Source organism: Erpetoichthys calabaricus, chromosome 11 (genome assembly GCF_900747795.2).
Source record: "Erpetoichthys calabaricus chromosome 11, fErpCal1.3, whole genome shotgun sequence".
NCBI lineage: Eukaryota > Metazoa > Chordata > Cladistia > Polypteriformes > Polypteridae > Erpetoichthys > Erpetoichthys calabaricus.
The window spans coordinates 72,563,388-72,707,566 of NC_041404.2; the positions used below are offsets into that span (position 1 = coordinate 72,563,388).

Sequence of the window (144,179 nt, forward strand, 5' to 3'; positions counted from 1 at the left end):
TAATAACAACAATATTAATTGTAATAACAACAATAATAATAATGATAATCGTTGTTGAATAATCATTTTCTTCCTGATTAATGAATGCGTGGCTATTTTTTAAATATAAAATCGTATGAAAACAAATTTTGCGATGTTTTAAATAATCAGTTAAAATGTAACAAAATACTTGAAAAATAACGGTTGGTTTACCAGCTGCCGTGACCCGGATTCGAACCGGGGTTGCTGCGGCCACAACGCAGAGTACTAACCACTATACGATCACGGCGAGCTACTGGAAAACATGAATAAATGGTCTCTTTTTAAAATCTTGTTGTTTGCTGTAATTCTTGTGTCTCTCAGATGATATTTATGTTACTATAGTAAGTGAAATTTACCGATCTCGTCGCTAGAATTATATAATTGTAAAAGGGTATTTGTTTTTTCAAGTATACAGAATAAGGATTACAACTTATACTCCACCAATAACTACTAGGAAGTTTTGTTTACTCTGAATGGTATTACCTATTATAAACCTATAAACTATAAATAATGTAAATATCCAAAAAATAATTAATATTAATGAATTAATAGTAATTACGCTTGCAAGTGACGGCAGCATTATACGTTAACAAATGAGGGAAGAAAGAATCAATAAATAATTATATTCATAAAAAGAAGACATCGCCTCGGGAATGTAACCAGACTTGGACGGGGTGTTAGCACTTCATACTCCTGCAAAAGACTCACAAATGTTTTTTCAGGAACTTCTGGAATAAATATCAGAAATCAAATGAATCGGTAAAACACTTCAGGGAAGTTCATTATTATATACACATGTAATATATATTTTGCTATTTTTTAATAATAATTGCAAACTGCAGGAGCTTCTAAAAACTGACGAATAATTGACCAGTGTGTATTAAAAAGGTAAACAGGCCGGTAACTAAAGGCCCTTTTGCTTAGCGTGTGAAGCAAAAATAGATGAATTATAAATGATTAAGAAATACATTAATATAATACTCCAACAATACATTTTTTCTGTTTACAAAAAATTTTGTTAAAAACAATATGGTTAATTTCCTACACCTTCCACAAATCTTTGTTTCTAGGGCAAAACTCTCTAGTGTTGAGGGAGATAAAGGTTTTATTTCTAGGTTTCATAAACACATTTTAAGGAATTCGTTCCTGGAAGAGCACAGGGAGCAATGGGGAAAGGATCTTTATACTAGAAGTATAGATAAGGAATGGAACTCGGCTATTATATTCGTCTTCAGTTTGGCCAAACCATACTTTACTTCAGCTAATAATTGTACACCAGATACACAAAGATAATTAAAAACTTCTAAACTGTATCTAGGACAAGATCCATATTTTAATGTAAATGCTGTCAATAAATGCCCACAACACTACTAAATCTTTTGGGAGTGCTCTATACTCAACATCTTTGCTTAAAATAGTTTCATATCTTTTAGATCTAAAATTATTCCCAACTCTTGAGCAGTAATATCTAGAGTAACACCAGATAGAATAACATTATCTAATGAAATCTATTGAAAAATCCAATACTATATTGAATGCTTAATTAGAAGTGATGTCTTATCTTAAATTGGAAAATAATGAAACTCTTTCTGCACGGGTGGAGTAGTGGCTCTGAGGCTAGGGATTTGCACTGGCAATTGGAAGTTTGACGGTGCGAATCCTGTAAACACCAAAAGGCCCTTAACCTGCAATTGCTCCATCCTGGGTATGACGTTAATTTAATCTGCATGTAAGCCCTCCAGCCACCACAAAAAAACCTCACATTGTTCCATTCCATCTGAACTTGTGTGATGCTGAGGTGTCACCCATTGCATGGCTGCACTCAGGGATCCTGAGTTGGTTTGTCATGTGGTGGGTGTGGCAATGCTTTGTATCAGTGTGTGCTCCTAACCTCTCTCTTACTTCAAAAAGTGGTTAAAGAATTTGGTGGCAATTCTTTAATGCTACTGTAAAACAGCTTGCTGCATCTTTTCTTGATGTTTGCTATTGTTATAATGTGCAGTATGTGAGGAATTACATTGGACCTGTTTTGCTACTCGTCTATCTGACTGGAAAGGGGGGTTGAAAGTTTTCTTTTTAGCATGATGAAATGTTTTCTTGTGTGTTTTTCTTTTGGAGTATAATGGTTGTACCACTGTAAACTGGGTATATTGGTTAGTTGATGAATGGATGGATAAGATACCACATGGAAGGCTAGTGATCATTTAAGACGCAGTGTACAAACAGATGAAAAACTGGTTTAAACATGAATTACACTGCATGAAAGTTTTCAGAATGAAGTGATGTTAAAAGTAGTGTCCATCAGTGACAACTAGACAATACTAAGCTTGGTGGATTGTCAGATACTCATTACAGATTTTACTGACTCTTCACATAATTCAAATTTTAAAAAATATGTGCCAGATGATGTTTAATGTAAACTAATATTTAGGTTTGATAGACAGGAAGTAAACCTTTAGATAAGACTGCACAAGTCACCAAAAACCTAATTAAGGAAAGCGTGTGTATCCCGCTGGACTTGTCATTGTCCACCTCCATATAGTGTACAGAATCAATTAAGAAATCATAGGCTTTCTTCTTTTTTCTTCCAGCATAGTTATTTTCATATTTACCTATTCAACAATTTTGTCTCTGTGACATTGTTTGGTGGTAATTGTTATACTTTTTGTCTTTTTTAATAAAAATATAATCAAAAAATAAGAAGGCTAATAGGATAATGGAATGCAAAACTCATTTAGAATTAAAGTCAAAGAAGGTTATCCTTAAGTTATGCAACACATTGGATAAGTCTCATAGAGTATAATGTGTACAGTTCTGCTTGCTAAACAACTAAAAAGATATAATTATGTGGAATAATAAAGGGAGTAGAATAAAATTGAAATTAAGACCTAACACACTGAAAATATTCTAAACTACACAGAGAATTAGTAGAATGAGTGCCAGCTGTTACTTTCTTTTCAACACGTACCTTGTGGTATAGCTAGCAGATTGGTAAAGGACTACCATATCATACCATTTTCTAAGACCACTTAATCCTGATCAGGGCTGTGGGGAAGCTGAAGCCTAACCCAACAAGCATTGAGCGCAAGGCAGGAACAATCCATGAACTGAAGAGGAAACCAAAACAAACACAGAAAACATGCAAACATGGGGCACTAACTCTGGATGTGAACCCTGGACTCCTTACTGCAAGGCAACTGCCATCCAAGTTGAAGGAATAATCCACCCAAAAATGATTTCTTTTTTTATATGTTACTCACCCAATATAGCATTTAGCGATGACCAAGAACAATTTTTAATCTCATGTTTACCCCAAGAATGGAGCATTTCTGATAGAATTGGAGCCTATGATACAGTGACTAAAGCTGGACAACAGCAAGCAGTGTCAAAAACTTCCATAAAAAAATACTCATGTTGCAAAATGCATGTGTCTTTTTATCCAGTTGTATGTTGACAACGCTCCTCAGGGCAGAGGCAGGACTCTTGACCAATGAGTAAGGGGTCTTCAATTCAATAGCATGATCCTGTGTCAACAGACATTCTATTTGTGAGCTACTTTCATTTTCACTTAAACAATATTTTAACAAAGAATTCATATGTTCTGCATGCTCTGAGATGTTTTTGGGGTGTATCACTGATTTCTTCCGGAAATGAATACCCAGTGGCTCAATGGCTAATGTAAAAAGCATTGATGGTCGAGTGCCATGTTCTAACTTGAAGTAATCTGAGTTTGCATTATTAATGCAGACTGATGCTTCCTGACTAGTATAAAGTAGTTTAACCCATGCAGATATGTTCACTCCCAAATTTGTCAGGCCAGGTTGGGGAGCATGCACTGGTACAGCGTGTTGCCACACCCTCCACATGATGAAAAAGATTGGGATCCCAGTTAGCAACCTCCCTGAAAATTTGTGCAGTGTAGTAAATAGATATTTCCATTGAACTCTACCAAAGGCTTTTTCTCCATCCAAGGATAGTAGGTTTCTGGGAAGTCAGATTTTGTGGCTGAGTGCTATTATATTTCACCTAGCGTTTCTCCTATGGCTGGGGTTCAAATTCTCATTTTATGTCTTTGTTGTACATTTTTCTATTTATCTATATATGTTAATAATAAATGAAATAAAAAAATGTCTGTCATCAATATTAGGTGCAGGATTATTTTAGATCTGAATAAGTTCCCCACCACCATGAAATAACACTTTCAGGTTTAGGTACTACTGTATGTCTGATGCTACAAGTGGGCTTGTTTAATATATTAAAATTTACACATCTCTGGTTTTATTATTATAGCTAGAGTAAAAGATTTGGTTGGTCCAGTCTCTTTTAAGTTGAAACAGGTCCTTACTTGTTAGATGAGTCTCCTGTAAGAATACTGTCTTGGCCTGTGAGATGGGAGAATGTTTCTTTTTGTTTTGGTTGTGATTGAGGCCATTGACATTCCAGCTTGCAAAGTTTAATGATTGATCAGAGATATAATGCTTCTGAATATTAGGAGACTTCTTTGATCTTAAATAAAAGCAGTGATTTGTTTTCTCTCTATTATATAAAAAAAATCCTTCGACACGACGAGACTTTTTGGAGATGAGATGTTTTGGAAGAGAGATGTTTCAAGTCCAACAAGATGAGACTTTTGCCTTGATATTTTTTCAAGTCACACCCTCCTTTCAAACATTTTCAAACAAGACCTCAGCTCTCATTTGTGTGAATGCTTTTGTCAGACACACTTCCTGCACTCTCAGCTCTTATACATTTTAACGTTTTCCTCACTTTAAGTTCCCAATTAAAGAAGACGTATCATGTCCAAATCCTATTAAAGAATTTCATCACAAAGAGTTACCAACATAAAAAATGAGTACACGCACAATCCTAGCACCGAGAAACAAGGAAGTTACGCATCAAATTGGTTAAATGTGTCCAAAAATGTCGGACGGTTACACGGAAGGTCGGTTACATGCATATCAATAGACTATGCTGAAACAATTGGTGGTGATCATGCAGAAGATGAAAACAACAATAATATCCCAAAGAATATCTACAACTGTTAACAATGTAAGGTCTTACAACACACAAATCACTGTAGAAAGAAGGATGTATCCAAGAATGGTAATGTAGTACATCTTCCGCGGATAACATTAGACAACAAAGGAGATACTGATATGCCATTTGTATTAAATGTTAACAGAATAGCTTTTGCAAAGACAATTAACAAATCTCAGAGCCAAACATTCGAAAAAATGTCATTTTATTTAATAGAGAGAAAGAAACAAAATTCAATCACAGGCAGTTTACGTTGCATTGATGCATATGTAACAATTCTCATGAAAATAAAAAACTGTTTAAATTGTACATCTTCATCCCCATACGCGAGTGGCAGAACCGCAAAGAGGCTAGCGCGTAGCGCAGGCTGGGGGGTTGGCAAATAAAACAAGCAGGGAGCAAAACCCCCTAATTTTTTTAAATTTTAGCTTTAACACTCACTTCACATTTTTATTGCTGGGTGTTACAATTGGTAAGCTAGCCAATAAGCTGACCTTAAAATTGTGGGGAAAGAAAAAAGACACTGTTCCCCATCTTGGCTCTCTACTGAGTTCCAGTCCTCTGACATGCCAATAGACAGGGTAGACAAGAAACATAAAGAAACATCCCTAAAAGCAGTAAAATAAAGATTAGGCTTTGATATCAGCAGTTAAAAACCCTCAAAGCTTTATAATTGTTCAGTCCAAGTAGTAAATTAAGATATTAAGCAGTATTTGATTAGCTGAGAATGATATTTCAAAAGACATATACTTCTAATTGTGTTAATTTTATAGTGGCATCAAAACTGATGAAATGAAAGTAAGTGTACATTAAAAATGACTGGATGAAGTTTGCCATTATTAAAAACAAGTATATGCCACCTGAACTATCAAAGCACCTTATTATATATGAAAACAGGAATCTTTGCCCGTTCTACAGCATGCAATGACATTAATATGAGAAAGGACAAACCATAATAACAAAGAAAGAATATGCAGACTACACACACTGTATGAGTCAAACACAAGACTTTGAAGCTGTGTGGTAGCAGTGCTAACCACCAAATGACTAGGTGTTTTCTGGACAAAAACAAGGCCTGCAAGCAATTTAAAAAAAGCTTTTCTACATACGTACCTATTCTTTCTGCACCAGGATTCTGTGCTTCTTTGAAACAGGGGCATCATAACATTGGCTTCTTTTTCATAAAATCAAAGGCTTCCTTGGTGGCTTTTTCAAATTTAGTGCCAGTAAGTGGTCTTCCTTAGTGGTGGGAAGATCGGCATTCTGATCAGCATGATGTCTCATGTACTATATTTTCCAATTATTGATCTGCTTTCTTTTCTTTTTTTTAATAATTTAGACTGCATTTAATGGAAATTTGTATACCCCTTCTCTGTCTTGCAATGCATAGCGTTGACAGGAAGAGGCTCAAACCCAAAGGCCAAACATACAATTAAAAAAAAATATGGTCCTCATTTTAATGCATGTAATAAGATGCTCTAGCATTCAGGCCACCTCATTGAACTGCAAAGTTCAGGTTGCACATGCACACACATTTCCAAGGGTAAACCAAAAACACTGCAGGGCCAATAGAATAAGACCCCATCAGTCAGAAATGGGTTTGCAAGACCCAGTGCAAAGATGTTTTGATATAGTGCAAAAAAAAAAAAAATCCACATCATAAATTATATTGATCATATGATGGAAAATTAGAAAAAAACTGAAGAAGAACATATTGAGTTATTTTATACATCTTAATAATAAGTCAAATTATTAAGGGAAGCTTACTACCTATTTTGAACAACATCCCTCCGGTGGGAATGTGCAGAAATGCCGCTCGTGGTCATCTGTGAGTTGTTAATTACACCTGCAAACTGGCAGGACCCCTAAACTGTGCAAAATAACAGGTCCTTCAGCATGCAACAGCTCACCTTCTGTCACATTCTGTCACTGCTGTGTGTAAAATCTTATAATGATGGGAAAAACAGCCTTGCTGGGCTTCTAGTGCTGCCAACCAGAAAGAAACCCCAATAAGCCCAGAACTAATACCTTTTCTTTAATTATACATATTGTTTTGCTGTTTTTGGATCTGTAACTATGTGACATATATTTTCTGTAGATACTGTATGTATTGTCCGCGAAGCTACAGCGTTCCATTTACTCAGTTCTTTTTCCACGGTTCACATCTCATAAAAGGACTTGTACTTTGAATGACAGGGTGAACTAATGGGAACTAATTCACATTTAACAGTTCAGCCTGCTCTCTGCTCATTAAACATTTACAGTACTGCTTCATAGGAGACGTTCTTAAGAAAGAAAGGTGTGATACTCAAGATACAAAAAATAACAGACCTCATCAATATGAATCTTTGTATTTATTATACATTAAACATCTCATTAAAAAAGGAGTTCCTTTTACATAAGTAATCCTCAGGGATTAATTTTAAACCTGCAGCCACTGACGCTCTCTTGATATGAGCTTCTTCCCATCTCTTCTACTGGCTATCAGTATCAGTTACCAAACGGTGGTGCTGGCTTACTAAGTAGCAAAGAGATCTGTCAGCGTGTACCTCTAGACCACAGTCACGCCATGTGTGACATCTTGTACTGATTGTCTGATGATGCAGCAAATCTGTAGCTTCTTACCTCAAGCCCTGTAGAATTAGAGCAGTGACACTATTTCAACCAAAATGATTCAATCTATCTCCAGTTTTTATAAAACAAAAAAATTCTTGTTTTTCTAGTTTGAGTTTTCTTACTCCTTTTATGTTTTCTTTCAGTACTTGTCTTAACTCCATCAAGATTAGTGACCAGAGTCTGACAAAAATGAAATTCTGAAATGGAATATGGAGATACTGGGTGGAAGTAGATTGAGGGAGAGGCAGGCTGTGATGGCCAGGGTCAACCCTGTGGCAAGACATTACTAAAGTAAAGCTAACTTGTCTCACAATAATGTAAACCTAGCTCTCATTATCTGTTACAGGGTAAACAATGGCAAAATGTAATTAGTCCTATTTGACAATGAGTGGAAGGATCATAAAGCAATGCTGCTACCACAAGCCAGTTAACCTTGTAATTACTTTCCTGACACATCATGAATTAAACACAAAATAAACTCTCATAAAGGATCAAGTTAGTTTTTATCTTTCGACTCCAAAGAAGGCCTCTGACCACCTTTAAGGGGTGTCAGTTTCCCCAAGTTCCAACATTCCTACAAGTCAAGTCTATGTGGAAGCTTAGCAGTATAATTGGGAGCCCCATGAGGCTCTCTCTTTCATCTATACCAAGTAAATGAAAGAACTATATTAAATCTTATGTGTAATGACATTGTTTTCATACTATTTAATTTTATGATAAAATGCCAGCATTAAAAGGAGAAGGCATATTATTTACTCAGGTTAACACTGAAGGCATAAACGAAAACTCTCCAGAACTTAAAAGGAAGGGGGCCCTGCACAACCACTAACCATATACAGCAGGCTTCATTAGTTCACTGTAGGCAAAACATTGTGCATGTCAAGCCAGAAACGACTAAAAAGAAAAAGGATGCAAAATACTAACCAAAAAGTCCATGTTTTTATCATCAACATCACCGGCTGCTGCACTATAACTTACATAAGCATAATTTCAAAATAATGTGTGATACAAATACAGCATCCCTCATCTTTATCTGTAAATATGATTTACTTGAAGTGATATTTCATGGGTTGCAAGCTTGCTAGCGGACAGCTTGACACGACTGTAATCACATCTCAATAATCAGATCTGGCCTGTTTTGAAAAGAATTGATGTGACTGGCGATGAAATTTTGGGCACTGATGTACAGCTAACAGAACACTGCATGCAAGAGTGTTCAAGTAGTACAACATCTGTGTAATTTACTGTGTTGAGAAGATAAGTGTTTAAAATATGGGACAAATACCGATTTGTGAAGAAAAGGTTGTGGTACCTAAATTGGGGCTTATATACAGGATACGCCGAACTACGGGATGACTGGCAGCCCTACATTTGATTTGGGGTGATTGTAGATGCTATTAAAAAAAATAAATCTTTATTTAATTAATAAATTAAGTAATTAAAAATTGTATTAGTTTGACCAGGGCTTTTGATGGTATGAAAATTTGTTTGGTAATATAATCACAACAATAATGTTAACAAGAACATTTAACAGATCAGAATTTTTGGTGATGTTCAATTTTTTTAGATTTCTTTCTTCATGGAAACTGTCATTTCATGTGTTTGTTAGTATGAGCACTGTTATATCCTTCTACTTTTTCAGAGGTGCTGCCATTTCTTGTGTCTGGTTGCTATAATGTGATGCAATCCATGACATCTTTGCCTCACTCGTAAAACACTGTACAAAACGTTTTCAGCAATTCAAGGAAAAACATTCATAAGAATTTTATTTTGGGTAACTCTTCTTGTTTGGAAAATTCTGGCATCAATTCAGGTTTGTTTTTAACTTTGAATTTAGTACAATGCCTTAAAGGTGATGATCATACTTTCATCGTACTGTATTTTGACATTGGCTATGTTTAAAAGTTTAAAATTCTAAAATCTCTGACACCTCCAATTAAAGTGTCCATCACAACTTACTACTAATTAACTACTTGGACTACAGTCACAAAACTGATCCTGTGAAGTAAACACACTGAAGCAGAGCAGGGCAACAGCTCTCTGAAAAGTTTTTCTTCCCTTTAGTGATGAATATTTTATTGACTGATTAGTGTATATACTCAAAATTAAGTTTCAGTATGGTAAGTCCAAGCTTATGTTACTTATCTTTTAATCCAAACAATAACTTTGTTTCGGTGTTTCATTGTGGTCTTTGTGCCTGGAAAACCCTATCTAAATCCGTTAAGTAGTTCTCTCATGAACAGCAGACGGACAGACAGACAAACAGACATTGGATTTTACATATATAGAGATATGCTAAGTCACATTGAGCTCAATATGTATGGGTATGTAGTAGAAAAACCCAATACATTTTAGAAATGACAAACAATTTCGGTCCTTATATATTTTTTTATAGTGAATACTACCACAAGAGATACAGAAATACAATTGTTTACATATTACTGCTTTCATTATTAGGAAGTTGTGCACACTTCTAATCCTACACTGCTGTCTGGCTTATCAGTATAAAAATATACTGATTTTTTTATTATAGTTTCTATACATTCTTTCATTTCTCCAGTAATGTTATTAAATACTTTGTAGCATGTAATACTAATTACAGAATAGGGTTGCATGATATAAATAATGAATGGTCCATCATACTTGAAAAATTTGCATTGGGCAAATATTCTTAGAATTTTGTCATTTGATTAGTTTATTTATCTTATATATACAGTACCTTGAAATAAAGTGTCTCTAATATGTTTTTAAAAAGAGATAACTTTCCATTAACTACTACTAAAACAGGATTCGTGCTGAAAAGGCCCTCTTATAAATCAGCCATTTGGGAGGTAGAGCAAATTTGTTTTATAAACAGCATTATACAAGTTCTCAGAAACATGAAGTGCACTTGAGGTATTGAGTTTAGAGAACTAGGAGATCAGATATGGAGGTGCTGGGTCCTGGTTCAGCGAGAAGTGGTGTTGAACTGTGCAAAGTACTGGGCTGTAGGTTCATTCTTGTAGAGTTCCTTGTCAAGAAATCTTTGACTGCAGAAAAACAAGAAAAATAAATGGATGATGTGCATATCTAGAATTCAAATATGTATTAGAAAGTATGCAATTAACAGTTACTTTTCAATTAAGACTTAAATTTGATCATTAATTATATGAAATAAAATAAACATTCAAAGTCCAAACTTTAAAAAAAAATAATACAAGGAAGAGAAATAAATTGAGGAAAACTGCAACAAAATATTTTCTAAGCCTAAAACCCACAATGCAAATTAAAACCTTACAACAGAACCCAAAAAAAAAAACACAAAGTTAAAACACTGGAGAATCACAAAGGGACACCAAAGCAGATAGCTGTTTGTGTAGGCTAATGCCACAGCGAACTACCTGTGGCCGCATAAGTCTTAAATAAAGCTGTTTGGTAATTGCTGCTTGAATCAAGGCAAGACCTGAGAGCCATCAATGACTATGACTTGGAAAGATAAGGAAAGAAGGACAAAGGGCCAGTACAAGATAAAACTTAACCAAGGTCAAGTAAGGGAGGGAGATAAATTACAAAAATGACTAGAACCAAAAACAAATGCAAAATCAGAATGTTTCCCAAAAATGATTATTCTTACAGATTAATAATGATCGGTTTTATGATATAAGTAAGTAATATACTGTATGTGTTATTTTTTCAAGGGTTGCCCAAAAACCTCTTAATTAAAAAAAAAATCTTTGTTAACCCTGTTCCTGAAGTCTCTTGGCAAAAAGCATCATATGTTGTTTGAAAACACATTGACAAAACTTTCACTGTCAAATTCTGGCAAGTAAGAAAAAGGTCAAAATGTAGAATCTTTATAAAGAAAAATATTTATTATAAAAATGTTCTAAAATCACAGTAATTCACAATAATCAAAAAAGAGCAATAAACACAGGATAACTCATCACCACCATGAGTCCATCCAATGAACCACATGGGACTGTGGGTTTTTCTCAGCCTTTATAGGGCTTTATGGGGATGAGGGGTAATCCCTTGCAGAGATAGGCAGGTGGCCCTGCCTCTTGGGGAACAACACACAAGACACACAGAACACAATTCAGAGTTCGAACGGCCTCCTGAAACAAATTAAATTCAAAGTACGAGGCACAACTGTATTCTCAAGCCCACTAAATCCAGTTCAATATTTTGCGGGGCCCAGAGCTATCCCACCATCAACAGGCACAGGACAGGAGATACACTTGAACAGGGTGCCAGTCAAACAATGTTTTGAAGTTTACCCAACAAACAAGAGAAAACCAGAGTGCCTGGAGAAAAATCAACATACACAAGGGAAGACCATGCAGACTCCACATGAAAATTAATTAGCCATGGAAAAGTAAACTTGAATGCTGTTTCCAAAAGGCAGTAGTGCCAATGACTTTGCCATTCTATTGTAAGGTTTCAATTCAATACAATATTAACATGCAAAATTAACATGCAAAAACAAAAGGTTTAGCAATAATGAAAAAGAGGAAAATGACTTTCTTTGCATCATATTAATCCTTAAGAAAAACAAATTCGTAGTCACTCAAAATCAATTATAAATTAAATTCTACACACACTTGGCCATTTGGACATCTAGTCCTTAGTAGGCATGGTTAACCAGAAAAATTAGGCAAGGAGCTTGAACCTACTGGGATTGCTGCTCTCTTGCTAGCTGCTGGTTGTATCGATCCAATTTTCCCCTCAGCTCTTTCACTTTCTCTTCCTGTTTCTTTTGGAGCTGCTCTCCTATAGTTGTTACCAACACGCTCTGCCTGTCCCATTCTGCAGCAGATTCATTTGCCTCAGAATTCAAGCGCTGTAACAGAGCAAAGCAAGGGTGAAAAATAATGAGCAACTTCACTTTCTGAACTCAGCTACTAGTAAATGTGAGAGGAGCTTATTGTAATAAATCCAAGTGATTTAATATTCCCATCAATAAAAGTAAATTTCAAATCTGAATATTAACATTCTGAAACAATGTCAAGGGGCTGAATTACTTGTATAATTATTTTTTTATTCTATCTCACAGGTGGCGCAGTGGTAGTGCTGCTGCTTTGCATTAAGGAGACTGTGGAAGATTGTGGGTCCGGTTCCTCCCTGTGTGGATAGTGCTTTGAGTACTGAGAAAAGCGCTATATAAATGTAATGAATTATTATTATCTTTGTAATTAATTTAAACAACATTCCTGAAATGTGTTTCCACTTTGGCATTTAAAAGTCTTTTTCTATTGATTAATGTCAATAAAGTAAATTAAATTCAATGTTATAAAACAATAAAATGTAAAAACTTCCATGGGGGTGAATACATTTTATAGGTACTGTAGGAGTACAATGACTCCAGTGGCCTGTCAGCGTATTTTGGAAATGGCCTTTCTCATTGCATAGTATAAATATGGCCATAAGCTGCTGTCTCAGTACTGTAGAAACCAAAACACTGACCTAATCTGGGTACGTCTCATCTCCTCACCTTTTTCTCTGCAACCTGTTCCCTTCGCTGCCTCTCAATTTCCTCACGTTCCTCAGGACTCATGCCCTTCCAGCGGTCCACCAGGATCCGATGATGTCCCCAAAGACTTTGTCTGGCAGCTTCTGGATTTTCTGTCAGTAGATCCGAGGTCAGCTGGCCCCAGATATCTATCAGATTAATTTCTTGCTCCTTTTCATTTTCTATCCTTTGCCGCTCAGAAGACTCTTGTGCCTTATAATGAGGAAAATAATAAACTTAATTACCACACTATGAATAGCAGAAAGGAAAAGAACTAGCAAGGGCAGTATTTATCTGAATAAACACAACAAAAAGCCTTCTTTAAGGCTGAATGGTAGGTAACAATCCAAAGGGTGCTTCTTCTTTTAACTATATTGTCTTTGTTGATTAGAGTTGCAGAACAAATATGGAAATTCAATTCAAGGAAATTCAGATGTAACATTTATTGTTTTTTTGACTCATATATATTAAATAAACCACACTGAGAAGAGAAGTGGGACCAATGGTGTCCTGCACAACAGTACCAATGCTTTATTGTAGTCAGCCAGCGACATATTAATAGCTTTTTTGAACTCCTCTTCAAGCTGAGACAGGTGTAACGCACGTATATCCAGGTCAATCAGCTTCCTGTCAGACATGTGATCTGGAAGAAAAAGAAGCGTCTCAGGAAAACATTAAAAAAATGTACGTCAGTTTGGAGGTCATTATGGCTGTATGCCAAGTAACTTTGGAAAAAAATGCTTAACATGAAAAAGAGCTCTTAGAAGATTCAATTTAATTACATTTATCTTGCTTACTGATGCTTATCTGGAGATGATGTTTTGGGTCATATTTCAAACTGCAGTTTATGTTTAGATGACAATTTCTGGACGCTTGGTATATGACTTTTGTTACCTGCATATTTCTGAGCAACTTTCTTCCACTCATTGTTCTCTTTCTGCAGGCTCAAAATCCGTTCATTCTCTTCTTTCTGTACCTTTGTCCTAATCTTTTCTCCAAGGTCTTCACCCTGAAATTATTCATGCAATAAGATCAGAGTAATGGCACCACCATTTTGATATTAAATATCAAACAAACATTGTGAGGAACTCGGTTTAATAAATATATGGGTATTTAGAAGCTTAAGCCTTTATGTGAATTCTGTCACAGCTACCCACGAGGACACACCCATCACCTCAGCTTATGGTCAGTGTTTAACATGAGCCATGTCCTTGGCCCTGCTTCTCTTTCTGAACTGACTGACCTTAGGTGCTTTCCCAGAGCAGGAACATTTTTCAGGAACGAGGGAATTTTTAGAAAATCTGGAACTTCTGTAGCATTTCCACTGCAAGAACTCTGGCCATTTGTAGTCCCTGGTGTAGGTGGACTTGGTACTTTTTTTAGCTTCTACTCCAGGGTATGTACTTTTCATTCAATCAAGAACTATTGTGGGTGGGTCTCAGGTGATGAGTTGTGCTGTATGGTTGACCGCAAGCACTGCCGCCATCTTACAAATCTGTTAGTAGTTTGAACTATGGAGACTTATTGGTGACAGTGGAGCACCACATTTGCACCATATCACTCTTCATAGTCTCCTCCCTGGTGTGCCGTGCCATGCCATGCAACGCATCAAAGCAGTAATCTCCCTGGTGAAGTCATGATCTCCTTGAATAAGGTGTGGGGGTCCCCTGTGAACTCCTGGCCATACCTCACTTTGCACCTTGAACTTTGCATAAAGGTTACTGTTCCTATTGTGCAGTGGGAACACAACACATGAAAGTGGCCAGGGACCACAAGTGGCCCAGGACCTACATTTCACAGGAACTCATTGGTTCCAGAAAACAAAGTTCCTGCGGTAGGAAAACACCTATTATTAATTATGAGCTAATCACATGATACTTGTGAGACAAAGGTATTTATGAAGGTCACCTGCCTTGCCTCTTTGTTAAAACTTTTATTAACTTTATTATAAACTTTATTAATGCTTTTGAAAATTTTGAAGACTTTGGTTAGACTCCCACTCAGCCTTCTCTGCTTAAGATTAAAAAGATTTAATCTCTTTAACCTGTCAAAGCAGCTTGCCTCTTGGTAAAAGAATATAGTTGATTTTTTCTGTATATTTTTGCTGTGTATTTTAGGTGGAGTGAAGAACAGAACTGAACAACACTACTAAACATGCAGTCTCACTAGCATATTATCAGAAACTCAGCATAACATCTATTCAACAGCTTCTTGCAGTATAAATTCAAATTATGTTTGCCTTTTAAATTGATAATGTACATTACATAGAGGATGAGAATGGTACATTAATTTAAACTCCTTTCATAATTTGCTTTCTGTAGGATATCATCATCATCTGTGTTTTTAATCAATATTACTTTTACTTCCACCTGTCTACATTAAACAAAATTTTCTAAGTGTTTGGCTCATTTTAAAATGTATTAAGTTATCCAGTACTGCATCCCCTCAACGATTTGTCGATATCTTCCGGAATATCTACCATCAGTCAAGCTGCTGTGTTCGCACCATACAAGGTATCTCTGAGTTCTTCTAGATCGATATAGGCATTAGCCAAGGGTATCTGCTGTTGTTGGTCCTCTTGGTCCTGGCCATGGACATCACCATGCAATGCTCTCTTGGTCATGGTGGTTTTGGCTTGCGTCAAGGAGAAAGGCCAAGGCTTGTGGACTTCAACTTCACCAACGATATCACCTTACCTAATTGGGCTGCAAATCAGTGCATTGAAAAGCAAGATTCACCGTGTAGGGTAGTCCAACATCATCAACCCTATTTACGTTAGTAAATAGCATCTCAAAGAATTGGATCACACTATGTCGGATTGGGAATTTGATAGCAGTTTTGCATCACTTGGGGTCTATCTAAAAATTCAACAGCATTGCCGGACCAACTAAAATTTGCCTTCTGAATTTGACTGTAGATCCTACCGCCATCTATGACAGTGAAACGTGGAAGGCGACTGCAACCATTGTGAAATGCCTGAATGTGCTCCAGCAATAGTGCTTCAGATGGATCCTTTGTATCTAATACCATGATTACGTCAGAGATGAAAAAGTATATCATCAAACCGCTCCTCTCCTTCCAGCTGATGGTCACTGAACGCCAGTTTCAGTTCATGGACAACATTCTCTGCATGCCCCCAGAAAGGCTACCAAAAGTGGTCATGCTGTGGATGCCAGTGCATTGGAAATGGAAGCAAGAGTGACTGAGATAAACTTGGCGCCACACCTTTCTCGAAGACCTTCATGCAGTCTACTTGGCATGGGATGAAACCAAGGTCGCTGCTGCTAAAAGGACTCAATGGCATACAATGCACCTCCCAGTGCAAGAGGAACACTAAGTCTAAGTAAGTAAATCCAGTAATTGTTTAACTGTTTATTATTTAATATCTCTCAAATGCTGGTGTTACTATATCTAAATCTATGGCCTTAATATAAATTAGAAATGATGGCTGTCCCTGCCAAGATCCTTGAGTAACCCTAATGATAACCTCATCCATAAGATTAATTTGCATCTTAACTTAGGCAACCACTATGTAACTTTCAACTTAATGACAAGTAGTCCCTGGAGTAACGGCAATAGAGAAATGCAATTTGTCCAGATGAGAAGATGACAGGAAAAGCATTCCTCCTGAAACAGTATGAATACTGTAGGCAAAGGAGATGAAGATGCTTGAGAAACTCACACCTTTACAAACTTTGCATGGCTAAGAGCTGCAAGAGAAAAGCAGAGGCCAATAGTTCTAGGTGAAATTCTTACCTGGCATTCCCTATTTAAAAAAATTGATTGTTCTTTACTCCAAAAGTGATTGTAAGTTTAAACTAAGGAATTAACAACTTACAGAGACAAAAAAGGACATTCCTGGACAGAATAAAAATAAGTTTAGTACTTAGAGATGAATTAAGAAAAAGACTTAACAACAGCAGGAAGAGAATTCTGAATATAAGGAATGAAACAGATAAAGAGAGACAGGGTAGCAAAATTATATGCTTTGACTTTTGTTTTCTTTTGTTAATTTGCATTCACCTTATTTACCCCCTCCCCACCACTGTTTATCTTAGATAGATAGATAGATAGATAGATACTTTATTAATCCCAATGGGAAATTCATCTTATTTCAGGAATAAAAACTCCATACCTTATTATTATTCAGAATGTAAAAGAGAAGACAGGAGGGTGTACTCCTTTTTACAATAGTAATAAATGCTAAGAAATAAAATTAAAGCAATAACATAGTATGCTCAGAGGGTATATGAAATTATATTCATGAAATTGAAAAATGGAAAGATACTCTAGCACATGACTGCTGTACCTCAAATATCTGCAAACCTGATGGTCCACACCGAGGGTCTGTGTCAGAAATTCTAGCTGGAGGCTCCATGTGATGACCTCGAAAGTCATTGAGGTCAAAGTCCCGTCCATCTTCTCGCCGTTGAAATGTATTCCTGAACTTGACAATGTCTTTCTCCAGTTCCTTTCTTTTCAATTCCTCCTTTATTTCATGCTCTTTCAAAGCCTGGGCTTCTAAAATACGGAGTTCATCTGCAACATTAATTGAAGAAGATGTAGTAGATGAATCATTGCACATTTAATTTAAACACTAACAACTCTAAAGAACTCTAGAAGAAGTCTGTCTGATATGGCCATTGAGATGCAATGTGTCTAAAGTGTGGAAGAGGTTAATCTGTCAGCAAAATTTAACTTTGTGAGAATTGGTAGTTGGTGATAATAATTTTGCTGTGGATCCTGGGCAAAAGGAATGGCCTTTCAGAGTCAGTATATTAACTTTGACATAATGGAGGATAGAAGGACATTTCACTCATTCATCTGTATAATGTGGATTACTCAAATAAAGCAGAATGCACCATATCAAGCAGGTACTAAATTAGAAACATTGAGCAAAAATTACAGAAAAGGAAAGGGCAATTAAAATAAAGAGAACAAAGGAGGACTTTAGGTTTGAATGTTGAATGTTACCACCAAAGTGTTTATTAACGTAAAGAGTTAAGAAATATGAAAAATCATAAAGGAAATATGAGTGAACACTCATTTAAAGTAGTTCAGTGAGGATAACAATTTTTGGCATTTAACTTTAAAAATTTTCCAACTTCTAAGACCCAACATTACTGAAGAAGATTTTGTCCTTGTACAAAGTTCTGAGTAATCTTAATTTATAGAGGGGGACCATTAGCATATGCATAGAGCATGTCATATTGATAAAGTAACTTACAGGTTGGCAAGGTTGAATATAACTAGTAAGGTAAATAGTAAAGAGAACATGCAGAGTAAGATCAATAAAGACAGATATGGTAGAGGTCAGAAAATGTCTGCCACCATTACACCCATCAAGGAAAATAGCATAGATAAAGACATATGTGATAAGTGTCAGTAATGAAACTGGAAAGACTTATAGTTTTCCTCAAAGTTTAGATGAACCAAACCAGTCAGGTTATCCATATTACTAACTACATCTCACTCTTTGTCATGCCCCAACGCCAGGGGTTGGCGAGCGAAGCGAGCAGGGGGCGGAGCCCCCTAGTATTTTATAAGGGCTGAGCAGCTCTCTCAGCCAGGCAGTAGGATAATATTTTAGATTTACAGCAGACCTGCTGGTTAAAACATCAGCATGTTATGTGAATTGAGACAGCCAGCTAATGACCAAAATTTATTTTTTGGAGTTAACCTCACCAAAAGCAGTATCTCGGTTTTGCTCTTCCTCCTCATGTCTCTTGCGTTCCTGCACTTGCTGATCAAGTGCTGTAACATCTACTCCAATTGTCCGGACTCTTGGATTGAAAATCCTGCTCTGTCTCTGCAGCTCAAGGTTCTTCCGCCTTTCCAAAGCAGCAGACTCTTTGTCATTGATTGGGATGTCCACTTTGTACATTTTGATCACCTTAAACATAAAAATACCAGCAGAAACACACAGTAAAGCTTTCTTGTAGCCAGCAGAAATAATGTTCTGCAGATTGGAAGGAAAGAAATTATCAAAGATGTCACAGACAAACTATTAACATGTAAGCTTATCAATGAAGTCAGTAATGCATTATTAATAAATGCAATAAATGATAGGGATGTAGATTCAAGTAATTAAATATCAATTTTGAAACTATAAATGCAATAAATGATAGGGATGTAGATTCAAGTAATTAAATATCAATTTTGAAACTTTTTTTTTTACTTCTTCAGTCATCTAACAGCATTACTCCATGTCACCAAGGACTTGTCACATCTACCCATATCTTGTGTCATGCATTTGTGCCTGGTGACCATCTTCCTGGCTCTAGTAAGGTAAGCAGTTCCACCCCAGGACAAGAGGGGGTGCTGACGTTAACAGTCTCTTCTCTTTCTCCTTAATATCAAAACAGTGCCAAGGAAAGGTGCCTAGCTGCACCCACAAAGCTCCAAGGAGAGACTAAGCCCCTTCCAGAACCAACAATATAAAAAGGGCCTTCCCATCACTGTTTGACCTGCTTGAGAGGAGGACAGCGCTCTAACTCCATAGCCTACTATAATGATAAAGACAAGGCTATTAAGAGCCATATTTATTTTTTTTAGTTTTGCAGCTGCATAGCTGTTTTTTGTTGTTATTAAAGGGGGTGACCTGTCTGGTGCCCCAAAGTTTTGTCTGCCTACACCAGTCTACTTACTCTCCTTCTCTCCTTTGTCATTTTCACTCTAAGGCTTTTGTTTTTTTAACATTAGCAATGGGTGGAATAGTGGGTTGGAATGCTGAGGGAAGAGTGATTGTTAAAGTTGGTTTATTCTAGTATCAATCAAACAGAGTTGTTTTTAAAAAAATATAAAGGTAAATGTACAATTGATACATGGAAATCAAGTGTACAGACAAATATTCCTCCTTTTATATAACCTCTGGTGAAACTTTTGGTCATTGTGGTATAATTGTTTTTCATTTGGGGGGACTAGCTGATCAAAATGTTTGCACTAGATCACTTGTGGAACCCTGCAACCTACTACAAGCCACTTATTCCCATGATCTTTCTTTTGGTCACCACTCATGTCATAGACAATGATAGGGATCCCTGTTGCAAGGGTTAATGCAGAAAATCTAAGATGCCAAATGACAATAAAGATCTGAAGGACATCATTAGCTGAGGATGGTAAAAATTGGGTCTGCCTGTTTGGAAACCAGGTGTCCATCCAAGTGTCAGGTAGCATTAGAGTTACTTCTTTGAATGCTATGTGCATGAAGAAATAGCCAAGACATTACAATAATCAACTCACTTAATTAGGCAGTATTATGGGAGCCAAACATTACCCATGCATCCTCAAACATAAATTCATTGGATGGCACTCTCACACAGACATTTCATATCATGTCGATTTGGAGTTTTCAATCAGTCCGGTAACATGCACATCCTTGAAATGAGGGTGCAAACTGGAGTGACTGGATAAAACACCTGTGCAGATCAATGTCTGATCTGTATGTTTGTGTTTGCTAAGAACATTTAGTGTCTATATTCATATATGAAATCTGATAAAAAAAAACAAAAAAACATTTGCAATTACAAATATGCAGCTGAATTGCAGACTTCTATATATGAGCATGAATCTAAATGGCAAATATCCACTTGAAACAAAAAGGTTTACACACTAGCTTGGGTAACTCTAGGGGAAAAATGTCCACTATTGACAGAAACCTTTTACAATATACTCTTATTAATATATAAGCTACATGTAATGAAAAGCTAGTATTAACGTTACCGAATCCTAAGTTAATACATTATTTCAATATAACCACAAATGTTGATGCAGTGGTGTAATGTTCTAACAGGCTAGCCGACCATGCTAAATTAAGTTGTTTTCTGTAAATTTAATCACACATTGTGTGTACAATTCAGAAAAACTACTTCTACTCTTTAAGTTCTGAATATCAAACGACTAATGCAGATAGGGTTCATATGTTAATTTAACACTAAATATCCGGTTCCCATTGGATTGAGGGAATGATTACTAATGCGAAGCTGTTATAGAAATGTTGTTACAAATTACACTACACATAACGTAAACCGAAAGCTTAATATTTTCTAATTTTTCTATATAATTTTACATTTTAAAAACGTATAAATTAAATTCAACCCCGACGTTGTATTGTTAATTTTTTTTATTTGAAATGATGTATTTTGCTGTCTGGTTCAGTTCAGCTATAATTTATGTTCAGCAAAACGTATCCTAACAGGATTCATTTGATGTAAACCAGCAAAACTAAATCATGATCCATTCTTTTTGATCCATAAACATGCCGCGATTTAACTATTGTGTAAAGGAAATATATATGAACGTAAAATACATTTATGGTTAGTTTACATTTAATTTCAGATAACTAAGTAACTTACCTTTAATATTGACTAAGCTAACAGTCTCCGTTTTACAGTCTTTGTGGTATTCGAGATTTGGAGACCCTGATCAGTCCGCAAGGATCTTTGTGACTTGGTGACGCTACGGTGTTGCTATGGAGACTGGACTGTACCACCACAGGGGAGGATATATCAGATATCACGTCCTACTTTTTTAAATGTTCATTAATATTCTCGAGTCAGTAATACAACAGTAAAAAAAAAAAATAGTACGTATGTCTAGGTACAGTATTTAGGTATTTATCTTTTAAATGAAGGTTTTAACACAAGATCAATATTCTAAATGATAAATTTGTAAATTTCACTATTAAATTTAATTTTAATACAGTTTTAAAAATAAAAAGGCACCTAAAATCAACAGATCTGTGTTTTTGTATTTTTGTTTCACCTTTTGTAACCCTCCTTTACAGGAATGATCGTGTGCCCAAACCAATGATGGCTAACCGCTATTACATCGTTCAAAATTCTGAAATGTATTTGTACATTTTTTAATGATTACAGTGTTCCTTGTTATAGTCAGGTTTAAATTGATACGAGCACTGCTTTTTTTAAAAAAACGAGAAAAGTAATGTAGAGCATTAAGCAGCCGTACAGTCGTTAACACTAACTAGTCATTTCCATGGACAGTTGAAAGATGGCTAAAAAAAAAAAAAGTACATCTCGCGAGGTCAGGAAGAGGGCGGGTGTTTGTTGATGTCTGGCTGCGCGCGCTCTCCGAGAGCAGCGTCGGCCTTTTTTTATTTTACAGTGTATGCAAGAAGTGAAAAGAGAAAATAATATTTATGCTTTTGTGAGACATTGCATTTCTTTATCATAGTGGACGCGGGCCTGTAACCTGCACCGGATCCACAGGCACCAAGATGGGTTACCTCAAACTCATCGAGATCGAGAACTTTAAGTCGTATAAGGGGAAGCAGATAATCGGCCCCTTCCACAAGTTTACCGCCATCATTGGCCCTAATGGCTCAGGTAAGAGTCGCCGAAGCTGTTGATAGGGGAGCCAGCAAGGATATTCGCATAACTGGTAGCTTATTAGCAGTTATGTCGCCCAAGTAACTAATAGAGGAAGGGATCGGGGAGGCCCAGAGGCCTCTGGTATCGTTTCTTTCATGTTTCAAGATGTGACTGTTTGAACGCGAATTAATTTTATTACTATTTCGCCTTTATTGTGTTTTTGCTTCACAACGTGCAGCAGTGATACATACGTATTGTTCGAACTGTGTAAGATGACTTTACACAAGATTTGCCTGAGTTTTTACAAACGCTTACCGTGTCTGTCAACTTGAAAGGTTCAGTTTATCGATCTGTATACAACATCGTGAACGCAGAGGTACTGGTAAATACTAGCACTGTTTGGAAAAAGGCCTGTCAAGCATACATTAGTAAGTGAAATGAGCCCCTAAATAATGTAGGTTTTGCATTCTTGTAGCGTCTTGCTTTCTGAATCTTGAATAGATGAATTTCTCGTTGCTGTTACATTACGATCATTTTATAGGATGTTAGGCGGTAAGTATACTCGGATCACAAAACCTCAGAATTAGATTAATCAGGTTTGATAATGTTACGTTACACTAACTCCCAGATGTAAGTGCGGTAGTGAGCTTTCGGCTATCATTTGAGATCTTAAAAGTATTATGGTGGCTCAGTGGTTAGTATGCCACCCCACAGCTCCAGAGTGCTTGGTTCAAATCTTGGCTAGGATTTTGTCAGAGTTGAACTTTTACGTTCTTCTCGCTGCAGTGTTTTATTTTTTCCTTTTCTCGGAGTATTCCAGTTGCCCATCATCGTTTGTAAAAATTTTCAGGTTTAAGTTAGCTGAAGTGAAAATTTGCACACTCTGAGTGTCCCATACAAAGAGCTCAGATAAGTGTCTAGTTCAGGATTACAGTAATACTGCCTTTCTCTTTTACATTTTCCTATTCATTTTCTTATCAACACCATTGAAAAGGCATTAAATCTAGATTACTCACTGATCTATGCAAGAGTTCCATTAGTTACAAAAATCAAATACTATAATTATTTTAAAAAGTAATCAATTAAAGTCTTGATTTGTTTTGTGTCATCATGTTTATTGGTAAAAGTAACTTCAGATTAGAACATTATTTCCTCTGCAGCCCATATATGTGCAGCAGATTACAATAACATGTGAATCGCCTGTGGGCTTCAGTGTTCAAATTTTGTCAAAGATTAGCAATTGAGTTCAAGTCCAGAACTCGGTTCAGTTGTTCTGAGAACCAGTTCTTATGTATTGAACTGCTTCTTTAGCCCCTGTCAGACTTGCAAACTAGTTTGTGCAGTGGCTTCCTTCATGCTGGCTGTTGTTTACATGAAAACTCAACTCCATCCCTATTGCTGCAAATGGAGAAGCTTCCGTGTATTTATTTACCTGTCTCAGGGGATGACTAATTACATGACTCCCCAACAACTTTGTAGCACAGTTTAAAATGTCCAAAATATTACAATCTTGCTACATGCTGACAGCCAATTAACCATTTAAACCCTGCCCTCCCCAGTGTTTCAGCACTATAACTAGCCTCTCCAGCAATTTTTTTTTGAAAACCAAAAATTTTGGTTTATTAAAGTAAACTTTTATTTATGATATATAATATGATGATTAGCCACAATTATATAACAACAGATTGATACTATATAGAAAGAACAGTATCACTTTAAAAAAAATAAAATGGAAACTGGAAATAAATTGAGAAAATTTAGAATGAGGGTTTATAAGTTATGAATTGGTAGTTTTTTGTTTAACTAGGCGCCCTGCTCACTTTGCTGTCTGAATTGGTTAAAAAATAAATGCTGCATCTGATCACTTGTTTTCACATTCTGCTATTTACATTCAAACAAAGTTGTAATGCTGTCCAATTTGGCTGATCATTTGTTTGGTCAGGTTCATCATATCACATCTCTTCAGGTACGGGCAAGCCACGATTGTGTGCCACATTATGTATGCAGTAAGCTACATTCTTGCACGATGCAACACTCTTTCTGTGGACTATAGAGCAGCACATTAATACAGTGGAAATGCTTTCTGTTTACATAAGCAAATTCATTCTCTGAAGGCGCCTTTATAGTGTATCTTCGGGGCAGAGTTCCAAAACAGATAGATTCTGTGCTCTTTACATGACTCCTAGGTGACTCGCAATCCTTAAAAGGACTGCTTGCTTTTTGCCACACTAGTTGGAAAAAGTGACTGCAGAGCTGATGTTCTTATAGGCTCTTCTGCTATAGGTGATGTAATGCCAGCTCATTCTATTTCATCCCTGGCTTATGTAACTTGTCCAGCATCTTTGCAATAGCAATGTGCATGCAGTTAAATACTCTAATTACATTTGGAAAATTGGACGTTGCTACGAATTACACTTTTGTGTTTGCCAGTTCAACCACAGTTAAAAGAAATCTTATACAGTATCTGGGTGACAATCGGATAATACCATCCCCTACAGCTGGCATAGCACTACTCGGTGATGTTTGTGAAATACCTGATCATCAGCAAGTATACTTCCAAAAGCTCCTGAGCTAAAAACCCGAGAGTGGACAGACCTTGCAAAGGAGCCAGGTAGAGCACAAGTCCTCAAAGTCTGTCTTTGTAAAGCCAGTGACAGTTTAGCACTTATCTCCAAGAGGATAGCTCCTGGAAATCAAAAGAAGCCAGTCATCATCATCATCATCATCATCTATAAATACCCGCTCTCTTCTAATTCTTTTATTTGTGATGTTTTCTAACAATGCTAAAGCAGCTATGGTAGTTGGAATAGTTTGGCCATTTCGTGCACCATTATATTATTGCAGAATGATTACAATCAAGTGAATTAAATTTGTAAATTCTCTGCAGTTATTTTCGGTTTATTTGATAAATCCTGCATTATTGATGCAAATTTGAAAAAGGGAGACCACACAGAAACAGTAGTACTGCTTTGACGCTGGGTGCCGCTGGCTTGCAAAAAAAAAAAAAAAAAAAGGCAGAAAAGTTTGTACACACGGGGTGAGGCTGCCATGAAAATGTGCGTGGCTTTACAGCAAGTTTAGTTTTTATACATCTTGAAGTGTCTGTAGAAACAGGCGTTCTTTAGGCCCTTATCTGTAAAAAAAGAGCAGTGCAAGATGAGCACGAAGTAACAGGGCTGTTTCAGGCTATTTGTGGGAATACAATATTAATAAATTTTGTTTGCACATTTTCTCTAGCTTGTCCTTTTAAAGATAATAGGTATTTTTCTTGCTAAGCTGCATTTAACTTCAACTCCTATCAAACAGCATATTTATAGTACAGGACATAAAATTAACAAGAACGATTAAAATTAAGTGGCATCCTTTGTAACTGTTATAATCCATGTCAGATTCTTTTTGAGAGCTGTGATGGGGTATGTGACCCATCAGCATCAAAGAGAAATTGTTAGCCAACAATCACAGTATTGCCTCTAGTGCTGAAAGATCTCTGTGAATGACCAGTTCTTGAAGGAATACAGAAGTAATCTTTTGCAATACTGCTGCTCTGCAGAGAAAGATCCTTTATGTTGTTTCAAACATAGTAGGGGATCTGTGTGTATTTTCTAGTTGCCATGACAAAACAGATTTGTCCAGAAGGAATGGTCTAGCATGATGCCTGGTTGTGGTGAGTATGTACTGGGAGGATTAGTAAAGACATTGTATAGAATCATGGTCATAGAGCAAGAAAGGATTGATACACTAGATCAGGGGTAGCAAACTCCAGTCCTGAGGCCTCATGCATAAAGCTGTGCGTAGAATTCACACTAAAACATGGCGTAAGCACAAAAACGGAAATGTTTGTATGCACAAAAAAATTCAGATGCATAAATCTGTGCGTTCGCCAACTTTCACGTTCTTCCGCTCTATAAATCCCGGTCAGCGTGATAAGTAATGCACCTGCTGCCATGCCCCAAACTCCTCCCAGAATTACGCCTCTTTGAATATGCAAATCAATATAAATAACTCTTAAACTTTGCTTTCTGTGAAAAGGCAATGACAAACGCACGGGGCAAATAGAAGAATTTCAGCGAATACCAAGTGGAGGCAAGGAAAAACGTACTATTTGTTGGTTTAAACAATGGTATAAACAACAAAAGGAACCTGATCGAGTGACATAGAGTGTCGGAGAAACTCGAAAGCTGAAGTTCACATAGTCGCACAGTGTCTGAAATAAAAAAAGAAGTCGGATATTAAAGTCGCCATGAAAAGGCGAGTCATAGTCCAACGTTTGAGTGTCATATGAAAGCTTATTAGGGTACAGAGAAAAAAAAAATAGGCACACAGTGGGGGGAAAAAAGCACAAAATGTCAACTTTAATCTCTAAGTTTCCACATTAATCACGTAGTTTATTTTGTCATTAAAGTAGAACATCATAAACTTCATCTTAAAATCATTTAATTTACTAGTTTCTCAAATCCCATCGTAACTAAAGTAGCATGTTGAATGCTTTGTTTTGTATTTGATCTTCTATGTGCTCTATGTGTATGAATCACTACGTGCTTCTTAAACAGGCTTTCTCTTCCTCCGACAGGACACAGAATCCATCACATTCGTGATATTACAGCTCTCTGAATAATTAAAATACTGAGATGTATACATGATATCATTTTCATGATGATATGAGTTAAAGCATGTTATTAAACATGGAAATATGGTGGCACAGTGATTGTTCCTGCCTCACGCAAGATGCTTGTTGCGCCATTCGCAACCTTCGATGAAATAATTTATTGCAGCAGTACTGTCTCTTTCAAATGTACTAACCCCCAATTCCTGTCCTTCCTTTTATTACTCCAAATACCCAGTCGCCACACAATCAGCTTTTTAATGGACATTAAGCCATCTGTAAACTTATAACGCTGATTCTTCAAAACTTTTCAGGAACATTGAAATATCTTCGTAGTACATGTTTAATTATTCTATCCATCTATATCCTTCCAGTGTCGCGCCAGCCCCAGCAAGAATACAGCACGAGGCAGGAACAATCCTTGAACGGAGCACCAGCTCCTCGCTAGTTCTGCGGCACCGTGTCCTCACATGTTTAATTATTAATTATTATTATTAGTTTTATCTGTATAATATAATAAACATATTTTGCTGCATTTCATCTTAAAAATCATATGTAAATACGTGCTTTATAAAGTGGCTTAGGTTGTGCAATATTATAACTATATCGCAAGTTTACAGTGATGTAATTGTACTTATAAGTACAAAGCGTTCTACAAGGTGCACTTGATGGACTGATTGAGTGCGTTTATAGTTCTTGGGATGAAACTGTTTCTGAATCATGAGTAAAGGCTCTGAAGCGTTTGCCGTATGAGAGCAGTTCAATAGACAGCATGGCTGAGGCAGCGTGTGTTAGATGCTGTATACCGATAATGCTCTTTCTGATCAGCTGCTGTAGAGCTGTGATTTCCCCACTCGGATACAGTGATATAAATACTCCGATTGGTGCAGTGAGAATAATATGGAAAAAGATGATCTGCTGTGGCAACCCTTAACGGGAGCAGCTGGAAGAAGAAGAAGATGCAGTGAGAGTAACAACGCTAAAGCAGCTATGGTATTTGGAATAGTTTGGCCATTCTGTGGACCATTATATTGTTACAGGTTAATTACAATCAGATGCATTAAACTAATAAACAATATGCGTTTAATTTCAGTGTATTTATAAAGCCGCGTCAGGGATGTGGATCTAAAAAAGAAAAGGAAACCACACTGGAACAGTAGCACTGCTTTGACTCTGGGTGCTGCCAGTTTGCAAAACTGAGCGGAGAACTTGCGTACGCCAGGTATTGAGCTAGCGTGAAAATGTGCGTGACTTTATGCCAAGTTTAGGTTTTATACATCGTGATTTGAGCGTGGAAACGGGCTTACACAACATTTTTATGCGTACGCACCGTTTATACATGAGGCCCCTGGAGTGTCGCAGTGGCTGCAGGTTTTCATTCTAACCATCTTCTTCGTTAGTTTTTATTGCTAATTAACTTCTTTTGCCTTAATTTTAATTAACTTGATTCAGGCCCCTTAGTTGTTTCTTTTTCTTTAGTTACCTGCCAAACAATAATAAGATACAAAACAAGGTGCCACATGACCAGCTCACCCTTGGCCATCACACAATATCTGAAAATAAAGAAAGGTGAACGTTTCAGTAAGGTTGATCTGTCAGGTCCCCAAAACATTTTGACAGTGTTCTTAGAAAAAACAGAAAATCAACAGTTATGGAAATGTCTGCCGTGTCAGAATGAGAGCAGCAACAAGCCATAGAATTAAATAACGAGTTTAATTAACTGCAAGAATTGGCTTCTCATTAAGAAACTGGTTGGAGTGAAATTAGTTGGAGTTTGAAGCCCCAGTTTAGCCAGTTAACTGTTGACTTGTTTCACATTTGATTTCTGTTTGGATGTCATTTAGTGAAGAAAATAATTAATTCAAAGCACTGAATCCTTAAAAACAGGGCTATTAAAATGAAGGGAAAAAGAAGTTAACTAGCAGTGAAAACTGGTCACTGATTAGGAAAAGGGTTAGAATGAAAACCTACAGCCATTGCGTCACTCCAGGACTGAAGTTTGCCACCCCTGCACTAGATATTGTACATTTTGCATGTTAACAGAAGGGTCATAATCATTCTTAAATTCTGTTAAATAAGACATTTCTTCATAAATTATTCTCTTTACAGACATCTTTCCACATACTCTAAGTGAAACTTTTTCTTTCATTAAATGGAAGTGGGATATCGGATACTGGGGCATGTACAGGCACATCTCAATAAATGAGAATATCATCAAAAAGTTTATTTCAGTAATTCAATTCAAAAAGTGAAACTCATCTATAGATGCATTACACACAGAGAGATATATATCAAGCATTTATTTCTTTTCATTTTGCTAATTATGGCATATAGCTAATGAAAACCCAAAATTCAGTATCTCAAAAAATTAGAATATTGTGAGAAAGTTCAATATTGTAGACTCGTGGTGTTGCACTCCACACAGCTGATTAACCCAAAACACATGCAAAAGAGTCCTGGGCCTTTAAATGGTCTCTCAGTCTGGTTCAGTAGGCCACACAGTCATGGGGAAGACTACTGACTTGACAGTTGTCCAGAAGACAGTCACTGATACCATTCACAAGGAGGGTAAGCCACAAAAAGTCATTGCTAAAGAAGCTGGCTTTTCACTGTTCACAAAGTGCTGTTTCCAAGCATATTAATGGAAAGTTGAGAGGAAGGAAAAGATGTGGCAGAAAAAGGTGCACAAGCAATGAATGGACTGTGGCTGCAGTCAGTGCTTCAAGAGCCACCACACACAGACTAATCCGGGACATGGGCTACAACTGTTGCATTCCTTGTGTCAAGCTACTCCTGAACCAGAGACAACATCAGAAGCGTCATACCTAGGCTAAGGAGAAAATGGATTGGACTGTTGCTCGGTGGGTCAAAGTCCTCTTTTCAGGTGAAAGTAAATTTTGCATTTCATTTGGAAATCAAGGTCCCAGAGTTTGGAGGAAGAGTGCAGAGGCACAGAATCCAAGTTGTTTGAGGTCCAGTGTGAAGTTTCTACAGTCAGTAATGATTTGGGGAGCCATGTCATCTGCTGGTATTTGTCCACTGTGTTTTATCAAGTCCAAAGTCAGCGCAGCCGTCTACCAGGAAATTTTAGAACACTTGATACTTCCCTCTTCCCTCATTTTCCAGCAGGACTTGGCACTTGCCCACACTGCCAAAAGTACCAATACCTGGGTTAATGACCATGGTATCACTGTGCTTGATTGGCCAGCAAACTCACTTGACCTAAACCCCATAGAGAATCTATGAGGTATTGTCAAGAGGAAGATGAGAGACACCAGACCCAACAATGCAGATGAGCTGAAGGCCGCTATCAAAGCATCCTGGCCTTAAATAACACCTCAGCAGTGTCACCGGCTGATCGCCACCATGCCACGTCACATTGATTCAGTAATTAATGCAAAAAGAGCCCCGACCAAGTATTGAGTGTGTACATGGACATACTTTTCAGTAGGCCAACATTTCTTTATTAAAAATCTTTTTTGTTTTTTTTTAATTGGTCTTATGTAACATTCTAATTTTCTGAGATACTGAATTTTGAGTTTTCATGACCTCTAGGCCATAATCAGTAAAATGAAAAGAAATAAACACTTGAAATATATCACTCTGTGCGTAATGAATCCATATTACTAACCGAGAATGCTAAACCGGATGATGGACGCAGGCACATCCGGCAATGGGCCGTAGCTGCAAAAAGACGTACTGCGCAGGCGCAAAAAGAGTCCGCGAGAGTCGGCTGAGGAGCCGAGAAAGGCGGACAAAAGAGGGCGAGAGAGGCGGATGAGGGGCCGCGAGAGGCGGACAAGACCACAGAAAAAAGGAGTGAGCACAGGAAAAATGGAGAAATGAGGCGCAAAGAGCACCGAAAAAAGGAAAAGGCACATAAAAAAGTATTCAAACGCAAGCAAAGCACGAAACACATTGCACACGAAACTAGACCCAAAAAAAAAAAAAAAAAAAAAAGAGGCCCGCGCACAACAGCAAGGCCCCCCCCCCCCCCCCCCTACAGGCACCGGACGGGACACACACCAAGAGGGGGATTCAACAAGCCCATGGAACACAAAAAAAAGAACACAAAACCACCCCACAGACCCTACAAGCAAGGGACGGGACACACACAAAGAGGGGGATTCAACAAGACACAGGAACACAAAAAGAAAGAAGACGCTCGCGCGACAACAATCCTCAACCCCCCCCCCCCCCCCCCACACACACACATCCATAAGAAGTGACACCCAAAGCCACATATTCTAAAGTGAACATCAACACCTTCACACTAGACAGCATAGGTGTCAGCATTGGTGGATCTCCTTACAATAAAGCACTATTAACCGTTCAACTGCAGAAAAGGAAACATATTAACAGTGACTGCGATCCTCCTTATTACTTATCCATATTTCGCATGCTGAGAAAGAAACAAGTCATGAATACACGGTCACGGGTACAAAACGAAAAGGAAAGGATAACGGGAACAAACACACGAACACGAAAGAAACAAGAAAATAGACGGCTATGCAGCATAGGTGGATCTCATTACAATAAGGCACTATTAACCGTTCAACCGCAGAAAAGGCTCCATATTAACAGTGAGTGCAATACTCCTTATTACTTATCCATATTTCTAAAAGAAAAAATGTCTCGACTCCAAAAACGCAAAGCTCATCTAAAGCTTCTAACTAACGATGTACCTAAAAGTAAAAACTTTATGAACTGCATTAGATCCTACAATAGTTCATTTGCTTTTGCATATACCGGAGTAAATATCAGGCCACCAAAAGGCAATGGCCCATACTGCTTTCGCATATGTGCACAAATACTGCATCGCATTGGAACAGTGCACCCTGAAACAAATCAACAACGCAAATATGCACAAATCTACATCCTAGATCCACATTACGCAAACTATCAATCAAAGTGCTGCATCACAACAGGCACGGATTCAAAACGAAACACCTCCCGTCTCAGACATACGTTAATGGCAGCGATGGCTACAACGGGCTTCTCACACAGCACAGGCAAATCGATTACAGCTCCAAAACAACACGTCCCAAATACTACACATGCAACAACGCGCCTCTCAAACTACACAAGGAAAACATACACCAGGAAAATTCATTCGGTTCACTTCCCTGAAGAAACAACTGGCAATACAAGTTATACATTTACACGTTGTTGTCAAAAGGGTCAAATTAGACTGCCTCCTTTACATTCATCCATCCATCCATTTACCAACCCGCTGAATCCGAACACAGGGTCACGGGGGTCTGCTGGAGCCAATCCCAGCCAACACAGGGCACAAGGCAGGAAACAATCCTGGGCAGGGTGCCAACCCACCGCAGCTCCTTTACATTCATATACTGAATATCTACAAAAGCTTCTAACTAACGATGTACCTGAAAGTGAAATCTTTAACAACTGCATTAGATCCTACAAATCGGTATCCACTATGAACATTAACGGTGGCACTGCACGTGACATCCGTCTTGAAAAAATGTTGTTTATTGATGAATGTTCAATGGCATGAAGTCACTTACTCAACACCATTCATAAACTTCTACAAACGTTTATGAATAATAATATTCCATTTGGAGGAAAGGTACTTTTATGAGGAGGAGATTTTAGACAGTGATTAGCTATTCTTCCAGATGCCATGCACTCAGCTATTGTTCAGTGCACCTTAAAATACGCAGACAATTGGCATTGCTTTCAAAAGATACAGTTAGTAAAAAAGATACGATGTCCAGAACCAGATCATAACAATTGCTTATTACAACTGAGAGATGGTACACTCACCAATACAGATGGACTTCAGCCACATATTATTACAATTCCTCAAGCCTTTATCTGCGACGACTTAGTTACAGAGACATTTGGAACAGCAATCTCATTAGACCAAATGCCCCTTTTAACACAACGCACTATATTATGTCCAAAAAAATATTAATGTGGAAAACATTAATACCCAAGTCATTCCATTACTTCCTGGAGAGACACAACTCTTTCTAAGCTCTGACAAACTTGACTCTGATCACAACAATAACCATCTTAAATGACCTTACAAGTTCTGAGCTGGAATTACCTTTTACACTTAAACGGCGTGTACAAAGAAATTTTCAAATAAACCTTTACACTGTGCCACACACTTTATTGTTTGCTTTCTATTTGCATCATCTACACCTTCACACTATTCTATATCTCATTCATACATCACGCTCTTTGTCATTCCCAACACCAGGGGTTGGCGAGCGAAGCGAGCAGGGGGCGGAGCCCCCTAGTCTATATAATATGAGTTTCACTTTTTGAAGTGAATTAATGAAATAAATTAACTTTACGATGATGATATTCTAATTTATTGAGATGCACTTGTACATGTGCACTCGGCAACAACAACTATTGAATTAAAATATAGGTATATAAATGCAAGTTTGATAAAACAGTCTCAAATTATTGATGTAAAGTATAAAAAATACTTTTTAAAAACCAAGCTTATTTTTTACTTTTAAGTACAGTTGTTAACTTAATATAAGTCTCTCATACATCACTCGTAAAATAAGTGTGGGTGCTTTTGCTAAGATTTTAAGAAGTGTTTTTTGAATGTTGATTGATGAAAAGCGCCCCCGCTTTTATTTTACGAGTGATGTGTGAGAGAGTTATGTTTTACTTTTTAGTACACATTTTAACTTAATATAAGCATGTTTTTTAAAAAGTATTTATATATATATATATATATATATATATATATATATTATTTTCAACTTGTTAGTCTTGGGTTTGTTATAGTATAATGGGTTCAGGGGCGGCACGGTGGCGCAGTGGTAGCGCTGCTGCCTCGCAGTTAGGAGACCTGGGTTCGCTTCCCGGGTCCTCCCTGCGTGGAGTTTGCATGTTCTCCCCGTGTCTGTGTGGGTTTCCTCCGGGCGCTCCGGTTTCCTCCCACAGTCCAAAGACATGCAGGTTAGGTGGATTGGCAATTCTAAATTGGCCCTAGTGTGTGCTTGGTGTGTGGGTGTGTTTGTGTGTGTCCTGCGGTGGGTTGGCACCCTGCCCGGGATTGGTTCCTGCCTTGTGCCCTATGTTGGCTGGGATTGGCTCCAGCGGACCCCCGTGACCCTGTGTTCGGATTCAGCGGGTTGGAAAATGGATGGATGGATAATGGGTTCAATATCGATTACAAAATTTGTACCAGACAACAAACCGGTGAAGTTAAAATAAGCGTGGCAAAAATAAATTCGGACATGAGCGTCAGTAGGCTTTGTGCTCTAGGAACCAAGTTAACCGAACTATTCCATAACATTTCTGTAATAATTTACCTCTGTGATGCTGATCTTTCTGATCATAAAATAGGTCATTATAATTAAATTGACAAGAACAATTTATAATTGCAGAGTTTTATGGTATTTAAGGGTTCCTCTAGACTGCCTCTTTCTCTTGCATGATTTGACTCAAAAACTAATCAGTACATTGTCATCTCATAACAGGATTTAGTTTCGAGTTTGGTATTTTTCTGTCCAGCCATTTTAGACCATCCCCAAGAATTTGTGACAGACACACACTCATACCCATTATTGAGATATCAATGTTTTTTTGTATCAGGAGACCCTAAAATGTTGAGATCCGCCGAAAACCATAGATCAAAATTATTGATGATTCTAAAGGTTTTGCTTCTCCCCATAGGTGATAAGTTATGGTGGGGGAGGTCGCAAAGCAGTAAAAATATGAAATGGACAATAAGAAACCATTGAACCTGACACCAGCTAACTTTAGATCAAATGTTAGTATGTGCGGCACAATGGAAAGGTACATTGTTTTGTAATTAGTAGTGATAAATTTGACAATAACAAAAAGCATCATAGTGCCTACTCAGAGTCCAAATTGTGATTGATTTATTTGTGTCAAGGTTTTTCCAATTAATAGGATTGGAATTAAGAATGTTCGAAGGAATATTTAAGGATATCTCATAATTTTAGTAACTTTATTTCAGAGTTCTCTTGATTGCTTTTTGTCTATCTTAAGTTTTGTTTTAAATTTGAATTAAGCTTCATATTTGAGTAGTAAAAGCTTCAACCAAGTGTACAGTATACCCTTGAAATTCGCGGGGGTTACGTTCCTAGAGTACCCACAAAGTGTGAAAATCCATGAATTATGGATATGGTTAAAAAAAAATGCCTATTTTTATAGTTTAAACCCTAAATATGCCCCCAAAACATTTTCATTTAATTTCAACCTTAGCTTAATACATTACCTAAAAATAAAGAATGTAAAGGTAAACCTGTATACTGTACAGTACTGTACTGATATGTCACCCACAGTGCTAAAATGTAAAATGCCAATGTTACTGCTATATGTACTGTAACTCATGCAAGCGCGTTTTCATTGCCAGAAGCCTTAGAAAGTGCAGGGCATTTCGACGGCATCTTGGGGCTTTAACCCTTAAACTGCCACATATTTGGGGGTAAATACATTCCTGGACACCAAATTCTTTTTTGCTGCACTTTTTAAGTAAACGTCACAATTCACAAAGAAAAAGTGAAATTTTAATGGAACACCTATATTTTTTCATGCAAAGAGCATCACAATTACTGCAACACTGATCATTTTACACACTACTAGTGAACTGTAAAAACTATGTAAAAAAACTGCTGGAACAATATGTACAAGATGCAGCTGATGCAATGGATGAAATTCAGTAAATCACCGAGCCAGCTGTGCTTGAACTGGCTGCACGCAAGCACACAGAGGCCAACACTGATGCTGGCAGGCCAGTCTACTGCAGCAGCTCAATCCCAGAGACAGTGAGGCTGCAGTCCTGCAGGGGCCGGCAGTGGTCATGAGCTGGCTGCTCAACGAATGTACGGCACTAACTGATCAGCTTTGGAATGCTGGTAAATTGCACTGGGAACCGACAATAGCTAGTTGCAGTGTTCAGTGAATGTACAGTGATCCCTCCTCAATCGCGGCGGTTGCGTACCAGAACCCCCCACGAGAGGTGAAAATCTGCGAAGTAAAAACCATATGTTTATATGGTTATTTTTATATTGTCATGCTTGGGTCACAGATTTGCACAGAAACACAGGAGGTTGTAGAGAGACAGGAACTTTATTCAAACACTGCAATCAAACATTTGTTTCTTTTTCAAAAGTTTAAACGTGCTCCTTCTCACAATTAAAAGAATGCAAACATATCTTCCTCTTCAAAGGAGTGCGCGTCAGGAGCAGAGAATGTCAGAGAGAGAGAGAAAAGCAAACAATCAAAAACCGATAGGTGCTGTTCGAGCTTTTAAGTATGCAAAGCGCCGTGTGGGAAGCATATCGCTTGACAAAGCAGCCGCAAGTAAGCCCAGCAAGGAAGGGAGCAATGTGATGGTAGTCTTTCAGCATTTTTTTAGACCAGCATCCGTATCCTCAAGGGGTTCGAACAGCCCCCCTGCTCACACCCCCTCCGTCAGGAGCAGAGAATGTCAGAGCGAGAGAGAGAGAAAAGAAAACAATCAAATATCAATAGGTGCTGTTTGGGCTTTTAAGTATGTGAAGCGCCGTGCGGGAAGCATATCGCTTGACAAAGCAGCCATAAGTAAGCCCAGCAAGGAAGAGAGCAATATGAAGGTAGTCTTTCAGGGTTTTTTGAGGAGCGTCCGTATCCTCTAGGGGTGCGAACAGCCCCCCTGCTCACAATATATTTGAGGAGTTTAATACGTAATACGTGCTCTGATTGGGTAGCTTCTCAGCCATCTGCCAATAGCGTCTCTTGTATGAAATCAACTGGGCAAACCAACTGAGGAAGCATGTACCAGAAATTAAAACCCATTCAGTGGACCCATTGTCCACTGAAACCCACAAACCAGCGAAAAATCCACGATATATATTTAAATATGCTTACATATAAAATCTGTGATAGAGTGAAGCTGCGAAAGTCGTAGCGCAATATAGCGAGGGATTACTGTACGTCGCTGAATATAAGTGGCTCCTACATGCTTGCAAATGTCACTGGGAAACGACTACTGTATAGCCGGTTGTGGCGGCTTAAGAAGGATTAAGAAGAACAAAACGGAAAACACGAGAACACTCAGCTGGAGATGCATCACAGGGCAGCAGTCAATCAGCAGCAAGGAGAAATGAATAACACTGTAGCAGTCCGGTGTCGCTAAGATTCACACCGTCGAGAAGACGGTGATTTATTTATTTTTATGGTGGAGATTCCAGGGACGCACCCAGCCTTGACCCGACCCGCACACACTCACAAACAGAGACAAAAACAAAGCAAACCGGTAATCAAACAGCAAATAAAGAATGTAATGAAAACAACGATACCACCCCTGTTTCCCTTACGGCGATTACACATTAAATACAACAAAGCACCAACAAAACACACACAGTAAAGTCCATGAAAAACGGCAACGGATGAAATGTAATGATGAAAATAGATAGTCCAGAGATTCGCATGTTGAATGGGAATGTAAAGATAGTCCTACCGGTAGTTCCTGAATGGGTGAAGATGGGTGGATGGGTTCAGGAGCTCTCCTTTCTTCACAGGATAGCAATGAATCCACCTACAGTCCTCATGTACACAGGCAGACGGCAGACAATCCAGACCCCAACCATGAAACGATCCAGGACGAAACGAATAAGTACTGGTAACCCAACAGAAGGCAGGCAGAGAGACAGGAACTTGAAACACAAACTACAAAAACTTTTTTTTTGTCTTTTGGTCACCGGCCCCCTATTTCAAAGACTCGCTGACATCCTTTGACCCCAAGAGCCCCTGCACCCTCAGCAGAAGACCACTGCAAGGACTGCTGGGAGTTACAGTTTCAAATTCTAGTAGAGTACGCTCTCGGATTGGCTACTTTCACCATACCAAGCCGCGTTTTCCTCTACGGTTGCTTCTTGTTCTCTCTACAGTGCAGTATTGCCACTTAAAAAAGCCATAAAAAATTGCGGAGGATATTTGCGGTTTCTGCTAACAATTATTAGTTAGGTTGTAAGGAAAAACCCGCAAACGACTGAGGCCGTGAACCCTGAACTGTATCTTCGCGGTTCTAAGGAAAAACCTGCAAACGACTGAGGCCACGAACCCTGAACCGCATCTTCGCGGGGGTCTACTGTATTGACATTTGTTGAACTACTGCAAATAGACAGGCAAGTAACTTGTGGTGATTGACCTAGTTTTGAATTGTGATAACAAAGCAGACACACCAACACATTTTTATTGTATTTTTTATTTTCAGTAGTTATTTCACGAGGAGTGTTAGATCTGAGAAGCAAACTCAGTTTATTTCAGTTTATATTGTATTTTTGCAATAAAATGTGTAAGGAGAAAACATTTGTAAAAGCCCCATATTCTGATTTCTGAAATACAATGACTTTAATAATTTGTAAGCTTCCTAATTGCAGGATTCAAAATCTGCCAGTATTTATTATATTTTGTAATTAACTATAGAACCTGTGAGCATTGGTATATAAGAGATTGTTACCTTCTATGAAATAGCATCCTATCAGGGTTGGTCCTTGCCTTGTTCCTGGTGCTGGGATAGACTTTGGGTCCCTGTGATCCTAAAATTGGATTATTTGGCTTCAGCAAATGAATCGAAGAAATAAATATTTGTAGACACTGTGAATAATTGAACATAAATCACATGATTCCTTGAATAAGTAAAGATCAATAGTTTCCATTTTTCAAACTATTGTTCCTTTTACGAAGGAATTTATTTCATCCCCCACTTGCTTGACTTTTAACTTCTTGTTTCATCATAACCTAGGAAAATCCAACTTAATGGATGCCATAAGTTTTGTGCTGGCAGAGAAGACCAGCAACCTGCGTGTGAAGACCCTTAAGGATCTGATCCATGGAGCTCCAGTTGGAAAGCCTGCCGCAAACCGTGCTTATGTTAGCATGGTTTACTGTGAAGACAGTGGTGAAGAAAGGAGCTTCAGTCGTGTAATCGTAGGTAAGCAAATTCATGGCTTACGTTCACCAGACCTTATTCATTTGTATTTAGAGACAGTTGTGCCTACAGACTCAAGATGCATTTCTTTTTTCTTGCAGGGAGCTCTTCAGAGTATCGGATTAACAACAAAGTAGTAGGACTGAGTGATTACAGTGAAGAACTTGAGAAGTTAGGGATTCTCATCAAGGCCAGGAACTTCCTTGTCTTTCAGGTAATGAGTTTGTTTTGCCCTTGGAAACGGCCTGCCTTCCATTATTACCTCCAGAGCAAGAATGAATACTATTTTTAGCAATATGACTTTTAACACTTGAATTAAACTGCATTTAAGTACAGTGCTTGTGCAACAATGCACAACTTAGGGGAATTACATTTACTGATCTATTTGCAGATGGTAACTTTCAACTTTTATGATTTAGTTCACATAGAACTTCACTCCTAGCATTTAACAAAAAAAGTGAGCGCTAGTAAAACATTATCCTCATCCTTAATCATGGTTTTTAGGGAGCAGTAGAATCCATTGCCATGAAAAACCCTAAGGAAAGGACAGCACTGTTTGAGGAGATATCCCGTTCTGGTGAGCTTGCCCAAGAATATGATAAGAGAAAGAAAGAAATGGTAAAGGCTGAAGAGGACACACAGTTCAATTATCATCGTAAGAAGAACATTGCTGCTGAGCGAAAGGAGGCTAAGCAGGAAAAAGAAGAGGTAAAGTGACAACTGGGGAAAAAAATTAGATTTTTTAATGAATATATTTGCTTTTTATATTTAATAATAAGACCTATAGCAGCAATAATAATCCTGTTTTGTACTTAGAGTTTTTGTTTATTGTGATAGTAGTTTATTTAGTAAGTCTTAGTAAAACTGTAACTGAGATTTATGATTAATAATTGTCTTTGTTACATTGCACTTGAACTTCATTCTGTCTGTGCTGTGGTAGGCTGAACGATATCAACGCCTGAAGGATGAGCTAGTACGTGCTAACATCCAGCTGCAGCTTTTTAAACTGTACCATAATGAAAGTGAAATTGAAAAATTGAATAAGGAACTAGTCCAGCGTAACAAGGAAATTGAAAAGGATCGAAAGAAAATGGATCGGGTTGAAGAGGAACTGAAAGAAAAGAAGAAAGAATTGGGACGTCTGATGCGAGAGCAACAAACAGTGGAAAAGGAAATCAAGTGAGAATTACTTGCTTTGTTTATGTATAATGTAGGGTTTTCAAAAGTATCAAATATCAATAAGTATCAATTTTAACATTTTAAAATGACTTCAGTACTTACTTTTCATGCTATCAGTTCTACAGCCTGAATTGCGAATGCACTTCCTGTTGCAGCCCTGTTTCCACCCACTCACAGGTTTTAATATGACAACTTCAATGGCTTTGGAGCCTTCACTAGCACACTTAATTAACAAAGGGGGCAGCTGGAGTGGTGACTGTAATTAGAACAATCTATACAACAACAGGCCATTCATCCCAGCAAAGCTCGCCAGTCCTATTCACTTAATTCTCCAAAAAGAAAAAAAAACGTCAGGTTGAGTTTTTAGAAGTCCCTGAAGTCTTTACTCCCTGCCACACTACTTGGTAGCTTATTCCAAGTGTCTGTGGTTCTCTGTAAAGAAAAACGTACTAATATTTGTGTGAATTTTACCTTTTAACAAGTTTCCAATTGTGTCCCCGTGTTCTTGATGAACTCATTTTGTAATAACAGTCTCGATCCACTGTACTGATTCCCTTCATAATTTTAAACACTTGAATCAAGTCACCTGTTAATCTTCTTTTGCTTAAACTAAGAAGGCTCAAGCTCTTTTAATGTTTCTTCATAATTCATTCCCTGTAGCTCAGGAGTTAAACCTAGTCACTCTTCTCCTGGCCTCTTCTAGTGCTGCCATGTCCTTTTTTGTAGCTTGGAGACCAAAACTGCACACAGTACTCTAGATGAGGCTTCACCAGTGCATTACAAAGCTTGAGCACAACCTCCTTGGACATGTAGTGTACACACCGTGCTATATTACCTAATATTCTGTTAGCCTTTTTAATGGCTTCTGAACACTGGAATTTGATAACTTCCACTACGACTCCTAAATCCTTCTCATAAGGTGTACTTTCGATTTTCAGACCCTTCCGTTGTGTATTCAAACCTAATGATTTTTTACTTCCTATGTGTAATTCTTTACATTTATTGATGTTAAACTTCATCTGCCACAAATCTGCGAGACCTGTATGCTGTCCAAGTCCCTCTGTAATGATTTAATTAACTCCATATTATCTGCCAGTCCACCTATCTTGGTACCATCTGTAAACTTAACCAGCTTATTACTTTGTGATGTGGGATTCCCTGTCTTGCACCCCAAAACACGAGGCTCAATCGTAGTACTTTAGCAAAACCAGCTTTTTTCCACTTGAAACAGGAACAACACGGTTATTTATTGTAGTGGGATCTACCACTCTCCTATACATAGCCACAAAACTCAGGCAGTGTCATGGCCAGGTTAGTGGCCAAGCAATACTGTTCCCTGCATTTATAATGTTCCTTGCATCAACCATCAATGATGGTGCATATAGTGCAACCGCGGTCGGTTCAGATTTGCTTTTGCAGCGAGCCATTGCAACGTTGGGAGCCTGCGATTGCCCTGGCAACCAATAAGCTGTCTTCCATAGACGCGGTGATAGTGCTTCGGGATGCTTTTCGGCGTATTGTCCCATTGATGGGGAGTCCCAAAAGATTTTAGAAACCTTACAAGCCAGGCTTGGCTAGGCGGGAAAGAATGTCGGCATTGGTGTGTGCAGCCTTGGGACGGTGGCGAACATGAAAAGCAAAATCCTACAAACTGATAGCACCAAGTGAGCTGGCCATTCGTATCCTTCTGTTGTCCCCAGAGATAGTAACGGAGGGCTTCGACTACCCACTTAATCGCTAAACACTCCTTTTCAATAGTCGAATAATTTTGCTCCCTGGGTAGCAGCTTTCTGCTGAGAAACGTGATGAGGTGTTCTTCCCCCTCAAAACATTGTGAGAGCACCGCTCCTAAACCGAAAGCGCTAGCATCTGTTTGCAGAATAAATTCCTTCGAAAAGTCTGGATTGTGCACAACCGGGAATGATGATAAAGTGGCTTTTACGTCTGCGAAACCTCTCTCACAGGTGTCGGTCTAGACAACACTACAATTTTTCTGCCCTTTGTCAAGCTAGTGAGGGGGTGGCCCAATGCGCAAAATTGGGAATGAACCACCTGTAATACACAGTGAGCCAGATGAAGGCACAAACCTACTTCTGTGTTTCGGGACAGGGATATGCAAGCACCTCCCCCACCTTGTCCATTTGATGCTTGTGTAAACCCTTCCCTATTACACAGCAGTTTACTTTGACTGTTGTCTTATAAGGGATCTGCTGCAGCAAGAGCCTGAAGAAGGGGCCTGAGTTGCCTCGAAAGCTTGCATATTGTAATCTTTTTAGTTAGCCAATAAAAGGTGTCATTTTGCTTGGCTTTTCTCTAAAAAATCTTATAACTGGAAGTTGGACTTCTTGTCTTTGACAGGGCTCCTGGAATGATGTTCAAGCCAGTTTTAGGCGAGCACAAAGTTGCTCATACAGTTAGGTCCATAAATATTTGGACAGAGACAACTTTTTTCTAATTTTGGTTCTGTACATTACCACAATGAATTTTAAATGAAACAACTCAGATGCAGTTGAAGTGCAGACTTTCAGCTTTAATTCAGTGGGGTGAACAAAACAATTGCATAAAAATGTGAGGCAAACTAAAGCATTTTTTAACACAATCCCTTCATTTCAGGGGCTCAAAAGTAATTGGGCAATTGACTCAAAGGCTATTTCATGGGCAGGTGTGGGCAAGTCCGTCGTTATGTCATTATCAATTAAGCAGATAAAAAGCCTGGAGTTGATTTGAGGTGTGGTGCTTGCATGTGGAAGATTTTGCTGTAAACAGACAACATGCGGTCAAAGGAGCTCTCCATGCAGGTGAAAGAAGCCATCCTTAAGCTGCGAAAACAGAAAAAAACCATCCGAGAAATTGCTACAATATTACGAGTGGCAAAATCTGCAGTTTGGTACATTCTGAGAAAGAAAGCAAGCACTGGTGAACTCAGCAACGCAAAAAGACCTGGACGTCCACGGAAGACAACAGTGGTGGATGATCGCAGAATCATTTCCATGGTGAAGGGAAACGCCTTCACAACAGCCAACCAAGTGAACAACACTCTCCAGGGGGTAGGCGTATCGATATCCAAGTCTACCATAAAGAGAAGACTGCATGAAAGTAAATACAGAGGGTGCACTGCAAGGTTCAAGCCACTCATAAGCCTCAAGAATAGAAAGGCTAGATTGGACTTTGCTAAAGAACATCTAAAGAAGCCAGCACAGTTCTGGAAAAACATTCTTTGGGTAGATGAAACCAAGATCAACCTCTACCAGAATGATGGCAAGAAAAAAGTATGGAGAAGGCATGGAACAGCTCATTATCCAAAGCATACCACAACATCTGTAAAACACGGTGGAGGCAGTGTGATGGCTTGGGTGTGCATGGCTGCCAGTGGCACTGGGACACTAGTGTTTTTTGATGATGTGACACAGGACAGAAGCAGCCGAATGAATTCTGAGGTGTTCACAGAGACATACTGTCTGCTCAAATCCAGCTAAATGCAGTCAAATTGATTGGGCGGCGTTTCATGATACAGATGGACAGTGACCCAAAACATACAGCCAAAGCAACCCAAGAGTTTATTAAAGCAAAGAAGTGGAAAATTCTTGAATGGCCAAGTCAGTCACCTGATCTTAACCCAATTGAGCATGCATTTCACTTGTTGAAGACTAAACTTCAGACAAAAAGGCCCACAAACAAACAGAAACTGAAAGCCGCTGCAGTAAAGGCCTGGCAGAGCATTAAAAAGGAGGAAACCCAGCATCTGGTAATGTCCATGAGTTCAAGACTTCAGGCTGTCATTGCCAGCAAAGGGTTTTCAACCAAGTATTAGAAATGAACATTTTATTTCCAGTTATTTAATTTGTCCAATTACTTTTGAGCCCCTGAAATAAAGGGATTGTGTTAAAAAAATGCTTTAGTTGCCACACATTTTTGTGCAATCGTTCTGTTCACCCCACTGAATTAAAGCTGAAAGTCTGCACTTCAACTGCATCTGAGTTGTTTCGTTTAAAATTCATTGTGGTAATGTACAGAACCAAAATTAGAAAAAAGTTGTCTCTGTCCAAATATTTATGGACCTAACTGTAAATGCCAAAAAATCCACACCAAACTTAAAATTACAATTTTCCCTACATAAAACTGAAGGCAGGCCATCTTGCCTCCCTTTTCCAGACCTTGCCAGCTTACTTGCCTACCCTTCACAGAGCTGTACCTCAAATGTGTCACAATTTGAACAACAGTAAAATACTTTTTAAAAAAGAGAGAGGCACTTACATTGATGCATACTTGCATTATGACATGAGAGCTTTGGAGAGTTATTAAAAAAAGTTAGTCTTTGAAATCCTACCTTTTCTTCCCACTGGCTACTTTATTTTTTGGATCTTCTTGTGTTGGATAACTGCTTTAGTCTTTTTTGGACAGACTTCAGTTGAAGTGTACATAATATACATTGTGAGATTCAGAGATGAATAATGCAGTAAAGTTAAATGAATACACAAACTTTCAACACATTGAATAATGGTGTATTTGATTTACACAGAGAGAAAGATTCTGAATTGAACCAGAAGCGCCCTCAGTACATAAAGGCCAAGGAGAACACATCACACAAAATCAAGAAGCTGGAAGCAGCTCGCAAATCCTTGCAGAATGCTCAAAAGCAATATAAGAAGCGCAAAGCGGACATGGATGAGTTGGAAAAGGAGATGGGAGCTGTGGAGAAGGCCAGGCAAGAGTTTGAGGAACGCATGGAGGAAGAGGCCCAGAGTCAAGGACAGGATCTTACCTTGGAGGAGAACCAAGTAAGTATGGCAGATAATCTACTTAACTTTTCCTACCTGGGAAATAATAAACATCATCAAAGATTGTCATACTAGTACACGTAAATTTACTAGTTGTGTCAATAAAATACCTTCTTATGACAGTTTAACTGTAAAATATGCCTTAATAACAACACCACCTCAGCACTTTGTTGTATTTTTCATGTATTAAATAGGTGGTTAAGAGGACTAGATAAATCAAAATCCTACTGCATACATAAATATATTTAGAGTGTTATGTACATTAATTCAGATGTAAATGACACTAACCACTGTTCTAAATTCATGGGTACTGTGAAGTTGATGTGTCATTAATAACATGTTTGCATACGAAATACATGCATGTTAAAATAGCAGAATTAAGTGTGTTATAGCGTGTATGTGCCATTCAATGAACTAGTATGCTATCAAGCATTAGTTCCTGCCTTTTATTCCCATTGCTGATGGGGAAAATATGTAGGTGTATGCAAAGTAAAAGCCAAATTCAGCAATGGTATGAATATGCTTCCTTAAAAGATGCATTACATTGAGCTGTTACTTAAAAAAAATACATAGAAGAAATAGGTGCAAAATCGTGTCTACAATTAATTGGGAGCTGTTTTTTGCAATACTCCTTATGCAGTATTCTGCACTGTTTAATGATTGTTGCTTTGGTGGCAAAAATGACACAACATATGGATAAGATATGCTGCTTGTGCCCATTTGAGATTTCTGATGTGTATCTCTAGGATTATAAAAGAGCACCTGATGTTTATAAGTAATGGTAAAATGTATATATATATATATAATATATATTATTTATTTATATATATATATATATATATAAAATACACACACTCACTCGCTGGCGGCTTTATTAGGTACAGCTCACTAGTACTTGTTTGGACCCCCTTTTGACTTCAGAACTTGGGGATTTTGGTATATATTGACATGATAACAGCACACAGTTGCTGCAGATTTTTCTGTGTGCACATCCATGGTGTGACTCACCTGTTTTACCACATCCCAAAGGTGCTCTGTTGGGTTTGGTTCTGGGGCCTCATGTCTAATGTTGTTAGTAGAATTCCTATTAAAACATGGTGTACAGACAAAACTGGAAATGTGCGTATGTACAAAAAAAATTCAAATACATTAAACTATGCATACTTGTTGGTAATGGTTTTATGATGTTTTGGGTAATTTTTAAACTTGCCTTGAAAATTTACCTCTTTACTGGTATTTAAATTTTCAGTGGTGTTTTTTTTTTTTTTTCTTTTCTTCAAACATTTTCTTTAATCTTTTCATGGATTTGCATTAAATGTTTGCATGTGTTGAGACAAGAGATTCCATGTTTACACAAAATGTGAAGTCTAAATGTAGTGAATGCATTTTATAGGCAGGAGCTGCCATCTGTCTAATAGACAGTTACATCCACTATGTAAACTTCTTATACCAACCATGATAAGTCTCTAGTCATTTTTTCATCTTTAGGTTAAACAATATCATCGACTTAAAGAAGAGGCCAGTAAACGTGCTGCCACACTTGCCCAGGAGTTAGAAAAGTTCAATCGTGATCAAAAGGCAGACCAGGACCGACTTGACCTAGAAGAGAGGAAGAAAATAGAAACAGAGGTAAATTATTTTCTTGTTGCTTGGTTTTGTCAGCCGTCTTTGGTTTTAGTGCATTAATTGTGCTTATGGTTTTTCAGGGCAGTCTTAAGATGCCTTAGAGGGTCTCTGCTACATGATTTATACCATGTGTATAGTGCCCCATGTGAGACATGAAGCTGTGCTTGGATAAATCAAGTAATAATATCTGAATTAGACCTTTGAATCTTCAGCAGCATTTGTGTTATTTGCCAGATATATCTTACTGAATTTCTTTTTTTCATATTTAATGTGCAGTTTTATATGGTGTTAATGTTTTTAACCTACCTTCTTTTGCTTATTTTCTTTATTCCAGGCAAAAATAAAACAAAAGATCAGAGAGATTGAAGAAAATCAAAAGAGAATAGAGAAACTTGAAGATTACATTGCTACCAGCAGGCGAGTGTCTCCCTTGCATTCATTTTGCATTCCTTTTTCCTTGCACTGCTTCCTTTTCATGTGTATTCCTTGTCATAATTTAGGCAGTCTCTTGATGAGCAGAAAAAGCTGGAGGAAGAACTGACAGAAGAAGTGGAACTGGCTAAAAGGCGAATTGATGAAATCAATATGGAACTGAACCAGGTCATGGAGCAGCTAGGTGATGCGAGAATTGACCGGCAGGAGAGCAGCAGGCAACAGCGCAAAGCAGAGATCATGGAAAGCATTAAGAGGCTCTACCCTGGCTCTGTGGTGAGAACGGACTTGCTTAAGATTGGTATTTGTTTCAGCTATGATGATGAAATAGTATAAGCTGTTATTATGTTTTTGGGTACTATAGGTCTTGTTACATAATGCAATATGTAAAGTTCTGTGTTTCTAATTTAAAATATATGTCTATTATTCAACGATTTTTATGCTCCCTGTCTCTACACAGTATGGCCGGCTAATCGATTTGTGTCAGCCTACACAGAAGAAATATCAGATTGCTGTTACTAAAGTCCTGGGTAAAAACATGGATGCTATCATTGTGGATTCAGAGAAAACTGGAAGGGACTGCATTCAGTACATCAAAGAGCAACGGGGAGAGCCAGAGACATTTCTGCCACTGGACTACTTGGAGGTGAAGTACCGCACTTAAGAATATTATTTTATCTTAACCCTTAAACCGCCCGAACCGGCTATAATCCATTCCCAATGCAATTTGCCAGCATGCCGGAGCCGAGTATATTCGGCGACGTACATTCATTGAACGCCGCAACCAGCTATAGTCGCTTTCCAGTGCAATTTGCCAGCATGCCGGAGTTGATCAGTCTGTGCCATATATTCGTTGAGCAGCCAGCTTATGACCACTGCCGGTCCCAGTAGAACTGCAGCATCACTGTACCTGGGATTCAGCCGCTGTACTAGACTAGCCTGCGAGCATCAGCGCTTACCTGTGTGTGCTTGTGTGCAGCCAGTTCAAGTGCAGTTGGATCGGTGATTTACTGAATTTCATCAATAGCGTCAGTTGCACCTTCTACATATAATAATAGATTGTTGCAGTAGTTTAATAGTTTTACAGTTCATTGCCAGTGTGTAAAATGATCAGTGTTGCAGTTATTGTGATGCTCTTTGCATGAAAAAAAATGTGTTCCATTAAAATTTCACATTTTCTTTGTGAATTGTGATGTTTACTTAACTCTTTTAGGGCTAATTTTTTTTTTTTTGTTTCTTTTCTCCCAGGGCTGAATATTTTTCCAAAAACTAACATTTTTTAAAAAAGAACACAAAGCAATTGTTTAACATATCAAATCAACAAAAAATATTTACTTTTGACAAATGTTACTGTCTTGCATGTTGTATGAGCCTGCATACTCTATGATTTCACATACATTTAACACAGCAAAGTCCTGCAAAGTCTGATCTCGCTCAAAACAGCCAATTTCAGTCATTGCCACATTGCACTCCTTACAATATGTGTTGCTTTGGTGCCTATTTTTCAATTGTCTGTTGCTGCACTTTCTCACATATATTGTTAGTGTGTACTGTAGAGAGACAAGTCACCCTTTTGCCATCGTGCCATGCCACTGTCACCAAGTTTTCTGCCTGCATGAAAACCATATTGTCACCTCTTTTCATCTTCTGAAACTTTATGAACTTTATGTATGGCATTATAGCCTGGCTCACCCCATGGGATTTGCTTCTGTTTATTACAGAAGTGAATAAAACTTTGCAGCATCACGTACCTATCACCACGCTGCATAACCTGTCCAAAGCCACCACGGGACAAAACACGTTTGGACCAATGCTCCCTGAAGTTATATCACCAGTTCTGTCCCATCTCTATTTGTAATGCCACAGTGCGCTTCATCTCGTCTTTTGTTGTGGGTTTCCACTTTGAAAAACGAGAATGCGATGCATACACAGCCCGCGATTCAAAAAAATTCTCTGCCTTCCTGTTTGTCTCGTCTGACAGTAGCTGAAAAGCAGCATCAGGAGAGAGCAGCCTGAAGTACAGCAGCTGGTGATCTGTCGTGTCCAACAGCAAGCCATGCCGTCTTGTAAACTCCGGTAGCCAGATCGGCTCTCAATGGATCAATGTCTGTGTATTTATCTCATGCGAACCTTGCCGTAGATGCATCGGCTGCGCGAAGGCACTCAACTGGCAGCAGATCCGCTGGCGCGGCATCGGCTGGTGTCTGATCAGCTGATGCCGGCTTCTTACTCTCTTGCTCGATCTCCTGATCACTGCCAATAAAATCCGATTCTGAAAAATCAAGAGTCCGACTCCGCAATAATGTGCAAAACATCGTCTGCCAAGTGTTTTCTTTTCTGCACTTCCTTCGCTCCCTTTTCACATGTCGGTGCCATCTTGCCATTGTTTACATTTCGCAACTCACGCACACGCAAGGTTTAGTTGCCGAGTCAACGAGTCTAGCATTCCTCCAAGCACAGAGGGAATGCCTGTGACGTGACAGTGAGATTTGTCGCCATTAACAGCTGATTGTCGCCCTCTATCCCTGGATGTCGACATTTGTCGACATTCGCCTTCAACCCCTCCTGTCGACAAAAGTCGACATCTGCCCTAAAAGAGTTAAAAAGTGCAGCAAAAAAAGTATTTGGCGTCCAGGGGTGCATTAACCCCCAAGTATGTGGCAATTTAAGGGTTAAGATCAATCTGTATATCTTTTTTTTTTTTTTTTTTTACAACAGCTATTTATATGTATAAAAAAAATGTTTGATCTTTAAAAAAAAATAAAAGTAATTGTACTATCTTCAACTTCATTCTTATTTCCTGATTACAGGTCAAACCAACTGATGAAAAGTTGAGAGAATTGCGAGGTGCAAAGCTGGTGATTGATGTCATCCGATATGAGCCACCCCACATCAAAAAAGCACTTCAGTATGCCTGTGGAAATGCTCTTGTTTGTGAGAATGTGGAGGATGCTCGTAGGATTGCATTTGGTGGGCCTCATAGACATAAGGTAAGATTAGATTATTCATTTGTGTATGTGTGTAAGTCTGATATTTGTGTGTCCTTGTGGCCATTAACCTGTTTTGCATTTTTTGGCATTAGCATTATTTAAGGGTTAAAGTTCATTTTCTTTGTTTCTTTAGACTGTTGCCCTTGATGGAACCCTGTTTCAGAAGTCTGGTGTTATTTCAGGGGGTGCCAGTGACCTCAAAGCAAAAGCTAGGAGGTGGGATGAAAAAGCAGTTGATAAGTTAAAGGACAAAAAAGAGAAACTTACAGAGGAATTGAAGGTATTATGACTAACACTTAGATTTTTCATAATCTTTACCTCGCTTTTTAATCCTACCTTATGCTGAGTTTATTTCTTAAGGTAATGAAATATAGCGTCCAATTTATGATACTTCTGGGTGTGTTAGAAGAATTTGTCCCTGCTAAATCAAGAAGTGCATTACAAAATTGGGAGGTTCAAGAGGGTGTCCTTTTTTCAATTCAGCAAAGAAATGAAGTGTTGGTGTGATGTGAACTTCAATTCCTGGGATGGAAATTTTGAGTAGCTGGTAGGATTAGAAGAAGCCAGTAACATAATTAACAGCTAGTGCAAGCCGAATTATTAACTGGTTATTTAATCATAACTAATTGAGAAGGTCTGGTTTTTATGTATATTGTGATGGGAAGGTCATAAATATTCATTCCCATTAGTGTTCGTAGCTATTGGGGATGTTCTCAGTTATAGCAGTTTTTGTAAAAATCATCTTATTATTTAGTGCCCTCTTTTACAGTTCATCTGGAGACATAAAGAAGACCAATGTTATATTGCACCTAATATTTCACTAATTTATAATTATGACAATATACCAGGGCTATATACAGAAATGTTTAGAGGTTAGGAGCCTCTAACTAGTCTTTTGTGAAGTTTTGATTTAATTTACTTGTTTGCCACACATGTTGTGTTTGATTGCTTATCTGGGGGTTGTTTGCGTTTTTGACTGCCAACAGGAGCAAATGAAGGCCAAACGCAAGGAGGCAGAACTCCGGCAGGTTCAGTCACAGGCTCATGGATTGCAGATGAGATTGAAGTACTCTCAGAGCGATTTGGAGCAGACAAAGACCAGACACCTTGCTCTTAACATGCAGGTATATGTTTAAGATGATCCATAGATTTGAGCTGGTTAATTTAAATTTTATGTTGTAATTCTATGGCTTAATGCAACTGCCATATATCTTAAACGTTAGAGTTAAATAATCTATGTTATGCTCTCCTCTGCATCGAAAAATTAATTTTGAAGACGTGCACACATTTATAGTTTTACAGATTTATTTATGTAGTTAAAGCAGAGGAATGTTTACTATTTGAATTAACCGGTGTCCTGTTCGTTGGGATTCCAAATCCTAGGCCACTTTGCCCGTTACAAAAAATTGGTAGAATTAAGTCTTGTGGATTTCATCACAGTATTGTAGACAACATAAACACATCCACATATATTTTGTTTCATATTTTCAGGAAAAATCCAAGCTGGAGAGTGAACTAGCCAACTTTGGGCCAAGAATCAATGACATTAAAAGAATCATCCAGTCACGTGAAAGAGAGATAAAGGAACTGCGTGATAGGATGAACCTGGTAACTCCTTCGAAAATTTCTTTTCTGTATTGCTGTACTAAACTAATATAGCTGACCTACATTTCAACTAAAACTGAGTACATGTAGACAAGGCTTGCTTGACTTTTAAACATTACTTAAAAATAATGTTTCAAAGCCCTTCAGGTCAGCCTTATTGGTTTTATTTTAGGTGGAAGATGAGGTATTCTTGGATTTCTGCAAAGAAATTGGTGTTCGTAATATTCGTGAGTTTGAGGAAGAGAAGGTTAAGAGACAAAATGAAATCGCTAAGAAACGGTAAGCTGGTGTGTTGCAATTTTGTTTTGTTTGGGGAAAAAAATTAAAAATTCTAAGACTAGTCATAATAAACGATTTCCTTATTCTTCATTCTCTTTAGCCTTGAATTTGAAACTCAGAAAACTAGACTTGGGATCCAGCTGGACTTTGAGAAGAACCAGCTGAAGGAAGACCAAGAAAAGGTGCACATGTGGGAGCAGACTGTAAAGAAGGATGAAAATGAGATAGAAAAAATGAAAAAAGTGAGTTTTTCTTAGGCTTTTTTTACATCCTTATATATTTCAACTTGATTCTTTGCAGAAACTGTGGTCCACAGGTGTCTCTAAATTATTTTAGCACTTATGGTGAACTTGTCTACTACATTTATAAAGTGTATAGTACAGCCAAATCTTAAGGAATTAATATTTCCACTCCTCAGTATTTGTCCTTTAGTGGAAGATGATTAAGGCAACTAGCACTTTTCAACTTAGCTATATAAGTTGCATATTGTAAAACTGACTCCATAACATAGAAGATAGTTCTGAATTAATACAATTGTACTCCTGGATTATCCAGTGATTTGAAGTGCTAACCCATATAAAGTTGTGGTGCTGTTGGTAAGATTGTGGTAAATTGTGGTATTGTTAGATTACATCTTCGCTACAAAGTATTACATCTTCGTATTTGCTGGTATTTTTTGTTTTTTCTAATGTAGTTAATGTAGTCTGAGTTAAGAAACGAGTACAACTACTTTGTAAGGCTTGAATTGATTAATCTGCATAAGTGCATCTCATTTTAAATAGTCTCCTCTGTTCTCCTGTTCTTATTATGAGATGAGAAGTTTAGGCATGAAATTGGGAGTTTGTATAGAAAACATGACCACAGCACGAATAAATGTGGCCAGTTCCTTGTCCCATTCTTAAACAAATTGAGATGGCTTCTAACATGGTATTTTTAACATTTGCTATTTAGGAAGAACAAAGACATATGAAAATCATTGATGAAACTATGGCACAGCTTCAGGATCTTAAAAACCAGCACTTGACGAAAAAATCAGAAGTCTCTGACAAGAACCACGAAATGGAAGAAATTAGGAAAAAATTGGGGGGTGCAAACAAGTTGGTTAATCATTTGCTCATTCTTCTTTTTTTAAGATTTCTTTTTAAGGTTAATAATAAATTTGCATTATGTTTGCACGTACTTTGGCAATGGTTGAATCAAATTTTTTACCCTCTCTTACTCGCAGAGAGATGACCCAGCTGCAGAAAGAGGTTACGGCTATTGAAACAAAGTTGGAGCAGAAGCGTAGTGACAGACATAATCTATTGCAAGCCTGTAAAATGCAGGACATTAAGCTTCCACTGAAATCTGGTACCATGGATGATATTAGCCAAGAGGAGGTATAGTATCAGTATGACAGTAATTTTGTTTGAAGGGAGGAGATGCTTAAATTGTTTTTATAAAAAAAACAAAAAAAACATGTCATTTACTTTGATGCAGTAGCCTATAGATTTAATTTAGCCTAATATTTACAAAGTTTTTAGGCGGGCACTGAAGACTAAACTGACAATATTTTAAGCCTTACTGTAGTTTTGTCTCTGTGTCATTCCTTAGAGTGTCTCTCAAGGGGAGGAATCTGCAAGCAGCTCTCAGAAGACATCTAGCACTGTACTAGCCAAAGAAGCTCTGATTGAGATTGACTATAGTGACTTATCTGAAGATCTAAAAGTAACTGATTATCTTTTCTTCTCTCTGCTGTTATTTTTCTATACATACGTCTGATGTGTTGACACTCAATGTTTATTTTTATAGGATCTTCAGACAGAAGATGAGATTAAGGCAGAAATGAATACTCTGCAGCAAAAACTAAATGAACAACAGAGTGTTCTGCAGAGGATTGCTGCCCCTAATATGAAGGCTATGGAGAAACTAGAAAGTGTCCGGGACAAGTTCCAGGAGACGAGTGATGGTACTATATGCAGAAATAGAAATTATTTTAACACTGTAACTAAAGTCTAAAAATCTGAGTGAAGTAGCACATAAACAGTTTGCTGTTCACCTTCTCTTTCGTGATTATATATCCATTCTTTCTATTGTATAATTTCCCTTATTTTTTTTTTTTAACAATCCTTTTTACTCTACAGAGTTCGAAGCTGCTCGAAAAAGAGCAAAAAAGGCCAAGCAGGCATTTGAACAAATCAAGAAGGAACGCTTTGACCGCTTTAATGCATGTTTTGAGTCAGTGGCTACCAACATAGATGAAATCTACAAGGCACTTTCAAGGAACAGCAGTGCACAGGTATATAATACATATCAAGGAAAAAAAAAAACTGAAAACTGCTCTACTGTTCTTTATGTTCAGCCATTCTTATTGTTTCACGTCAGGCTTTTCTGGGTCCAGAGAACCCTGAAGAACCATATCTGGACGGCATTAATTATAACTGTGTGGCCCCAGGGAAGCGTTTCCGGCCCATGGACAATTTGTCTGGAGGAGAGAAAACTGTGGCAGCTCTAGCATTGTTGTTTGCTATCCATAGGTAGGTTTCAGGTAAACACCATTCTCTGAAAATGATATGAAATGTGCATCTGCAGCTTTATTCCATTGAGCCTAATTTCCTTATAGTATACTTGGAGTCGCAACCATCAACATCAACAGTGCCTATATAAAAAAAAAAATATATATATATATATATATATATATATATATATATATATATAGGGATGGGGATTGATAAGATTTTCACGATTCTGATTCCATTTTCAATTCTGTTTAACAATTCGATTCTTTATTGATTCTCCTATCGATTCTTATTTTTCAAAAAGGAGAACACACAGGTCGATTAACTTAGAACTTTGTTTTATATCTTATCTTTGAACAAGATAGAAATTTAGGAGTAGCATGACCTTACAAACCCAACAGTGAGATCTTAAGAGATCCACAGCCTACGGCTCCTCGATGGGGTGCCATGGGGTCCCCAGAAAAAAATGTGTAAATGTAAAATAATAATAAAATAAATATTCTTCTGTAGCAATAACAAAGTATAACATAAATTATTCTGTGGCAATTACACAAGAATGTCCAGTAACATTTACACTCTCCTTTTTAAAAGTATATATGAGCTGAGCACTGAAAAATAAAACTACATCAGCCAGCAACAAATACAATCAACTCAAGTCCAATGGAACTGTGCACTGTGCAATTCTGCAACCATCAACTATTTTGACAGCTACATCCATGTTGGCCGCATTATCAACAGTGGCTGCCACAACCTTGTCTTTGATACCATACTCCTCCAAGATCTCATCAGTCTCCTCTGCTACAGCTGTCCCTGTCTATGCCTGGTACACTGGTTTGGTTTTGAGGACTTTTTCTTGAGCCTGGCCATTCCTGACATAATGCAGCATTACTGTGAGGTAATGATCTTGACTAAAACTTGCCCATCCATCTGCAGTGACGGCTGCCTTCAACACATGTTTCAGCTCAGAAATGGAAACGGATGAAACATCTGGTAAGAGGAGAACACGCAAATTTGACATTCCCTGACTTAGCCTACAATTAAACACATTCACTTACCGAAAATCGGGGGCATCTACTGTGGCAAATGGGTGCAAGCCTTTTACCACAAACTTAGTCACTGCTCGGTGACATTCGTCTATCCTGGCCTGTGTCATTTTACTTTTCCCCGCCTCTGTGAAAGGAGAAGCTACCGATAGACTGCAGCGAGAACTGCCAGCATCTGAGACAGCCAGAACCTGTCTGTCTCTCTCGTCATGGTCATCTAAATGCAATGCACAGTAATAGCAGGTTTTGCAATAAGGCAGGTCGCGCTAACGTAATATGCAATGTTAGTTGATTAGTTACCTGCCGTATTAACGGGAGAGGACCTGCAAACGTTACTGCTGCTGCTGGGTTGAGATTCACTAGTCCGGAGCGGATCAAAAACACAACATTCATTTAAGGTTATCGCGTGTTTTGTGTGCAAATGCTTTTGCATATTCGTAGTGTTTCCTCCCTTTGATTAAATATCTACTTTGCAAGTATAAGTTGCCCTGTTGTCATCCTTTCTCGTAAAGTATAACCAAACTTTTGAGCATTTGTGCCGCTTAGGCGCCATGTTTCCTGCTGAGTAAATGACGCTACGCAACGCGGTGACGTCATTCGAGGCGACTGGAATCGATAGGGGAATTGTTTGCAAAAATGGCAAGCAATTCCAAGGAATTGAAACAGAGAACCGGTTTTCGATGCCCATCCCTATATATATATATATATATATATATATATATATATATATATATATATATATATATATCTCATACCCCTTTGTAACAGTTGCTACTTTTGTGTTACAGTCTGACTTCAAAATAATATTAAAAATATATTTTTCCTGCATTATTTACACATTTTACCTTAGAACATTCAAGTAATGAAAACAAAGGAAAGTAGTTCTGAAAATGAATAAACAATGGAAAACTAGAATAACAGGTTTAGAAAAGTGATCAGCCTATGATTAATACTCCGTAGAGCCACCTTTTTATTTAATGACAGTCATCAGTCTGTTTGGATATGTCTCCAGCAGCGTTGCATGCCTAGCTTAGTGAATATTCACAAGGGTGGTTGCCATGCTGCAAGGTGAATCACATGCACATCTTCCACTCTGTTGCAGAGGGCTTCTATTTTGTTGCGACCAATCCTGACCAATCATCTGTTCCTATTGAAGAGAAACACCCCCACAAAATAGTATTTCTACCACCATACTATTCACAATAGGTGTCAATCTTGGTTTCATTTGACCATAAGCCCTTTTGCCACCTAGCATCATAACTTACCAGTGTAGTACTTCTGCAGAAGAGGTTTTTTTTTAATGCCACCCTAACATACAGGCTAGCTTTGTGTAAAGATTGTGAGATTGTTGTTACATGCACAGACAGACTAATCTCAGCCATTAACTCTTAAAAGTTCTTCAAAATTGTAGTTGGTCTCTTAGTAGCTTCTCTGATCAATACCCTTGTGGCCTGGTCATCCAGTTTAGAGGGACAGCCCATTCTAGGCAAGGTGTAGGTGGTTCCTGGGCTTGTGTCATTCCTGTAACTTGTAAGTTTCACAGCTTTATCCCAGAGCCCTTTCCAACGATGGTTAATTCCTCATGTTGCCATGTACCACTAGCAGTGGAATTCTCAAAAACATCTTGATTTATTCTGATGTAATCAGAAGCACTACAGTTGATGTCAGGTGGGAGTTAGTTGGCCTGGAGTGTGATCTGGCCGGCAATTGGTTGTATCTGAGCAAGTTGATAAGGGGCTGATCACTTACCGAAAACAGGTATTTCACTAATTAATTTTTAATCATTGTTCAGAATTTTTAAAACATTATTTTCACTTTGATTTTATGCGTTATAATATGCATATAGAGCTGGAAATTTTCAATTCCAGGATTTGGGTATGATGGTATGGGTATGACTATTTTCTATAGGCACTGTGTCTTAAATTGTTTCAAAATTGAAACAACAGTGATGTTGCTTGTTTTAAACTTGTTTAGAAGCTCTGGTCTGTGCTATACAGAAACATGTTCTTGTCTTTTCAGCTACAAACCAGCTCCCTTCTTTGTTTTGGATGAGATTGATGCTGCCCTAGACAACACGAACATTGGAAAGGTAAAAACTGCTCACCCATATCACACTGAGATCTCATTTACTAAGGGTTTTCCTTTCAAATTGTTAATTAAAGCCTAAGCCAGATTTTCAATGTGCATCTTGACATTCAAGCCTTGATTTGCTTGGATTATGCACAGGCCCTGCAGCTCTTATTTTTTTGCCAAAATCCTTTGCCTTGCTCCCTGTCCAGATATACCATTAAGCGCTGCTTTATAAAGACTTACATATGTTATAGAGTGATTTACACAATATAGCACATCTTGTAATTATAGACAGGTAGCAAATCACCTACTTAGACTGCAGGCCTTAGGCTTCATTTCAAATGAAGCTCACTTTTATATGCTAAGTATTCTTAAGCAACCAAACTTAACAGTTTAAGTTAATTTGTTTATTAATTATCTTATATTTGTGTACACTCTACCTAGGTTGCTAACTACATCAAAGATCAGTCGGTGATGAATTTCCAAGCCATTGTCATTTCTTTGAAAGAGGAGTTTTATACCAAGGCAGACTCGCTCATTGGAGTCTACCCAGAGGTCAGTATTTATGATTAAAAGCCAACAGTGTGAGATGTTACTTCAGTGTTTATTGGGGTTGAAAGTTGAAAGTTTTTCTGGTAGTTGCAATGGCTCCACTTACACCAAAGTACCACCACCCTCCTGGGTTTTCCCCGGCACTGCTCCAATATTCCTCTAATATTAGAGTATTTCCTGCTCTAATATTTCATAATATTATTGTGAGAAAATATACCTGGTTTGTTCAACACATTTTAAATTGTTAGAAACACTATACTTATACTGTAATGGGCTTATTTTGCTCTCAAAATATCCTCAGTACTTTATGACATGGATTCCACAAGATGTTGCAGACTTTTCTTTGACAATCTGGTCTAAGTTGGCATGATTGCTTCATGCAGTTTCTTCAGATTTGTCAGCTGCATGTTCATCCTGTCAGTTTCCCTTCCACCATATCCCAAAGGTGTCCTATTGGATTCACATTTAGTGACTGGGAAGGCCATTGGAGAATGCTAAACTCACTGTAATGTTCATGAAAACGGTTTGAGACCCCTTTTTGTTTTGTGATATGATGCACTGTCCTGCTGAAAGTAGCAATTAGAAGATCAGTGAATTGTGGCCATGAAGGGACGTACATGGTAAGCAACATCTACTGAAATAAGTCTTTGTTACATTTCTTAAAATTTCTCTTTGTCATCACATATGCTAGCATTATGTGCATATGGTGTTAGTGTAGAAAACTGTATGCCCTGACAACTTTCTGTCCAACTGCTCATGTTTGTATTTAGGTGTCTAACAGTAATCTGAAATTATTCTGTTGTCACACTAGAGATGAACATTAAGAGCATTCTATTAACTTAAAAGGGGTAACGCAGAATCTTCCATTGTCTATGTGAAAGCCACATTCTACACAAATAAAGTAAAAACTTATATGAATTTACTATTAACTTAAGAGCTTTGTCCGTTATCTATATGTATAAAAGTCTATGTGTGTATGTATGTTCCAGCATCACTTACGAATGGCTGGAGCGATTTTCATGAAACTTGGTACACATGTTTCTCATTGGTCGACTAAAAATACTTACTGTAGGGTGAAATCAATCCTAACCTTGTGGGACACTTCATCTCTGTAACCTTAACCACCCCCTTCTGGGTATGGTGTGTGTGTGCGGAGGGGGGTGATCTTGCAGTCTTGTATGCATGTTATCATCCAGTTGACACTCGGAACGACCACCAGTAGGTGACCTGGAGGTGACTGCCAGCATTCTTTATAATTGAGCACCTCCGTGCCCCTGTTGCTTTTAAAATTAAACAGAGTTGGTTGGTTCCAAGCATCAACTGAATGAAAACATACACGCAAGACAAGCACATTAGTAAGTCTTCATTGTTTGTTAATTTATTTTTATTTTTAAAGTTGTTTTTTTTTAATTATTATATTTTTCTCAAACAATTAAAAAAAAAAAAAAAAAAACTATTTTCCTCCTGGGAAATGCTGGGTATTTCAGCAGTGATCAATGTAAATTCATATCATCCTGTACTAGGCAGCCAATTATGTTTGATATTTGACATTTAATAGTAAATTAAAAAGTAACAAGTTATTTTTCTTGTTATGACTCATGTCTGCCATCTTCTTTGGAACTGATGCTAAAGACGTACAAAAATCAAGATAGTGAGTCTTGTTTTTTGGAGTGTGAATAACATTCGCTATATTGTAGTGTCATGTGTTTATCTTTTTACAGCAAGGAGACTGCGTCATCAGTAAGGTCCTGACCTTTGATTTATCCCTGTATCCTGATGCACACCCAAATCCTTCTGACCAATGATGACTCATTTTGATGCTGGGAAGACATCCAAAGTTCAATGTTATGGTTGTGGACTGATCCCTGGATTCTATGTGTAGATCTGCAGTAAAAAATCATAAACTCATCCATTCTGAAGAGAACTTTGTTGTGTAATCTTGTCTTGGAGATGCTGCTCTGCATTTCTTGTATTATGGCCATCTCTGCTTCATGGACTGCATTGCATTGACCCAAACTTTGTGTCTGACTTTTCTTTCACTTTTCCATTACTGTTCTTGCAATGTCAAAATGCCTCAACACTTAGAGACTTGGATACATTCCAATGAACGGAATAATTGTTTTTGGTCCCGTGAAAGCACTAAATCACACTGATTAGTGAAGCAATTGCAAGCATATGTACAGCATAAATTGATAAAGAGAGACAAGAAGCCTTTGAACCATTGGGCTGCCCAGCCCATTGTCTTTACTGGGCTCAGTTATTGGAGATGCATCTAGGTCATTCATGCATTCAAACCTTAGCTGGATATACATCGGGGAATTTTGCATGCCCCAAGGCTCATTTCTGTGACCTTTGACCTGTATTACTTCCTTGGTGCATTGTAATGATAGTTTGCATCATTCATTCTTTTAAGTACCATGTGTTATATGTGTGTTCCTCACACTTCCATGGGTTTGGAGTTGGGCTATGTGTACCTTTTGTAATAGCTAAATGCTTTTGAGGACGGGCCTGTCCAAGTCCCCTGAACTCAGCCTCCCTAGGTGGACTTTAACTATCAGTTTCTCGCCAGTTGTTGCCTTTATTGTGTTACTTCTAGAACAGCAGAGAAAAAGATGATGGTCCTTCATATTTTATTCTAAAGAAATGTTATGGGTTTTTTTTTTTTTTTTTTGAATAGGATATTTTGGGGACTCAAAGAATTTTCCTAACTAATTTAAGTTGGTCTCCACAAACAATGTTTATTAAAAACAAATTGTTTAAACATGCATTCACATCAAAAATACCATTTTTTTTATTCAAAAAAATCTTTTGACATTTTATTGATGTATTTTATTATTGTGGGACTAGACCCCGTGGTTGGGATAGGCCATTTAATGTGACATTGTTGCTGCGTATCTTTTATGCTTATGTGTAGTGCTAAATAACATGAATTTGTTAAATAAACAATTTCTGAATAAAATATTTTGTCCTGTAGACGCTGCCATGTATTGGTTTTGCTGATAGGGTTTGCTGTGAACAGGAGTTGGGCTTTTGAGCTATTATTTTATTCCATTTGTCATGTTTTAATCCACTCGGATGTTCATTTGAATTTATGTTTTAGCAGCCAAATTAATCCAAAGCATTTTACAAATCGCCTGAGGACTTTTTTTTTTTTTTTTTTTATAATGGGATTACTGCAGGGTCACTCGGCAACACTGAACCTGGAGTCTTGTGGCTTTTTTTTTTTTTAACAATTGTTTCAGTTATTTTATTATCCTGTGTGGTGAGGTATTAATTCTGGAGTCTTTTGGCTGTCAAGCTTTCAGACGTTTTACTTGTTTACATGTCTACATTTTATATCTTGTCTATATTTTAGCTGAAATCTTCTACTTCACTGTAGGTGAAAAACAGTGCAAGTGAATGGCTTCCCTACCTGGCCAGACTTCTTCTACAGCCATCTGCAGTGTTGCTGAACATTACACCTAGTGTCTGAAATGCAGTACTGCACAAAGCTTTTTTTTTTTTTTTTTTTATAAATACTTTTAGCCCCCAGCTGTCAAAAATTAAGTCATAATACGAGAGGCGGTAACAAGTACATGTGGAAAGTTGTGTTCAGAAAACATTCTTTAGATACTGGATGGCCATAGAATATACATGTCATGATCCAAGAAGGTATGTCTGATTTTTTTAGAAATCTGCTTCAGATACCAAATTGCCTTGGTGTACAAAATTGCATTCTTTTAGATTTTTGTACGCTGCAGCTCACCTTTTTCATCTTAAGCTCTTGCAGGCAACATAGCACTGATTTTGTGGACTTGGTTTTGCCTATTTCAATGCAGAGCTGATCAAAGAGGGGGCATCTGTTGTGCTTGGCACATGTGAACTTGGTGAGAGTGGCTTGCTCCAGGCTGTTGGAGTGTTGGGTCTGGACAAACTCAATTTGCTTGGGGTTTTCAGTTTTCTATGGATTTCAGCTGAATCTGGTTGGTGGCTTGTATGCTCCTGGACTTTTGCAAGTAAACATTTGTGTTTTAGAGTTTATTTCATGCTGAAATTTGCTTCACAAAATAAAGCTGCTTTGCTCTGGATGTGTATTAGTACCACAGAGGTGGGTTTAGCTACCGGTGACTGAGGGCTACCGTGCCTCTGCGCAGCTGTTTCAGGATGTGTGCTGTGCTGTGCTCTTTTCTGCCATCTCTTCCACTTTTTCAGTAGTGCTTTATATTTGGTATGTTATTCAGCTGAATTTTCATGTTTTTCATACAGCTGTGCAAGCTTTGCAAGGGTCTTGCTGAACAGCTGGATGTGGGCCTGTCCAAACTTGAAAGCCTGGGTTCTACCCTGGAGCAGACTCTTTCAAGCTTTACCTGTGTGCTGCATTTTATCAGTAGTAGCACCCGCTTTGAAGACTCCACAACTTGAAGCATATCTCCCCAGTCCCAGCCTTTCTCACATCCCCAGGGATTCTGCTGCTGATACCAACCTCTTGCTTCTCCATAGGTCCTCTTGAAAGGAGAAGCACTGTGAAGCCATGACAATCCCTTTCTTAGTCATTTCCTACCTTATGATAATTACCCAAGTAAATGGCAGCCCAGCACCTGCTTCATGTGCCCAGGTTCACTGCCCACCAATGCCCAGTAACTGCATTGAAACTGGTATCAGATCTCTGACTGGATCCAGTAGTGCTGATGCCACCTGCTGTCCTGTTTGCTTAACGCGGGGCTGCAAATGTCAGGGATACCAGCTTTGGGATTGCATTGCTGGGGGATACCCTAGTGGCAAGGTGCCAGCTGGAGGGTCCTATCTTGTGGATTCAGGAAGCACTGAATGTCGTTGCCCATCACGTACTGGAGGCCACATCATATGCCATTTCTTGCCTTGTCCAGAATTACCACCTAATTGCTTGGAGGTGTGGAAGCCCCAGAGAAGTAGTGGCCAAGGTGGGTTAGGGTCAGAGTGTCCTCAGTGCCTGAGGACAGGTTGCCTCAGTAATGGGAGACAGGTGGATGAAGGTCACACTGATTTTGTGGATTCCTGTACACTTTGCCACTGCCAAGCAGGTGGTACTCTACTGTGTGCCCCAAAACCTGACTGCGAGGAAGAAGCAGGAACGTCTCACACCAAACAGCCTGTGGATTTGGTGCGAAGATGGCTAACCAGGCCAGGTGACGAGCAAGTAAGCAGCAGGAGCACTGTAGCTCCACCACAAAGCAAGACCCCCATCTCCAGCAGTTTTCAGACTCAAATGACCAGAGGTCAGACAAGCAACTTGAACCAGCTGGTTCCTCCACAAGAATCGGGATCCAGCTCGACACGCAAAACTATAGCTAGAAGGCCCCAAGCAATGGGTCCCAAATGGCAGAGCTCCCGAAACAGAGCTTTCCCAGGGGTTACACATGCCTTCATAGATCATCTGGCAGTCATTGACAAAGGGCCTCCCTTCAAAAACCCACTCTCCTCTACTTCAGACCACCTTGTCAAGGGCTCTTTTGCCACAATTTCTGGTGTAGTATTGAGTGGTCACAGAACTGGTGACACCACTGTGCGGCCTAGCAGTAGCACCCTCGGATTACAGCAGACACAAAGTCCATCTAAATCCAAGCAGGAAAAGAACCTAATTTGGCGTCCAACTGCTTCACAGCCAACCTCCTACCTGTCAGGTAAGACACCTTAATGCACTTTCACCATTCACACCAGTCAAATGTACGACTCACCAGTCTTATCTTACAGAAAAACCTGACTCTTCAGTAGATGTGTGCTGTGCCAAAGGCCGTCGGAGTGCAATGGAAAGCAAGAAGTGCAACGTGACTCAGGGTCCTAGTCAAGAAACTGATCTTTGCAGGTAAGTTTGAATTTATGATCTCGCCTACTAACCATGAGGGAGGTGAATGACCTAACTTGTTGACCATAATGTAAGATTTTGGAGAGGGGTCCTAAAATCAACAGCCTCCAAAGCACACAGTGAAAGGACCCAACTTGATTGGAATTACTTAATAATCATGCTGTAGTGGCTTGTGCGATTTACTGACTAAAGGGCATCATTGTATGAGATATGAGAGATCTCTTTTAGACCCGGCAGCTAAGATGCCAGAAATATAAATAGGTTTATATGATAAACTGTATGAATGAGATTCAGAAAACGATGAAAGACCACACATTAACTTTCACTTTCTCTTGTAATCCAGACTTGGCAGAATACTGTTTTTCAACAAATAATCCAGGTGTGCTTGCTGCAATAAACTATATAATTCAATTTATTTATTACATAAGGGTAATGAAAGATTAACATATATTAAGTATATAGTGATATACATATATATCTCTATTATAAAAGAAAATCTTTGCCAAGACTATTGCCAAGAGATTTTTTTCAAGTCCTGCCTTCCTCTCAACCATTTTTGGTTAACGGGCCATGCCCATGGTCCTCTCATCTCACATTTGTGTGAATGCTTTTGTCAGACACAGTTCCTGCGCTCTCAGCTCTTATAAATTTTTATGTTTTCCTTACTTTAAGTTCCCAATAAAAGAAAACTTATTATTCCCAAATCCTATTGAAGAATTTCATGCCGAAGAGTTATCAAGAGAAGAAATGAGTACAAAGGACAATCCTAGCACTGAGAAACAAAGTCAAACGAATTAACATGAAAATTGTCTCTCGGTTACACGGCAAATTGGTTAAATGCATATCAGTAGACTATGCTGAAACATTTGGTGGTGATGGTGCGGAAGATGAAAACATCAACTTAAAATATCACATAGAATATCTACAACCATTAACATCGTCCGGTCTTCCAGAGGCCGAATTACTGTTGAAAGAAGGATGTATTGTAATGTTATTGCGTAATTTATGTCTGAGTGATGGGCTATGCAATAGGACAAGATTAGTTGTATTCAGAATTGGTCGAACAATTCTGACGTAAAATTTTAACAAGGGACAAGAAAGGTAATGTACATGTTCTGCGGATAAAATTAGACACCAAAGGAGATCATGATATGCCATTTGTATTAAATGTTTACAGTTTCATGTTAGAATAGCTTTTGCTATGACAATTAACAAATCGCAGGGACAAACATTCGAAAAAATCGGTTTATTTATTAGAGAGAAAGAAACGATATTCACTCACGGGCAGTTGTCACAATGTAAGTCCAAACACAGAATCAAAATTCAATGCGATATTGATGAAAAGTTAATTCCAAATATTGTTTTTTACTGAAGTTTTACATAAAAAGTGCAAGTTTAAAAAGTATTTGCATATTAATTTCAAAGCCAAACAGAACAAAAACATATAACGCAACAAATACCTCTAACGCAACATGAAGCATAATTTTCTTTCAATTTATTACGTTTTACTATTTTTTTTTTTTTTTTTTTTACTATGGTTAATTACTAGCTGTAATGTAAAATAGGTCTATTATGCATATGTATTCCCATGAAAGTAACAATCTGTTTAAATTGTACATCTGCTTCCCCATACGCGAGCGGCAGAGCCGTAAAGTGGATAGTGCGTAATTCCTGTGCAGGGGTTGGTGAGCGAAGCGAGCAAGAGGCAGAGCCCCCTAGTAGATATCTAAAGATGTAGGAGAATAACACAAAACATAAAATTACGATAGCTTAGTTGAATTTTTCTCTAGTATAGAAATGGCATTTAACTTATGAATTCTGTCTCTTGGTTTGGATCAATCTTTTACAGAACATGGCACAAAACTTATGAATTCTGATCTTTCAGTTCATATAGTTAAGATGGAAAAGTTCTTTAGTTTGCTATCACAGCTGCATATGAGATGTTTTTCTGAACTCTCCTACTTGTTTTAGGAAGAAACTTATAACAGCTAAAGACTTATCCCTCAAAATGGCATTATTTTTAGTTACAGTGATAACAATACCATAATATGTTAGCTGGCTTTATCCAATTAATTTACAATTAATAGTTCTAAGAATCAAAATAGGTGTAGTTGTGGTCTAGGTGATTCCTTGTTCCTTTCCTGTTCAACCTCCTCTGGTACACGTGAAGGAAGTTTAAGTGCGCTTTTCTTTGTTAAGGAGTTGTTCTCCTTCTCTGCCATGGTCGAAACTTCTGGTTATAGGCAGTAGTGCAATTTTCTCTTCAAGGTATTTTATATACAATTTCCTTGGTTGCTAGTAAAATTATTCCTGCTGGGAAAGCTGGTGATCATTTCTGATCAGTCAGAACTTGTCATTAGCAAGAAAAACGCTTGACTTTTACATAGTCTCTCTCTTCTTGTGCAGTTGCTTTACTTAGCAAGATTTGGACTCATTGCTGCCTTGTCCATCTCCAGTACAGACCAATCCTAACCATTCTGGCCACATCTTATAGACTGTAGAGTCAGGCAGTGGACAGCAGAAAGTACAGCCAGATCAAGAGCAGTGAACTTAATGAAGAGACATCAGAGTTGGGGTGTGCAAAGGTTTTTAAAGGAAGGAACAGACATCTTGCCATTGGTTATGTGCCTTGGGTGCACATAAGTACATCCTTTTGGTTGACTATTAGAGCAATTTTTGTCCATCAACGTTGCCATTCATTGAGTTATGGTCCTTTGTCCCCGAACAAGTATTTAGAAAGTGCCCTGACATGCCTTTTGTCTAAGACTTTCGATCTGAACCTGGAAGAAATTGTGCTGACCAGGTGTGATGGGACTGTAATTTCCAAACATGGTGTTCAAGATGATGACCTGACCACTTGACTACAGAGAATAAGGCACTGACCTGATTTACCTGCTGACTGAGGATATGTTTTGTTCATCACCAGAATAATCCGTGTGGCATGCTGTGTCTCGACAAAAGAAGATCTGGCTTGTCAAATGGGCATCAGAGATGCACAACAAGGGAGTAGCACATGTCTGTGGGATCTGATGGTGGACGACTCTGCTGACATGGCCAGGGTGAGTGGCTTGTGCTTTCATCTTTCTGAAATTAAATGTGTGAATTGGACACCTGTTTATGGTAGTTGAGGAGGCTGTCCTCAGAGCAATTGTCTTGAGTGACCTTATATCTCCTCAACTGACTGGTCTTTCTATTCTCCTCTCACGTATCTTTTTTGTGCTTTTGTTTCTCCTGATCCTACCATTCATGGTGTGCACTCCTCATGTGGTGTCTGCTGGCTTTTCCTTTACAGATGTGCTATGAATGCTGCTCTCTAGGCTTACAGGCACAGGCTTTGACTTTGTCTTGCACTCTGATATCTTCCATGTCACCTGCAATGTCCTGTGCAAGTGCCTTTGAAGCCTGCTGTCACCCTGATGCAGGAGGTAGGAGAGAGCCGCGTAGACCACAGGAGGAATCTCAGGGCAGAGGTAAGCCTCAACATGTTGGTGTTTTCTCTCTGGTTGGAGTACACTAGATATCAGTTTCTCCAGCAGATGTTTTGAGTGCATGCCAGGTAGCTGAGCCGGATCCTCGTGCCCCATCTTGTCAAAGTGAGAAGCGCCACGCGGATGGTAGATTATACACTCCACTGTGATTTACAGAGTTTCCTTTCCCTTGGGGAATTTTTTTTTTAAAAGCCATTAAATAAATGACAGAGTTTATAGCAGCAATGTTCCTTCTCCCCTCCTTTTATGATATTTGCTTTCCATATCTCTAGGTGAACTGCATAATGGATTGGAGGCCAGGACCTACAGTCTGTGCCAAGGTGAGAATGTCCCCTGTGCCCACTGCTGCTCTTAGCCACTGGTCATTCTATTGGCAAATAAATGTGTGCTTGTTTTGCAGGCCCACTGAATCCATGTTCACAGTTGTGCACAGAGAAGGACCAGTCCGTGCTTTGTTCCTGCCACCAAGGATATCAGCTAAAGTCAGACCTCCGGAGCTGTGAAGGTACCCCTGATCTCCAACTCTTTTAAATAGCTCTAGGGCAAACAGTAAAGTTCCTTCCTGGCGCCACTCTTAAAAGGGCTCTTCTGCTGTCAGATTTTTTTCCTAGTGTGTGGTTCTTGTCCGCTGGCACGTTGCCCTGTTTTTCTATGTCTTTAGCAGAGGTGCCCCAGCCTGTGGTAGCCACACGTGGCACTTTGTCTCTTTGCAAAGAATACACAGCTTATGGTGGCTGCCAGTATGGACACATTCTCCCTTTTCACAGATACCAACGAGTGTATAACTGGATTACACAACTGCACACGCTTCCAAACGTGCGAGAACACACCAGGGGCTTTCCTTTGTACACCAAACCCAGAAGCCTGTCAAGAGGGCTACAGCTTCATCAATGGGCAGTGTGTAGGTATGATGATGGGGGGCTGAGTCTGGGGAAAGGGGGTGGGGTGTTGGTTTCGGGCATTTTTTTTAGCACATACCATGAAATTTAACTGTTGTGGTTGTTTTTTATTTATTTTTTTTTAATCAGATATAGATGAGTGCATTCTGGGAACTCATTCATGCAATGCAGATCAGCTGTGCGAGAACACTGCTGGAAGTTTCTCGTGTCGACAGCTAGCCAACTGTGCTGCTGGGCATCAGGCCAGTCCTTTGGGGGGCTGCTCAGGTGAGCCACATTTCACCATGTACAGAAGTAGCCCAGTGTAATGGCAGCTCTGGGGCTCACAGCCTAATGTGTTGGTCCAGGATGAAATAGGAGTGAGACAAACATGTCTGTGCATCTTTAGGGAGCCATTCATCGTATCTCTCTCATCAAATGTCGCTTTTTGATAGTTGACCTGATTGACCTGTGGCTGTCTAGTAGTCATCTACAGTCCAAGTTATTTGACATAAGCTTTATTTTATATAGCAGCTTAAAAAGAGAACACTGGGTGCTTTGTAAAATAATGTACTGTTTGATATTTAATCAATGTCTACTTCTCTACACTTTGGGCCACTCCTATTCATGTGAGGTACAGTACCTTTGGTGATGTCAGAGTAGCATCAGGGAACGTGCATGAAGCTTGAGGGAAGCAGAATTGTTCTATTGACACACTTCATAAGAAGGGACTTCTGGTGAGGTGGGCTTTGCAAATATGACTATACGGGAAAGGCAGACCCTGAAGATGTGGTTGTACAAATATTAACCTCACCATACTTAGACATTCACATGTTACTGTCTTATGATAATGAAATCCTAACTGGGAATCTTTGAAATAAGGGACACTAAACCCAAAGCCATAATGAGAATAATTCTGTGGTGATTGATTTAATTAATTTGAGTATGAAAAGGAAAAACTGCTACTGCATTGCAAAGTCAGTATTTTGTAAACACATCTTTGGCACAAAAAAAAAGAGATGTGTTTAGGGATAAGTCCATGGCAGTTTTGTACATTTTGTCCCTGCCATTTTGGACTATTCTTCCCAGACAAAGTGCTGGATTGTGAGAGCTGGTTAGCTCTGATCTCATACCTCTAATTGAGCTAAGGGTCCAGTTTTTCACAGGCCACTCCAGAACACTGAAGTTTTGCGCTTAGGCTTCTCTAGTGTGGTTTTGTCTGTAGATTTTTAGATCACTGTCCAAGTTTCATGTTTTTAGCTGGTTTTCTTCAGGATTTTTTCATAAATTGTTTCATCCATTCAAAATTTCCCTAGTATTATATCACCTTTCCCTGCAAGTGTATCTACTGTGTGTTGGGTGGAAGGTTTTGTGATGGAGTTAAACTTTTTGGCTCTGAAGTTTCAACAGATTTTCAGCACACCTGTACTTAATTTCACCACTTTCAGAGTGATGTCTGTAATGTATGTCAAGATGTGAGCCTGAGGACATGACAACTTAAACAATATCCTTCAGTTTGATTGAAACATGGTAAGTTATTAAAATTGTAGAGGCCTGTTCACTCTAGCAACACATATATATATAATATATTTTAGATCGTGATAGAAAAAGATTGTCAAGATCTGATAATGAACGGTGAAAAAAAGAAAATGAACAAAAAAGAGAAGCATATAATAAAAATCAAGAACAAAGAGAATCGTCCAATAACCGAGAAAGAGAAAAATATCCCAAACTATATGCGAATAGAAATGGAATAAAGTGACGTTTGCAGAGTGTAAGTTAGAAGATAAAGTAATTCATAAAATTGTTTTTGACGAGGTGTTAAAGTAGTTAAATTTTTTATTTACATTTTATTACGTTTTATTTTTTACTACATTTTATTATTCATTGGTATTTAAAATAGACAGTTGAAGTGAAATACTCAAATAACTGATTTTCTATCTATAATAACTAAGGACCAAACCGTCTTCCTCCTGCACTCCGCATACTTATCTATATACCATCTCTTTAAATACAATCACTTTCTCCAGGGGTTGGTGAGTGAAGTGAGCAGGTTGCACAGCCCCCTAGAATGTTTTTATATATATTTATAGATAGATAGATAGATAGATACTTTATTAATCCCGATGGGATATATACGTGTTTGTATATGTAATATCCACTTACTGAACAATTTGCTCTTGAAACAGCCCTCAATTGTTTGTGCCATGGATTCCACAAGATGCTGTGAACATTCCATTGACCTTTTATTACATGTCTGACATTATTACTTCACATAGCTTCAGCAGATTTGTCAGTTGCTCATTCATCCTGCAGGTCTCCCGTTCTACCACATCCCAAAGATGTTCTACTGAATTCAGACCTAGTGACTTGGAAGACTTTGAAGAACACTATTTATGAAAACATTTTGAAATGACTTTTGCTTTGTGACATGGAGCATAATCATGCTGGAAGTAGTAGTCATTAGACGCTGGGTAAATTGTGGCCATAAAGAGATGCACATGGTCAGCAACACTACTCAAATAGGCCATGACATTCAAAGGATGATTGATTATTGAAATCGAGATTCACCAGAACAGGCTACTTTTTTCCATGCTTCTATTTTTTTTTTGTTTGATACAAAAAAAAGCTTAATACTGCACACCATTTAACTTTTGAAACTTAATTAATACCTGAAAATTGTACAATATTATTCAAAGCACAGTCATTCCTAAATGTCTTTATCCAACATGGCTCACTTTAATAGACAGTGTGACCACATGGGAGGTGCCAGTGAGCCCCAAACCACAGACACGGTAATAATGCACACAATATATAAATAAAATAATGGTCTTTTATTTTTCTTCCCTTAGGCACTATCTACAATCCTATCTCAATGTAAGCCACAATTATACAATACTAGCCAACCCGTGGCGTAGCATATGCCGCATAATTATGTATTGATGGGAGAACACTTGCTGAACGACACAGTTGTCCGAATGGGGTGGGTTTGTGGATACCACTGTGAGTGAATGAAAAGATGGACCTCTGGAGAGAGCAACATACAATTGTCCGTGACTGAAAGCGGAATCGTCTGTGACGATGGAGGCCACGCTGGTGAAAGTTACTTCGTCGGTAGGGATAAGTTTCAGCACTTGTTCATTAAGGTGTAGCGAGGCTTCATTGTTGACGCTTAATATAGCTTGCGTACTGAGTTGTTCCGGAGTCACAGTTGAGAAACACTTTTTTAATGTCTTTTAAGCACAGGGAAAAAAATTAACATGTGAAACATCCGTAATGTAATAAGGCACCAAGAAAAGTAACATTGCAATAATGCACGCTACGACCCGATCGCTGTAAACAGAAGTGAAAACAAAATCGAGGCCGGTGCATTCTTTAACTGCCTTGTAGCGCAATGGTAGTGCTGCTGCTTTGCAGTAAGGAGACTGTGGAAGATTTTCGGTTCGCTTCCCGGTTTCTCCCTGTGGATAGCGCTTTGAATACTGAAAACACTGGTATATCAATGTAATGAAGTATTCTTATTCTTATGCGTCCAGAGCTCGCTCTCTCTCGCGCGCGCCTGTATGCGTGTGTGTGTCGCTCGCTCTCTCTCGCTCGCTGCACGTGTTCCTGTAGGCATACCAGTAATTGAATGAAAAGATGGAACTCTGGAGAGAGCAACATACAACTGTCCGTGACTGAAAACTGGTTTTGGCAGATACATGCACATCTTTTTGAAAGTTTGGCCCTGTGCCTTAGATTTGCCTTTGCGATGACAATTAATAACAGGACATTGTCTTCGTGTTAAAGTAAAAGGCAAATTATCTGCGACAAACTGTTTTACACGCTGCATACCAACTCGCGGCGTAGTATACGCCACATAATCACGCCGCTTTTTTAATGTTTTTTAAGCAGAGGGAAAAAATGAACATTTGCAAAATCCGTAACGCTGCTTTCAGTAAGTACAATGCACACGCGTTTAATTTGTCGGCCAGTTTTTGCCAGCCGTCTTTTCTAGTTTGGGCTGCTTTTGCAGTGTTACCGCTTGTGCATATTAAATCTTGAAATCCTTCGAGTAACTAATTAACTAACTAACACCCACCCAGCTTGTGAGAAACAAATGCGCCCGTTCTTTCATCATTTTGTTGCAGCCTATCAAAGACTTGCTGATCATGTTTTCTAGACTCAATATACATTGGCTTTTCACTCAGCGCAGGGGCGCGCATTCATCTCGGATTATTACATCCTGCTAGACTAATCTGCTACACTGCTGCGTTTGAAAAACCGACTTATCCCTGATGAGTTTCACCGGCATTAATGATTAGGAATCTGGTTGGAACAAAACCCTGCATCCACAGGGGTTCACCAGGACCGAGTTTGGGAAACACTGCTGAAGAAAGACGAAACCGACTCAGGTGAGGAGTTGGGGCAGGCACAGTGGTTGCAGCTATTGATTATTCAGTGTTGTTTGCCTGGGTGTCTGATCTGCTCGACGGGATCATAAATAAAAGGAAAACAACGTGAAGGCAATGTCACAGGTGATCCTGTGGTATAGTGGGTCCACAGCTCCCCTTCAAAAGGCCATTTTTAACTAAATAATCATCGCACTCACAGCGTAGCAAGGGGCGTGGAAGTGTGGCTGAAACAGTTTCCGGATGGAGTCGTGCTGTGGGCATTTCTCCCCTGTGCAGTATGCGAGTGAGTGAGGAGAGAGAGAGAGAGAAAGCCGGTACGTTACAGTGAGCGAGAGCAGGCTCGCAGGCAATGTGTTCCTATGGTATAGCGGGTCCATAGCTCCCCTTCAAAAGGCCATTTTTAATCAGGCGACTGACAGTAGTGGAGTCAGGCACAGAGAAGGCCAGCTGCTGAGAGAGCGTCTCGACTGTTGCAGGGCCTGAAGCAGGTGAGACGCTAATGAAAGAGAGGCACAGGGCTTATTGGTTTTTAAAGACTGCTTCCTTCATTGTGTTTTAACCTCAGTTTTAAAGGATTGCACGGCTCTCTCTCTCGCGCTGCCTGTGTGTATGCCTCTGTCTGTCTCTGGCACTGCCTGTGTGTGCGCGGCTCTCTCTCTCGCGCTGCCTGTGTGTGCCTCTGTCTCTCTGGCGCTGCCTCTGTGTGAACCAAGGTTCCACTGAGGTTGACTAATGAAAAGTCAACGTGGCTCAGAGCTGCATGTGGACTGTGGCACAGACAAGCAGAAATGACGGCATGTTTTCCGAGGGGTCATGTCCGAGTTGGTGGGCGTGGCTGTGCGAGTTTTCGTCGTATCCAATGGTCTTAGAGTTGGTGGGCGTGGCTCCTTCCTGTGTGCTTTCATAGGTGTCTTGCCCACTCTGGCGGCAGCTTATAGAATCTATATATGGCTCCTTCCTGCGTGCTTTCATGGTTGTCGTGCCACTCTGGCGGCGGCTTAGAGAATTATATATATAGATAATAAGCTGTGTAAGCCCGTGCTGTAAAAAAACTGAAATGTAGAGATGTCAGGTAATTGAAAAGAACTACTCTGGGGGTCTCTCTCCCAGGAGGATTCGTGTTGCTGATGTGCTCGCATCACTTGTGTATGTGCGGCTAAGCGAGTGACTCTTTCTTCGGAGGTTTCGTTTTGCTGATGTGCTGGCCTTGCTTGTGTATCCTCGGAGGTGGAGCCCTTAGCCCGACTCCACCTCTCCCTTCCGGGCCAGACAGACACACACACTTTCATGTGTAGACGTTTATATATAAGAAATGATCAATTAAATAAGAATTCTCTATCCTTCTCTACCTTCGTGGAGTTTTGCCTGCTGCCTCTCAACTCTGACTCATCCACGTCTCCCTTTTATGCTGGACCCGGGAATGCTGCTGGTGCCATCCTGTCCCCTCTAGGTAGCACTTCCGGGCCATAGACAAAGTAGGGTTGTCCTCTACCGATCCCAAAGGACCCCCACAGGGCTGCACTTCTGGACTTCATTTCCCTAGCAACCCTGCAGGTGTCCCAACTGGGTTCTCATACAAGGACCACTGACACATAGCGCATGGTGAATAGAACCACTCCCAAGTTCCAGCTTCCAGTGATCCATCCATTATTTTATACTGGCTGGGCACAAACTTATCTTTCTGCCCTGCCGGCCAATCCATCCATTGTTCCTCTTGGGCCTCCCGTCCAGTCAACGTTACATCCTCTGATCTGGCTGGGATGCCCATTCTCCTTCTACAACAAATAGATTTTACTTTGTCCCCAAGGGAAATTTAAAGTTTTACACACACATATATATACAAATATAATAAAAACAAACAACAACACTCCCAAACACAAAAAGTAACAATTGTTGACAACTACAGTTGATCCAGATTTACCTCCATTAAAATACGTCACACATCAAAATATCCCAGATCATTTATATTGAATAAAAACAAACACAACAAAAGTCCATCTCATTGATTATCATACAAAAGAGCCTGTTTTAGTTCATACATTATCTGTGTTGATCTAATAAAGCTTTAATCCCATGAGAGCTGACTGGCCAAAAATTCACGATCCAATTCTTTTGCCCTAACATTTCTTACTTTTAAACAGAAGAGATTGCGCTCTAGCAAGATAAGTCGAAGCTCTCCTCCACAATACACAGGACCCCACATGAATCTCCCCCTGCTTGTCAGATGCTAGTGCCCTGCTAACGTGCCTTTCAGTCACAACTTTCTCCTTCTATTCCCACCTGGGATTTTCCCAGGCTTCTACATTTCCTTCCGCTTATCAGGTTATCAGATCGGCTGCTCCATCTCTCTTCTCCTTCCTTTTTTGCCTCTTCTTTTTCTGAGCAGGTATTTAAATATCTCGGTCCCCTCCAATGTTTCTACAATGGCCTCTCCTGACCAAATTAATGGGTCTACTCCAAAACAGAGGGCTCATTTTGTTCTTTTTTTATTTTGATATACTTTATTAATCCCCAAAGGGAAATTGTCTTTTTGCATGACCTTTGGAGTTCAGAGATTTTCTTGTAGTTTTCTTAATGGATATGCGAAAGCACAGACAATAATACAAAATTACATTATATAATAGGGCGGCACGGTGGCGCAGTGGTAGCGCTGTTGCCTCGCAGTTAGGAGACCCGGGTTCGCTTCCCGGGTCCACCCTGCGTGGAGTTTGCATGTTCTCCCCGTGTCTGCGTGGGTTTCCTCCGGGCGCTCCGGTTTCCTCCCACAGTCCAAAGACATGCAGGTTAGGTGGATTGGTGATTCTAAATTGGCCCTAGTGTGTGCTTGGTGTGTGGGTGTGTTTGTGTGTGTCCTGCGGTGGGTTGGCACCCTGCCCGGGATTGGTTCCCTGCCTTGTGCCCTGTGTTGGCTGGGATTGGCTCCAGCAGACCCCCGTGACCCTGTGTTCGGATTCAGCGGGTTGGAAAATGGATGGATGGACATTATATAATAAAAATACTCTATATACAGTACATATACGTTCACACTCATATACTGCCCACACTTCTTTATGTAGTTCAGTTATGAACCTGTGTCACTTAGAATTACTATGACGAGTTAAACGAGTCGCACATTTTATTGTTTAGTCAAGCAAATTATTGCAAAACCATCACTGTTTTTTTGTCTTTTTAAAAAGTCCTGTTTGGGTTTTATTGAATTTGAAATATGTGACATGTGTAAATGTTGTAGTTTGTTTATGAACGAGATGTCCCAGATGAAGGGTTGACACTATTAGGTAGATACAAGCAACTACATGGTTTAAAAAGCTAAGAGTATGACCAAAAGGAAATCTGTCTCTTTATACAGCTTTACACTTGAGTACTTTTTAAGAACATTACCCATGGGGGTTACGCAAAGGCAATGGAGAGCTCCTATTTATGTGTTGGTAATGTACAGAGAACGCTATAGTTACCTTGTGCATTACAAGAGCTCCTCCATCTACCAGGAATATCAACCATTTGTCTTTTCTAAGGAAGTGAATGAGCGCCCTGCTACAGCGAGCTCTGTATGGATGGTCTCAGGGCTTCTACACATTGTCCGATACCCTGGCAGTGATTTCCATGGAGTTAGTAGCGTGTCAGACTTAACAAACAAAAAAAAAACTTCTGTTCGCCACACAGTGGAGTGAGAGTTGAGAGGTAAACATTTGAGGAAAGTTCAGCTGTCAGGAGGCAGTAAAAGACCAAAGTGTGGAGAAGGGTATTATGGGCGGTGATGTGGGAATGCTTCTTTAACACTGGGGGTATTGGACCAAACATCAAATCCTTGAAGGTATAGGCCTGGCCTAGGGGCTCTTGTGTTTTTGTTTTATTGTGTTAATTGTACTTTATGTTCTCCCTCTTGTTTGACCTTCCTTTCATAAATGATTTTAATTTTATAGTTTTGGCCTCCATTGGGTGTTATTTGGGTTCCATTATAGCTTGTGAGCAGCCCTTACAGTCAGTCCAGTGTATCTCAACACATCTGAGGATAAAGTCCATATTGGTGGCTCTCCTCAGATCTCAGGTGCTGGAGGTATAATACTAGTTATTCTTGTTTTAAATTATGCAAATAAAACAAGCATATGGTACATACTTATTATAAGTGCTGTCTTGATTAAAAGCAGTGTATTTGTGTTGAACCATACATAGAGAATATAACAGCGGTGGGATCTGACTTTAAAAAAAAAAAAAAAAAAAAAAAAAAAAAAAATATTTAAAAAGTATAAGTTTAAAAAGTATTTGCTTGTTAATTTCAAAGCAGAAAAAAACAAAAACGTACAACACAACGAATACCTATAACGCAACATGAAACATAAATGCAGAGCAGGTTAAACAAAAACTGTTAGTAAAGATCGCATTAGCGCTAACAAACGGAAATTATTACTCTGTGAAACAACGGAACAGCAAAAACAGATACTTCTGTCATATCACCCATATCCATATATTGTATGTAGATATTGTTCGGATTCAAATTTTAAGTCAGAGACTTGTAGATAATCTAATTCATGTTGCCATCAGGGAAAAGTAGTGTTTCTTCCCAATGAAGAGGCGTATCCACAAGAATTAAAAGATTTGTTGTTTGGTGAAAGTGAAATCCATATATGCGAGTGGCAGAGACGTGAAGTGACTGGCGCGTCGTGCAGGCCGGGGGGAGGGGGGGTGGCGAGCAAAGCGAGCAGGGGGCGAAGCCCCCTAGTTTCTTAAAATACAAAGACATCTCAATAAATACAATAAAACATACTTGTACCACTGAGCATTTATTCAAAGGCTTGTCATCTTTTAAAACAAAACAAAAGGGTTGATTAAGAACGCCTTTTCTATGTAAACTTTCAAATCCTGCTCAGCTCTTTCTTATGATGTGACACTAAGTCCCCCATCATGCCTAGAAGTCCCTGCAGGCTTACATCACAACACTCTCTGCATCACCATCAGTACAGATTACTGACCTCCTGTGTGATTTTTTCCTCCCATCCCATATTATTATAAAAATGGAAGTCAGTTGGTGTGAGGAGGGTGATCCGTCATCATCCCTGCAAAGTACAATAGCACAAACTCAGTTGTTAAGGCATTACTGTGAAGCGAGATGACACCTTGGTAAGGTAGCCCACGTCATTTTTGATGAATGGCCTGCCATAGGCCTGTGTAATATGTGACATTAGCAGACTTGTGAGTGTGACCATGTTCCGAAATGTCTTCCTTATAATAGTTTATAGCATTATGTAAATGCTAATAACCTCAACCAGTTTTAATTTGTAGTAAGTAGTATTATCATTTCAATATGAATAACTTATAAGTAATACAAAAAGACAAGTGACAAATGTTAACTGAATGTGGGGACGTCTTACCAGAATCATAGGCCCCCTGGACAAAATAGTGCACTGGGACCCCTACTTTGATAGCAAAACAGAAACATTGTGGGCCCTTATGCTCCTGGGGCCCCTGACCAGCACCCATTGTGCCCATATGTTAACACGGCTCTGGCTGAATGAAATGATTCTACTTATACTTAGTGGGAAAGGTTCACATTATGGCCTAATTTTGTTTTCATAAAAATGAGGTATGTGCACACAAACTTGACTACTAGAGTGTCACTGTTATTTACCATTTGTGTGATTCCTGTTTCTCTAATCCACTGTGACCCCTTTACTTAGCAAGCGTTTGGAAAAAATAGAGGAGTGCACTTAAACTTTAGAACACTGTAGACGAGAACAGGCCATTCAGCCCAACAAAGCTCGCCAGTCCTATCCACTTAATTCTAAACATCAAGTCGAGTTTTGAAAGTCCCTAAAGTCTTACTGTCTACCACACTACTTGGTAGCTTATTCCAAGTTTCTATCGTTCTTTGAGTAAAGAAAATCTTTATAATGTTTGTGCGAAATTTACCCTTAACAAGTTTCCAACTGTGTCCCCGTGTTCTCAATGAACTCATTTTAAAATAAGTCTTGATCCACTGCACTAATTCCCTTCATAATTTTAAACACTTCAATCATGTCACCTCTTAATCTTCTTTTGCTTAAACTGAAACGGCTCAGCTCTTTTAATGTTTCTTCATAATTCAACACCTGTAGCCCTGGAATCAGCCTAGTCGCTCTTCTCTGGACCTTTTCTAGTGCTGCTATGTCCATTTTGTAGCCTGGAGACCAAAACTGCACACAGTACTCAAGACGAGGCCTCATCAGTGTGTTATAAAGCTTGAGCACAACCTCCTTGGACCTGTACTCCACACATCGTGCTACTTAACCTAACATGGTCTTTCCCAACCTGTGTGCTGTGGCAACATTACAGGTGGGCTACGGCCAACCCCAACCGCCGCTCCAATGATTGCGCTCAATTCACAGCAGCAGCATCACTGGATTTGATGATCCTGCTCAATTCACCAGAGGTGGACCACCCCACTCTCCCCACTCAGACAATTGCACTGCATTCATGGAGGGTCTTGAACACAGTAGCATGTGAAAAACTGGGTCGTGATACCACAAAGGTTGAGAAACGCTGATCTAACATTCTGTTAGCCTTCTTAATGGCTTCTGATCACTCTCTGGACTTTTAATAGCGTTGAGTCCACTACGACTCCTCTCGATATTCAGACCTCCCATTGTCTTTTCAGATCTAACAACGTGTGTCTACTCGTGAACTGCCTTGAGATGGTATTCACTATAGAAAGGCATTATATAAAGAGAAGGTTTTATGTTTGCTTGATGCTTTCTTAAAGCACCTTAAGCTAATTATTGATTATTCTTTCTGTTTCTGTTATTTGCATTATGTACTGAGTCAGCCTCTGATGAAAATCTCCAGTGACAAGTGTTTTAAAGTCAAGCCACTTAAATTTTTAAGTTGTACCTCTTCCGCCCCAAGCACCATCAGTGTTGGATCCATTGGACATCTCAACAAGTACAAAGGCTCTTATGGCAGGGACCGTCTAGTCGTAGCTCTGTTCATGTCACGTGTCCATGTGCTTGTTATGGTGAAGCAGACTGTAGATGTTATCCAGCCCACAGTTAATCAGTAGCTTTGTGGCTGTCCTTTCTATTGTCACGTTCAGTATATGTGTAGTGTGGGGAGAACATAAAAGTGTCCTGCCATGTCATCTATTGTTGTATAGTGGCCTATGACAGGTCATCCTATGTGTCGTCTAAAACGGCATTGACATTAGAGGCTGGGAGATAAGGTTAACATTGAAAGACATGATGACATCTGAGAGGGCTTGATGACATGATCCTCAACCCAATGTCCTTAGGGACAAAATCCACACACTTCAAGCGTGAGTCAGGTATGATAAGCCCATTGTAGATAAGCCCATTTCTACTGTATGTGGCCTGTTGTAGAAGTCAGGCATAGGGCCTTTGGTGGCTAATATCTTAACCCCCTGAGTTGTTTTTGTATTCACTTTATCACTGCCTATTCATATCCCATATTTTTGTACACAGAACAGTAGATTTTGGTTGTGAAAATGCAAATGGGATATAATGTTGATTTTTTTTTTTTTTTTTTTTGATGTTGTTGAGCTCCTTCCTGACTGTTAACATTTCTCCAATATGGCCTGATATTGAAGGATTCTGCTGCTTGACTGTCACGGGCTTACAGCTGATAAGTTTTCCTTTAGTTTCATGATGTGAGTTCCTTCAATGAGTATAGCGAATGGTTTGTTCAGGATGGGCTGGGGCGTGAGCATCATATTTCACAAAATTACTCACTGCTACTGTAATCCCCACTTTTGTTCTGCCTGCCGTCCTCCACAATTACTAGAACAATAGTAGTATTAGTAATAGTTGTATCCCGCAGAAAAAGACGCCCAGAGCTACTAGCTTCATTTAATCTCTGGGCCAAGAGCAAAAAGAACTTGGGTGTGTTCAGGAGCCTAGGACAACTCAAGATAAATCTCGGACTCCTTGAGCAGAGTGGGGTCTGAGATTTGTGGAGCACCCAGTATTTGGGTTATTAGCAGTGCCAAAGTCCAGAGGCTGCCTCAGTGACTGTGAAAGACCAATCAGGAGAACCCGCTACTTAGCTTATTGTCTTCCAAATTTTTTTTGTGGTCTAACCACAAGGGGGAGCCAGAGAGCCCCAAACCACAGACACAGTAATACAGCACACACTATGTGAATAAAATAAAGGCTTTTTATTCCTTCTTAAGCACCTTCTCACAGACCTCTTCCAACAATCAGCCACAAATACAATTATAATCGTTCTGAACCACTAAATATTTCTCCTTCCATCCTCCAGTTGAGTTTTGCTTGCTGCCACTCGTCTCTGTCTCTCCATGTGTGGCAGTGGGCTTCCTTGTATGCTGGACCCCAGTAATGCTACCAGCACCACATCACATCTTCTGTGAAGCACTTCGGGGTCACAGTAAAAGTAGGGAGGTCCTCCCACAACAGCACTCTGTTTGAATGTGGGGACCCTGACTGGGTTCCTTTGTGAGGACCACTGTCACCTGATGTATTGGTGATTGAACTGCTCCCGACTTCCAGCTTCAGTTGGTCCACCAATTATTTTACACCAGTCAGTTACAAAGTTATTTATTTGTTCCGCTGGCCAATTCATCTGCGTCATTACACTGACCTCCCATCCAGGTTATGTATTCCTATCTGTCTCATCTGGGATGCCCTCTCTCCTACAGTGGGTGTTATAGATGACATAGTCCTGCCTGCCTTCATTGCTTCTGGTTCTGGCACTTATTCCTCAGCCAGTACTTGACACTGTTTAAGATGATCTGGTGACTTGTGATTTCATTTTACATACTTAAGCTGTTTTCAATAATGACACGTCACCAAAATTAACTTGCAAAAGATTGAATTGTTTGCTTCATATATTCTTCCCATGATCTCCCTCTGTCCTTCAGCATACTCCACAATAAGTCTTGATGTCAATGACCGCCACCTACACACTGGTTTCCATGCTTGGGCTTAAACTTCAACATCCGTGTTGTCCACAGTTTGACATGTCCAAACTTGAAATGACGTTCTAATGTCTAAAACGGCCTTTTACAGACTTTTGTCTCCAAAGTTTTTTTTTTCCACCAGTCTTTTTAATTTTAGGTTCTTTGATTGCAAAATATTTTTAAGTAAATGCAGTGTTGCTGCTAAACATACTTAATCTGTTTGGGGTCAGCAGAACCAGCCCTGAAGAGGATGCCAGATCATTGCAGGGCATAAGTACAAATCGCAAAGTATGTGATGATATTCAAAAAAATTAAAAGTGAAGAAGGACATTGATGCAGGTATCAGCAAGGAGAATAACACTAGAAGACGGCACGTTGCGTAGCAAATTGTGGCGTAGGGTGTCATTTTACCACAGCATAATAAGGACAAGGACCACAATACTCTGTCAAGTAGTGCATTATCATCTTTAAAAAAAATAACAGATCCCTTCTCAGCCAGCAGGCAACTGTGAATGTATGTTTGAACAGTGTTTTAACTATGGGTACCTTTGTAGGGTGCTTCTCTCTTTAGTTAAAATGTCAAAGGAGCTAATGAATTTTTTTTTTATATAGTTTTATTAATTTTATTGTAATCATTCATACAAATTGATCAATTTTTACAAAAAATAAGATTGAAAAACAAGTCGACCCCCACCCCTGAGAGAGAAAGCATGGCCAACGGGGTAGAACTTAAGGCTTGTAAACATACTTAAACTGATGAGTTTAATAGGCTAGTAGAGATGAATGGAGAAGAAAAAGAAATGCGGAGATAATTACTTCCTCGGTGCTTTAAGAGCTTATTCTAAAATTTTATAGATTATATCCTGCCAGGTTTTTAAAAAAAATCTGTATAGATCCTCTAACTGTATATTTATTTTTTTCCAGTTTCAAATAGTATAAAACATCGGTTACCCACTGACCTAAAAGAGGAGAGTTAGGATTCTTCCAGTTTAGCAAAATAAGTCTGCGTGCCAAAAGTGTAGTGAATGCAATCAGTTTGTTTGTCCTTCTCCATTTTAAACCCATCTGGAAGAACACCAAACACAACTGTTAATGGGTTAGGAGGGATTGTGACACCAAGGCTGTCTGAAAGGCACTTAAAAATGTTGGTAATATGATGTTAATTTGGCGCAGGCCCAAAACATGTGACCCAGTGAGGCTGGAACTTGAGTGCAGTGTTCGCAGGTTGGATCTTGCCCTGGGAACATTTTGGACAGTTTTAGGTGAGACAGATGTGCTTGATATATAATTTTGAGTTGTATAATTGTATGCTTTGCGCATATGGAGCTCGAGTGAAGTCTCTGCATTGCTACCTTCCACTCCCTTTATGATATATTAAGATCTTTTTCACATTGTCCTCTTGGATCTTTGAAAGGGAGGGACTGTAAAATAATTTTATATATTGCAGTGATGGTGTCTAAGTCCCTGAAATTGAGCAATATTTTTTCCAGCATGGACGAGGGTGCAAGATGAGGAAAATTGGGCAGGTTCTGTTTAACAAAGTTCCTGATTTGAAGATAGTGAAAGAAATGTGTAGCTGGAAAGTTAAATTTGGAATGTAATTGTTCGTAGGATGCAAAGATGTTGTCTATATAAAGATCTCTGAGCAATTTAATCCCAAATCTTTTCCAGATATTAAAAACTGCATATGTTTGCGAGGGTTGAAAGAGGTGGTTCTCTTGCAGAGGTGCCACAGATAAAAGCTTCTCCATCTTAAAATGCTTTCTACATTCGTTCCATATTCTGAGCGAGTGAAGCACAATTGGGTTATTAGTATATTGCCGATAACTTGCATTTATTGGGGCACAAAGCAGGGAATATAAAGAAGTACTGCAGGATTTTACTTCTATTGCAGACCAGGCCTGTGTATGTTCATCTATTTGTGTTGAAGTTTTTATAGCTTGTATGTTTGCTGCCCAGTAATAAAACTGAAACTTAGGCAGAGCCATGCTACCTTCTGCCTTAGGTCTTTGTAGGGTCGCTCTTTTGATACGTGGATGTTTCAAGTTCCAAATAAATAAGGTTATTGTTGAATCTAATTGCTTAAAAAATGATTTATTGGTGTATATTGGAATGTTTTGAAATAAAAAAAGAAGCTTAGGAAGAATATTCATCTTAATGTTAATTCTTCCAGCTAGAGTGAGATGAAGGGTTGACCATCTATGCAAGTCTTGCTTAATTTTTTCCATACAGACGGCTAAATTTTGTTGATAAAGAGCTTTATGTTTACTTGTGATATTTACCCCTAGGTATTTAAACTGATCTGCTATGGTAAAAGGTAGGGTGTCCAATCTAATATTATATGCTTGTGAATTCACTGGAAAGAGTATACTTTTATTCAAATTAATTCTGAGACCAGAGATCTTTTGAAATTCTGTAAGTGCTGTTAAGACTGCAGGCACAGAATTTTGTGGGTCTGATATATACAGTACCATATCATCTGCATATAGAGAAATTTTCTGTTCCAGTCCTTCTCTGATAATCCCATTTATCTGATCCGCATTTCGACAGTGAACCGCCAGTGGTTCAATGGCGATTGCAAATAGCAGTGGTGACAAGAGGCATCCTTGTCTGGTACCATGTTCTAATTTAAAGTAGTCTGAACAAATGTTGTGAATACAAACTGAAGTTTCTGGATTGGTATACAGTAGTTTGATCCATGCACAAATATTCGGGTCAAACCCAAATTTCTCTAATGTAGTGAAAAGGTATTTCCATTCATTCCTATCAAATGTTTTTTCTGCATCCAATGATAATATTATTTCTGGGGTGTTTGACTTTGTTGGTGAGTATATTACATTAAACAGGTGTCGAAGATTGGAGGATAAGTGTTAACCCTTGATAAATCCAGTTTGATCTTGTGATATTACTGAAGGCAGCACTTTCTCCATCCTTCTAGCTATGATTTTTGAGAGTATCCTAACATCATTATTCAGAAGGGAAATTGGTCTGTATGATGCATAAGTCCTTATTTTGTTTAGGAAAGACGGTGATTAATGCTTGGCGAAAAGTTTGAGGTAGAATTTGATTCTTTCTAGCTTCTGTAAATGTTGCTAATAGGAGGGGAGCTAGCTGAGTGGAGAATTTCTTATAAAATTCTGCAGGGTAGCCATCAGGGCCTGCTGCTTTCCCGCCTTGAAGTGACTTTATAGCATCTAGTAATTCTGATAGTGCCAGAGGTGGAGCTAATGAATTTTAAAAACTACAGATGACAATAAAACATGGAGGTTCCATGAGGCCAGAGAACTATCACATCTGCCTATCTTGGTCTGCTTTGGTGTGCTACACTTCTGGCTTGATGTTCCTCAGCTGCCCTGATTGACTTTCCTTTAATTGTAGTAATCTGACTGCATGAACATAAAGTATGATGGTCCTCCAGTCTCCTAGACCACTAGATAATTGTGTCATTTAAACAAGTGCTATGACTGCTTTTTCTCTCGGATTCTTCTCTCTCACAGACATCGATGAGTGCAGTGCGTTGGTGTCTCCTTGTACTGAGGGCTACAACTGCATCAACACGATTGGGTCGTACGCATGCCACCGGCACATCATTAGCTGTGGACGAGGTTACCATGCCAGTGAAGATGGGATGCGGTGTGTTGGTTGGTCTTTTGATTTACATTCCCAAGTCTCTGCTGTTCTGCCAGTTTTCTTAGGTTTTAGAATATTTTATGATTTGGTTGAATTTTTTGAGCATTTCTCTTGTTAATTTACACATGTACTTCCTTCCACCTTTCAACACGCTCAAGTCAGATGTGGATGAATGTAGTTCGGGAGTTCACCGCTGTTCAAATGGGCAGATATGCATCAATGCGCCTGGTACTTATCGATGTGACTGCAGCAGAGGGTACAAGGCTGATCCAGTAACCAGACAATGCGTGGGTATGGCCAAGCCTTTGCCCCTTGCTCAGCTCTCTACCTCCAGCACTAAACCACGGTTCTTGATGCTGGTGCCTCTGACCTTCGAGCCAAGCAGCTTTTAATGTTGTCACTTTTGTTTGCTCTTTTGTTTCAGACATTGATGAATGCACCCAGTACTCGGGCCGTGTTTGTGCTCAGAAATGCCGGAATGAGCCCGGGTCATATAGCTGCGACTGTGAGCCTGGATACACACTTACCAAGAACCAGAGGAACTGTCAAGGTGAGCAAACTGTGTCTTAAAGGAAAGCCCAACCAAATGTCTAGCGGCCATTCCCCCCCTGACCTGAAGTCTGTTTGGACTGTTGACAGATGTGAACGAGTGTGAGAGCGCTCCCTGCAGTCAGGAGTGTGCAAATGTCTATGGCTCCTTCTACTGCTACTGTCAAAAGGGATTTGTATTGAATCAGACTGACCGGTCCACCTGCGAGGGTAAGAAATGACAAAGAGACATTGGCCAAAGGTTTAAATTTGATGGTCACCACCATGTTTTTATAAATATACTGTATCTTGTTTTAATGGCAGCACACTGGTTAGCACTGTAGCTTTATGGTTCAGATCCCATACTTGGTCTGTATCTGTGTGAGCCTCCATGTTGTCCCCATGTCTATGTAGGGCCTTTTTGAAATCCCAAAGGTGTGTGAGTAGGCCTTGCTTTGGACTGTTGCGGAAATCGTACACTGAATGTTTTGAGGATAGCCCCCTATACCCATATCTCAACTCAGTTTAATGGGATGCTATGTTGATTATTTTACAAAGAACATTAGGAACTGTGAACTATTCAAACTTAGCGTCTTGCTAGCCTGAACCAAACTTTCTGGTTTTCTGTAAGGGAAAAACATTTGCGAAGTGATTTTGGGCCTGAGGTATTGATGTGATGCATCTTTTTTTCTTTTTTTCCCCATCACAGACATTGATGAGTGTGCTATGGACAGCACACTTTGCTCCTTTCGTTGTGTCAACACCCCCAGCAGCTTTTATTGTGTGTGCCCCAAGTCCGGCTACACCCTTTCCAGCAACGGGAGAAACTGTAAAGGTAGGCATAGAAATGGATGAAGCAACATTGTGACCGATGTGCAGGGCTGACTGACCTGCTGGCTTCTAAATATTTCCTAACCAGTAACGGCACAATAACGTGCAGTGAATCCACTTGACTTCAGTGTTCATAGTTTTCATCCTCTTTCTCTGTACGTTTAGCATTTGTTTGCTCAGAGGTTGATGCGCTTGCTGCTTCCTGAGCAGCTCTTATTTTCTTCACCCTAGCGGCCCGCTTCTTCTCTTCTTTCGTTGGCATCTTTTCGTGTTAAAACTGATTGTCAGTGTTTGTGTTGCAACTAGTTAGTATGTTTTCCTTAATTTTTCACTTAAGATGGCACTTAAGTCTTCAATCTGCCTCAAGAATGATTTAAGATATGAAGAGGTAAGGAAAGTGACGGCGAAAGTGGTAGGGATGGGAATGGCGCCTATACACATGCGCCACATGGCCGCCCTTCTGCCCGCTGCTGAGAGTTGATTCTACAATAAAATAAAAAGATGAAAAATTCCAAAGCTCTTCGCTTTTAATATAAAGCTGTAGTGCAGAGTTTCAGCATAATATATGTGTACCAAATTTCAGACTACAGGTTATTTGATTTTTGGCCCTGATCTTCTTGGGTTGACCTTCAACCTTGGAGGTTAATCATCACCCTGAAAGCTGACAGTAGACGTCACGTAGTATATGTGCACCAAATTTCAGGTCAAATGATTTGCGAGCTACAGGTGATTTAAAATCCTGGACAGCCACGGTAGCGTATTATATAAGAAGGTACTGGTGGAGCATTTCAGATTTGGGATATTTTCAGATTTCCAAATGTTTGCATATACATAATGAGATATGTGGGGGAAAGTAAAGTATTGTGTTACATGTTTCTTGTTACTTTAAAACGTGATCCGACTACAAAATGCACAATTCTTTTAATGTGTTGCCCATACTTCTGCTTCCAAGACTTAGTAATGTACGTTCAGCTCATCAACATAAATTTATCGAGTTGTGAAATATTGAGACAGATTATTTCAGCCAGAAGCAGCAATAATGAATTGGCCAGACATTTTCTCAGGAAATGTAATTTGTGGACGCTTCTACCCCTAGCTGCTGAAAGTGTTAACGAAGCAAATGCTTGCGCAGGCTGAGAGAGGGCAAAGGACATGCGTGGACTACAAAATCCTTAAAAGTAACCTGGTTAAGGGTTTACATGGCCACATAACCGGGTCATTTGCGGAAAAATCTACCTCTGTTAATAGGCTTTTCAGAGGCCAATAACACGATTTCTCTAATGAAAATAAAGATTTACATGCCATTTTAGAAATCAGGTTTCTGGGAATTATTGGGTTATTGACGCACATCTAAATACGCAAATTGTTACGATAGAGAAACTATGATGAAACAGATTGAAAAATGATTTTTTTAGCTGTTCAGTATATAAAGATAACAACTGATGACGACATTAATAACCTTTATTACTTTTTGATGGTAGACATTTATTCAAGTTCATTTAATGATGGAGTTATAATTTCGATTTGATACCAACTCAGTGTCATGATTGGCACCAATTGCAAATCAACTTTGAATCCCCCTTACAGCATTATCGAATCCCACCACTAACTAGTGCTCTCTCCTGTGATAAGATGAAGGGCTGCAGCGATGTCTGTGAATGGCTCACCCAACTGTCGATGCTTTCCACATTCCATGGATTCAAATATCCAGCCAGCCATGTAGTTTATTAATGTGGTATTATCTGTGAAACCACACTAAACCAGAAAATGCATAGACTTTGAGTTCATGGCACCAACCCAGCAAGGCGTTATGGCAATTATAGAATCCACTCGCACACAAAAATGAACAAATTCCGAACTTGTGAGGTTAGATAAATTGATAAGAGAGGTTGTGTGGATGACAGACTGGAGAGTTGCATTTCAGCCAGCAATGACAAAAGGGTCAACATTTAAAAAACACATAAATATTTGCTTTCTTACCGTAAATCATTATATAAATATATCTGGATAACACTGGATACTTCGGCTAGTGTTTAATAACCAAACAATTGTTATAAAAAATAACCATATTCTTCAAAGGAGTGCAAGATGCAATGGTAAAAGAATCTCCAACAGTATCCCCTTAGCCTAGAGTTTCCTACTCTTGGTGGGTAACTTCAAAATGCATTTATTTATAACAAATCACTCAAAAAAGAATGTGAACGAGTCGCCACACTGCTGAACCTGCTTGATCTGATTTAGGGTTGGACCCTGGCCTGGCCACACTGGACACAAGGCTGGTATCGGTGCTCTACAGGGTATGTTAAAATACATGCTAAGGTTATTCATTTCTTATTAGCACTATTTGTCTCATATTGCAACAAAAAAATGTTCTCCATGTTTCTTGGGTGTCAGAACAACATCATCGCCATTTAGCTGAGGATTTTCCTTCTTACAGCAGTAAGCAGAATGAGTGCACGGGCAGGCCAGGGGTGCTGCTCATGGGAAGTCTCAGTCCATCGCATCTTTCCTTATTTTGGAGTCTCTGCTCAAATGGCCTTGCCTAGTATGGCCAAGGCGCAGTGAAGATACTGAGCACAAGTGTTGCCCTGACATCTGCTTCTCTTTCAGATGTGGACGAGTGCACTTTGGGTACCCACAACTGCTCTTTGACTGAGAGCTGCTTTAATATTCAGGGAGACTTCCGGTGTTTGTCTATCCAATGCCCACAAGGATACCGGAGGACAGAGGAGTTGTGAGTCGCCATTTCCATGGTTTCCACTTCTTCTTAACAAAGATCTTCTTTCTTACTTCATTATCTTTTTCTCCTTCTGTTTTCTTCAGCCGCTGTGAACGGGAATCCTGCCTGGGTTTTTCCGAGTGCCAGTCAACACCACAGCACATTTCCTTCCATCGGCTCACTTTTCCATCCAGCATCCGCACTCCTGCTGACATCTTCCGCATTGCACACAGTCCTCCCATCTTTGCTGGCGATCACGTCTTGGTTAACATTTTGAGCGGCAATGAAGAGGGGCTGTTTTCTGCTCGTCGTTCAGATCCCTACACTGGGCTTATTTCGCTGCTGGCCCCTCCTCCCTCCCCATCACAGGACTTCCAGCTTCATGTAGAGATGACTCTGCTGCGCCACAGAACTGCCACCAAGTTCCATGCTCTCCTCTATGTCTTCATCACGCCTCCTAGTCCCTAAGCACATGTCAACGACCCCAAGCGATCAACTAACACAAAGCTGTCGGGCACTGTCTTAGTCTGTCCACACTGCTTTAAGGGCCACCCATGCAGCTTTTCTAAACAGTAGGTAGAACATTTGTTATGTGGTTGTGGGTCAACACACACCCTCCCAATGCTTTTTTGAAAAGACTGATGTTAGAATGGAAAATAGAGCATCTTGGGAAAGTAGACCTTTGATAGTCTACTGGATACAAGTTTGCTTCGCTGATCTTCTCCACTGAAAAAAACATGTATTCAGATATTCAAAAATTAAACATGTATTGAAATATTCAAAAATTAAGAATAAAAACAAAGGCTTGATTGCATTAAGTCTGTGTCTAATACATGAGTTTATTGCATTAATAGTGTAATGAGAGGGATGAGCAGACCAAGGCTGGGAGGAGGAGGAGTCTACACAGACAGAAGCTCCATTGGCTGAAAGGGCTGTTCTGAAGTCCCAGAAGCCCTCAGTCTGATACTCGCTACAGCAACTCACAATCTTTCAGACTGGCCATGAGCTTCTGTCTTCAAGTGTTGCCTCCAATCTTCAGTTGGGTGACACAAAAATATTCATTTTCACTGTGAATGTTTCTACTTAAATTTACAAACTTTCCTGAAAACATGATCTCACTTTGTCATTATGGGTTGTTGAGTATTGATTGTTGGGTAAAAACTGCAATTGTATCCATTTAAATCTGCAACACAATAAAGTGTGCAGAACGTGAAGGAGTCTGAATACTTTCCAAAGCCTCTGTATTCATCTTTCTTCACTGTGTCCACTAGGGGGTGCTCGCTCCCTAGGAATGAGTTCTTTTGTGATTGTGGCGTGTTACTTAACCCAAATCTATATAGATATAACATAAAAGATGATATCCCTCCCTAGTAATACTGTGGTAAGAAATCACATAGAAGAAATAACTTTGCTTTGTTTAATGTCAGCTTACACTGCAGATAGTAGAAAGACAAACAAAGCCAGTCACAAGATCCGGTCCTGGAGTTGGGGCCCGAGGAGTGGAGCCTGTCTGCAACATCAATGCAGATGTGTTCTAAAGGCGTGCCTGGCAATGTTCCAAGGCTTTAGACTTGGATTGTGTTACAAAAATGCTTTAGTTGCCTCACATTGTTATGCAATCGTTTTGTTCACCCCACTGAATTAAAGCTGAAAGTCTGCACTTCAAACTGCATCGGAGTTGTTTCATTTAAAGTTCATTGTGGTAATGTACAGAACCAAAATTAGAAAAAAGTTGTCTCTGTCCAAATATTTATGGACCTAACTGAATGTGTTGGTTCATTTTGTGTCTTAATATTGTTTGGTTTCTAATTAAGGTAAAAAGAAATAGTTAAGGGTCCTGAGTCGTAAGTTGTGCATCAATTAAAATTAAGGCAAAGAGTTAATTAGCAGCAAAATCTGGTCACTAATTAAGAAAAGGGTTAGAATGAAAACCTGCAGCCCCAGTGGCTCCCCAGGGCTGGAGCTGGAGACCCCTGGTCTACTGAGTCACATGCTACTTAGACTGACTGTATTTTAATACTCCTTGAATACCAGACTCTCTAGGTCTTCTTAATACAATAAAGGTAAACTGTTAAGTATTTGTGCATATAAACCCACACTCAACTGTAAGAATAAGTGATTGAACAACACTTCTTCACTCATTCACGTTTATTTATAGCGAATGGCCACTCACTCTGTGGCTGTAAAAATGTTTCTGTGCTAAATGGGTATTTTACTCTTTCATCATTTATTTCATTACCGTAAGAAATTACCAACATTTTATGATGCTGTGGTGTATGTTGGTCTTCGTCAACAGAGATCATCCTCTGAGCCTCCCAACACTTTCACTAGAAACTAAAAAACTAATCACTTGTTTAATGTTGGGACTTACCACTGGGATTACCCACAATGCAACAAGATTTGAAAGACCTATAATAATGTTGAATAAGGCATCTAATGAAATGTATTAATTTAGAAACAAAGACAACCTTCTTGGACTACCAGGTAACAAATTAATTCATCTCAAGTTTTATTCCACTTTTGATCATCTCATGGTCACGAGTCACAGCTCTGCAGGGTCCATACTCTGGTGTGTCAGAGGCAGTTTTAAGAAATTCATGTCTGCTGTCAGGCAGTAAAAATCAGCAGTTGATTTATTAAGTAGTCTATAATCTGGCTTTATGTTTTAAGATGCCCTCGGTGGACAGGCAATTGTGCTGACCAATAATTGAAGAGGGAAAGCAGTTATCGGAAAGTACAGCTTTAGTGCCACCCTCCTCTTCTCCAAATGGTCTGTTTTATGGCTGCATACGTATTGCCCCGTCCAGTCGAATAATCTCACCATTGAGCATTGGATTTTCTACAATTGCCTGTACCAAATGAGCATATTCTGCGGGGTTTCCAAGTCGGCTCGGGAAAGGAACTTGACGTGCCAGGAACGTTTGCACCTTTTCAGGTAATCCAGCTAGCAGAGGTGTTGCAAACAAGCCTTTAAAAAAGACAGAGGCATAAAATCAGAACAGACGACACACTGACACGTCAAGATAAAACAGGACAACCAATCGACTAATCAAAGAAGAAGAAGAAGATCAATGCACCCATCATGCACCCATTGTGCACACTACTAAAACCATTATATATGTAAGTCATTTGCTGGACATTACTAAATGCTTCAGTGTACTCAGATCCATTTTTACCAGTATATGTCTCTCCTTTTTGACTTTTAGTTTTTCCATAATTTTCACATATTTTGTGAGCTCTGCTTTGTTAACTTTCCTCATTTAAATTCAACTTCATAATATAACTTTATAAATGGGTTTAATACAACTGAGAATCATGGCAAGTTGGAGCCTACTGTGGCTGCCCTGGACAAGGAAGCAGTTCATCTCACAGATCATTCACGCAACCTGAGCAGCACATCTTCGGGCTTGTGGGATGGAAACCGAAGTACCTGGAAAAAGATGCAGGTATGCACAAGCAGAACATAGAAACTTGAAATATACAATTATAAAAGTGTGGGATTCAAACCTAGGAAGCTGGATCCATGAGGCAGTAGAACCACCCGCTGTGCCACCTTGCTGTCCAGCCAGCTCCACAGGATGGTCTTTTTTGTGAAAACTAATATGCATTTCCAACTATTTAACAAAATATGTACCTGGTAAAGAATGGAAGTGGCCCAATTCCCTCAACAATAAATATAAAATAACACAAAGTGTTATTAAAATTTAGGCAACATATGACACAGTAGTGGCAACTATTGTTTTTTTTTTTGGTAACAGTGCAATTTCTGGTTGTGGCTTGCTTCCTTTTTAATAAGTTGCAAGTAAGATAAGCTACAAATTAAAAAAAACAAACAAACAAGCTAGTAAGTCATCTGCACTTCAGTCCAGATAATGTGATCCACAGAACATGCGCTGTAGAAACACAAACAGCAGATTTTTGGCCAACCAGGCTTGTCATTTACTCCTATCAGTAGAAAGGGAACCTTGGTACCTGATATCAACAAGAGAGTTACTTGTCTTGCCAACAGTGTGGTGAAGTCGATCAGGCTGCTTGGTTTGGCTTATCATTGGCCTGGTAAACATCAAATTTAAAACAGCATGCAGGCCCAAGCAAGACTTGGTTATGTTTGCCACTTTACAAATTCAGAAATGTTCACAATTTCTAATGAAAGTCTGAGAATGCGCAATGAGCAATTAAAACGAAAAATGACTTCTATCAACATCTAGTCAAACTAGGGCTGGGCGATATGCACTTAAATTGAAAATGCAATTATTCTGACCCAAAATGCAATATTCCATATACCTTGATATGTTCTCAAAACGCCTTAAAGAATGAAAATCAGTACTATATAAACACACATTCACACACTCTATACAGAGTCTTTGCCTGGCAGTCAGTAAACAATGCTCTCTCTCTCTCAAACAAAGGTCTTCATTCTGTGCCACGCTAATCACAGATGCACAAGTACATATGTACTTTATATTATAAATATATTGTTTTATAATTTACATCATTGTAATGGTTCCGAATTATGTTTTTGCATATACAGTGGGTACGGAAAGTATTCAGACCCCCTTCAATTTTTCACTCTTTATCATATTGCAGCCATTTGCTAAAATAATTTAAATTAATTTTTTCCCTCATTAATGTACACACAGCACCCCATATTGACAGACAAAAAAAAGAATTTTTGAAATTGTTGCAGATTTATTAAAAAAGAAAAGCTGAAATATCACATGGTCCTAAGTATTCAGACCCTTTGCTCAGTATTTAGTAGAAGCACCCTTTTGAGCTAATACAGCCATGAGTCTTCTTGGGAAAGATGCAACAAGTTTTTCACACCTGGATTTGGGGATCCTCTGCCATTCCTCCTTGCAGATCCTCTCCAGTTCTGTCAGGTCGGATGGTAAACGTTGGTGGACAGCCATTTTTAGGTCTCTCCAGAGATGCTCAATTGGGTTTAAGTCAGGGCTCTGGCTTGGCCATTCAAGAACAGTCACAGAGTTGTTGTGAAGCCACTCCTTCGTTATTTTAGCTGTGTGCTTAGGGTCATTGTCTTGTTGGAAGGTAAACCTTCGGCCCAGTCCGAGGTCCTTAGCACTCTGGAGAAGGTTTTTGTCCAGGATATCCCTGTACTTGGCCACATTCATCTTTCCCTCGATTGCAACCAGTCGTTCTGTCCCTGCAGCTGAAAAACACACCCACAGCATGATGCTGCCACCGCCATGCTTCACTGTGGGGACTGTATTGGACAAGTGATGAGCAGTGCCTGGTTGTCTCCACACATACCTCAGTGCAAGACACATGACAGCCCGCATGGAGTTTGCTAAAAGACACCTGAAGGACTCTGAGATGGTGAGAAATAAGATTCGCTGGTCTGATGAGACCAAGATAGAACTTTTTGGCCTTAATTCTAAGCGGCATGTGTGGAGACAACCAGGCACTGCTCATCACTTGTCCAATACAGTCCCCACAGTGAAGCATGGCGGTGGCAGCATCATGCTGTGGGGGTGTTTTTCAGCTGCAGGGACTGGACGACTGGTTGCAATCGAGGGAAAGATGAATGCGGCCAAGTACAGGGATATCCTGGACAAAAACCTTCTCCAGAGTGCTAAGGACCTCAGACTGGGCCGAAGGTTTACCTTCCAACAAGACAATGACCCTAAGCACACAGCTAAAATAACGAAGGAGTGGCTTCACAACAACTCTGTGACTGTTCTTGAATGGCCCAGCCAGAGCCGTGACTTAAACCCAATTGAGCATCTCTGGAGAGACCAAAAAATGGCTGTCCACCAACGTTTACCATCCAACCTGACAGAACTGGAGAGGATCTGCAAGGAGGAATGGCAGAGGATCCCCAAATCCAGGTGTGAAAAACTTGTTGCATCTTTCCCAAGAAGACTCATGGCTGTATTAGCTCAAAAGGGTGCTTCTACTAAATACTGAGCAAAGGGTCTGAATACTTAGGACCTTGTGATATTTCAGTTTTTCTTTTTTAATAAATCTGCAACAATTTCAAAAATTCTTTTCTTTGTCTGTCAATATGGGTTGCTGTGTGTACATTAATGAGGGAAAAAATTAATTTAAATGATTTTAGCAAATGGCTGCAATATAACAGAGTGAAAAATTGAAGGGGGTCTGAATACTTTCCGTACCCACTGTACATGCTTTTTCTTGTCTATAACAGCTCAGTATGATGCATGTAAGTGTTATTTCACCAGCACTGTAAGTACTGGGGTGGCATGGTGGCGCAGAGGGTAGCGCTGCTGTCTCGCAGTTAGGAGACCTGGGTTCACTTCCCTGGTCCTCCCTGTGTGGAGTCTGCATGTTCTCCCCATGTATGCGTGGGTTTCCTCCCACAGTCCAAGACATGCAGGTTATAGGTGCATTGGCAATCCTAAATTGTCCCATGTGTGTATGCATGTGTGTGTGTGTGTGTGTGTGTGTGCACCCTGTGGTGGGCTGGCGCCCTGCCCAGGTTTTGTTTCCTGCCTTGCGCCCTGTGTTGGCTGGGATTGGCTCCAGCAGACACCCATGACCCTGTGGTTAGGATATGGCGGGTTGGATAATGGATGGATGTTTGTGGCAGGCAACTTTTATTTTGCATCCTTTGTTCTTAACTATGCCGTAGAGAATGAAGGATTCAAGAAGATGTTAAGTACAGGGGGTGCTTAAAATTCTGATAAGGACAAGGATATTTCAGTAGAAATGGGGCAACTGGCAACACTTTATTTTTGCAGCCAGTTCCAATACACAATGGCTAATACATTATGGCATTATAAAATCACACAGATTTCTGTTTCATTGACATTTTATTATCCTTTTACTAACCCGTGCTCACAAAACAATATGGTTGTATATTTGATTTGCTTCAATAATCTAAACACATTCAAAAATCACCAGGACAACGTATTTATAAATGTTCACGAAGAATTAATGTGCTATATATTGAATTTCCATTACTGCATTTGGAAAGCTCAATTCATCTGCTAAACAAAAACAATCATGAAATTAAAGTAATATGGCCAGCAACGCTGTTTTTCCCATAACTTGTACACAAATCCATCCTGGTTATGACATTAATCTGCATCCAGCCCTGCAAGTAGGCACTCCAGCCACCATAACAAACCTCTCACTGGTTCCATTCCATCTGAATTAGTGATTACATTAAGAAACATTAACATAAGCATTGCTGCATTCAAAGATTACATCACAGCCTCCATGCTGCCTTTGAAATTCACACTGACATCCTAGAGTAAGGCCCTTAACCTGCAGTTGCTCCATCCTGGGTATGATGTTAACCTGCAAGTAGGTCCTCCAACTTAGGGGTTGGTGGCAGGATTGGCACTCCAGCCACTGCAAAAAACCTCACACAATGTTCCGTTCCATGAACTAATGTGACGCTGAGGTGTCACCTGTTGCATGGCTGCACTTGGGTCCTAATGTGGGATCCTGAGGTGGTGTGTCATGTGTTGGGTGCAGCAGTGCGCTGTATCAGCATGTGCTCCTGACATCTCCCTCTCGATCTTATATACAATGTTGAATAATTCACCCAAATCTACAAAGGCTGTTGTTTTTATTTTGGCTTGTAACATTTCAGTACATAGTGGAGACCGTTTGAAATGAACGGATGAGGGCTTACGCTGCACAGATGTCTCACTTTTGGTACAAATTAGTGGTTTGTGCAGTTATCTGACCACTGACAAAGCACGAGTATTTTTAGGGGGCAAGTTCAGTAGGCAAAAAGTACGTTTTGCAGTACAGCGAGTCACTGTAGCTGTCAACGTCTCCCACCAGCTGCTTGTCTGTTTGTTAAGACTAAGCAACCAAACGGCAAACATTCTCTGGAACTTTGCTTAGCAGGGACCCATTGTGTATACTGCAGGCTCAGCACATGCCTAGATGGTCGGTTCATATGCAGTAACATATTATATTTTTAAATGTACTGCAAGAAGTGTCATTCCGCATCAAACCAATTAATTTGCAAACAGCAGGGCTAACCCTACTTGTTCAGAACTTTTCTTCTTTATGATCCTAGCCCAACTTTTTTCTCTCAAACCCATCACCACCAGGCATGTGGCTTGAGTTGACATTGCCACGCTTAGAAGGAGCAGTGGATTACTGATTTTATTACAGAACGTGTACATTGATTTTGGTTCATTAGTATTTTGCAACCCCACATTTGAGGCACCTGATCATAAACAATCAGTGTTATGTGTGAAATGTTTAAGTATTTTATTCAGATTTTTCACTCACCTGGTGCAATAGTCACAACTCTGATTCCCATTGGTGCCAGGTCACGAGCTATAGGCAGTGTCATTCCCACAATGCCTCCTTTTGATGCAGAATATGCAGCCTGTCCAACCTGTGAACAAAGGATTTTTGCAAAGATTCCATTAGAGGTGAGGGTACCGCTCATTCTGATCACATGATTCATGCTCTGGGCTCTTAGGCAGCAGTAGAGATTAATAATACTCAGTGTGTCATGGTGATAGATAGATAGATAGATAGATAGATAGATAGATAGATAGATAGATAGATAGATACTTTCTTTATTAATCCCAATGGGAAATTCACATTCTTCAGCAGCAGCATACTGATACAATAAATAATATTAAATTAAAGAATGATAATAATACAGGTGAAAAACAGACAATAACTTTGTATAATGTTGAATGTTAACGTTTACCCCCCCGGGTGGAATTAAAGAGTCGCATAGTTTGGGGGAGAAACGATCTCCTCAATCTGTCAGTGGAGCAGGACAGTGACAGCAGTCTGTCGCTGAAGCTGCTCTTCTGTCTGGAGATGACATTATTTAGTGGATGCAGTGGATTCTCCATAATTGATAGGAGCCTGCTGAGCGCCCTTCGCTCTGCCACAGATGTTAAACTGTCCAGCTCCATGCCAACAATAGAGCTTGCCTTCCTCACCAGTTTGTCCAGGCGTGAGGCGTCTTTCCTCTTAATGCTGCCTCCCCAGCACACCACCGCGTAGAAGAGGGCGCTCGCCACAACTGTCTGATAGAACATCTGCAGCATCTTATTGCAGATGTTGAAGGACGCCAGCCTTCTAAGGAAGTATAACCGGCTCTGTCCTTTCTTGCACAGCGCATCAGTATTGGCAGTCCAGTCTAATTTATCATCCAGCTGCACTCCCAGATATTTATAGGTCTGCACCATCTGCACACAGTCACCTTTGATGATCACTGGGTCTATGAGGGGTCTGGGCCTCCTAAAATCCACCACCAGCTCTTTGGTTTTGCTGTTGTTCAGGTGTAGGTGGTTTGAGTCGCACCATTTAACAAAGTCATTGATTAGGTCCCTATACTCCTCCTCCAGCCCATTCCTGATGCAGCCCACGATAGCAGTGTCATCAGCGAACTTTTGCACATGGCAGGACTCCGAGTTGTGTTGGAAGTCCGATGTATATAGGCTGAACAGGACCGGAGAAAGTACAGTCCCCTGTGGCGCTCCTGTGTTGCTGACCATAATGTCAGACGTGCAGTTCCCAAGACGCACATACTGAGGTCTGTCTTTAAGATAGTCCACGATCCATGCCACTAGGTATGAATCTAATCCCATCTCGGTCAGCTTGTCCCTAAGGAGCAGAGGTTGGATTGTGTTGAAGGCACTAGAGAAGTCTAGAAACATAATTCTTACAGCACCACTACCTCTGTCCAAGTGAGAGAGGGATCGATGTAGCATATAGATGATGGCATCCTCTGCTCCCACCTTCTCCTGATATGCAAACTGCAGAGGGTCAAGGGCGTGTTGAACCTGTGGCCTAAGGTGGTGAAGCAGCAGCCTCTCCATGGTCTTCATCACATGTGATGTCAGAGCAACAGGCCGAAAGTCATTCAGCTCACTCGGACGTGATATCTTTGGGACTGGGGTGATACAAGATGTTTTCCAAAGCCTCGGGACTCTCCCCTGTTCCAGGCTCAGGTTGAAGATGCACTGTAGAGGGCCCCCCAGCTCCGATGCACAGACCTTCAGCAGTCGTGGCGATACTCCATCTGGACCCGCTGCTTTGCTGGCACGAAGTCTCCTCAGCTCTCTGCTCACTTGCGCTGTTGTAATTATGGGTGGGGATGTCTCTCCTATGCTGGTATCAGCAGAAGGATGTGTGGAGGGTGCAATACTCCGAGGTGAGAGTTGTTCATTTGGTTTGCTCTCTTCACGTCTCTCTCTATGGTGGTACCCTGCTTCGAGCTGCAGCCAGTGATGATCTTCATCCCATCCCACACTTCCTTCATGCTGTTGTTCTGCAACTTCTGCTCCAGCTTTCTCCTGTACTGCTCCTTCGCCGCCCTGAGCTGGACTCGGAGTTCCTTCTGCACGCGCTTGAGCTCATGCTGATCACCGTCTTTAAAAGTCCTTTTCTTCTGGTTCAAAAGGCCCTTGATGTCACTTGTGATCCATGGCTTGTTGTTAGCATAGCAGCGCACAGTTCTTACTGGAACTACAATGTCCATACAGAAGTTGATGTAGTCAGTAGTGCAGTCAACAACTTCCTCAATGTTCTCATTATGAGATCCCTGCAGGATATCCCAGTCTGTAGTTCCAAAAAATTCTCTCAGAGTATTCTCAGCCTCCGGAGTCCACTTCCTGAATGATCGTGTGGTTACAGGTAGGACGCTCACTTTTGGTTTATAGTGAGGCTGAAGCAGAACCAGGTTATGATCTGCTTTCCCAAGCGCAGGCAGCGGGGTGGCGCTGTATGCGTCTTTAACGTTTGCATACAGTAAATCAATAGTCTTGTTTCAGTGGGTGTTACAGTCCACATACTGGGAGAAGGCAGGTAATGTTTTGTCCAGTGTCACATGGCTAAAGTCTCCAGCGATTAGCACAAGCGCCTCAGGGTGCTGCGTTTGTAACTTAGCAACAGCAGAATGGATGATGTCACTCGCTGACTCCACGTCCGCCCGAGGAGGGATGTACACGATGACAACAATGACGTGTCCAAACTCTCTGGGCAAGTAGTAGGGACGTAAACTTATGGCCAACAGTTCGATGTCCCTGCAGCAAGTGGAGATTTTGACGTTAACATGTCCAGAGTTACACCACCGTGTATTAACATAGAGAGCGAGTCCTCCTCCTTTGTGCTTCCCGCATGTACTTGCATCTCTGTCCTCTCTAACTGTGCTAAACCCGGGTAGCTCCACGTTGGCATCTGGGATGGTGGTAGTTATCCAGGTTTCGCAAAAACACAACAAACTGCATTCTCTGTAGGTCCTGACATTTTTCACCAGCACAGCCAGTTCGTCGATCTTATTTGAGATTGAGTTCACATTCCCCAGAATCACAGAAGGCACCGAAGGCTTGAAACGCCACTTTCTCGCAAGCCGCTTCATTTTTAGCTTAGTGCCGGCTCTGCTGCCACGATACCACCTTCTTACCTCGTCGGGTAAATATGTAAATATGGTATGTGTATTTAATAAGCTTTCCCATCTCAGCATATCGATGCATGCATCTCTGTCGACTGCTTTCAAAGATCTCCTGAAAAAGCTCAATTGTGAACTGTGCTGAACGTTACGTTTATCTTTAGGGTGTATTAAAGTGTTAATTTGATTGTTTTTTGTTGTTCCCATTGTGGCTTTGAGGCAACACTCTAAGCAGAACCCCCTTTCCAGGGTGTAATTCCTAGCATGGGACCTGGTCCATTTGTGGAGCTCATAATCGCTGCTGGACACAATGCTTCATAGAAAACAATACATAGCTTGACATAATCATCGTACAACGTCAGTCTTGTGTGTGCTGTCCATCACTGCCATCCTAACACAAGTGGGAGAGTTTTTCACAATCCCGGACTGTAAGCTGAAAGGCTGTGATTGACAGCATCGCCCTTCGAGGGTGTAATTTCTGATCGTCTGTGTTCCAGTTAGTGGTTAATGAGAGGTCAGGCTGCCAAACTCAAAAATGAGAAGGAAGGAAGGAATCCGCGAGGATTATGGCCGATTTACACCCAGGTATCATTTTGTTTAGAGGGATTCAGAAAGTAAAGTATAAAACAGATGTGCTCTATCAGCGCTGATTGGAAAAGGCATCAACGATCTGCTGTGGTAGAGATAAGGTTAGCGAGGTGGCCACCTCCACGCCTTTAAGAGACTATTCCAGCACCCTGGCTAGCCGATCGTCAGAGGAGGGCGAGATTTGAGCTTTTCCTGTCTTTAGGATAGTGCCATCTTCCCACTCTTGCTTTCGTCACCAGCCATATCATTTGTATCACCAGTTTTCTGCGATCTCCTCAAACTCACCCAAACAATACGCCGTTTAATCTTGGCCTGTTGTGTCTTATGTATATAAAGATTGCATCGAGTTTCTTTGTGTATATTTATTTATATACATGTGGAGTAAACTAATTATGTGTGTCTTACATACAAGACGTTTGTATTGAGTGTTTTTGTGTATATTTATGCATATAAATGTGGAGACTGGATTTAGCATATTACAAAATGTCTCCAGGTAAACTCTGCATATTGAGGCAGTGGTGTTAAAATATACAGTCAGTTGATGCCTTTTTTCTCTGTCATTATTGCAATGTAACTGTTCCTTTTGGGTGCTTTTAAAGGGGGTAGAAATCAGATCGACCTAATAAGAACGTCTCTAGGTCCACAACTATAAAAAGAACCTCAGTTAAGATTCCACTGGGACTGTAGCATATCTTACCACAAGGTAAGGGGAATTGTTACAACATAAAATTGGTTTTAATTATCCAGAAATCTGAAACCGTGCCTCTCCTCACAAGCTTCCACAGGAATTAGTAGTCACACTCTATAAAGCAGGAGGAGGAAGCAATGGACTCTTGTTGGACAAGACACAAGAAAGTAGGTGGATCTGATAAGACATTTATACATGTAGCTGCGTTTCTGTTGTTCCACAAATGTCATTCACTGTCATCCAGCCAGTTCTAATTTAAGCCTCTGACACCATAAATGAGAAATTTAAGCTTAAAGATTAATAATTACACATTGCCTCTATATATAATCTTCATTTGGATCTTGATCTTTGTTTGTCCGCGAATGAATTAGAAGAAGCAGCACTAGATGGCAGTAGAGAGACAGCTAAAACATAGGCATTGCATTAAGAATCTCCTCCAGGCTTATACTACTAAAGACTGTAGTACTCCAGTCACACCTCAAAACACAGACATTCAAACTAAACAAATTGTTGTGCTTTAAATTAACTAATCTTCATATATAATCTTCATTTGGATCTTGATCTTTGTTTGTTCGCGAATTCCACGCATGCGTAGACCACCTTCCAGTTTAGTACGTTGTTGTTACTCACGGATGTCAACAATGTGCCGGAATAACGAAAGGGGTTGTGGACAATGTTATGCTGGTTAGCTCCTGAGGCCTGGTTAGAGAATGAGTTTGCCGAAGATAAAAGGTACGTGCCTACGTAACATATGAATGAAAGAAAGACAGTGGGTAAAATGAATGACAACGTAACAGCACGTTCCGGAAATTATTATTATTGTTACGTTGTAGCCGGCGAGTGCTGCGCGTCTCACAGTTGTACCCTGGCTTGCTCACATGTCAGTGAAGTGATCCCTATTTATGCTTTAAAGAGCCTGGATACCTATGTGTCCCCCTTTTTATAACCATTGCTCCGTGTATATTGCCTTACTCTTTGGATTGTCACAAAGCAACCTGCGAGATTGGAGAAAGGTTGAGAAGAGATCGTGAGAGGAAGCGACAGCGTTGTGAAAACAAGACGGACTGTGAACGGAGAGAAGCAGAAATGCTCCTACACCACCACATAATTACTATTCGGACAGTGATTCCGAGTAGGCCGTTCCTATCGAATCAATGTCCAAGGGTTTTGTTTTGTATTTTTGTTTCCCTTATAAAAAATCATAATGCTGTGCGACGAAGGGCCCAGTTCACGACTGGCAGCCGCGTTTAAACAGGGAGCCCTTCACAGACAACTTTAACACGCGCAACGTAGTTGGGCACACATGGCTAGTTAAATAATAAAAGATTTTAAAAAAAAAACCTGGTTAGAAATGTAAGAGACCATATTTTTTTCCATTTACACTAGAAAGTCTTTGCACATGTTTTTGCAAATGAGAATCTTTTTACAATTCTCACCCAACCCAGACCCGTGTTAGAATTATAAGTGTTGGAAAATGACTGAATCTTTTATTCTTTGTCTGTCTCTAGTGGTAGATATGCACTCCCAGACAATCGCACACGTGTTTATATACCTGGCCATCAAAAGCTGCCACACTTGCTGTGTTGATAATGACTCCTCTGTGCCCATCCGAGTCTGGCTCATTTTTTCCCATTTCTCCCACAGCAAGACGAATTACATTGAAAGTTCCTGCGATATTCACCTAATGATCAAAAAAAAATATAAATATATTGTGATATTAGACTTACAAAGGACTTCACATTATTGTATTATCAGGATGAATTACCATGTAGAACTCATACCTTAATGGAATTTCTCAATATGGACTGTTTTACTTAACAGTGTTTATGAGGTTTCTTTTGTTATGAACACACTGAAATACATAATACCTACAACATGGCAGCTAGGCATAATGTATTTAGACATATGCTAGAGAACAGTATTACATACATTATTAGGTCTGACATTTTTTGTGAGGCCCACTGAAAAAATAGACGCCACTCTAATACAGTACAGCCTCTCTGAAAATGTGCAGAACAACAAGAGTCCATCTTTTGTAAGAGGTATTAAGTGCAGACAACCACAACACTCACATTGATGACCCTCTGAAAATCCTCCAAGCTGTGTGGCAAGTCCTTCTTGAAGTTATAGGTCTTTACAGCCACAGCAATCCCTGCACAGTTCACTGCTATGTCCAGCCGGCCAAACTGTTCTTTTGCCATGCTGACGGCATTACGGACATCTGTTTCTGAGGTCACCTGAATAACATAAAAGAACATTAAACAAAAAGTAGGGACGGAGACTGTGGTGGGCTGGCGCCCTGCCTGGGGTTTGTTTCCTGCCTTGCGCCCTGTGTTGGCTGGGATTGGCTCCAGCAGACCCCCGTGACCCTGTAGTTAGGATAATGGATGGATGGATGGATAGGGACGGAGAAAAATGTAAAATCTATTTTGTGGACTAAGTAGATGTCTGACTTGCTATACCCATTGCATCCCATGACTAAAGTATTTGTGCTGCTCTTCCTGGTTCAGGGAACTAAACCTCTTTAGTCCTGCGCAGACAGAGCTGCACGAGGATGTAATCCACATACACAAACTTTCCAAAGGCATCAATAAAGCTGATCCTGGAAAATTCTTTCAGTTAAATAGTGGATTATAATATATAGTACATTTAAAATGAAGGCCAGAAAGCATTTTACATAAAATATTGTGGGAATCTGGAACAAACTTCCAAGCCATTTAGTTCATGTAGAAACCTCGACTACTTTTAAAGACTACGTACATGAGATACTGGGGACAATAAATAACTGTGTTTGACGGACTGAAGGCTCTCTGCTTGTCTATGTTCTACTTGCATGACAAAAAGACAACCAAAAGTTAATAGCTTGTTTTTCTCCAAATATGGAATATGGAAAATATCTGCAGGGTGCCTGGGCTTTGCCTTAAAGATAGGGTGAGAAGCTCGTTCATCCAGGAGGAGCTCAGAGTAGAGCCGCTGCTCCTCCGCATCGAGAGGAGTCAGATGAGGTGGCTCGGGCATCTGATCAGGATGCCTCCTGGTGAGGTGTTCTGGGCATGTCTAACTGGGTCTAAGACCCAGGACACGCTGGAGGGACTATGTCTCTCGACTGGCCTGGGAACGCCTTGGGATTCTCCCGGAAGAGCTAGAAGAAGTGGCCGGGGAGAGGGAAGTCTGGGCATCTCTGCTCAAGCTGCTGCTCCTGTGACCCGATCTCAGATAAGCGGAAGAGAAAGGATGGATGGAAAATATACCAAAGCATCTTTTAGTACTCACATCAGCAGGAGCAAAAGCACATCTGTCACCGAGAGTCTTTGCTACACTGGCTCCCTCTGAGCTGGGCAGGTCCAGAATGACAGCACTGGCTCCTTGACCGATCAGTCGTTCTACTGTGGCCCGACCGAGGCCAGAGGCTCCACCACTGATTACACCAACTAAACCCTGCAAATAAAACATAAAACATACAACACAGGTAAGGCAAAACAGACTTCATCTCTCCATTAAGTCCTGGCAGCATCTGGTGCAGGGTAGGAACTAACCCTGGATGAGGTACCAGGCCATTTTTGAGCACAATCATACACACTATATATAAAAATAACTACAAAAACAGAACAAATTCGTAGATGCAGCCCTGCAAGAATAAAATCTTTTCGCCTCTGGGTTGGGGGTGTTGGACCTCATATCAAAATTCAGCACTCTTATCAGGAGGAATGGTCCAATGGTCTCAGCGGGTAAATTAAGATTTTTTGGAGGATGATGTGATTGCACCAACTATTGATGAGACCTCCTGCATTAAATATTCTAGGACGGCGCACCACAACAATGATATTATAAAATGCCCAGCGCTAGGTGGTGTTTTGGCTTTGAGACCACCAGGCTTATTTTCTCCAGTATTCCACCTGCTGGGGTTTGTTTTCCTCTTCTTCCTGACCACTTAGCCCAAGCACCAGACTCTGACTTTTACAATCAAAAGCATTAGAGACTTAAAAAATGTGTATAATTAATAATAATTTAAATTTAATTCCATTAGGGAGTCTATTTTGTATTTATTTCTTCTATGTATTTGTATTGTCTTTGTGTATTTACTTATATTTATCTATTATGTTTAGAATTGTAATCCTTTCTTTTTATACTTATAAAGAATTTTGAGCAACATTTATTACATGAAATTGTACTATACGAAAAAATGTTCTACTTATGAACAGCTTACTTACGTTTATTAGAGTGCACTGGTGTGGCTGTTCTGGGTGGATATGTGTTAGTGGACTGATTTCTGGTTTACTTTAAGATTAACTAATCCATCACTAGTTCACCCCTTTCTCTTCTCGATGTCCTTGTGGCCTCTCTCACTGCCACTTTGACTACTCAACATCAAAGAGGATGAGGAGTGGGGCACACAATGACACCAGTGACAATCTCCTCCATCAGATCATTCTTGAAATCAACAGGAGATGCTGGATGGCAAGGTGGCTTAGAGCAGTCAGACATAAACTGGAACTGAACTGTGGGCTTTCTGAAACTTGATTTCTCCACATTCTGCAAAAAAAATGGATTTTTTTTTGTTTGCTCCTCTCTATTGACATCTAGTCCCGGATTACAGTACCTTATATTGGCACCACTTAGCACCTTAAAAAGTTGGTTTGATAATAAATGTGTGCAGGTATGTATACAGAATGGCACTCTGGGCATTACTGCTACAGTACTGTATCTGTAAATCTAGGTGGCTTGTTCACTGAAAAGACCGGAGATGAGAAAAAATTGAACCAAATCACTCTGGCCACCAGTGACTCAAAAAGGGACGACTATTTATGTATCTACATTTAACTCAAAATCACCGATTCTTTACATCTTGAAGTTACACTTTCTGAAACAATTGTGGAATAAGTCCAGATTCAGGGCCAGCCTCAATTGTTTCTGGTCATTGGGTTCGGCAGTTGCATGTCTCATGCCGGTTTATTTGTCTTTACAACATTTTCAAAGCACTCTGGAAGAAGGGATAGCAATACAAATATTATGGTCACCATAAAGAAGAAAAAGTATTTTCCTTAACGAACATCAATTTTTTTAAATAAATTTGCCATTATTTTAAATGTTACTTTGTGTGAACATTAAATAAGATGGAGATTGGACGGACTGTCATTTTCTAACCTGCTTAGTCCTGAACAGGGTCACAGGGGTCTGCTGGAGCCTATCCCAGCTAGCATAGGGTGCAAGGGGAGAACAAACCCTGGGCAGGCACCAGTCCATCACAGGCCCAATACACACTGGGGCCAGTTTAGAGTCGTCAATTCACATAAGCTGCATGTTTTTGGACTGTAAGAAGAAACCCACGCAGACACTGGGAGCACATACAAACTCCACGCAGGGAGGACTCCTGGACGCAAACCCCTGGGCCACCGTGCTGCCCTTGGATGGACTGGTATAAGAGAATCAGGGGGTACTTCTGGGTAACTGTTCATTAAAGTCATACTGCGCATGCACGGGTGTTCTAAATTCATTTACTTTCTGCTAATCTGCATTTCTCAGAGATTTTCTTAATGTGTAAAACGTGGGTCAGCGCCATTATGTCGCACAGGGATATTAAAACGGCCACGTTTTACAAATGGAAGACGACAAAAATCAACCTGCATTCTGATAAGATTTCTTATATACTTGGGGAAAATTTAGATTTTCCTGATTCCCTGAAATTCTATATAATTCTATATTTTCAGTAAATAGAATGTTATAAGTGAAAAAAATCGTTGTAAAATGCTATCAAACACTTTCCGTTATTAATAGTTTAGTGTCATATACTGATCGAATTGAAAAGTCATTATTGGACACAGTAGAGTGAACACCTTCATATTCAGCCGACTGTTGCCAGCATTGCCACAAAGGTCTGCAGAGGTGTCAACTGTGACTCTTAACTGCGAAAGCAGGCTCAGATGATGCACTAGTCTGCAGTCATATTAAATCGGCAAGCATAGTTCATTACGACTACTGCACCACACGCGTCATTCGTAGAGGATTTCATGACAGGTAACGTTTTACCTTATTAATTACATCCATACATTACACAAAACACATTCCAGATTGTGACATGTTTTATTTTTCCGCGGGGTGGGTGTTAAAGTAAAATGCGCCATTTATAAGCGTTGTGATCGTGAACTAATTCTCTACCACTCAGCCCTAACGACACCCGACTCACCTTCAAGCTACGGATGGCCGCCATCTTGCCGTCTCCAGGACGCCGCGGAAGAGGCGGGAAGACAACCCCTCGCCGGCCAATCATCGGTGTCCTGACGTCACGCGTCTCATTTAGAGCGCCACCTCTATCCTGGCGGCCGCGTCAGCCTGTCACGTGTGTCAGTGTAGCGGCTGTCAGTGCCCGACCTGCGCCCCCTGCGAGATTGTGACAAGCCTGTCACGTGCAGAGCCTCTTCGTCGAATCTCTAGGATTGTCACCACTCACGACATTGCGGTCATTTACATGCACATTTTCTGAGAGCATTTTAAAAAACGGTCAGTACTGTTTAGTGACGATCCCAGACCTTTTAGTGAGCAGTGGCTGAAACGGGGAGAGATGGTACTGTACACGACGGATTTGTTGCATTTTAATTATGGACACAAATTAATGCCCACATTTATTTCTCTGTGTATATGAATATGTGTGTTTTTCCACGGGTAATTTGACGTAACTGTAGGGCCATTATGATATTGACAACCTTGGGACCACGTGACGAGTCTTCCTGCTGCATGGATAATTGTGAGGGTAGAAGCAGGGTCGGAGTCCGGGAGGGAGCCCTTCTTATGTGGGCAGTGGATGAACGGTTTAGATCGGGAGGTATACGAGTGAGTTAGCGAGACAGTGACGGAATGGAAACGGCGAGCAAAGTAAGCGAGCAGGCAAGGCAAAAAGTAAAAAGGACAGGTCGAGGGCGGCCTTGTTTGGTTAATTTGGAGGAGTCTCCGTGACGAGCAGCGGAAGGCTACCGTTACATCGAGGCGTGCAGTTAGCACCTGTGTACTCACCCAGAAAAGGGGCTTCAGTGTGGCGTATTACACGAGATCGTCACCCCCAACTGTTCATACTTTACTTTCCTAATATAACCCATCTTAAGAAGACAACAACAACAACATTTATTTATATAGCACATTTTCATACAAAAAGTAGCTCAAAGTGCTTTACATAATGGAGAGAAGAAAAATAAAAGACAAAATAAGAAATTAAAATAAGACAACATTAATTAACATAGAAAGGTGTAAGGTCCGATGGCCAGGGTGGACAGAAAAAACAAAAAAAAAACTCCAGAAGGCTGGAGAAAAAAATAAAATCTGTAGGGGTTCCAGGCCACGAGACCGCCCAGTCCCCTCTGGGCATTCTACCTAACATAAATGAAATAGTCCTCTTTGTAGTTCGGGAGTCACTTGATGCCGATGGTCATACAGACTTCTGGCTTTTAATCCATCCATCATTGTTGGAACATCATGGTGCTTTGGGTAGGACACCGGAAAAGGAAACAGAAGAGAGAGTAGGGGTTAGTACAGATTTTGAATGAATAGTTATTATAATGAATTAGATATACAGAGTATCAGGATTAAATTACAGTGAAGTTATGAGAAGGCCATGTTAAAATAATGTGTTTTCAGTAGTTTTTTGAAGTGCTCCACTGTATTAGCCTGGCGAATTCCTACTGGCAGGCTATTCCAGATTTTAGGTGCATAACAGCAGAAGGCCGCCTCACCACTTCTTTTAAGTTTTGCTCTTGGAATTCTAAGGAGACACTCAGTTGAGGATCTGAGGTTACGATTTGGAATATAAGATGTCAGACATTCCGATATATAAGACGGGGCGAGATTATTTAAAGCTTTATAAACCATAAGCAGAATTTTAAAGTCAATTCTGAATGACACAGGTAACCAGTGTAGTGACATCAAAACTGGAGAAATGTGTTCAGATTTTCTTTTCCTGGTAAGGATTCTAGCAGCTGCATTCTGCACTAGTTGCAAACGATTGATGTCTTTTTTGGGTAGTCCTGAGAGGAGTGCGTTACAGTAATCTAGTCAACTGAAAACAAATGCATGAACTAATTTCTCTGCATCTTTCGATGATATAAGAGGTCTAACTTTTGCTATGTTTCTTAGGTGAAAAAATGCTGTCCTAGTGATCTGATTAATATGCGATTTAAAATTCAGATTACAATCAACGGTTACCCCTAAGCTTTTTACCTCCGATTTGACTTTTAATCCTAATGCATCCAGTTTATTTCTAATAGCCTCATTGTATCCATTATTGCCAATCACTAAGATTTCGGTTTTTTCTTTATTTAATTTGAGAAAGTTACTATTCATCCATTCTGAGATACAAGTTAGACATTGTGTTAGTGAATCAAGAGATTTGGGGTCATCAGGTGCTATTGATAAATACAGCTGTGTGTCATCAGCATAGCTGTGGTAGCTCACGTTGTGCCCTGAGATAATCTGACCTAATGGAAGCATGTAGATTGAGAAGAGCAGTGGACCCAGGATAGAGCCTTGTGTAACACCATATAGAATATCATGTGTCTTTGAGTTATAATTACCACAACTAACAAAGAATTTTCTCCCTGCCAGGTAGGATTCAAACCAATTTAAGACACTGCCAGAGAGGCCCACCCATTGACTAAGGCGATTCTTAAGAATATTATGATCAATGGTGTCAAATGCGGCACTCAGATCTAAGAGGATGAGAACAGATAAATGGCCTCTGTCTGCATTTACCCGCAAGTCATTTACTACTTTAACGAGTGCAGTTTCTGTGCTGTGATTTGTTCTAAAACCTGACTGAAATTTATCAAGAATAGCATGTTTATTGAGGTGCTCATTTAACTGTATAATGACTGCCTTCTCTAGAATTTTACTTAAGAAAGGCAGGTTAGAGATGGGTCTATAATTTTCAAGAGCAGAGGGATCGAGATTATTTTTCTTAAGTAGGGGTTTAACTACCGCAGTCTTAAGACAGTCTGGGAAGACCCCCGTATCTAATGACGAATTTACTATGTCAAGAACATTATCAATAAGCACGCCCGATACTTCTTTGAAAAAATTTGTTGGTATTGGGTCAAGGACGCAGGTGGAGGGTTTCAGTTGAGAAATTATTTTATGTAAATCAGGTAAATCTATCCTAGTGAAAGACTTTAATTTGTTTATTATGGGGTACTGGGGTTTAGGAGGATCCTTAGTGTTGGGGAGATATACTATGTTATTTCTAATATCATTAATTTTTTGATTGAAAAATACAGCGATAGCCTCACAGGTTTTACTGGAAGTACTTAGGAGGCATTCCTTTGAGTTACCTGGGTTTAACAGATGATCAATTGTCGAAAATAAGACTCTGGGATTACTAGCATTGTTATTTATAATCTTAGAGAAATAGCAGCGCCTCTCAAGACGGACTGTGTTATTGTATTCTGTTATTTTAACTTTTAATATTTCATAGTGGATAGTTAGTTTAGTCTTCCTCCATTTACGCTCAGCTCTACGGCATGTTCTCTTTAAATCAGACACTCTTTGGGTCTTCCATGGTATAACAATGCTAGAATATTTTTTAACTGTCTTTACAGGTGCAACTAAGTCAACAGCAGCCCTCACTTTAGTATTAAATCTTTCCACCTTACTATTTACATTCTCCTCGCTATTATAGTTGGCACTATAAACGGACTGATTGGTTAGAATGTTTGAAAGTTTTAAAGCTGCTGATGAGTCAAAGAAGCGTTTTTTAACAATATGCTTCTCATGAGTGTTTTCTATCATTATTTCTATATTAAATAGTAGAAGAAAATGGTCTGATAGACCCGTATCAATGACCTGCTTTATATCAACTTTTAGTCCTTTAGTAATTACTAAGTCTAACGTATGACCTGCTTTATGTGTAGGCTGATTAACGAGCTGTCTCAAATCAAAAGAGTCCAGGAGGTTCATAAATTCTTTTACTTTCTGGTCACATTGATTATCTATATGAAAATTAAAGTCGCCGACTATTAAGAGTGTGTCATAGTTCATAATTAAGATTGACATCAAGTCAGAGAATTCCTCAAAGAAAGACGAAAGAGCAAATAAAAGATAAATGCCAAATGCAGTTTCTTTACATCTTAACAGTAAGTATTAGCAGGACATCACATCAAATATTCATAATAAATATATAGTGTGCCTAAGGTGCAGGGTTAAATATTCAGGAAGACACTAGAAATTAATATCTATACATCACCATTGTTTTTTGCACATTAGACTTTCATCAAGAGGTTAGGAGCACACGCTGATACAGCGCATTGCTGCACCCACCACATGACAACCCACCTCAGGATCCCAGATGAGGACCCGAGTGCAGCCACACAAGTTCAGATGGAGTGGAACAGTGGGAGGTTTTTTATGGAGGCTGGAGTGCCAATTGTGCCACCAACTCCCAGGTTTTCCCTGCACATACCCAGGACCGAGCTATTGCAGGTTATGAGCCGCTCAAGGGCCAAACGGAGCAGAGTCCCTTCTGGCATTTACGGGATTCGAACTGGCAACCTACCCTCAGAGCCACCACTTTCACCAAGGAACAGTAAAACCTTAATGATCCAGAACCCTGAAGTACAATGTCAACTGAATTTACATATACAACGTACATTTTTTAGTTATAAAAAGAAATCCAAACTATTAATGCCCTTTTGTTGTTAGCTTTTGGGTTTTACAGCAAACACTTCCTTATGAATTGCACACTTCGACTGATTGCCATGGCGTCATCTTTGTCAATAGTGATAACCTTTCTCTGTCATCAGAACCAGAAGACCTGAGAGCCATTCTCATCCAGATAGGTTTTTGAGTTTGTATTTAGCATAAATGAAATGGAGAAACTTTGTTCAGCAGTAGCTGTTGATACAGTCAATGTTGCATAGATTTTTGGTGATTTAAACAGGGTGGGGAACTTAAATTAGCAGCAGAATCTTTGAATAAACTCTTTGAATAAATTGTGAATAAACAGTATGTTCCTTGATCACAATTCTGAGCTCTGTCAGTAGACCCAGCCTGGCTGAGCTGAAATGCCACTGCCAAATCTGAAACCTGCATAACACTATAATAATTACATAACACTATAATAATTACATAACACTATGCTATTATCACTCTTTTTATTGCAACAAATTATTTCAGATCAAAAACAATTGCAAAGTGCCATGATATATTTTAGCCACTAGATAGCAGTCTATATTCTTATAAAATAAACAATTGAATACAGCACTCTTGGTTATGATACTTAAAACATAAGTTTAAAGCTAGAAATGTAGTTTTTATTATTTTAATGTATATATTTACTTGAAAATTGGGCAAATTTACAGGGTTTGTGCTTTAGGTACAACATACAGTGCATCTGGAAAGTATTCACAGCGCATCACTTTCTCCACATTTTGTTATGTTACAGCCTTATTCCAAAATGGATTAAATTCATTTTTTTCCTCAGAATTCTACACACAACACCCCATAATGACAACGTGAAAAAGTTTACTCGAGGTTTTTGCAAATTTATTAAAAATAAAAAAATTGAGAAAGCACATGTACATAAGTATTCACAGCCTTTGCCATGAAGCTCGAAATTGAGCTCAGGTGCATCCTGTTTCCCCTGATCATCCTTGAGATGTTTCTGCAGCTTAATTGGAGTCCACCTGTGGTACATTCAGTTGACTGGACATGATTTGGAAAGGCACACACCTGTCTATATGAGGTCCCACAGTTGACAGTTCATGTCAGAGCACAAACCAAGCATGAAGTCAAAGGAATTGTCTGTAGACCTCCGAGACAGGATTGTCTCGAGGCACAAATCTGGGGAAGGTTACAGAAAAATTTCTGCTGCTTTGAAGGTCCCAATGAGCACAGTGGCCTCCATCATCCGTAAGTGGAAGAAGTTCAAAATCACCAGGGGCCTCATGTATAAACGGTGCGTACGCACAGAAATGTTGCGTACTCCTGTTTCCATGCTCAAATCGCGATGTATAAAACCTAAACTTGGCGTAAAGCCACGCACATTTCCACGGTAACTCATACCTTGGCGTACGCAATTTCTCCCCTCCGTTTTGCAGACTGGCGGCACCCAGCGTCAAAGCAGTGCTACTGTTCCTGTGTGGTCATCCTTTCTTTCTTAGATCCACATCCACGGCGGCGGCTTTATCAAATACACTGAAATTAACCGCATATCGTTCATAAATTTAATGCATCTGATTGTAATTAACCTGTAACAATATAATGGTCCACAGAATGATCAAACTACTGTTCCTGTGTGGTCACCCTTTCGTTCTTAGCTCCACATTCCTGACGCGGCTTTATAAATACACTGAAATTAACTGCATATTGTTTATTAGTGTAATGCATCTGATTGTAATTAACCTGCAGCAATATAATGGGCCAGGGAATAGCCATAGTATTCCAAACACCATAACTGCTTTAGCGTTGTTACTCTCACTGCATTTTGTTCTTCTTTTTGCTGTTCCCGTTAAGGGTTGCCACTGCGGATCATCTTTTTCCGTATTACTCTCACTGCACCAATCGGAGTATTTATATCACTGTATCTGAGTGTGAATCACAGCAGCAGCTGATCGGAAAGAGAATTATCGGTATACAGTTTCAAGTACACACTACCTCAGCCACGGCAAAAAGCGTCAAAGCCTTTCCTGTACGGACCTCGCGTTTCAGAAACAGTTTCATCCCAAGAACTCTAAACGCACTCAATCAGTCCATCAAGTGCTCCTTGTAGAACTGTTTGTACTTATAAGTACAATTACCTCACTGTAAACTTGCACTACAGTTATAATATTGCACAACCTGCGCCACTTTATAAAGCGCGTATGATGACAATATCATTTTTAAGATGAAATGCAGCAAAATATGTTGCTTATAGTATACAGATAAAACTTTAACTTCATTTAAATAATCTGCATTGTTAATAATTAAACATGTGAGGACACGGTGCCGCAGCGCTAGCTAGTTCACGGATAGCTCCTGCCTTGCGCTGTGTTATTGCTGGTGCTGACGCGACACTGGAAGGAGACGGATAGAATAATTAAACAGGTACTACGAAGATATTTCAATGTTCCTTAAAAGTTTTGAAGAATCGGCGTTCTAAGCTTACAGATGGCTTAACGTCTATTACAGAGCTGATTGTGTGGCGATTGGGTATTTGGAGAAAGAAAAGTAAGGACAGGAATTGGAGGTTAGTACGTTTGAAAGAGACAGTACTTCTGTAATAAATTATTTCATTGAAGGTCGCACATGGCGCAGCAAGCCTCTTGTGTGAGATATGAACAAGCACTGCGCCACCGTGTTCCCATGTTTAATAACATGCTTTCATTCCTATCATCATGAAAATGATATCACGTATACATCTCAGTATTTTAATTATTCAGAGAGCTGTAATATCTTGAATGTAATGGATTCTGTGTCCTGTCGGAGAAAGAGAAAGAACGGAAGCACGTAGTGATTCACACACATAGAGCACATAGAAGATCAAACACAGAACAAAGACTTTAACGTGCTACTTGAGAAACTAGTAAAATAAACGATTTTAAGATGAAGTTTATGATGTTCTACTTTAATGGCAAAATAAACTACGTGATTAAAGTGGAGATTTCGAGATTAAAGTTGACATTTCGTGCTTTTTTCCCACTGTGTGCCTATTTGTTTTGTCTGTACCCTAATAATAATAATAATAATAATTGTTTGCATTTATATAGCGCTTTTCTCACTACTCAAAGAAGCTTTCATATGACACTCAGACAGTGGGCTACGACTTGCCTTTTCACGGCGACTTTGATATGTGATTTCTTTTTTATTTCGGGCACTGTGCGACTTTGTGAATTTGATCTTTCGAGTTTCTCCGACACTCTGTCACTCGATCAACTTTCTTTTGTTGATTATACCACTGTTTAAACCAACAAATAGTACGTTTTTCCTTTGCCTCCACTTGGTATTCGCTGAAATTCTTATATTTTCCCCTGTGCTTTTCCCATTGTCTTTTCACAGAAGGTTTATTTATATTGATTTGCATATTCAAAGAGGCGTAATTCTGGGAGGAGTTGGGGCGGGACAGAAGGCGCGTGTACGTACGTTACTTTTCACGCTGATCGGGATTTATGTAGTGGAAGAACGTGAAAGTATGCGTGCGCACAGATTCCTGCATCTGGATTTTTCTGTGCGTACGCACAGTCCCGCTTTTGTGCTTACGCCATGTTATAGTGTGAGTTCTACGCACGGCGTTATACATGAGGCCCCATGACTCTTCCTAGAGCTGGCCGGCCATCTAAACTGAGCGATCGGGGGAGAAGGGCCTTAGTCATGGACGTGACCAAGAACCCGATGGTCACTCTGTCAGAGCTCCAGAGGTCCTCTGTGGAGAGAGGAGAACATTCCAGAAGGACAACCATCTCTGCAGCAATCCACCAATCAGGCCTGTATGGTAGAGTGGCCAGATGGAAGCCACTCCTTAGTAAAAGGCACATGGCAGCCCGCCTGGAGTTTGCCAAAAGGCACCTGAAGGACTCTCAGACTATGAGAAGGAAAATTCTCTGGTCTGATGAGACAAAGATTGAACTCTTTGGTGTGAATGCCAGGCGTCACGTTTGGAGGAAACCAGGCACCGCTCATCACCAGGCCAATACCATCCCTACAGTGAAGCGTGGTGGTGGCAGCATCATGCTGTGGGGATGTTTTTCAGCGGCAGGGACTGGGAGACTAGTCAGGATAAAGGGAAAGATGACTGCAGCAATGTACAGAGACATCCTGGATGAAAACCTGCTCCAGAGCGCTCTTGACCTCAGACTGGGGCGACGGTTCATCTTTCAGCAGGACAACGACCCTAAGCACACAGCCAAGATATCAAAGGAGTGGCTTCAGGACAACTCTGTGAATGTCCTTGAGTGGCCCAGTCAGAGCCCAGACTTGAATCCGATTGAACATCTCTGGAGAGATCTTAAAATGGCTGTGCACCGACGCTTCCCATCCAACCTGATGGAGCTTGAGAGGTGCTGCAAAGAGGAATGGGTGAAACTGGCCATGGATAGGTGTGCCAAGCTTGTGGCATCATATTCAACAAGACTTGAGGCTGTAATTGCTGCCCAAGGTGCATCGACAAAGTATTGAGCAAAGGCTGTGAATACTTTCCGGATGCACTGTATCTCCTGTGCTGAGGTACCATTCTACAGTATACAGTATACTTGTGTGCATTTTATGAAATGTCATCATTTTCCTAACCTGTACAGAGAGATGGCTCAGTTTTGATTAGCAGACAGGACCATTTGACAGGGGAAAGTGTGGAAGAATGAAAGACGTGCCTGGCTGTGGCCAAAAAGGATATTCAACTTGTAGATCCAGTCCGGTACAGTTAAAGGGGACAGTAACGTATTAAAGCAGGATACAGTTTCACCCATTGTTTGAGCAATTTTTGTTGTTAAATCAGAAAACAAAAGATAAGTTTAGATTTAGACTGCGGCAGTGACTTTATACTATAGTTGTATCGGCTCCTTATTGTCACAGGTACAGAGTGCAGTGAAATTCTTACTTGCATGAAGAATGCAGGCGGAGATTCTCGGAGCACAGGATGAATAAAAGCCTTTGTAGAAGATTAGTGGTCTCCAGTGGACAGTGGAAGATAAGCCGAGGGGGTGCAGTGCTAGGTGTCTGATATCTTCAGGGGTATTTCCTGTGGTGATAACAGTGGATAGATGTTACTTCGTACAGTACAATCTTTCATTGTCAAATAAACAAACCCATTCTAGGGCTCAGATGTCATTTGGTGTGGGCCTCTTTGGCATTGTTACAGTATTTAAGATTATTCTAACGGGAGCAGCTGGAAGAAGAAGAAGATTATTTCAATACAAAGGAAAAGACTTACAAAAATAAAAATTGTCTGTTTGCTTAATGATTTGAATTTGTTTTGTTTTGTTATCTAATAGCAAGTAACATTAAACCTACTGTTCATTTCTTTTGGGAAGATTTCATATCCCGTATTGTGAAGCCTGATTGGCAATCTGAATTGTATTATAAGTGTAATGTCTCATGCCTAGATTTTACCATATGCTAATTATATACAGCTATTGGAAACATTACTGTATATAATGATTGGCAGATTTTTCAAAAACTTCCTAAAAGTATATTTTTGCTCTACTGAGGGCAACACAGCGGCACAGTGGTTAGCACTGCTGAATAATGAAGCCAAGATCCTGGGTTTGAATGTCAGATGCCACGTATGTGTCCTCCTTGCTCTTCCACAACACCAACGCTGTTAGAAAGCACAGCATGTCAGGCGTTTGCTTTAATGTGTCATCTCGTTCTTGCAGTGCTTTCTCTCTTATGTTTTCTGTGCTCCATCCCTTTTTCAGTAACACAGTTTGAACTCCCCCACTATGCCACTGGTCTCTATCCTGTTTTATGTGAGGACCACAGCAACACATACGCAGTGCCAGCAGCTGATCATCTTTTCTTACAGCCTTTATTGATACTCCCCTACGACGTGGTGCCTACATCTTCAAAGTTCATATTCCAGATTTTCATTATAATGGTGGACTACACCCCTTTTATTTGAGGACCAGAGGTCCACGTCTCCCACTAGTTGTCTAATATCTCTTCTTTTATCTGCTTAGGCAGAGTGCTTGTCAAAGACAGGTAACAGAATAGTAAAATATTTGCTCTCTCCCCCCCTACGTGTACTTTCAGTGCCCTTCCTCTGTATGTCGGTGTCTGAACTGCTCTTCCTCAGCGCTCCTCTTCTCATGCGCATTCCTGTAAAGCCCGTTTCGGAGACCCTGCCGTTATTTTTGAGGCGTCTTTCTTGCCTCTTGTCCAATGGTGTACTTCTGCTCTTTGAAGGTGGCACTCTCAGTGTGCGCCTTTACTCCTCATAACTCTCACACTTGGGCTTCCTCTTCGTCGTGTCACCAAAGCTCTAACTGACCAATCAGATTCCTCAGGAGGACTGGACTCATAGACCTCAGTGTTTTATTATTTTGTAGACAGATATTAAATGCCCACAAATTATTATTTTAAGCACAACTTCTCGGTAATATTGGCTTGTGAGGAGTCCCGACAAGGGACTTTTTAAATGCTAAATCATTTGCTGTATTTCAGTAGAAGGCCTCTTATTATAGACAGTGGAAATCAGCACCACGCTGATCACGTCAAACCTGCTTATAAGGCTAAGGGGCTCTTTAAAAAGGCAACATCTGGTAAGCCTGAACCTCCCCTCATGAAGAACAAGTCCACCTTTCTTGGTTTGCAGAAAAGGCAAATGTATTTTGTATGTGGAACATTCCAGATAGCGCTGACATTTAATGAAATGTGTGAGGCAGACGGCAACTACCACCAATCACCCAGTAATTCCTTTTAGATGTCGGACACCAACATCAAGTCCACAGACCGACTGCATTCAAGTTTGTCAAAGGACAGTCGTATTTGAAGCCAATGGCAGCCTGTTCTGCTGAGCAGTGCAGTTCTTCCCAGTCTTTCCAGCTTAATTTCTAGTATCAGGCCTCTTGCTTATTCTCCCAGTGGTCACTTTGGGTTCTTCAGTTTCACACAGCATTTGCAGGCTTCTGGTGTCAACTCTTTGGTGTTTTTCAAGAGAACTTGAGGACAACATCATCACTGCTGTGGTGTCTCACGCTGCGAACGTCTTCCACACTTACATACCCTAACAGCAAAAGAGAGGAGTGCACATTGAATGTCTTGAGATGTTCGTTTCTTCAGCAGTCCACGAAGATTTGAATTTTGTGCCATTTAATTCTTCATCTGTTCCTGAAGCATTTTTTGTTTCATGCTCCTGCTGGACACTTCATTAACTTTGGTTTCATTCTTCAAAGTTTTAATTCCCTCTTGCTTGTAACTTCCCTGGGCTGCTCTGTGGGATTGGCGCTTTGGGCCTCTCATCCTTGGATTTTATCTGCTTATGAAGCCTTGAAGAGCACCAAAGACATTTCATTCCTGGATTCCTTGGTCTTTGGGGCTCACATTTCCACTGCCAGGCTGCCATTAGTAGATTGTGGATTTTTTTTTGTGTGTTTCTCAGACATGCAGACAGACAACGGCATTAAAAGTCCTCAGCCGTCCTGCACAGTCACTTTTGTCACTTCTGCTTGTTGGCAAATAGACCACCAGCACTGAAAGGTGACGTTGCAAAAATATTCATACAGAATTCTTGAATTTCACTGAACATGAAATCCTATGCTGACATTTCTTTTTGATTTTTCTTTTACTTCAAAGTACTGAAATTCAAAATTAGTTTTTAAAATTTGTTAGAAAAACCTTAAAGAATAAATTGAAATCCACTGATTGTGTAAGCATTCAACACCAGGCCTGCACGTTTGTAGTTTTGATCGTTATCAGCAGTAGCATCTCAAAGTCTTTTGACCCATTTGTCCTGGAGATTTGCTTCATGTTAGTCTGACAACGCGCCAAGGTCACGGCTTTGACGGTCCATGCAGAACTTTGAGCTCATGGTCCCTGAGCCACTCCAAGGTTACTTTGGCTTATGATGCCCTTGCCCTGCTGAAGGATCAACTTTCTCCAACGTTGACAGACTGACTGAAATAAACTCACCAGACAAAAAAGTAGCCATGTAAGCAGCGATACATAAATCAGACACTCCAATGTGAATACTGTCCTACTAATAGCCACGCCGTGTGCTATGGAGTTCGCAGAGTGACAAAAAGTAGTGAAGCTCCGTGTGTGTTTGGTTGTCTCTCTGAAAAGTGGATCGTATGACAAACATGAATGATTGGCACAAACGGGTTATTGTGCTTGGCCATGCCAAGGGGCATATTGTACAAGAAGTTGTCAGCTTTGCAGGTGTATCAGCGTACTGTCCAGCAGGTCTTCCACCAGTGGTGTCCATTGCAGTCATCCACTAATTGTCACTAGAACTGTGGTTGAAAGATGGTGCTCACAGATAGTGACAGAAGAATTGCTGCAGATGGTCTATGCAGGTCCACAGGAAAGGGGTCCTTTGGTTGAGGTGGCGACACACTCGAACCGAAAAGGGCTACATTGGGTGTCTAGATGACCGTGTGTTAATTTTTGTGCTTCATCACCCGAGGGAACACAGAGTGGCTGCCCGTCTTCCCAGACAACAGTTGCTGAAGAACAACATTTTAAAGCAAAATCCTCAGATTTAAATCCCATAGAAAATCTGTGGGACTATTAGGGGCAATGAGTGAGACAACAGCAGAGCCATCGGACCATTCTGGCTAAACGACAGGATATGGCGCTGAGAAAGCACATGAAACTTGGATGTCGCCAACATCTGCAAACTGGTGGCACCAATGCTTGTTCTTTGGTCTCATGGAGGAGTCACTCACTGTTAGGTAAGATTTAGCCAGGGGTTCCCACAGCAGAACGTATACCTGTACTTAATATCTAAATTGTATATTAGATGGGCTTTCAGAAGGCATGTTTTACTTTAGTGATAAGAGTAGCGGTGCTTTGATCACAGAAAGTTGTACCCGAGTGCTTTCATTGGCGATCAGCCATGGAAGGGACAGGTAAACCGATTCTATTGGTCTTAAGTACGCAGCAGTCTTCCCCACATTATGTGCCCACTTATTATTTCAGTCACTGCAGATCAGGGGTCTCCAATACGTCGCTCACGAGCTACCTGTACCTCACAACCCCTTTCCAAGTAGCTTACCAAAGGGTTAATGAATCCTACATAAATTTGAAAACTTGATTAGTCAAATTAGGGGTGCGGCGATCTTTCCAAAAAAATCATATCACGGTCCTTTTAACACATCGATCACACACGATCCACAATCTGAATTGCAATCTATGTTTTCAATGTGGCATACACTTAAGAGAATATCCGGACTCAAACTCATCAAGACCTAAGTAACACTTTATTTTAAATATCAAACAAAGTTGAATTGTTCTCTCGTTCGCTAGCTAAGCGGAGTTAAGGACTACGCCCCGAAGCTGGCGAGTGAGTGAGTGAGGAGAGCCCCCCTCGGCCCGCTGCGTGTTTCTCGGATTTGCTCAAATAAATCGGTACTGCAAGCGAACTATGATACATAGAGAAATGAGAGAAGTCGCAAAATCAACCGGAATGTTCAAGCAAATTATAGAAAAAAAAAAAAAAAAATCCATTAAGTAGTTCTCTCGTGAAATGCGGACAGAAATACAGACAGACATTGGATTTTATGTATTAGTAAACGTTCAAAATAATGTGCAGTTAGTCTCAACAGCATTCTCAGCATTTCTGGAGCTTAGTAGAGCCAGATAACTAGAAGAATGTTCACCAAGCAGCTCTGAAAATGTCTGTTTTGTTTGGGTCTTCATACCTCTGTGAGTCTGACATGAATGTCATGAAATCAAAGTTCAGAACAAGACTGACAGACGAACACCTAAGTGTCTACACTCCACCCTACACCTCTCTTGGTGACTTCATGCAGTGCCAGTCATCTGACTAACTGAAAAACACATCACACATGCAACTGGACATGTGAAGTGACACAGTGACATGTAACAAATGACAAATGAAGAAGTCACATCTGTGTATTTGGAAGTTGCATTGTTTTGTTTTGACAACATTCATGTTTCAATTCAATAGTGTGAGATACACTAGAAAATGCATACAGACATACAAAATGCACTTGTGGGTGAACTAAATATGTTTTGTGATGTTTTAATGCAAAATGTGAGTTGTGGACACCAACATTTTGTAAATGTTCAGGCATAACAAGCTAATTCAGTTTGTTTGGGTTGAAATAAGCTATGAGAATAAATGAGTAGCTCTCGGCCATTTTCATTTTGTAAAAGTAGCTCTCTGGGGAAAAAGATAAAAGAAAGTAAAGAAAAATAAAAGCAACATGTTATTTATTAACACATAATACTAAATAAAAAAGTACAATAGAATGTAAAATCAGTAGCAAAGTCTGAATATAAAGTCTTGGAAAAGCTTACTGATAAAAAGAAATGTTAAGGAGTGGGATGATTAACCTGGGTGGCTTTTGATTCTTAGATTACTTTCTCAGACATCCACATGAAATGGTCAACTTGATCTCCAACGTCGCTGTCATCTTTGGTGCATCGGATGAGCCATATTTAAGTAAAAATGCACACGTGGGATTCCAAGACACGGGACACCATACACATTTATTGGCCATCTTGTCCTTATGATGAATGACTGACGAGGCTCTCATCTTTTGTGTACCTCCTCACTTCTTCCTTTCTCCAGCTGTAAATGAAGTCTGTAGCGATCCAGTGCTGCTAAGATTCACACCGTCAAGAAGACGGTGATTTATTTATTTTTTTATAGAGGAGATCCCAGGGATGCTCCAAGCCTTGGCCTGACCCACACACACTCACAAAGACAAAATAATGCACACTGGGATCAAACAACAATTAAAGAATATAATGAAATTAAATGAAACCAACAAAAACACACCCCTGTACCCCTACAACGATATTACATTAAACCACAAACACAAACCACCCCACCCCCCCACATGGAAAACAGCACCAGATGTAATGAAATGATGAAGATAATAAGTCCAGAGATCTGTACGTTGAAAGGGAATGAACAGACAGTCCTACCGGTAGACACTGAAGAGGTGAAGACGGGTGGACGGTTCAGGAGCGCTCCTTTTCTTGTGGGAAAGCCATGAATCCACTATGAGTCCTCAGCACACAGGTAGACAGAAGATGATCCAGACCTCAACAACGAAACAATCCTGGACACAGCGACTAATACGGTTAATCAACAGAAGGCCGCCAGACAGGTACACGGAAACACAAAATACATTTTTTTTTCTTTGGACACCTGCCCTCCTTTAAAGAACAACTCTGACCACCTTTGACCCCAACAGCCCCTGCACCCGAGACAGAAGACCAATCAGAGCCTCTGCAGGGACTGCTGGGAGATGCGGCTTTAACTAATAGTAGCACTGCTACAAGTCTGGAACTTCTTGTTCTGCATTGTCTACCTGTTCCCAGATTCTAAACTCATTGAGACAGGGCGGTCCTCTGACTCTGTGGCGTGGACTTGCCTTCCTTCTTTTCTCACCTCCATTAACCCAGACTAGCACAACATGGGAAGAAGGGACAAGAAAGGATGCTTGTAACTAAAAGCCTGCATATTCAGTTCATCCTGGTTCACCTGAGCAAAATAATTAAAACATAATAAAAGCAGTCTGCAGTTTCTCAAACTGAAGGTCTTCCACTTCAGGATGTCTTCATGTTCCTTTAGATTCACAAACTGATTGAGGACACCAACTGTGACACTTACACCCATAAAACAGCAGTCATTGGTAGATGCTTCCATGTTTCCATTGAACGGTGGGTCACGTCACTGCATTTCTTCCATTTCTCCTTGTCCAGGCTCAAGCTGCTCCTTGTAACCCTGGATGTGGTGGTGCGCTCTCTCTTTTTAACTCCACAGTTCACTTTAAGGTCGTTAACATTTTCTTCCATCACTGATGTCCAAAAGTTGTTGTGCAACTTCTCTCTCAGGCGGTTGTGTGTGTCACCTTGGTGTGAATGAAATCTCTCCGAATTTTGCAGACTCAGCAACAAATATAAACTCCAAATACTACAAATTCAGAATTTACACATTTTAGTAGTAGCTGGCCAGGCCACTTGCCCTTTCCATGTGGAGGCTCAATCCTTCCATACTACCTAAATCCTAACGCCTCTGATTTTTTAGCAAGCTGCAACTATTTTACGTATAGTTTGTAAAAAATTTAATTTTGAATGAAAAAAAGTTCCAACTGAAAAAAGCAAAAGTCTCGGCTTTAGAAACCTCAAAAGGACGGTGGTCTCGCTCTACCAAATGTTTACTTTTTAGGTGCTGAATTCCCAAACTCTAGAATAATTCAGATACTTTGAGTCCCAACATCTTTTTCTTCTTCATTTCCAGAATCACAGATTACTGTTGAGTTTAAAAAAAATCTGCACATTGTGAGAATCACGGCTGATGGTCTCAAATCAGAAATATGGCAGTTATCTTCACCATTATGAACCAAGCAGGCAGCAGAAGTCCTGGTCTAGACAACCAAATAAGTTTGCTTGTGAAAACAGCTCAACACAACTGTTGGTACAACAAAGTAAACCATTTATATGTTTCAAAAAACCATTGACGAGTTCTCCTCGGGACTACTGGCCATTCCACATATTTGATAAACTCCATCAACAGCTGAAGGAATTCAAATGAATGAGGTGGTGAGCAGCTTAACAAATAAAAGGGCACACATGTTGGCAGATGCAAAACTCAAGTCCGCATGTGACATCACACCAACTCGCATCTTCCAAACTGTCAAAAGAAATATGAAGAAATGCTGACAGAAAATGCAGTGGAAGCTCCCGGGGCCGAGCTGAGCTGCCTGTATCTGACGAGCAGCCCCTTCTAGAACACAAGTGTCAGCTTAGCCTCTGGCCAAGTACCTCATTCAACCAGGGGTGATGTTGCAGCTACGCCACCATTCTTGAAGAAGCGCAACAAGCTGAAGTGTCTACAACACAAGAGACCACAAGTTTTTGATTCGCAAAAGATGCCATCATGTCAAGTGAGGAGTACGCCAGTCAATGCCAGTCTGCAACTTTGTGTGCAGCACATTGGGGGTGTAACGGGTCTGATCAAAGTTGATGGAATGAAGACTGCTAAGAAACACAAGCACTTTGATGAATCTTTTTGTATCTTTGGAAAAAGTTTGTCAAAAAGTCCATCTTTCAGCCGATCCACCTCAAGCCTGCAGATGGTCCATGAAAAGCATTACACTGACCACCTCAGGGTCCAACATCAGTATACAGAGCATCCGGAAAGTATTCACAGCGCATCACTTTTTCCACATTTTGTTATGTTACAGCCTTATTCCAAAATGGATTAAATTCATTTTTTTCCTCAGAATTCTACACACAACACCCCATAATGATAACGTGAAAAAAGTTTACTTGAGATTTTTTCAAATTTATTAAAAATAAAAAAAACTGAGAAAGCACATGTACATAAGTATTCACAGCCTTTGCCATGAAGCTCAAAATTGAGCTCAGGTGCATCCTGTTTCCCCTGATCATCCTTGAGATGTTTCTGCAGCTTAATTGGAGTCCACCTGTGGTAAATTCAGTTGGGTGGACATGATTTGGAAAGGCACACACCTGTCTATATAAGGTCCCACAGTTGACAGTTCATGTCAGAGCACAAACCAAGCATGAAGTCAAAGGAATTGTCTGTAGACCTCCGAGACAGGATTGTCTTGAGGCACATATCTGGGGAAGGTTACAGAAACATTTCTGCTGCTTTGAAGGTCCCAATGAGCACAGCGGCCTCCATCATCCGTAAGTAGAAGTTGTTCTAAACCACCAGGACTCTTCCTAGAGCTGGCCGGTTTATCTAAACTGAGCGATCGGGGGAGAAGGGCCTTAATCAGGGAGGTGACCAAGAACCCAATGGTCACTCTGTCAGAGCTCCAGAGGTCCTCTGTGGAGAGAGGAGAATCTTCCAGAAGGACAACCATCTCTGCAGCAATCCACCAATCAGGCCTGTATGGTAGAGTGGCCAAACGGAAGCCACTCCTTAGTAAAAGGCACATGGCAGCCCGCCTGGAGTTTGCCAAAAGGCACCTGAAGGACTCTCAGACCATGAGAAGGAAAATTCTCTGGTCTGATGAGACAAAGATTGAACTCTGTGGTGTGAATGCCAGGCGTTATGTTTGGAGGAAACCAGGCACCTCTCATCACCAGGCCAATACCATCCCTACAGTGAAGAATGGTGGTGGCAGCATGATGCTGTGCGGATGTTTTTCAGCAGCAGGGACTGGGAGACTAGTCAGGATAAAGGGAAAGAGGACTGCAGCAATGTACAGAGACGTCCTGGATGAAAACCTGCTCCAGAGCGCTCTTGACCTCAGACTGTGGCGACGGTTCATCTCTCAGCAGGACAACGACCCTAAGCACACAGCCAAGATATCAAAGGAGTGGCTTCAGGACAACTCTGTGAATGTCCTTGAGTGGCCCAGCCAGAGCCCAGACTTGAATCCGATTGATCATCTCTGGAGAGATCTTAAAATGGCTGTGCACCGACGCTTCCCATCGAACCTGATGGAGCTTGAGAGGTGCTGCAAAGAGGAATGGGCGAAACTGGCCAAGGATAGGTGTGCCAAGCTTGTGGCATCATATTCAAAAAGACTTGAGGCTGTAATTGCTGCCAAAGGTGCATCGACAAAGTATTGAGCAAAGGCTGTGAATACTTATGTACATGTGATTTCTCAGTTTTTTAATTTTTAATAAATTTGCAAAAACCTCAAGTAAACATTTTTCACGTTGTCATTATGGGGTGTTGTGTGTAGAATTCTGAGGAAAAAAATGAATTTAATCCATTTTGGAATAAGGCTGTAACATAACAAAATGTGGAAAAAGTGATGCACTGTAACTGAAGCTGGACAAGAGACAGAAGAAAAAGCCAAGTCAAAAGGAGATCCTGCAAGAAGCTTCACCAACCAACTACTTAAAATTAAACAGAAATACACCAGGATAGCAAAGCCTCTAAGAGGGGCCATACAAGAGAGTTGTTTTAAAAACACGAGGCATTATCGTTTCTTTTTGTGCATTAGTTAATTTGTACAAATAAATACTTGCTCCACAGAGAACTAGCTTTAAAAGTAATTTGGGGTGAAGGGGTTACAAAAGTCTAAATTCATAAGATATCCAGCATTCAATAAATGGAACAGAGAAGGCATTGAGACCTTTGGGAGATGGTGTACTGCTGATGGCTTCAGTCCATATTTGGGGTCTCATCTCCACCATCACAAGAGGGTTGAAGCCTTGGCCAGAGGTACCTTCACTCTGTTACTGTATTAGTTGAAAATGATCACAGGATCAAGACCCCACAATTCAGTTCTCAGATGATCTGTCTCAGAATTGTGTTAACATGCAACTATGAAAGTTTAATTCAGTTGTACACCCAACATGTCTCTCAATTCTTAAGACAATCTGCAGACATTCAGGATGAGCACCGATGCTCAAACCCAACCTGTCCCCTTAGTAAAATTTAAACCAAGTATTTGCCTGGTTCCTATTTTCCAATTACTTTTCCTGTGCACATATTTCTTGGAATGAACAATGAATTTTTGATAGCCAAGCTGTCACCTTATCCATTTGTGAAGATGTGAATTAGTGGCGAGATGTCATTGGACGCAGACTGACTTAAGGATGCCTGGCTTGTACTCAAGTGTTAACTCTTTACTCTGGAATTAGCTGTGCTACTTGGCTAAGACAGGCTAAAATCTATGTAATTAACATACACTTCAGTATTAATGTTTGCACAATCTACTGGAATGTATTTTATAAAGCAAGCTGTAATATAATGTGTCACATTTGTCATTCCAACAGATGGCAAGTTGCAAATATTCAAGATGTACAACTGCATACATTTCTGATGCACCACCTGTTGGAATGGCACACAATGTATTTAACTTACACAAATGTTTTTTGATGTACATCTTGTTGGAATGACAGAGACATAGCAACCAGACAAATTATTAAGGTGGCTTAAACATTTACTTCCTTCACTTTCATCCTTTAAACTTTGCCCCCCCCCCCCCCCATTCATTGTTGTCGCTGGGGTCAGTTAACAGCTTCTAGAACACAGCCAGCACACAAATTAATACTTGTGAAAGCTGTTGGCCAACAAAATAGCCAGCCAGGAGCCTGAAACCAAACCGATGTCAGATCCTCATTTATGGCAAACTAAAGAATTTGAACAATGTACTCTCAAGTCCTTGCCTTTCTTCACCAAGTGTTCTGGCTGAGGCCTCCATGTTTGGCCACCTTGGCTCCTCACATTCTACAGGATGGAACACCACTGTTGCACTACTGGCTTGCTTGTTACTGTAGGTCTGGATAAGCTACAAGTAATCTACGTTATATTGTGAAAACAGCAATACCATACTGTTAATAATGAGAAAAAACTTAGTTTGTAATAGGCAGTGAAGAGCACCGTCAGTTAACACTCCCCTATCCATTCATTCTAAGAGTCACATGTGAAACGTGTAGTGAATGGAAACCCTCCTGACATCGCCATCCCCTCCCTACCCAAGGAGGTTTTAATAGCATCAGATCCAGATGGAAGTGCTAACAAATGGCAGACCTCCAGTATTCATATTTTCAAAGATTTAGCTGGCAAATCGCAGTTCTTCCACAATCAAGTGTCACAGGTCCACCATTCATCTATGAAGCAGATCACATTTCAAACACAGACAATATATTCTGGACTCACATTTGCTTCAAACTAAACCTTTATTGAAAATTCTCCCAATTTTTGAAACATTTTAAATTTCTAAGCAGTGGTAAAGCCTGCAGCTCCTTTTCCATCCCTTCTGATACAATTGAAACTGTTGCCCTTCTCCATACATACTGTTGCTGACTAAACGCCACACATTTACAGATTTGGACTGGAGCTTGAACATCAACAAAACAGTGAGGAAGAGCAAAAAAAAAAGAATTCAACTTCAGTACAACCAGCCCATGTGAGAAAACCCCGGGCTACAGATCTGTGGTTGGGCTGTGAGGTGAGCTTCGTCTGGGATTAACACGTTAGAACAGGTGTGATTTCAAATATAGCCATTTTAGCCCCTCACTAGAACAAATCACCTCTATGATTAGATGCAGGAAATGTGTTAAAGTTAAAAGATCTGAAGAATTAACAACATATTTTTTTAGAAACAATTTATGGGAGGGGAAAAACACCCCAACTTAAGCTTAAATTTACAAACCGCTCATACTCTCTGCACTGCTAACCAAAACAGAAGGCTTTCTGGTATTTATTTGTATTTGTTAAAAGGCCTATGGCTTAATTGGGTGGTACTGTTGGGTTCCACGAGGGGATTCTCCCAGCAGAACTCTGACGCTGGGGTATGACATCTCCATCACTAGCATCCATGCTGCAAGTAAGCAACATCCAAGGTGTGAGCAAGTCACTCACACACACCACACTCCAAAACCATCATATTGTCTAGAGGTGGTGTGCGTTAAAAAAGCCCAAAAAGGTCATCTGCAAAGTCCACCTTTCAGATTAAAATAATTCTTAAGCACTTCCATTTATATTTCTGATCCATGAAGGAACAGTCTGCTTCCTGTTATTTACAAAGTGAAAAAATTGCATTCAATTAAATTAAGCTGTATGTATATATATATATATTTATATAGATATATATACACTTTTTCTTACAAGCAGCTAGATGTTCAGCAACAGCAGAAAAAGAGATGGACAACCAGAAAAGGATTGGGAGGCCATGTAGAACTCAGGCTGCAGCAGAACGGTTTCCTCAGATATTAAATTTTACTTTATCGTTTTATTATTTGGTGCACCCAAACCCTAGAACAATCACTTGCTTCCCAGCACATTCACTTTAAAATGTCTTGGTACAGATCTGTGCACTTATAATGTCATCACATATTCCAAGCTCAAAAATAGAGATGCAAACAGGATGTCATCTATAATTTTTTATTTTTTTCCAAAACGTTTACTTTAGAAGTCTTTCTCCGAGGACAAAAAGCCTCATTTTCCATGCCCCCTTATGCCACATCGCATGTCCACAGCCTCACTGGCTTACTCTGCATTCCTGGCAACAGTAAATTTCAAGCTGTGTTCATCTGTGGTAGGTAACAAGCGTCTCGGCACGCCAATTTCCAAGGCTTCCAAGGTTCAAGTCGAGTCAGAAGGCTCAATGACAAACAAATGCAAGTAGTGAGGAGCACAGCTAAGGACTATGCCAGGCCAAAGCCCTCCGAGCACTCCTGAATGGCTAGTAGCAGCATGTGCCTTAGCTTCTCGTAGCTTTCATATGCCGGCAGGTCTAGCTGGTTGAAACTGCAGGCAAAGGAAAGGAGAACATGTTACCCAGTTATCAGCCAATCAACACAAAGACGTTTACAACACTAATGCCGGTATCACGTAAGACAGTAGAGAGTCAAGAAACCTTCAGAAGCTACACTGGGATACATCTCATCAGAGTAAGAAACAAACAAAGCTGAGACACTAACAGCAGGACATGAAAATGAAGTATTACTTCATCATAATGAACACTTTCAATTCATAGACACTCTCCTTCACTGAACCAAGGACATATTCAAAAAGGGCTCACCAGGTGTGGGCAGAAGGCAATCTGTCCGTTGATCGATCATCTCTGTGAATCTGAAATTTCTGAATACCATTCATTCCCTCCAGAGCTGCAAAACCTTGCAGTGGTACTTTGGAGGTCCCAGTTACAAACTGAAGGAACTTGGCACGGTCCGCCTGGTCAAAAGAGCGCAAAGCCCTCCAGAACCACTGTATCTAAAAGATGTTTGTAAAGAAAATGCGTAAGCATCACATGATGGGGAGTTTGGTCATCTGTCCTGTATATACTTCTCTGACAGATATGCCAAAGAGTTAAAATATTATATAAAGGCGATTTAAAGCATCATAGGGATTTCAGATTTTTATTTACTAACCTGTATAGAACTGGACTGGTATTTATGGTACTCTGTGTTAGCCTTGAGGTCATCAATATCAATTGTAGGTAGGCCAGATATTAAAAGTTCAAGTTCCTGCTCAGTGAAAATGGAAATGAGTCTTTTGGGAATGATTTCATAGAACCCTTCCAAAAATGCTGCAAGCTGTTTTCGTATTGCACCTGTTAAAGGACAAGCAAAAATAATCTAAAAAAGGAACTAGGACACAGACTCACAGGATGTGGTAATAAACATGAATGCAAACCGATACACCGCAAGTACAGTATAAATATTTTATGTATACACACACACAGTAGCGTGTAAAAGTATTTAATCCCCCTGAAAGTTATCAGAATTTTCTGCATGAGAAAAGATTTGTACATATTTATCCATTCACAAAGCAAGACTGTGGAGGGGAGACTTTGTCCAGTCTGCAGTAGTCTCAGTTGATATTTCAAGGCCCTATTTTGTTCTCTGAGGAACGGCTTTCTTACTGCCACTCGCCCTGTCAAACCTGCAGCACAAATTCTCCTCTTCACAGTAGAAACTGACACAGTTACGCTGTGCATGAAGGTGTTGTGCTGTAAGCAATCTGTCATACAAGCTGGAGACCCTTAGAAACTTGTCTTCTGCTTGGGTTGTGACTTTAGTTCTGCCAGATTCAATTGCCTTTGGATTGTGTAGGACACCGTACTCATTGATACTTTGATTTTTTTTTTTTTTGCAATTTCTCTAAATGAAAGGCCTACACAATTTTAAGGGTAATAAAGCTCTCTCATTTCATTTGCTAATTGCCATATTCTTACAATTATCACTGTAATATTGTCCAAGTAGTATTTCAGAGGGTGCATTACCACAGTCTTTTCCAACTCTGCTTTAAGACAGACAAAGGGTTTTTAAGTAATCAACAGAAGTTGGGACACCTGTGCAAATTGTTTGCTTCTATTTACAAGGCTTACTTTACTTCAGCTGCTGCAGAACATCTGTAGGTTGTAACTAGGGAATCCATTCCCGGGCTCCCGGACATTTTTAACTCCCGCATTCCCGGGAATGAAACTGCTGTAATTCCCGTGAAAACGGGAACGGCCAAGCTCGCATATATAGCATGTAAAAGTGTAAAAATCGATCCAAGAAATAACAGAGTTATAGTTGAAAATAATTAAGGTGGCGCCATTGCTGCAGCTTGCACTTCATCAGGCAACAGCTTTGAACAGCAACTTGAAATTGTAATGCGTCAGTCTGTTGCATTCGCATTATCTGTGCCAAAAACTTGCCATCACAGAATGATGACAAAAAACTGGATGCATCAGTAAAAGTTGAAATGACGGTGTTTCAGAGTGTATCAGTATCTGATGACTGTGCCGCCTACTCAGTGGAGACACAGCGTGCTTTCTCAGCGGCTGGCATACTCTGCACGAAGGTCTGCTCTCGCCTGGACGACCGCAAGCTGGACACGTTGTGCTTTCTACGCTTTTATTACCGCAACTAAAGATACATGTACTTATATGTCAGCTTGAACTGCTTGTATATAAGGTTAGTCTTTTATTTGTGTCAACATATTGCAGTAGTTTTATTAAAAATAAGTGTTGGTCGTTCTAAAACCATTCACATGTGAGATGCCTGTGCACTGTGTCATCCCCAGGAGCCCGGGAATGACATGCGGGATTCACAAACTCCCAGGAATGGATAAACCCGTAAGGGAATGGATTTCCTAGTTGTAACCTTTTAGCTGTTCCCTTAAAGAAGACCCATTTGTAATATTCTGAGATTTTCCTTTTTTTAGTTTTTGCTAACCTAAACTTTAAATTTAAACCTCTGGCAATTTACTGCTTACCCTTTTTGCCATTTTAGGTCATTCACTGCATATCAACAGATTACATTTGAAGAAAAACTGAGATTTTTAAAACTTTTTACTAGTAGTACAGGTACAGAACTAAATTTATTTTTGTACTGGTGAAGGCCAGCTTTCAAGATGACTTTTGAGGAGACGTGTTCATGCCTAAGATACTCGGTAACTTAAGGAAAAAAAAGTTTGAATGTAACTGTGATAGTTGAAACGTATATTTTATATATTAAATACGGAAAAACTCAATTTTTTTAATGGTATGTTACCAGCATTTCTGTGTTTTCGGTATGGGATGTAAACATTTTAATACCCATCCCCTGTCTCACTCTTGCACATGCTATAGACTAAACAGGAGAAAGCATTAATGCAGTGAGGGCTCTGCAGGGGTAAAACATGCTTTGCTCCACTACAGACATCATGAGACTTGTCCCTCGTGCCTCACTGTGCAACAGACTTGATGTGGGTCCTTGCTTGGAACCACTCCTCGCATTGACGTGGAGTATGTGGTGTGATTGTCCGGTACACCCAGGAATCTGCAGTGGGACAGGTGGTGGAGGAAGTCATCGGTTAGTTGCTTTAGTACCAGAACTGAGGTCCGAAAGCTGGTACTAATACTAAAGACAAAATTTTAGTATTGATCCAACACTACTCTATATTATATATATATATATATATATATATATATATATACATATACAGTGGTGTGAAAAACTATTTGCCCCCTTCCTGATTTCTTATTCTTTTGCATGTTTGTCACACAAAATGTTTCTGATCATCAAACACATTTAACCATTAGTCAAATATAACACAAGTAAACACAAAATGCAGTTTTTAAATGATGGTTTTTATTATTTAGGGAGAAAAAAAATCCAAACCTACATGGCCCTGTGTGAAAAAGGAATTGCCCCCTTGTTAAAAAATAACCTAACTGTGGTGTATCACACCCGAGTTCAATTTCCGTAGCCACCCCCAGGCCTGATTACTGCCACACCTGTTTCAATCAAGAAATCACTTAAATAGGAGCTGCCTGACACAGAGAAGTAGACCAAAAGCACCTCAAAAGCTAGACATCATGCCAAGATCCAAAGAAATTCAGGAACAAATGAGAACAGAAGTAATTGAGATCTATCAGTCTGGTAAAGGTTATAAAGCCATTTCTAAAGCTTTGGGACTCCAGCGAACCACATTGAGAGCCATTATCCACAAATGGCAAAAACATGGAACAGTGGTGAACCTTCCCAGGAGTGGCCGGCCGACCAAAATTACCCCAAGAGCGCAGAGACGACTCATCCGAGAGGTCACAGAAGACCCCAGGACAACGTCTAAAGAACTGCAGGCCTCACTTGCCTCAATTAAGGTCAGTGTTCACGACTCCACCATAAGAAAGAGACTGGGCAAAAACGGCCTGCATGGCAGATTTCCAAGACGCAAACCACTGTTAAGCAAAAAGAACATTAGGGCTCGTCTCAATTTTGCTAAGAAACATCTCAATGATTGCCAAGACTTTTGGGAAAATACCTTGTGGACTGATGAGACAAAAGTTGAATTTTTTGGAAGGCAAATGTCCCGTTACATCTGGCGTAAAAGGAACACAGCATTTCAGAAAAAGAACATCATACCAACAGTAAAATATGGTGGTGGTAGTGTGATGGTCTGGGGTTGTTTTGCTGCTTCAGGACCTGGAAAGCTTGCTGTGATAGATGGAACCATGAATTCTACTGTCTACCAAAAAATCCTGAAGGAGAATGTCCGGCCATCTGTTCATCAACTCAAGCTGAAGCGATCTTGGGTGCTGCAACAGGACAATGACCCAAAACACACCAGCAAATCCACCTCTGAATGGCTGAAGAAAAACAAAATGAAGACTTTGGAGTGGCCTAGTCAAAGTCCTGACCTGAATCCAATTGAGATGCTATGGCATGACCTTAAAAAGGCAGTTCATGCTAGAAAACCCTCAAATAAAGCTGAATTACAACAATTTTGCAAAGATGAGTGGGCCAAAATTCCTCCAGAGCGCTGTAAAAGACTCATCGCAAGTTATCGCAAACGCTTGATTGCAGTTATTGCTGCTAAGGGTGGCCCAACCAGTTATTAGGTTCAGGGGGCAATTACTTTTTCACACAGGGCCATGTAGGTTTGGATTTTTTTTTCTCCCTAAATAATAAAAACCACCACTTACAAACTGCATTTTGTGTTTACTTGTGTTATATTTGACTAACGGTTAAATGTGTTTGATGATCAGAAACATTTTGTGTGACAAACATGCAAAAGAATAAGAAATCAGGAAGGGGGCAAATAGTTTTTCACACCACTGTATATGTGTATATATATATATATATATATATATATATATATATATGTATATATATATATATATATATACACACACACACACACATATATACATGCCATGATGACACTAAATGTTAAAAATATGAAGTTAATAACACTAAGTAAGCCTTTATAGAAAAATCTGCTATAGCAATCCTTGGGACAAAATTATTGTTGACCAGTGTGACTTATTGGGAAGGACCATGTGTAAATGCAAGTCTAAATGTTTTTAATGTTGGTCCAATGTTGCAACAGACTGCAAGTGTTTAACTACTAGAAATGCCCCATTATTTATATGTGGAAGGGTATAAATATCAAGTAGCTGAACAGCTTCCTCACTCTCACTTTACTAGACGGGTCAATCATGGACTCCCAATGGCAATGAACATTAATTAAGTTATTCCAAACAAATATAAGATGGACGGGCAATAGTCTTGAATTGTTTTTTGATATCTTTTTTGACAAATAAATGTCAGACTATACTTGCTGAAGCACACTGATCTTCTTCCAAGTATATAACAAGCAGAGGTGGGTAGTAACAAGTTACATTTATTTGAGTAACTTTTTAAAAAAAATTGTACTTCTAAGAGTAGTTTTACTGCACCATACTTTTTACTTTTACTTGAGTACATTTGTGAAGAAGAAACGCTACTCTTACTCCGCTACATTGGGCAACACTCGAACCATTACTTTTTTTCCATTAGATACAGTATGCTATATTTTTGCCAGAAAGAATCCGCTAGTGGATCTACTGCAAGACTGTTTCACCAATCAGACGTAGCAACAATAATCACATGGCTCCCGTTTCACCAATCAGATGTAGCAACAATAATCACATGGCTCCCGTTTCACAAATCAGACGTAGCCATGCAGTCACATGACCACACACAAACTGTTGTGTCCTAGCAGCACAAATTCCTCACAGACAGCGGACAGGGAAAGAAAGAAAACTTTACTTGAAAAATGAGAGCCAACTTCTGCTGAAGTTTAACTATCACTTCACTGAGTGAAGAACAAGCATGTTTTAACCAAACAAGCACAGACAAGTGAAGGTAAAGTGAGACTTCTTGTACGTGCACAAGCTGCCTTGTTCTAATGTTATTTTTGTGCTATTTGGAGGGCAAGTGAATATGCAGTATTATACTGTCAGTGTACAGCAGGGGTGCCCACACTGTTTTCGGCTTGCAAGCTACTTTTAAAATGACCAGGTCGAAATGATCTACCTACATTAAAAATGCTATATATATATTAGACATAAATAGACATCACTTTGTCAACCAGGGGGAAACATGATAGAGAGATATAGATATAGTGTGGTAGACCGCCACAGCCCAGCTGGGACACCTCCACACTGGGAGGACCAGGGGAAGCCAGCCTATCCAGACCATTACCTCGGCAACCCCTTTGGGTTACAGCGGGGCCTAGGATTTCTGCAGGGCTTCATGGGAGTTTGGTGCAGTCCTGTTGGGATCCATGGGCACCGCCAGGGGGTGCTGTAGCTGCTGCTGAGCCCTACAGAGCAGCTCTTCCATCACACCTGGAAGTGCTGCTGGAAATGGATCAAGCAGCACCTGGAGCACTTCCGGGTGCATTATAAAAGGGGGCAGCAGCCACTACTCCAGGAGCCAGAGTCGGCAGGAGGACGACGATGCTTGCCGGGGGAAGAGTGAAGGAGAAAGAAAAAAGGGAAAGAAGTGTTATTTTGCTTTGGGATGGTGTGTTAGACTTGTGGGAAACGGGGAAGGCATTTCCCACAAGGGAAAAGAAAAATTATGCTGTTATAACTGTGTTCTAAGCCTGTCTGTGTCAGGGTTGGCCTTAACACTATATATAATATCCCTGAATAATGACTGGGCATAAAGGTCTGATGAAAGGTGAGGTGTTTCATTTCATGCATATTTTGTTTATGTAAAGGACCCATCATTATTGCATTAAATGATGCATACCTGTCATCTTCATTTGACAAACCAAGTGCACATACTCTTTCTTGTTTTCTTCAGTCACAAGAATATTTGCTCCATTAGGCTTAAGGTCACGAACTTCACAAACACCAAATTCTTGAACCTGTGCAGCAAAAATGATTGTAGCGAGACATTAGGGTGACTGGATACTTACAATAAAAACAAGCTAATTTAGGCAAATGAATGGTAAAAAGCTTGTAGCAAAAAACCTGTACCATTAAATTTTGTTTTTACTTCTTGTAGTTATATAGAACAAAACAGATTTATCAGAAAACTAAAGTGAAGTAGATTTGAAATATCTCTGTCCAAAAACTTAACAAAAAAGTACTCATGACCAGTAAGTTAATGATGTTTAAAGAACAAAAAATATACATGTATAAACAAACCTCAGTGCTAAATGTGAGCTCATATCCTAAAGTGGAAACATCATTCTCCAGCAAATAAACCAAACCTTGGTAAAAGTGGTAATCTTCACTTTCCATGTCTGTATACCTACGAACAAAAAATAAATTTTTTTTTCATAAAAAGTTCCATTAAATTATCAGAATAATTGTCTTACATATTTCAAATCCTACAAGTACACAATCTAGTCTTATACAAATGTAAACTCTCCAGATTAAATAGGCATAATCTGGGTGTGCAGTTACTATTGCAACTGCTTTACCATGCAGATACTGCAAAGTATCTGCTTTAAGTATCTGCTTTACAACGGCCCTTTACCACATTCCCTAACAGTAATAACAATGATTGTAACAGATTAACAATACAGTTTTAAAAAAGTTATGGTATTCAAACCGTAAAAAAACTCTTTATGTAGATACCATTTCTATAGGTACAATGACTTCTAATAAAACACTCAAATGATATTGTGGAATTTAAAACCAGAATAAAACTTAAAACTGGGTTATGTTTACTGCTGTTACAGTACTTAATATTTTGCAACCTGACCACACAACATTAAATAAAATGCAATGTAATTTCAATAAATGTAAATTTCAATCAACTATGTAGGCCTGGGTAAAAAAAATATTGATTTTCTGAGCAATTGTTATTTTTCATTTAAACAACTCAATATCCATTCTTAAAGTCTCAAAATCGATCTTGTGAATCTCTATCCTGCTCAACTACTATATGTAGATTTTTGCTTATATTCGTTTTTGGTGTCCAATCCAGTAGATGGCATTAACGCCTGGAAAAAGCACTTTACTATTATGCACAAAATGGTGTGTCCTCTTTAACTGAAATGAGCATCTTTGACTCTTAAATCAGATATGTGGACAACTGAACATTGTGGGCAGTAAACTCCCATGTGACAAATGCGTATTAAAAAAGACTGGACACCTGTGGTGGATGTGTTACAGACGAGTGCACTGCATGCAAGTCACACCAGGAGCAACCTTGCTACCTATATGCCGGGCTGCTGAGATGAATCACTGTTGATCCAATACCCTTTCTAGCATTGTCCATGCACTGTTCCACTGTGTGACCATATCAATCACAAGTTTGTGTACTGGCAAGTTCAATAAACATTGTTTCTGTTTAAGTCCCTGGTGAGCTATAATGCTAGTATGGAAAAAGTTTACAATGCTCCTCATTTAACAAAGCAATTGTTGGAATTTTCAAAGTAGCATGCAATACAAAAGTGAACATTTGCTCACTGCCTACGTATTTAGGAAGACCATTGTAAAAAAAATATTTTTTTCTTTCTGACTTCACCAAATTAACATTTATTGTTTATATATTGGTGTCAAAGCTTTAAATAAGAGGGTGGTTCCATTGTGAGCTTTTCACTGTAATAAAAAAAATATATAAACACACGAATCATACAAGCATTTAACCTTTGTGAATTACAGAATACAGCCCTGTTCCACTATCAAAAAACCCCACAAAGTTAATGACTAATGACCAAGTGTTTTGCAAAGCTGAATCTGACTTTTCTGACTACAACGAGTGGCCAGAAAGCTTTGAGCCTGACCTTTAGACAAATGACTGGAAACCAAATGAGTTACATTTTTCAAAATAACCCACTCGACATTAACACATTTTGAGTGGCTTTCTGCCTATGCCACTCAAAAACATTTTGATTTGCTTGTGCAACTGCTCTTATATAGCTGACTTGGTGTCTTCATTATTAGCACTGCACATCCCACAGAGATCGGGGACCAAATGCTAGTTACATAGAGAGAGTATGGGGAAAACAGTGATTATGGAATCTCTTCGTATCCAGTTTTGCAGAGAAACCTTTGCAATGCAAGCAGTATGAACAGTGGTACTGTCAAAGCATAAGATGGATGGTCACCATCATTTCTTGCCATTTTCCTCAACAGCCTGCCAAACACCAAAGCAAATCAACATAATATTCATTAGCTAAAAAACAGAATAAAATAAATAAACCTGCACATACAGGTTGCCAGTGCAGACTTGGATCTTGAACGTGTTGTCAATTTTTAAAAATATTTGGACTGTTAATCATGATGATTAATCCAGGACTCCTCCCTACTTACAAAATGCTTTTTCAATTTCTCAGTGTTCAAAATAATTAGCTTTAGATGACAAAGACCTTGCTCATGTTTAGCTGCTGATGAAGAATGCAATTAACTTATCTATAAAAAATAATTATAGTGACTGCTATCTCAGAGACAGGATTTCCTTGATTATTCATTACACTCTGTCTTGGGTGCTAAGGATTAACCAGATGTTGAGAAATCTTAAATTCTGGAGAACCTCTTGACTGACTGAATTCTGACACCCATAACTAGACTTTGGCATATGATGGGATGTGGCCCTGTTGCATGTTGCTTAGTTGAGAAATTTCCCAAGATGGCATCCATGTGGATTTGGTTTTTGAAACTATCACACACTATGAGATATAAAAGTTATAAATTAGCAAATCACCTACTTTAGATTACCAGTTAGAGTAACAACCAAAAAAATTAACGGAATTGTCTACATTTTATTGCAAAGCAACAAAGATATTTTCATATTCACTGAAAGTTTTTTTTTGTCTAATGAACTGAAAGAAAATCTCCTCTGGACACATGAGTAATATAGCATGTTATAATGGGTAACACCTTATTTCAGAATTGAAAATTACACAAAGCAGGAAAAGACAGAAGTGGGGTAAAGTTCACAATATTTCAAAATTAACAGAATTCCTGAAGCCCAAGAAAGAAGTCGTAATGCCGGGCAACCTTGGATTCCCTCCCACCTTCTCATCCGCATCTTTATTTTGCAAATGTGTGTGTTTTTTTTTTTAAATTCAGTCTTATTCTCTCCGTCACGTTCACTTGTTACAACGAACCTGCCCCCCTCTCTCTCTCTCCGAGTTCATGGCGTTTATCGCCATTCTTTCACAAGAGCAGCAATGACCACAGTTGGTGCTGTGGTCGATGCCTGCTCAGAACTATTTGTTGTACCAGCAATCAAAGATATGATGCCCAATGACAACTATCAGACTATCATTCGGCATTTGAGATTGGGCAAGATCAGAAAAAAAAAAAAAGTTTAAATGACAACTCATGTTCAAATGACATAGCGTTTTCAAATAGTGACATTTTCATGTATGAAAGTGTGTGTGCATGTGCGAGAGAGGCGGAGACGAATTTGATGTCATTCAAGTGGTTACAGAAATTTAAACAAACACTTTCGCAAAGGTATAACTAAAGTGTGCTTTTATAAGAGTAAAACTGAACAACAAAAAATTCTAGTGACAAGATACCAAGACGACATGATTCACCAGCATTTGTGTGTCTGCTTATATCCCTTTTATGGTATCTTTTACAGGAAGCAAAAATTTACACCGGGTGTTACAGACTCAAATCAAATGTATGCATTATAGTAATAATAATAGCAGCTCACTACTCAAAACGAGGAGAGCCCAGGCTTGAACCCGCAACCTTTTGCTTACGTGGCAGCAGCTCTTACCTCTATACCAGCCAAGCAGACACTTGACTTTCTGTCAAATGATATTTGAGCTTTGGTTTTTACTCGTTGATAGCAACATGTAAATTGAATTTCTTTTTCTTCGGTTATATCCTTGAATAAAAGTGTACTTGTTTTGTTATACCGTTTTTGTTTTTGATATTTGGACTTCAATCTTCACACATACACTTCACATCAGCATTTTGCCAATTATTAGTAGAACATGAAAAAAGTTTTAGTTGTATGCAACATTTCTTGCCTCGCATTTCCTGTCATCCTACATTTACCCAGATAGTTGTAGACACTGAACACAAATGAAATGTATGTGTTCCAAATAACGATATATTATTTACCCTGAGTCAGTGGGGGATGGAACAGTAGGCTGCTTGCTACTTGTGCTGATTGACACATTTACAAAACAAAGACACTGATGAAGAGGTGTGAGGTTATTTAAGGTGGCCTGACATTACGACTTTTTTTGTTGGCTTCAAATTTCTAGTGTTAAGAAAATACCCTCAAAGAAGTGATCTTCTCATATTATAGTACATGCAAACTCAAAACAGAAAAAAAACCCCCAGAAAAATAATAACAAATAACTTACCTAACACTTTTGCCTAGAATATGCTTGTAGAAGCTCCTGGTAAAATAGCATTCAAGCAACCGGTTGTCATATACAGCCTTAGCTACCACCCGGCCAACAAATTTAAAATAGCTAAGGTGGTTGGGATTGCAATGAGATGATGGATTAATTGTATAGGTAACTCGGTCTCCAGGAGAGGTGCGGAACAGTGCATACATAGGGTTAAACATTTCCCTGGAGATGATCATATACCACTCACGGAGCAGACCCCCAGCATCTTGGCCCTCTTCTCCTTCAAATACTATATACCTGAAAAAATAATAAACACAATAAAGAAGTTAAATCTCAAAAGTTCTTTATTTTCTCAAGGTAATAAAATAATCTGAACAAATCTTACAATCTGTTCTTCATTTCTTCAGGACTTTTGCGATGCAGCTCTCTATAAGAATCCTCGAAAACATGGTCCCTCCTTACATGGACAGCCATGTCTTCTTTTCTAAGTCCTTCATCCAAACGTTCCAATTCCTGACGAAAATACCTGAACAAATAAGGGGTTTTAAAGGGAATTCTGACGATGACAAAATTTCAGTACTTCAGGTTGTGTATCACATTAACAAAAAAAAAAAGTCAACATGTGAAGAAATTATTTTTCTAAGTATGACATACTTGCGTTTTACATCAAAATCTAGTATTCTGATATAGTCGACCAAAACAGCAAAGGGACCATCTGCAAGATGAGTGGTGGACTGACGCAGAATCTGATTAAGGACTGTACGATGAGTTTCTAAGAGAATAAAGAAAACAAGTGTCATGTGTACTCTAATCTAGACACATTAAAACACAACCAATATACAAAAAGTTAAGTGTGTGAAGTTTTACAGCCCTGTTTCCTAATGAGTCTTAATATTGGAAGATTTCATTTTTTTTTGCAGCTCGACTAAACATACTGCACTTAATTTAAAAAGATGGATAACTATTCAACCAAAAGTTTCTTTTATTCTAGGTTAGAAATTGCTGGTGAGATACTATTTTGCACTGTTTCAAGTTACTGTACAAATATACAAAGATATTTGTTATGATTACCTGCAAATCGAAGAAATTTCTGTGTGTCTGGTGGTAAACTGGAAGAGATGTGCATAGATGAAGGTTCTCTTGAAAAAAAGGGGTCCAAAGAAGATGGAGTAGCGGGGGTAAGAGGTGCTGGAGACAAAGGGGGGGGCTCATCTTTAATATGAGCCAACTGACTTTCTCGTGTATCACGAACTGGTGGTTTGCTTTCACGCTCAGTAGCATGAACAAGGAAGAAAGCCTCCACAGCTGGCTGGAGAACTGTAAGTAAAAAACAGTCACAAGTTTAGGTCACTGTGTTGAACACACACCATTACAGTTAAAAACTTCAGTTTCTTTAAATTTAACAACTTTTCTGAACCTTTATCATAGAGCATGGACGCACCCCAAGAGGTTTATTTCCTTAAAGGACACTGTTGACTGGAATTTTTGGTTTTCTCTCCACCACGATCAACTTGTTGTAGGTTAAAAGTAATATTAATTGTCATCAGTATGAAATTGAAATTGCTTTTGTCTTCTAAGTGTTTAAACTAATCTGTATTATGTTTGCACATAATGTAGTTTGTAATTGTATTTCACCCATACAATTTCTACAGCACTCTAAGTCTGCATTCAGTGAAGCACAATACAAAAATGAATTGCACAGAACTTACTTTTAAATAGGCACAAGTGAATACTCACATTTATTGTAAACTAGCAAAATACCCGCGCTTCGCAGCGGCGAAGTACTGCTTTAAAATTTTTATTAAGAAGAAAAGTAAACCTTTTTAAACTGAGGGAAAATATACCAATAATTATTTTATTTGTTAAGGATCTCTTTGTATACCACGTTGTCAGTTTGGCCCTCCGGTTGTAATATGACCAAGCTGTTTGCTGAGCTTACTCTTGAGCATGCAACATATAGTTGGCCATGAGATAAGCAATCTTGCCTCAAATCAATGCCAACCTTTTGTAGGGTCTGTCCCTGAGGCTTAATTGTCATTGCAAAGCAGAGCCTTACTGGAAATTGGAGGCGTTTGAATTGAAATGTGTTTCATTGATAACTTCGCATCCAGCTTTTGAGAGTTTAAACAATCATTAACATCAAACATCAAAGTGTCCA

General features: G+C 39.7%; 5 protein-coding genes and 1 non-coding gene across 6 annotated transcripts in view; 2 read left to right on the forward strand and 4 right to left on the reverse strand.

Moving 5' to 3' along the window:
- Positions 1-196: 196 nt before the first annotated feature.
- Positions 197-268, reverse strand: trnah-gug (transfer RNA histidin (anticodon GUG)). The gene has a single exon. It is a non-coding gene; the product is annotated as a tRNA-His (tRNA).
- A 10,238-nt stretch (positions 269-10,506) lies between these two features.
- On the reverse strand, positions 10,507-21,613 carry ribc1 (RIB43A domain with coiled-coils 1). Its single transcript, XM_028812557.2, has 8 exons — positions 21,517-21,613; positions 18,848-19,055; positions 17,472-17,701; positions 14,057-14,171; positions 13,687-13,805; positions 13,145-13,375; positions 12,327-12,493; positions 10,507-10,703 (listed from the first exon to the last, which is right to left on the reverse strand). The coding sequence occupies exons 2-8, from the start codon at positions 19,044-19,046 to the stop codon at positions 10,622-10,624; spliced, it is 1,143 nt and encodes a 380-aa protein (XP_028668390.1). The 5' UTR covers positions 19,047-19,055; positions 21,517-21,613; the 3' UTR covers positions 10,507-10,621.
- Positions 21,614-22,206: 593 nt separating this feature from the next.
- Positions 22,207-59,965, forward strand: smc1a (structural maintenance of chromosomes 1A). Its single transcript, XM_051933324.1, has 25 exons — positions 22,207-22,506; positions 38,847-39,035; positions 39,134-39,246; positions 39,537-39,740; positions 39,973-40,211; positions 44,731-44,989; positions 46,478-46,618; positions 46,950-47,036; positions 47,120-47,323; positions 47,508-47,693; positions 49,858-50,037; positions 50,171-50,317; positions 51,024-51,161; positions 51,529-51,645; positions 51,815-51,921; positions 52,022-52,163; positions 52,873-53,018; positions 53,147-53,300; positions 53,515-53,628; positions 53,713-53,869; positions 54,045-54,199; positions 54,286-54,437; positions 57,482-57,551; positions 57,977-58,087; positions 59,806-59,965. The coding sequence occupies exons 1-25, from the start codon at positions 22,398-22,400 to the stop codon at positions 59,887-59,889; spliced, it is 3,705 nt and encodes a 1,234-aa protein (XP_051789284.1). The 5' UTR covers positions 22,207-22,397; the 3' UTR covers positions 59,890-59,965.
- A 1,694-nt stretch (positions 59,966-61,659) lies between these two features.
- LOC114660571 (fibulin-1-like) lies at positions 61,660-90,055 on the forward strand. The gene is made up of 15 exons (XM_051933587.1): positions 61,660-63,723; positions 63,794-63,905; positions 66,832-66,964; positions 67,198-67,375; positions 67,666-67,713; positions 67,794-67,898; positions 68,161-68,298; positions 68,422-68,559; positions 85,065-85,208; positions 85,360-85,488; positions 85,622-85,747; positions 85,837-85,956; positions 86,435-86,560; positions 89,167-89,290; positions 89,380-90,055. Exons 1-15 carry the CDS (start codon positions 62,595-62,597, stop codon positions 89,741-89,743), a joined length of 3,114 nt encoding a protein of 1,037 aa, XP_051789547.1. The 5' UTR covers positions 61,660-62,594; the 3' UTR covers positions 89,744-90,055.
- A 1,705-nt stretch (positions 90,056-91,760) lies between these two features.
- Positions 91,761-108,213, reverse strand: hsd17b10 (hydroxysteroid (17-beta) dehydrogenase 10). Its single transcript, XM_028813347.2, has 6 exons — positions 108,101-108,213; positions 105,190-105,354; positions 103,989-104,153; positions 103,469-103,597; positions 97,514-97,622; positions 91,761-92,243 (listed from the first exon to the last, which is right to left on the reverse strand). The coding sequence occupies exons 1-6, from the start codon at positions 108,182-108,184 to the stop codon at positions 92,053-92,055; spliced, it is 843 nt and encodes a 280-aa protein (XP_028669180.2). The 5' UTR covers positions 108,185-108,213; the 3' UTR covers positions 91,761-92,052.
- A 20,942-nt stretch (positions 108,214-129,155) lies between these two features.
- The window catches only part of huwe1 (HECT, UBA and WWE domain containing E3 ubiquitin protein ligase 1), a 387,803-nt gene continuing 372,779 nt past the window's right edge, over positions 129,156-144,179 (reverse strand). Inside the window, 9 exon segments of the mRNA XM_051933601.1 lie at positions 129,156-130,747; positions 131,022-131,212; positions 131,371-131,552; positions 137,494-137,611; positions 137,895-138,000; positions 142,031-142,318; positions 142,407-142,547; positions 142,676-142,793; positions 143,093-143,338. Coding sequence (XP_051789561.1) covers positions 130,645-130,747; positions 131,022-131,212; positions 131,371-131,552; positions 137,494-137,611; positions 137,895-138,000; positions 142,031-142,318; positions 142,407-142,547; positions 142,676-142,793; positions 143,093-143,338 — 1,493 coding nt within the window. The 3' untranslated portion in view covers positions 129,156-130,644.

Excerpts from the sequence above, each read along its gene's own strand:
- ribc1 (XM_028812557.2), bottom strand. The coding sequence starts at position 19,046 with ATGTACAAAGTGGACATCCCAATCAATGACAAAGAGTCTGCTGCTTTG. Across the intron at positions 13,806-14,056 it reads AGTTGCTCAGAAATATGCAG|ATCACATGTCTGACAGGAAG; the intron begins GTAACAAAAGTC and ends TTTTTCTTCCAG. Across the intron at positions 12,494-13,144 it reads AACAGGTTGCAGAGAAAAAG|CGCTTGAATTCTGAGGCAAA; the intron begins GTGAGGAGATGA and ends GCTCTGTTACAG.
- LOC114660571 (XM_051933587.1), top strand. The coding sequence starts at position 62,595 with ATGACAATCCCTTTCTTAGTCATTTCCTACCTTATGATAATTACCCAA. Across the intron at positions 85,209-85,359 it reads AGATGGGATGCGGTGTGTTG|ATGTGGATGAATGTAGTTCG; the intron begins GTTGGTCTTTTG and ends CGCTCAAGTCAG. Across the intron at positions 85,748-85,836 it reads GAACCAGAGGAACTGTCAAG|ATGTGAACGAGTGTGAGAGC; the intron begins GTGAGCAAACTG and ends GACTGTTGACAG.
- smc1a (XM_051933324.1), top strand. The coding sequence starts at position 22,398 with ATGGGTTACCTCAAACTCATCGAGATCGAGAACTTTAAGTCGTATAAG. Across the intron at positions 51,162-51,528 it reads ACCTTGCTCTTAACATGCAG|GAAAAATCCAAGCTGGAGAG; the intron begins GTATATGTTTAA and ends TCATATTTTCAG. Across the intron at positions 53,019-53,146 it reads AAATTGGGGGGTGCAAACAA|AGAGATGACCCAGCTGCAGA; the intron begins GTTGGTTAATCA and ends TCTTACTCGCAG.
- hsd17b10 (XM_028813347.2), bottom strand. The coding sequence starts at position 108,184 with ATGATTGGCCGGCGAGGGGTTGTCTTCCCGCCTCTTCCGCGGCGTCCT. Across the intron at positions 105,355-108,100 it reads CGGCCATCCGTAGCTTGAAG|GGTTTAGTTGGTGTAATCAG; the intron begins GTGAGTCGGGTG and ends TTTTATTTGCAG. Across the intron at positions 103,598-103,988 it reads ATTTTCAGAGGGTCATCAAT|GTGAATATCGCAGGAACTTT; the intron begins GTGAGTGTTGTG and ends TTTGATCATTAG.